General features: G+C 40.0%; 2 protein-coding genes across 5 annotated transcripts; both read right to left on the reverse strand.

Annotated features, from left to right (window-relative positions):
- Positions 1–19,035: 19,035 nt before the first annotated feature.
- On the reverse strand, positions 19,036–36,254 carry FMR1NB (FMR1 neighbor). Its single transcript, XM_055727345.1, has 7 exons — positions 34,771–36,254; positions 32,157–32,228; positions 27,780–27,893; positions 26,063–26,200; positions 23,264–23,360; positions 19,961–20,104; positions 19,036–19,246 (listed from the first exon to the last, which is right to left on the reverse strand). The coding sequence occupies exons 1-6, from the start codon at positions 34,832–34,834 to the stop codon at positions 20,002–20,004; spliced, it is 588 nt and encodes a 195-aa protein (XP_055583320.1). The 5' UTR covers positions 34,835–36,254; the 3' UTR covers positions 19,036–19,246; positions 19,961–20,001.
- A 394-nt stretch (positions 36,255–36,648) lies between these two features.
- FMR1 (fragile X messenger ribonucleoprotein 1) lies at positions 36,649–68,149 on the reverse strand. 4 transcript variants are annotated; one of them, XM_055727342.1, is made up of 15 exons: positions 67,827–68,146; positions 61,134–61,186; positions 60,076–60,169; positions 58,993–59,064; positions 58,564–58,712; positions 57,663–57,756; positions 57,455–57,571; positions 53,009–53,179; positions 52,832–52,910; positions 49,909–50,018; positions 45,417–45,503; positions 43,269–43,464; positions 41,832–42,011; positions 40,397–40,479; positions 36,649–38,543 (listed from the first exon to the last, which is right to left on the reverse strand). In XM_055727342.1, the coding sequence occupies exons 1-15, from the start codon at positions 67,875–67,877 to the stop codon at positions 38,433–38,435; spliced, it is 1,647 nt and encodes a 548-aa protein (XP_055583317.1). In that variant the 5' UTR covers positions 67,878–68,146; the 3' UTR covers positions 36,649–38,432. The 4 variants fall into 4 exon arrangements, with proteins under 4 accessions (XP_055583317.1, XP_055583319.1, XP_055583316.1 ...); XM_055727344.1 differs by having other exon boundaries at positions 36,649–38,589; positions 67,827–68,145; XM_055727341.1 differs by having other exon boundaries at positions 36,649–38,594; positions 67,827–68,141.
- Between the last annotated feature and the right edge of the window lie 76,030 nt (positions 68,150–144,179).

Here is a 144,179-nt window from a genome sequence, read left to right on the forward strand (position 1 = left end):
TAGATCATGCAGCACAGCATTGAGTTGCACAGCAACCCATCACATCTATGAAACAGAATGCACTAATGGAAAATTTTAAAGATTAAAAAAAAAAACAACACAACAAAACATCACCAAAAAACCCCACAACCCAAAAAAAAACCCCTCAAAACCAGGCGTTGTTCCAACAATCAGCCAAAGAACTCAGGTTAGAGAATTTACTGCCCAGTTATTACGTGACTATTGGATAGAGTTGACAAATATTTCCTCCACTTTCCTTTGCTTCAGAGTTGGCACTGCTCTTCTGCCTTTTGGAAGAACTGGAGCTCTTGCCAGACTGCTTGGCACTGCTCTAATTGACAATTTTAGGGCAGTAAATTAGCAGGGTTTTTCATGTTGTTTTACTTCTAATTTTAATCAGACATACAGCCACTTGGCACACCAAGCCACACACTCTTCCGTGCAAGTTCACAGTGCCTCCATAAAAATACCCTCATTGAAATGTAACTTAACTTTAAAAGAGTCACACAAAAGCAATGTGCTGACTAAATGCGCTAGTACGGTGCATTGAGAGACTGTGAATTCCAATTTCAGCCATGCCAGTCATTTGGCATTAAAATATGCACCAGCTGTGAGTGTTTGGATCTCGATAAGTCAGAGTGTGCTGGAAAGCTGACAAGATACTGCTGTGAAAATGTTTCCAGCCCCTAATCTCTGCTGTCTCCCCTTTTTCATATTTTGCTACCCATGTTGGTGTATAATGCAGGGAGAAATAAATGCAAAATCCCAAGGAAGACATGCATGGGGTGACACCAAGTATTTATGGAACTTGTAAGATAGTGCTGCCACTCACGCAGCTCTCCGGACTCTTCTTTGATGAGTTGTGTCTGGTCAACCTTTCCAAATGGCTAATTTATTTTCTTTACACTAGGAAGAGCTTTGTATTAGTAAAACTGGGAGGTGTAACATTTTTGGGAAAGGGAGGAACAGTGGGAGTGAAATCCCCAGAGAGCCCTTCGAACTGGGACACTAGCTGCTGTCAAAGGAGCTGAACAATGAGTCTCGACGAGGAAGTATTTTTGGACTGATTTATCAGTAGAGCATAACATTCTGTAAACTCTGTTTTGAGCAAATATTTCTTTCCCTTCTATTATTTATTCATATCCACATTAAATCTCATACACAAGACGCCAGATTCTAACCTGCTGAGGAGGGCAAAGCTGTATGCTTCCCATCTGTTCTACTTCGCCAGCAAGATGCTCTGGATCTTACATCCTGCTTTTCTAGAAGGAAAAATCTTCCTCCCTTGTCACAACCACCTTCCCAGCCACACGGCAGGGGTAAGCATGGGTGGGGAAGGTTGCAGCATCGCTTCAGAGCCTGAACCTTTCGTAGCAGAGGGCTGAAAAAGGACTGCTGAAAAGCGACGAGCCCCTGCTCAGTTTGCAGCAGTTTCGGCAGCACTGAGGTTGAGCTCAGCGCTCCGTTGCAAGGTAACCGCACCATCCTCCTCCTCCTCACTTCTCTGCCAACACCAAGGGACACCGGAAAGGACATCACACAGAACCTGGGCGGGTTGGCAGAAAGCAGGAGCCCTTCAGCCTGCACCCCGGGTTCCCTTCCCTGCTGCTTTACAGGTGTTGGGTACAAAGGAAAGGCGAGGGCTGGTGAGCCGAAGGGCTGGGACAGCAAGCCATGAGCGAGGGCAGCCCTGCTCCAGCGGTGGGACAACACGCAAAAGGGCAGGAAGCTGAGGTAGGAGCTACAGGACTGCTCCATGCCAACCTAACGCAGTCAAATTCTTTACTATCTAGACCAAATTTGTGAAAGCTGGCAGGATTTTAGCTTTAGCTCAAGGATGTTTCAGTAATGTAAAGACCTCATAAAACCTCTAGCCTGGGGAGAATTTCATCCATCAAAGTGAGGCAGAGAAGTATCAGAATCATGCAATTATCCAAAGGCGCAACTACATTCCCCCTCTGGAGCCAGCCCCTGTCATTTCCATGAATGCAGCTTTAGCTAGGGAGCCCCCCTCACACCCTACACACACATACTCACACTATTTAATAGCAATTAATATTTTACCAAAATTTACCAATGTTTTACCAAAATAAATAAAATTTACCAAAATTGTGAGTAAGAAGAAGGAGGATACTAATTACAGAGCCTGGCATTAAAGACGAACTGCTACACTAGAACTTTTTTCCCCAAATGAGGTCTACAGGGGTATAATGTAAATTAAAGTATATGCACAAAACTCTGAGCTAACCAAAGCAGTGGTTTATAATCAAACTACCACTCCACAAATGCAAAGGTCACCTTACACAAAACTGAACAAAAGTGAAAAGAAGTCACCTGATAAATCAAATAAAGCAGCAGATGATTCTTTTTTCCTCTCCTTCTCATAGAAACAATAACTGAAATAAATAAGTGCTTCACAGCCAGTGCCTGAAAGTAAAAAAGCAATCAGGTGCAACAGTTAAATCCAGAGGAGTTTCCCCGCTTTGAGTCAAGCTCACTGCAGGGAAAACAGAGCAAACTAATTATGATGTAAATCCACAATGAATGATGCAGAAATAGTATGCAATGTAAACAATAATTTTGAAATTCCCAGTTTATATCAGCACTGATCTGTTTTATACACTCCAGAAGTATAACTCAGAAAAGATATTTTTGTACTAATGAGAGACTTCTACTTTTTAATCAAAGAATAAATTAAAGCATTTTCAAAAGCATGCCAGCCTCATTAATTAGTTCCATTAAAATGTAAAAGATGAGTACATACATTTGCCTCACTTTGCACTTGCATCTCTTTACCTTGAATATCCCATCATGTATTATTACAGGCTTGGATGGAAATAACATCTATTATTAATATTCCTTGACACCTCTCATTAGAAGATCCTGCATTCAGTTGTTTACAGTTTATCTCAATTATAACTATTTGGGCTGAAGTTTGCACAGTGGGAATTTTAGAGAATTTCAGCCAAAGCATTTCTGCTTTTTTCCAAGGTTGAGATAAGGGAAAATAAAGTACTTTATCTGTGTCAAGAAATTCTAGCAATTGCTTCTTGAACATTAAAAAGACCTAAATGAATCCATTCCAGAAAACATGTTTTGGAAAAGGTTTGAAATATAAGAGAAGGCTACTTCATGCTGTCCTTTTGAAAATCCATTGGCATTTAGGAAGTCACAATCCATCCTGTTTTTCACAAACCAATTTATTCATCAAAAGTGTACTAAGCTTTTCAGCTTCATTCCTTAATTGCATCAAGCTAAAAGTGATAAAGAACCGGGATAGGGCTACCACTGCCTGTCCACCCAGGTACGGTGACTTTACCTATAGGGTCCCTCTTCCACCAGATCAGAAGCTCCATCTGTTTGTGACAAAGCTTGGATTTCCCCATGCAGAGGGTGACAGAATGTCACCCGAGCACCTGCTCTGAGCTCAAGTGAGGGAGGTCTCTGCCGATTTAGGCATTTCAGCACTTTCAATCCACTGATACCTCCAGTAAGTATTACAACAACGCCTCGGGACAGAATTGCTACATATTCAGTTCTCTTCCAAAAGCTAGAAAATCACCCAAATCAAATACCCACACATTATTTTCTGAAATGTCTTTGGATGGCCACACTTATCACTCAGAAGCGAGGAAATGCTAAATTTAAGCCTGTCTCTGCCACCGTAAGTCATTCCTCTTTTTGTAAGCAATATCCTAGTCTTTCTATTTTCCCCACAGGGCCAATTTCATCCAGTGCGCAGCAGGAATCACGTTCACTAAATGAGCAACAATTCAATAATTTCTCCTTCTGTCACTGTTCATTACTGGTCTAGAGTCTTATTTTTTGCATAGTATTTAGACCAAGCTCCAAACCCAGCATTGTTTCTGTGTTTGCCAGTGCAGTATCAGACCGTTTCCAATACACTACTTGACTGACTTTCACAGTATTCCTGTGAGATGAGGGGGTTCATTACTCTCATTTAGAAATGACAAACTAAGGCATCGAGTCCTATTGTGCGTGTGGCATAAACTGAAAAAGGAGTTCTAAAGTAAAAGCAGAGTACAGGGGAGAAAAAAGGCCCTGTGTGTTTAACTACTGATGACACTCACAAAATGGAGAATCGCATCCGCGTCTAACACTGCATTTCTACGCACAACTAATTGATCCTGCAGAGACGTGTGCCCTGTTACCTGCAAACACAAGATGCCATTAACACTTGTGCACTGAGGCTGGCGGTCTGGTTTGCAAAGCTCTACCGGCTTGGGAGGACACACGCTGGCTTCTAGCAGGGGAACGCATTGATGTCACTGAGGGGCAGAGCACAGCAAGGTGCACAGGAGCTGCTGCAGCCTGCCAGGCAGCGCTCTGCAGCAACGCGCGCCGAGCGGTTTGCAAACCCAGCCCTCAGCTGAGCTGCCAACCCAACGGGCACCAGCCTGGTTTGGTCCAAATGCTCAGCAGATTGCTCTGGTTGCAGACGCACGCGGCGGTTAAGGCCATTTCTGAAGGCAGCCCTGGCTGCTTGGGACGAGCCTTGCTGCAGCCCCGCAGCCCCCTCCCGGGCCAGGCAGCGCGTGCTGCCGGCAGGGCTGGAGCAGCTGTGCTTTTCATGAGAAAGGCAATTCCATTAAACTAACAGCTGTGAATGGAGCAAGAATTTACTTTACTGTGACTTTATTTTCTGTGATTTTATCTACTTATCTTTACTGAATAAAGCAATTTGAGTCTGATTTTATTGTCTCATCGGTCAGACTAACAGGTGTCCCAGTTGCAAGAGCTACCAGTAGATGCGCGTTTCCTCTGCGACAGAAGGAACGACATTAGTCCTTTTTGATTCTCTAGCAAACAAAGGGATTCTTTAGAGAGAAAGCAGCAGCAAACAAATGTTTGTTTATGACAGTATTAGCACTAGACATTAATTGATAAGTGTCTAAAGCCAACCCATTGTTACTGTAAATGTAGAAAGCATACCAAAATGGAATTTCTTGCAGTGGGAGTACAAAATGCTCTCCTTGTGATACTAAGCCCTAGTCTGTGTGGGCTGACAGTACCACCACATTTACTGCATGCTGACAACTGAGTTATGAAGTGTAACACTATGATACAGAGGTGTCAAGATTGCTGAAATTAATACTGGGATGTGTGGTGTTTAGCTTGTTGACTCAGCTGACTTAGGTGTGTTAGTGAAGCAGTATCATACGGCAGTAGAGGCACTGCAATTTAGCATAAAGCATAGCTATTTCTATTTGGAAAGATTTCTGATGCTTTCTCAGAAGAATGTATATTTTATACTAGACTTTTCGCTGAAGATATCAGTTTCCTGCACAGGCATATGTCTGTTATTACAGATGGGGAAAATGTAGCAGAGGTGGAGCTACTCAGAAGGAGAGCGGCCAAGTGAATGATTTAAGATTCTGAATTACAATACTCTACTCCCATTCCCTGGCTCTAACCAAGAGACACTAAGCCCTGGAAGACAAAAGCTTTTTACTGTTGCTGTAAGCAGTATCCTTTCAGAGCTCACATGTTGTCACCGAGCTGAACAAGATGACTCAGAACCAGGCTGTAAGGCTGGGGAGAGATTCCAGAACCTCCTTTATCAAGAGACCATATGTTTACTGCTTGTTCAGGGGAGAGGCTGCTCGACACAAACAATCAAGGATATGGTTTCAACTTGAACAGTTCCAACACCATCCAGCAGAGATAACAGAAGCTCTCTGCCACACACGTTATCAAATCTCTTGCAATGGCTTACATATTCTGTTAATCTCTCTTCAGGTATCGAGAAGAATTAATATTTCACCCTTAATCTTTACAGGGAATTTTCTCACTTTCCTTTTTAGAAGTTAACTTAGTCTGATGTGGAGGATTACTGGGATATCTTGAAGTCAGTAAACACACTTGACTAACATCTGCTGCTCTGAATCAGGTAGTAAAGACAAAATTCTCCTCTATTGAAATTGTCCCAGCATAGGTGAATCAAAATTTGGATCTGGAAACACATATTATTCTTTTTGAGGGGAAAAGAAGAGTGGAATCTCCTGTATTACCCAGAGAACTGCTGAATGCTTTGCATATGCTTTGCCTCAGGGACCTCTTGAGATCAGCCCAAATATTGGTAGGTTAACAGAAAGCCGCAGACATCCATGACAATGAGCATACTGAGCTACTGACACTGATACCATGGCTTCCTGCATAAACATTGTTTTATCGGCGTCCAGGAACACTAAATTCTTAATGAGTAAGCCTTGGAGTAGGCTTCATTTTAACACCAACCTGAATCCTGATCCTACTGCAGTGAACACCCGTGTTTCCTCATCACATTGTGAGTCCAGCTGTGCAGATGATGGATTTCTCTAGAACACCCATATTTCAGAATACCCTGCTGGGGGCTGAATTACCTCAGGCTGAGCGAGAAACGGAATGCAAACCCCTCATAGCCTAGGTGTGTGCTCTGGCCACTGTCTGTCGTGCAAAACCTTCTCCTCAGAACGGCTCTTTCTGGATGCATTTTCAAACAGGGGAAGGTGGAAAACAACTTGTTACCAGGCTTAACTACCCACTGGTCTGCAAAGAGCTCACCCAAAATTTTTGGAGTAAGTGTCAGTCTTTCCCTTAGTCCCAGCAGTATTCATGTAGTTATGTTAAGTTTTCACTTGTTCAGTAGGCGTTGTAAACCCTGCAACCCATTACTGCTTCAAAACAAGGACCTTGCCACCTCATCTTGTATGCGCTGGAGCTAGTGACAGCACTCAAAGCAGCCACTCAAGGACACACTAAGTCGCTGTGCAAGTTCTGCATTGAGGGTCTCCATGGAATAGGATTCAGCTGGAACAACCAACAAAACACTACACAGGTGCAAGCCGTAAGAGACGTGCCTTGCTACTGTCTATCAGGAGACTGTTGTAGCACACTCACTAAATGAGAATTTTTGAATAAGAACTGGAACACATTTTTTTGCAAAATTGCCACTCTTCTTTCTTACTACATGGAGAAAACACATTCCACTGAGAAACTCTTAGAATTGCCTCCAGAAAATGTACTTCTGTCATTCACATTTCTTAGGATAAGCTTGAGTCAAGAGTGTAACCTCCTCTAAGGAAAAGATGAGTAAGGCTTGCTCCTACAAAAATTAGAGGGTTACTTAGCCTGACCAGGAACACCTGAAATAACACAGACTAGTTAAAGACAGACATGTTAACACAGGACAGTTTTTAAGTTAATCTGACGAAGAAACTCATTAATTTCTTGTTTCTGCTCTACACAGGTAAAGACAATTATACCATTATATCTATCTATGCCTATATCTACATATACATATCTATCTATATTTAGGTTCAGCTTGAATTTTTCTTCTTGGTTTAAAAATATTTCCTGGGCTACCAGTTATAGCAAAAGGAAAATTGCCAAAACGTCTCAAACATCTCAGGCAGCCACATGTGTTAGCTCATCATAGCATGCACACAGATATTTATGTTCCCAGCTCTACAGCAGTCACATTATGGTTTTAAGTGCGTATCTCCTACAGACAAAGAAATCTGAGGCCGTCAGTCATTACATTCATGTTACCTGAACATCTTGCCTTTTACTAAAGTTTCCATGCACAAGCAATATTAACATCTGTTTCAAGGATCTCTGCTGGAATTGTAGCTTCACACAGCCAAATTGCCTATGCCTCCACTGAGGAAATGGCTATTTATTTTATGCAGCCATCTGGGCTCTAAATAGTCTGTTTTGTCATTTGTGGTCTTGTTTTCCAGGGTTTCTTGTATGAAATTTGATTCCTTCATAACTTATTTCTTCTGTAAATGACATTTTTTTAGTAATCAAACTTGAGAATAAATGGTTCATAAGAGAATTACAGCATCAGTGTCAATTCATAAATATTTTGGATCTAGACCCAAATGGTCTAAGTTTTGATGGTGTACGTTTAGATTTTTTTCTGTGGAGTCACATGCAAAAACGGTCTTTACAAAACCCTCTCCCAGTTAGATGAATGACATACATTGTTGCAGAATTTAATACTCAGGATGATACTGGTTCAGTTGTTCACATGGTTCAAACACAGACCCTTACAGTCTCAGAGCCCAGGCTCCACCTTTTTGAACAAAGGGACCGATAGTAATGGCTAACAGCAGAAGCAGAGACTCACAAACCTTTATCTCCAGTCTATAGTTTTTGCTTGGATTGTGACAGAAATGCAAATACTCCTTTCCCTCCTCATATCACGCCCTCTCAGATTTCCCCTTAATTGATTTTAATCTCAGAGTTCATGTTGCAATCCAGAAAGTATCAGGTATCTTGGAAGGCCACTTACAGAAATGGTAAGAAACCCTGAATCACAGATGAGAGCAGCTGACTTTCCCAGTCCCCATTTGCCGTAGTCACAAACTGGTTTGTGTTACCCCATAAAGCCCACGACGTTACACAAGGAAACCAAGAGCAGGACTCTGAGCACCCTCAAATCTGCTCACTGTTCTCTAGATACACAAGCAACATTCCCCTTCTACCCACGAGAAATGGAGCTGTCTGTAACATAGAGCCAACACTACCTTCCCACACAAGCAGGCCAAGAGGTCTGTTCTCCCGGAGATCTACCCCACACAAGAGCCAACACCACAACAGTCCGTCCGCTGTACCTCCTGGTACACCTCTCCCCTGGCCACATCCTCCAGCAAGGAAGGGTTCTCTCACTCTTCCCACCAAGGGTTAATTTTCTTGCTACCGTTACTTGCTCTGCCAAGGAGGCCAGCCACATAAACTAGCTAATACTAACCAAGCTGCCCTCTCCTCTTTGATGAAATGGTCACGAGGATAAAGCAAGTAACAAGCTACACCACAAATAAAGAATAAAGAGACCATAGGGAAGCACATAGCTAAGCTTGGCAATATAAACTCATTCAGTTTATCCTCCTCCAAGTCTAATTGCTGAGCAGAAGAAACAGCCCTATTCCTCTCTACTCTTCATCAGCTGTGCTATATCTACTCCTATACATCTTAAACATAGGTTTCAAACTTTAGGAGATACAGAAGAACATATTGCTAACAACTCCCCAGATCAATTTCTTTTGTTCCCCTTACCTTGCCCATCACTTTATATTACTTACCTTCCTCGCCACCTCTGCACAGTCCATAGGTTCTGGTCTCTTGTCTTGTGCTTTACCTACTTTTCACTCAGGTACAGTGCCCTAATCATCAGGTTCGTCATCTTCACCTGCATCAGCCACTAAGTGGTAACTGGCTGCTGGCAAATGTTTTCCAAGCAGCTATCACAATCTCTTCCTCCAAGCTCTTTCTTAAGACCCCTTTTTTCAACAATACTTTTACATAATCAACACACCTTCACAGACAAGGCACCAAGGGTTAATACAGAAAACTCAAAGCCTGTTAGATTCAAACAGAACACAAAAAGGAAGAATATATTGAGTAACCTAAGACCAGAAGTTCCACAAAATTCTGTAAAGCCTTAATTCAATACTGGCCTTTTCTGGAGCTGGCATGTGGCTTCTTTTCCTCCAAAGCACCACTCATTTTCAAGCTGTACTCTTCCAATCTAGCAAACCATGACTGGGGTAGGAGGAGGCTGTCACAAACCCAGAGAAATGGATTTGTCATAGGTTTGCCTACACTGCTGTCAACAGGTCCACAGCAGTTGTAACGAGACAATCAAATCTGAAAGGAGACAAAACCCTTTTCAGCTGTTTGTCTGAATAAATCAAGAAATAATTATTCTTTCCTCTGAGGCTAAACTCAGATGGATTGGCAGAATTCTTCCCTTGCTCAGCAAAAGTAAATACGAGTAAACCAGCTCTGAGCAGTTTTGCCACTTTAGGAACCTTGGCAGTAGGGGAAGCTCTACCTCTCTTCGCTTTACCCTGTGACGTAAACCACTGGTCTCTGAAGTGCCTGAGTACTTACTTTCATTTAACTGGAGTCACTGAGCTCAGGAAGGTGACAGCTAGGAGGAGGCTGATGTTTGGTGATCATCTGTGTCGATGATCTAGTTCACACACTAGAAGACAATTAACAGGTAGGTGTGGATGTGAAAGGCACTAGTGGAAGGATGTATGATGCCCGCCAGCACACCGCCTGGCTCAGTCCCATTCACCGGGAGGCGTGAGCAAATTCTCCTTAAAATAAAGAAGCTGAGGAGCAAATGACCAGACTCTGCAGCTGACTGCATATGTAACTTCAGGCCAGGAGTAAAGAATACCTTCCCAACCCTGCAATGATGTGTAAAACCATGTTTTATTACAGATTATAGGGGCCTACTAAAGCAGCCTGACCACATGATGTACTAAGAATAATTATGAACTGCTCACCTGATTCACAGTAGTCATTAAGTTGCTATATCTATAACAGGTTTAATAACGAGGTGAAGAGTTAACGGGAAAGTAAAAGTTATATACCTATCTCTTTGGTCACTGTTTCCTATAGGACTGGGTGTCTACGTGGGGAGAACCAAGTAATGGAGACAGAATAAACCACAGAAGATTCTATTTAAAGAAGGGGGGAGTGAGGTCTCTCCTTGTACTACACTAAAGCAATGGTCTGTGTGTACTCGTGGAGGTACACAAGGCGATCCATTGGAAGGAAGAAAATATTTTTCACACCATTAATAAAACAAAAAATAATGAAAACCAGTGTTTATTCCATCTTTATCGCCTCCTTTAATTTTTATTTTTGTGTATGTTTTCTAAGGTACATAATATATTAGTACAGTAGTAGGGGTACATGCTCAAAAATATTTTACTGATAGGGGCATGTGATCAAAAAGCTTGGAAACCCAAAGGACTGGTCTTGCAGGTAGCACCAGGTCAGCTCTAAAACTAGTAGTGCTGAAACAGCAAAACAGCTGGAGCACCTGTTAGCTATTCTACTCTCAATACTAGTGCTAGAACCTGACCGTCCTGCCCTGAACATCAGATCAGCCCACGTGGAGTCACAGAAAAGTGAACAATCCTCTGGATAGTAAAGGTGAAAAAAAAAACCAACAAAAAACAAAACACACCAAAAAAACCGCAAGGAAAATTCAGTTACTTGTTACGCATCTTTCTATTGTTCCAAATAATTCACGCTGTAACAACTCTAACCTGTCAAGATGAGCTACAGATGATGTTTTATTCTTACCATCTTATTTTGTGCAGACTGCAAATTTTAAGCATGTCATTCATTATTGGCTGTATGCTTCTTATTAACGGCATTAAGCAAATGGAAAAGCAATTGTTCTAAGAAAAAAAGTTTAAAAATACAAAAACTGCTGCAGTAGATAATAATTCCTTTGGGTTTATCCTTGCATTCTTAACAGTATATATTACTTAATTGATAGATCATAACAGCTCATTTAAAGCTATTAGGTCTATTGCATAAATATGTGGTCAAGAGCTTTTTAATGCACACCACTGTTACCGTAGACTGTAACAGCTGCTTTGGAGCTGTCAGCCTAGTTTGTCACAATCTATTTTAATCTGAAAAAAAATCTCAATTACTTTGTAGTTGCCAATGCGCTATTTAAGCTCATTGTTTGGTGCCAAAGCTGAACATTGAGCATGGTAGGTGTAATACTAAAGCAACTATGAAGAAGAGACATCACTATCATCAGGCAAATCACAGAGGACTCAAATTCAAAGTTAATGATGGTGATGCTTGCCATGTGCTTACAGAGGACAAACAATGAGAAAAGATAGGGTGGGAGACATTATTTCTCTGTTTAAGTCTGTACTCAGCTACCCTAAAAACCTGTGAGGAACCTGTACTGCTATGTTTGTAGTTAAAAAGAAGCATCTGCTTGCTACCCCCACTTCCCAGCTCAACTGCCTGCTGCCAGCCAGCTGAGAAAGCTTTGCTGGGAAAGGGGGCGCAGCGCAGCTCACCCGTTATAGCAACCAGTTCGGATCTAACCAGCACAATGAGAGCTTCTAGTGCAGGAAATCAATGGAAAAAGCGATGCCACCTTTTCCTGTCTTTTGGCCCTTTGGTATGTTACATTCCCTCTCCTCTGCCCCGTAAGTACAGACAAGTGTTTGAGAAGGTCAGATATAGGTGCACAACTTTGCAGGTAGGAAATGTATGGAGTTCAGGAAGTACATTTTGGCTCTCTTTAAGTGCAGGCAAAAGCTAATATAACTGCACAGAGAACCCAGCTGTCTGTCTCTACCAGTCTCTTTGCTCAGAATGTGATTCTCTATAATCATGTCATTCAAAGAGACTTTTGCTAAGTACTGAGGGAAAAGTGGCTTCCTTTGGTGAGGGGAGGAAAATGCCTGTTGCTGCAAGCTATCCATCATCTTAAAAAAGTCCAAGATGTACAAAAGCTCCCTAAATTTTTATTCCCAACAGAGCCAGATAAGACCAGTGTTTTCTTGACAGGCACTCCTCCCATGTCAAAATCTACGGTACAGTTTTGCAGACATTCACCTGCCTGCTAGGTTGGATAATAAATAAATGCCCATCATGTCTTTATTTGAGAAAGGTTTTCTTCTTGCTGCTTTTTTCTTTTTCTTTTTCCTTGCACATTTGGGGAAAGATACCCTTCCCCCCAGCCAGGAAATAGCCATTTTGAGGTAAGACCTTAAAATTGATGATTTTGAAAGTTTTCCCTATTGCCATGCTGTTCTGCTCCTGCATTCCTGTGGTGCCAACAGATGAAGTTGTAAGCCTGCTCGCCTCCCTGCATCTAATCCTGATACTACTCAGCAGCAGGGAAGGTGGGCAAATGTTCACTAGCAGTTGTTGGCAAAGAAACACAGCAGGATTTAAACTGGATGATGCCACTGCATGTGTAAAACAACCATTTGAGCAAATGCTGCTATCTTTAACCAGTAAAACAGAATTTGCTGTTAACCTTTTGATTCCTAGCTAGCTGCACTGATGAGTGCACTGATGAGATGATTAAATGTTATGCTTTTTTTTGAAAACAAAACAAAAAACCCCGAGCTTTTTGACAAAAAAATAAGATAAATATTTGCCGCAGTTTCTGTGACAGACTTTTAGTGTGGTCACGTGTAACAAAAATACATTGCAAAAGTCAAATGGGAGTAAGATTCTGTTGCATTCTAGTAAAATGTCCCATGTCATTTTTCCCAAGGTCATTTTTCCCATGATCTTCCTTCTCCTCCTTTCCAGCTTGCACAGCCTGGTCTTTAGTTGATGTGCCCCAACCCCAGATGTTTCACGGTTTAACCAGTCATTTTATAGCACTCTAGGACTGTTATGAATGAGGAGGACCATAACAGTAATTTGCCATGCTTATCCACTATTCAAAAGCTAGATCTCATTCACCTACTGTGTCATCAAAATAACTGGTCAACACCACCCCAATAACTGTTTTTCCCCAGGCTATCAGGTTTCCTTGCTTCTGATAGTTGTTCATACAGACCATCATTCTTTAAAGTTATCAGTTTGGTATCTGAGAAATATGAGTTGAAATATCAGCTAACAATGCACTCTATGTTAAGATGGCAATATATTTTTTCCTGCCCTTCCTTGAAGATGATGGGAAAAGATGCATCACATCATATCTTATCACGTAGCCAACCACAATTCTTATATGTTTAGCTATTTATAAGGCCATGCTTAATTGAAGAAACTGCTTTTCAGTACTGCTACCTACTGAAGTACATTTAGTTGAAACAGGACTTTCCTATTAGGAAATGTATGCAAGAGCATTTAATATCTGTGTATTATCTCCCCAGAACTCCTAGCTGTGCATAAAGTCCTAAACACAGGATGTTATCTGTCCTTTTTGTTGGCTTGGTTCCTCCATTCCACATTAAGATCATGTGTTAGCGCTGGATCAAGTACCTTGCATAAGAAAATGGTAAAAGCTTGGAGAGTCCATAAAAACCTTACAGGAGCTTGGGCAGGAGCACAGTGTTAAATGGCAAGCCAAGCAGATGCATCAGAAAATTCCTTTTCTAAAGAAAAGTTGTTTTAATCATTTGATTTTAACTCAGCTGATCTGCAGTAGATGGAACACTGAACAGCTCTAGCCTTACAGGCTGAAAAATCACATACTTGAAAATCAGGGAGACGGGACGCAGCAGGACTGTAACACCCACAGCCACGCTCCCTTTTAGAGGGCAGCTCTGGGTAGAATTGCCACAACCCTTCCCAGACTGCCCGAGTGTCAGCTGGCACTACCAAACCCGCAAAGCTACCAGGATCGCGGTGGTGCTTGATACTACAGAGAGAGAGCAAAGTGAAGCTCTGTTCCACTTACCTGTACACACAACTAAACATACCCACATGCTCAAAGATGTATCCGCTTGGATGGGAGATACATGTAGGATAGTGGATTCTGCAAGGAAGCAGTGCAGTAAGGAACATGCCTTTTGTGAAGGGACTTGGAAGCAGTACAATGAAACTTAGAAAGCTAGAATAGTACAGCTGTGGACAGTTTTTCATTATCAGCTGGCAAAAACAGTTTTTTGTTTTTTTTTTTTTTCCAGTGTTTTGTGAGAACAACAAAGGTTTGGAGCACAAAAATCAGAAGCAAAACTGAGTTGAACAGAGCCATTCGCTCCACTGGGGACCTTGCAGGAGAACATGAAATGCTTTTTCCAGGGAGACCTTTGCACTTCATTTTAGCTGTGCATCCAAACCTAGGTCAGCGAAGGATCAGCAGAACTGTAAGATTTCAAAATTGCATCCTGACATGGAGACAAGCTGAGAAAATATTTGTTGAGCAATGAAGTGTTTTCTCCTCCTATATCTGCGCTACCTGGCATTGCATGAACCTCAGCTGGGTAAAACAGGCCTCAGAACTGAACCCTGAGCCTTCAAAAATAAAAGACAGGTTCCCCAGTCACAGGGATTTTGCTTAAATACAAATTTGTATTTGGCTTTGGATTTTTGAGCTTTACGGTTCAAATCTGTTCTCTCACTGTAACTCTGAGCAGCTTGGGTTTCATTCCATTGTATTTATTTTTTAAGTTCGATTCTCATGACTTTGAAAGCTTTCTAAAGGTCAGATGGAGAGAAGTACCAGATATTGCCACGGTTGCCTGCAGTGTAACACAGTCGTTTCATACTGCTTTAAAGCTTTTCAAAAATCACCTCAACCCTTTCTCTTCATCTTACAGAATGTGGTTAAGGGTGTGGGTTAGGTTTCAGCGGGACCAGAAAATGAGACAAACCCTTTGCCATTAGACACGGTGCAGACACCGGGTGATGTGATGAAAGAGCTGTACTGCTGCTGGAGCCCTATCATAGCTCGTGTCTCTAGGGTAGCAGCATCCACTCTTGGATACAGCTATTGTGCAATGGGGCAGGTTGTTTAGCCTCGTATTTATTTAATCTTTGTGAAGATAAAGAGGGATGTTCCACTGAGAGCTCTTTTGTTTCACTCTGTATCAGTTCGATAGGAGAGAGAGCAGATCTAAAGCCACAAGCAATGGTTTGTATATCTTGTAAGTCTTCTAAAGCCTTGTCATCATATGCTGTATTATGTTGTCTTTTTTACTGAGTGACCATTGCTCTATTGTACACTATCTGCCTTTTTGTGACTTGATGAACCACATTGTAAAAGGCAAAAATCAATAAAGTTCTCCAGGAACCAAAGCCAGAGGGAAAAACGTTTGCCTGCAGCGCCACCTTGTGGTCCCGGCCTTCAGCACTGACGGTGTCCCGGTCGCTGGGACTGGCAGGTGGAACCGCTCTGCAGGCTTGGGACCACCACCCAGTCCTTAGTAGCCCTGTCACTAGCCACAAAGGCACTGTGAGGAGCCCTTGCAAGAATGCTTGTGCTTTCTTCTGGATGACCTGGGCCCTAATCTAGATCTTTGACGGGACAGAAAGGACAAAGGAAAATTGAGTTTGGTTCACCGACATGCCACTTGGTACACAAGGTACACCTCAGCATTGTAGGCACTGGGGAAAAGTCATGTTCCAGGTAGAGCTGGGGTAACCCCAGGCTGAAATTCTTCTGTTGCATGCTGAGGTGCAGGAGTAAAAAAATACCCCACCCAAATAAACAACGATTATCAAAGGGATCTGAATTTTTACTAGTGGAAGCAAGCAGCTTGTCAGCTGATCAAAACATCCATGTTCATGTGGCAATGTCAGTACAGTTAGCATCAGTCACGAGCGAGTGGTTTAGGTCACTTAAAGAATCACCATCAAAGGTACTAGCAAAACTGAATTTGTGGGAGTGCGACTTCACAAAGTTCGATGGCAAGGTTCACTCTATTTCTTATCACTTAGATAAATCACACAAAGAAGAATCAAATTAAAATTAACCCAGAATTATTTACACAGAGAATAAAGATGTAAAAGGGTAAGGGAGACCCTCCTGCTGAGTCACGAGGTTCAGAGTGGATCACCTTGTTTTCTAAACTCTTGAGAGAGTTTAGGTGTAGCTAGATCCAACCGTGGTCTCAGACTTGGACAATGGGTTATATCCAAAGGATGTCTAAGGTTTATCCATAGTTTAAGGTTGATCACAAGCTTTTAGCAGCACTTAATCATTGACTAATTTATTATTTACAAACTGGATCAATAGTATTTACTACAGTCACAACAGTAACCTATTCACGGATCTGAGATGGTAACATTCATCCTATACTTGTCATGAGGTACCTAAATCAATTCACACACACATGCACATAGACACAAAGGAATAGATGTGTAGAAATATAGATATAAATGTACAAAGGTATACCTGTTAAAAGTTCCCCTTGAGTTCAGTGAAACGTTCACGTCGAATGCCTTTGCATTTCTCAACAGGCAAGGGTTGAGTCCCGAGGAGGGGGCGTATCAGCCCAGGCTCCGTCATCAGCTTTCAGTGATGGTCCTCCTGACTTTGCTAACTTGGGAGTGCACAAGCTCTGAGAGGCATCCCACTGAGAGGGAGATGCTGTTCACAGCCTGCTGCAGTCCAGGAGAGCTCAAAAGGGCCTCACTTAGGACCGCTGTTCATAGGGTCAGAGATGACTGGCTTTAGTCAGCAATAATCCTCCGTCCTGGCCACAATCCGAGTCTGTAATTACTGGAATTTTCAAAATTCCAGTCATGGTGGCACTGTACCACTCAGGTTCCTATTCAGATAAGGAATGTTCCAAGGCTGTCAGGGGATGTTACAGTTCAGATAAGGAATGTTTCTGGTAGTCAGTGCCATTCCCCACCTCAGCCATGCAAGAGCTGCTGGTACGGTCAAGGGACACTTAACCGCCCAACTCACCACACGGAGGCCAAGTCCCATGGGGAGTCTGAGATCCTTCAGCGTTCCAGGGCAGGGGGTAAGATGCATGAGCAGCATCACATACCGGCCTGTGAATGAATATCTGTGATTTGACCCTAAGGTAATAATTTTGACCTTTGTGAGTAATTAAACTGCTATTATGACATTTTAGGCACAGGTAGCAGTTATTTATGCAATACCCATGCTTGACAAATGAACTGTCAAGCTACAATAGAAATGAAAATTTTAAACCAGAACTTTCGTCTTCTCCAACTGAAAAGCAAAACTTCCAGCCCTTTAGAACATCTTTACAATGAAGCTGCTACATAGAAAAGGGCCCAAGTCCACACGCGGTGCTCTTGACTACTGTTCCACTAGGAGGAATATAAACCTTGCTGTGCCTTTTTCATCTCATCTCCTCCTCTTACAGTACATATATTTTGCTTATGCTCATCTTGTTCTGGTGCTGCCAGATATGGTTACAGCTGATGCATTGATTGCTTATGTTAAATACAGTTGTTTTATCAGTATGTGTCCCTTTGTCAGAATGTTATGTGACATTGAAAGCAGTTGTGCTGTCAATGATACGGAAAAAGAATGAATTTATTACCCTTCAAATCAAAATCATGAAGCACCATATGAAAGCCTAACTTCCTCCAGAGCACAGCTCTCTCTCCATAATCACCATCAGCCATGAGGATCTATGTGGTTTGTCACATGCACATTTCAGCTGTGATAGTGCCCCTAAATTCATGTAGCAGGAAGCTGGTTTTTATCTTTGTCAAAATATCTACATACATACTTCACCATTCATAAAAATAATATTAAGAAACAGCACATACACAACCAATTTGGAAGGCAAACAGAGCCCTGTTCAGTCTCCATCATTCTGCTGCTCCACATTAAAAACATCATAATACTTTTGCTTACAAAATTATAACCAAATTATCTGTAATACAATGCTACTGGCAATGGTTGCAATATCAAGCTCTATAGGTCCTGCATATAGTTATGTCTGACTATCAGTAAGTACTCCAACAATTTAATGAGATTGCCCGTAGGCATATTCCACCCCTATTCCACTTGCATTTTAAGTGACACCTTTTTTTGGACTGATGAAACCACAAAAAAATTATTAAATGCAGAATCCTGAAAGTACATAGTTTTAAAGAATCACTCATAATATTTATGCTCCAGCTTAGGAGGAAAGCTCCATTCCTCCCAGTTGTAGCTCTTGGAAATTCTGCTACACGGACTTCACAGACCCAAGGAAAAATGACCAGTGATTGCATTATTATGGGTGATACTGATTTCTGCTGACATTCTTTTAGGTACTCACTCTTACTTTTGCACTCAGCTGCTGAAAACTGTTACATGTTTGTTTCTTTTCTTTTTGTTACGCTACAGGGAAATGGAAAGAAATTGCATTTTGAAATCATCTACCTTGAGAGACAGGTCATCTAAAGATCAAAGAAAAGTTCTCTGGTGCAGTGATATACCATGGAGAGAGAGAATGCCAGAGAAAAACACTAGCACAGTTTTCTCAAGTACTTTGTATTTTTGCCAAGCCTATCTTTAAAGCAACTGCCCAACAACAGATTTCCTAAATCTTCTGCATCCTGGTAAGGAATTAGCCGTTTTCCTCAGTAAGAGTAGCACTACTGTGCTGCAGAGCCATCCAACACTGAAAGGCAGTAAGCTGGCCACTCGCTACCGGTTTAATGAATGACAACTCTCTCTTCTTAATCCAGATAATATTCTAAGACTGACCTCTAAACTGAGATGGACACTTAACTGGTATCTTCATATCCATCCACAGGGATACTGCATCAATAAGAGAAGACTTATTATTCAGAAATTACCACAAGCAGTCTTTTGGTGTTGCTAGCTTTTTTATACAGGAATATGGAACGAGCATAAATAACTGGAAATTAAGATCTTCTACTGCAAAATCAATAGCATTATCAAGGGTTGACAACACTGTATTACTTTGATACTAAAACAAAACATCTCATTTTCTAGGGCATACTCAGGTAATCCTGGTGTCCTTCTGCTTGAGGTCTTCAAGATCAGGTGGATGTTCCTCTACGCCAAAGGAAAAACAAAAACAAAACAAAACAAACCCAAAACCTAAACATGAGCCTAACTAAATTTAAGGACATCTTTACATTTTTGCCAAATCAATACTCTCCCCAAAATATTTCCTTATTGTCCAATGACCTTGCTAACACTTCTTGATTTCATTGTCACCTTTAATAATCTATAGTTTGGCATGTTCATGTGATGTAAATAACATTTCACTCTCAGATTACATTTATTTCAGTAGTCAATTGCTATTCAGCACTGAAGTCGAATGCCAAGATGTGGAGCTATGTGAACGTGGCAGCTGTAAAACACCCTTATCCATACAGGACAGATTTCTCAGTGCCTTGTAAATGGATCTGTCTCTCCTGAAAGCCCCAAAACCTTACTCTGCTTTTCCACTCTCCCATACAACACAATTTGCACATGGGATAAGGAACTCTGAAATGGCAGAGGACTTAAACCTAGGACTGTAATACCGCCCATGGCTTGCTCTGCTGTTGTTCATCTTCCCAGCACAGCAATCAAATTCATGCAGACTCATTACTTGTCCCATAACAGAAATTGAAAGTGATCCGTGATAAACATTGCCTTTTGACAAAGTCTACTGGACTGGGGAGCAACAGGCATTTAGTAATGCATATGTTTAGTATTTTATACAGAATGGATAGAAGATAACAATCCTAAACTGAAAGAACACAAGAATATTTCATTTACCTGTTTTTGTTGTTCTTATGGTCCTTAGAGTCTTTCTTCAGTCAATCCAGTAAAGGGTCATAAAGCTCTTCACTATGTGCTCTTTTCTTCCGCACTATTTGCTGTATTTCTTTATTTGCCCTTCTTAAAGGATTGACACATTGGCTGCAACATATTAAAACAACAGCTGAAAGTGGTTGACTTTCAAAAGAAGGAATTTAGAGATCACCTAGACTGTAGCTGTGAAATCCTAGCTCCAGTGAAAAAAAAAACCCTCAAAGCTAGAGTTGATTTTGAGGGCCATCACAAGATTTCATCACTAGGACATAGATTACAGCTAGGAAAAGCATTTCAATAAGTTTTCCCCATCTCTTACATTTTCCTCATGAATTTCAGCTCACCTTCTGATTCATATATTGCAACCATGACCAGAAATTTCCACAGTAATTAGTCAAACAAATTCAAGGGCCCAAAAGCTGTACTAGGAATTCAGTAGAAGGAAATGACAGCTTCTCTAATTCTTACTCTATTTTTAAAATCTACACAGTATTATTCAAATATAGCACTAGTTAAGTGCATCTGCATTTTCCTAACCTGTAGTGTCTTAACCTGTCCATCATTGCATGTGGTTGTCAATGAAGACTAACAAAACTAACAATGAAGACTAACAAAGACTGACAAAATACAAGAGAAACTGTCCATTTCCTGGGAAGAGGCACATGTAGATCCTGCTTCCTGCAGGAAAAATACCATTGGAAGGAGGCGAATACACAGCTCATTGACAGGGATGCAGAAGTAACAAAGCCTCACTGGCTCAGGGAATTACTAATGCTGATCAAGTGTGGCAAGGGGCAGAGTACTCAGCTCCCTCTCTCAATTTTACAGGAATTCCATGCTCCTACATGTTCTTAGTCTGGCCACATTATGGAATTACCTCTGCTGTCCTAATCCTGGGTAGCTCCTGAGAAACAGCCACCCCTAGCTACACAGCACAAGTGCCTGCAAAAGCTTTCCAGGGCTAGTTGCCCAGGTTCTGTTGGTCTCTCAGTCGTTGGTTTTTGTTTTTGTTTTTTTAATGTAAATAGACTTCTATGGGAAACCTTGGAATTTGCTCTAGAAGGGGCACATTGGTTCCATAAATCATCCCAAATTTTGTCAACAAAAGCCCTCTTATTTTTTGATAACTCTAGAGAAAATTTTTACTGTTGTGCACATCCAGTACAGTTTTGGCATTGTACATAGGACGCTCTCGATATTGACCATACAGTGCTGAAAACAAAAGAATTTCCATCCAGGGAGAAGGTTTCAGGCTCATTAAAGGAATGCTTATCAAAGCCATATCCTCTATCAACTGTCTCTATAACTGGGAAAACTCAAAGTTACAATGTTATAGGATTGCTCCTTTCCTAGAACTCAAATATATGATGTTGGAAATTAAAACCATTTAGCATCTGGTTAATCACTGCATTAAAAAACAAAGCAAAAAACAAGTCATAGCAGAACAGCAATATTCTAATTTCACTCGCTATGAAAAAACACAGAAATGATCATTTAAACATTAATGTGAATTCTCTCAAAACGAACACATATTAATTCATTTTCCAGAAAATTTATGATAATTTCATGTTAATTCTTTGCCTCCTGTTTCCAGAGTCACTGATGACTCAGTGCAGCTATCTGTATGCTGAACATCAGCTGTCGAGCAATGTAAGATGTAACGTGGAGATTTTCACAGCAGGTCTTGTCTAAATGTGGAACACCACAGCAAATAGCCATCTGCTAGGCAGCCGCATTAGTATAGTCTATGTGTGTGAGTACGTCCATGTATATGATCCCACATAGACTGCTAACGTCTTAGTAAAGCAAAAGTTTAACACTTAACACTTTGGGGGTGGGGCGGGGTGGGAATCTTCACGAAAAAGACAATTCTGTCTTATTAACCAAGCTGTAGCATTAGCTATTCAATTTGAACTACCACCCTAGAGAAATAAAGCACAGTTATGTTAACACATTCCATCTTAGTTTAATGATTTTGATGTTGTGGAGCTTACATTTTCCCATTATCATAAGAACATACATGCTGAAACTCTTCACAACATCAAAACCTAAACTGCTTGCATAGCACTCACAGGCTGTGATGTGCCCTATACATTAAGAAAACACACTGCACATTAGAAACCTTAGAGATAATTAATTTACTTTTCTCCCAAGCACACTCCCAGCTTACTTCTCTTACTCTATTCAGGCCTGCTACTTCGTTCTTTCCTTCTGTGTTTTAAGTGCATAACTCTAGGTCTATCCCACACAGACACATTTCTACTTGTTTTTTCTTTACAAACTGATTTTTCTCTCTGATTTCTTCCTTATTACCTTTCAGATAATTCATTCCTGCTTGCACATGCCATTTCCTGTGCAGCAGTCAATTGTTTACCACAGGCAATGTCAGTCTTTTAGAAGTGCCTTCGAAGGCAGTGGTAAAAGAACCATTTTTGTCACCCTTCTCCATGTGAATTTTGAGAGCTAAGGCAAGTAGCAGGAAGTTTTCTCACTCGTTTCTTTTTAAACTTATATTACAAAGTGAAATTAATTTCTTCTCAAAACTTTTCATTTTTACTGATGTGCTGGGTTTTCATTGCACTCAGGACACTGTGTCCTAAAAACCTATTCTGGGTTAAACAGGACAGGCTGAGCACAGTGTTGCAGGCTGCCCCATAGCTTGATTTGCTTTTAAGTCTCATTTGTCAGCTTTTTTGCCAACAACTGGCAGTTGCTGGTCTTGCCTTCCTGCCAAAGAGAACAACAGGAACCAAATTCCTTTAATATATAGGATGCACTAGCCTTCGGTATGGAGCAGGGGCAGAAAGTGGGGGAAGATAACTGGAGAATCAAGGGAGCAAAACCCTAGTCTTCCCTACTCAGCATATTGGCCCAGGAGAGGGTCCCCATCCTGCACGGCTCATGGCAAGTTCAGGCACCGCTGCTCCAGCCCCATTCAGGGCTTTATGTGCAGGCAGTGGGCCTTTGTGTTTTACATGTAACTTCCCCAGCAAGGGAAGTAAGATCAAGTCCAAGCCCTTTATAACTAGGTCTTTAGAAAGAGTACGAGGGCATTAGCAACCTTTTTTTCCTTAAGCCAAATTGACTCTCTGTTATATGTAGCGTCAAACTAGAAGGGCTCATTTTTTATGTTTGCACATTAGTTCCTCGCTTTTTTCCCTTCAGTCTTTTCTCCTCTCACTGACTTAAAACATGTCAGTCGCCCCTATTTTCTACGTTTAGAAGCAGTACCTCATAAAATTGGTCTGATCATGCCCTAATGCTTACCTTCTCTGAAAAAAGGTATTGCAACAAAATGGTAGACACCCCAATATAAAAAATCCTCCTGCCACAAGCACAAGCAGTCGAAATGTCAGTTGCACATCTGTAGAGTCAACAGAAGTTTGCATTAGTTATGAATCATTCTGAGATATATATTGAGGTATAGATGACAGAGATTAGCCTCTAAGACATGTATCTCAGTCAGCAACACAATGGAAAAAAAGTAGGTGTTAGAAATAAGCTCAGACGAGAAAGACCTCATCTCAGACTTGACCTGAGTTCAAATAGCCCAAGTGTTTGGTTAATTTCAGAGGCAACTGGGGTCTGTGTGAACCCAGAGCATGGGGGGTGGCGGGGGGTAGGGATAAAAATCAAAGTCCTTTAGGAGCTTCTTAAAGAATGGAAACAAAATCATGCAAATGAATGCTATTTACCCATTTCAGTTCTTAACTTTTGCAGCATTTTCTTAAAGCTTCATTTTATTCCTAGTGAAATTCAAGACAAAACTCCCAGATAAGAACCATTCAAGTATGCAGCCTCTGATCATCTTACAGAACCCCAAGTGCCATGAGTCTAATATCTGCTAAGTGCTTCTATTTTATCAACAGATTGCTTTGAGGCAAACAGCATGTGCTCCCAGGGCAGTAAGTGTTTGTATTTTCTTCGGACATATGTTGTACATCCAGGAGCATTCAAGTAGCTAATTAATCTATGAACAAATAATTCTGTAAAATAGTCAGCCCTTGATATTCAAACAGTAAAAGCTTAACTGAAATGAAGAATCAAGCAGTCACAGCTGAATAAGCGTATTTAATTTTAACATTTGCTTGAGTATGTGTCTTAAAAATGAGCAGAAAAGCTGTAATTTTCATGATACAGCTTTTCTTCTTGCTATAATGAAGTGTCTTCTACACATAATATAAAGGCCTAGGTGGGAAACGAATATTATTAAAATATTTTGTTTCTGCAGTATGCCCCTAACTAACAGATTCTTATGGCCTCATGATGAATGGTATTTCTTTCTATCAAGTTACCTAGCTAGCAGCAATTACAGCTGTCCTAGCACTGCAATGTGGCACTGCTCAACTACAAGAAAAATTTCAAAGTTCAGTCCTGACCTCTGCCTGCTTCTGAACAAGCACAAACAAGCAGAAAGTGAACTCATGTTAGCTTACAAGTATTCCCCTAGGGTTTCATATCTGTATTAAGTCAGCTCTTCCTGAAAACTGGGTATTGTGTCTGTAATCAATGGACGTATGCTGAATTATATCAGGAAGACCTAAACCATTAAGCTCTGGATTATGGTTTCTTCTACTAACGTTCATGTTTGTTAAGACTGCCTGTGTCTAAGAACATTGGTGAAAAAAAGGACACAATATAACAGGCATCGCTGTATTAGAAAAAAACAGGGTAATATTTGGCTCTTTTCCTGTGATCCTGTGATGGATCTCCAAATATTGCTGGAGTATCTTGGCACTGTTCTTGAAAGAAAACCATGAGATATATGTCTAGTGTCTGAACATGAGACAAAGGACACAAATTAAGACACAAAATTCCACCTGAGCATAATTTTTTTTTTTTTTTTTTTTTTTACTGTGAGGGTTCAAGCAGTAAACGCTGGAACAGGTTGCCCAGAGAGGTTGCCCAGAGAGGCTGTGGAGTCCCTGTCCTCAGACATATTCAAAACTTGACTGGACACAGCCCTGGAAAACCTATTGTAGCTGACCCTTCTTAACCAGGGAGGATCTGACTATATGTTCTTGAGAGGTCCTTTCCACATCCAATAATTCTGTGTCTAAAAAAAAATCCTCTAACATTTTTGCATTTTTCAGTTTGTTGAAGCAACCTCGCCATGAAAAACAATAACAAAGCTGTACAAATGGAAAAAAAGTTATGACAAAAATTAAGATTCGATACAACTGTTTCAGTAAAGCAGATTACCACAGTTATGTGCAATGGTAGGATGTACAAAAATAGTTTGCTGCATTCTTTCATATGAGAGAGAGAAGAAAATCATGTACACCAAGTTTATGCTTAAAGAAAAACGGTAAAATATTTTAAGGCCAGAATTTGAGAACACAGAACCACAGAATATTTGGTTGTAAGAGACTTCTGCAGATCATGTAGATCAACCTTCTTCCTGAAGCAAGGCTACCACCAACATGAGGTCAAGTTAAATTGTCTCTTTATCTGGCCAAGTCTGGAAAAGCTCCAAGGATGATGACTCCATCACCTGTCTGATGACTTGTTCTAGAGTTGCACTGCTTTCCTAAAGAATTTTTTTCTCCTAATGTTCAAGCTAAATTTCCCAAGCATTAGTGGCAATTCTCACTTGTTATATCATCTGATCCTACTACCAAGGAGAATTTGTGGCTCCCTCATCTTAGTAATGGCTCTTCTAAACAACCTTCAGTAGCTATGAAATAACCAGTTAGCCTCATTTTCACCAGATTAAATAATTCCACCTTTTCTTCACAGCACTTTCACAGTCACTGTTACTTTGGATTGAATCCCCCTTTCCACAAATAAAGCCTTCCCTCCATTCTTTGTGCTAACATATGTGAGCATGTTTATTTGTATCACTTGTTCTTAGTTTGTGCTGGGGTTGACAAGATATCCAAACAATTCTGTATCAAAGAACTGTTTTCTCTATTAATATATATGCAGAAATAAATGCAAGCTTACACTTACCTTGAAGAGAGTGGTGACATGAAAAACTAAAGGAAGTAACAGAAATGAAAATTTTATTGTCTGACCAGAAGCAGCATTTGGCTACAAGGCAGCAATCTACAGAAGTATACTTACTGTCTTTAAATGGCATGTAACATGTCAGTTCGTGGCTGGTTTTGGAAGGACAACATTTATTTTTCAAGCATTCAGTTCTGTTAAGACCCTCTCCTACATGACAAGGAATTAAGGTTTGTCCATCTTTGCGACGACATGCTTTAAAAAAAGAAATAATATGTAAGATCTCTGTTCTAGAGCTTTAAAAAAAGAAACAATATGTAAGATCTCTGTTCTAGAAGCAACGTCCAAGTAGAGGGATATTTGGTGTCCCTAGCATGCTTTGATAGAGAAAACAGTGTCACTGACTTTCATGTTTGTTTTTTCCCCAAAACTAATTAATCTATATATTAAAATTAACAGAAAAGCTAAAATCACATAATACAAAATCTTAAGTAATTTGCTTTGTTTCAGCAAGAGACATTTACAAAACCAAATCTAAACATCACTGAAACACTTTTTTATACTTAGGTTTGTAAACCAAGTGGGAAAGACAAACTAAATCTTCTGACTAGACTGTTTCTAATTAAAAAAAAGAAAACAGAAATTTAAGACTTCTTTTTTTTTTTTTTTTTTTTTTTTTTACAGGCCCAGCATGGAATACATCGCCACTAACTTTCTGTATGGCACTAATTGCATGTTTCTAGAAGCAGCTGAAAATCAGCTGATAGGAACAAACCTGCAAGATATCCAATCCAGTTATTGAACAAAATATTCAAGCAATTTATTCTTTTTTATTTATTTAATATCAGATTCACATTAATCCGATAATCATGAGATCCTCTGTGAGAAGGGCTTAAATGTGTAAGATACTTACAAATAGTAGATGTCTCAGTATATTTAATTCCTGTAAAACTGGGTATCACATCCCTTATGTGACACTTCCACAGCAGCTGCAAAGCATCATTTGGTTCCAAAAACTCTCCCAAGACTGGCTGCATTGTCAGTCTCATGTTTATCATAGACATTAGTGGTAGCCAAATTCAGTTTATTAAATGTGGGATCAGGCACTTCATGACGCCTCTGTGCTTCCCTAGGGCTCAGTGGTACTAATAGCAGTGGTGGTCCGCTAAGGTAATGCAGAAACATAGTAAGTGAAAAGTGGTATTTCTGCTTCTCCTTTGATTTTGTCGGTGATCCAGTTATGGAGTCAGGTTTGGATTTTTTGTACATGCCAAGACCTTTTTCTCTATTCATAGATATTATCTTTCTTACTGATATTAGCAAATTAGCATTGTGATTTCCTTCTCAATAATATTATGAAATAATATAGTTCTTCTCATTTAACTTGAGCAGTCCAAAAGGTGAGTGGTTCAGCCTAAGCTAATGGCCCTGGAGCCTTTCCTAACCAGCAGAAGTGAGAGAAACACTACTGCAGGAAAAAATCCTTCTCTCACCTAGAATGTGCCAAATAGCTCTTTTCTTCCTATGCATACAACAAAGCTGGGCAAGGCGGATCCAACACCAAGCTGTCCAGCATTTCTAGCACAATCACATCACTGATGATGAAGGGTTTTGCAGGAGGGTAGCAATGCAGTGGAAGCAAATTTATGATTGTTCCAAAGGGGCACTTAACAATATCATTTGGAAGAGATCTGGTGTGTTTTGCAGTATCGGACTGAGGGTTTTAAATACATTGAATGCTGACAGGTAGGTGTGGGAGGGAGGATTGGAAGTGAGGCAGAAGAAGGAGAAAGATTAGAGAAAAACAATGCTGCAGTGATGAAGTGACACTTACTTGTTGGCCTGAAGAAGCTTAAGAGAGGCTCATACGCGTCTTTCAGTTTCATGCCAGGTTTGCTGGGTGCCACTTCACTTTTTTCTAAAACTTGCTGAGTTGGTTGTGCAAAACCTGAAAACTCATCATGATTAGCTCATTACCATCAAAATATCTGTAATTAATTAAATGCAATGACATTTTCATACTGATTATCTTTCATTATGAAGGCATTTATAGTCATTGTGAATTATGACTCCTGATGGCTAGCAAGGTTAAGCATATATATCTTTCTGTTGTATTCACTTAATATTACTTCAAATTGCTTCATGAACCACAATGAGAAAAGAACTATAACTGTGAAATTTAAATTAAAGAATCCATTCAGGTGAAAATTGTCAAGACAAAAAGCCCTACTGTTCACCTATAAGGTGCAGGTTCCCTGAAAACTCTGAGTTGTATCTACAGATATATTTCTCACATGTCTGCAAGCAGAACCTTCAGTCTTTGTTTTAGATATAGTTCAGACCCCAAATGAAACACAGAAATGTGGTGAAAGGCAGCTTTACCAGATACAACAAAACATGCATATATCCCAACATCCCAACATGACAGCGACCTACAGCAGATGTGTAGGAAAGAACAAAACTTCCCTGAATATAGAGGTACTGGAGTATTTTCCCAAACACCAGTGATTTGTGGCTCTGGGACTTCTTGATCACCTTTCAGTTACACTACTCCAGAAGATGTGGCATCAGAAAACCTTGCTGCCTCACCTACATCTCTTTTTCATTAAACCAAAAGTGCAAATCACAGTGGGACTGCACTGGCAATCAACCACTCCACAATGAGGAAAAAAAGATAAAGAAACCCAGTATTCCTATTTGCTTGCCTTTTTTCTCTCCATATGAGAAACTTACACCATCACAACTTCAACAGCTTTCAGTGATGGGAGTTTATTTAAAGCCATTTCATGGGTTTATAGTTTCTTGGGAACAGAAGCGAGATCATGGCCTAAACAAAAACCTAAGGTACTGAGGAACTTCAGTCTTTTAGATGATTCTTCAGCTAGCAGCATCACAAGTGTAGTTCTGTGTTTGTCCTGGGGCACAACCTGCCTTCAGGAAAAGCAGCATCAGAGTAGGGAGAATTGGATGCATGGCAAAATAAAGAATCTGAAACTAATGTGTAACAGAAATGTGACTTGCAAAGTTCATACTAAAGTTTGATGAAATGTCATTATCTGACTACCAGTTTGGTGACAATTATCTGAAAATATGACCACGGTTGTCCTGTACATCGCTGTCTCATACGAGAGTTTATCGAGACAGAAGCCACATACATACATTTAATGGGCACTGCTGCTCAACATAAGCTGCATCATGTACTTTTGAAACACATTTATGTTAGGGCTCACACACATACACACCCTGGGAAAATGTTTTTCCTTGCTTTTTATTTTTTTTTTAGACAGAATGACTTCCTCATCTAAATATTCTAGAAGCAGCTGGGAGAAGTCTCACAATTGCTAGCCCATGTTCTCGTTGGGGACTTCACCCTACCGGGTGCCTGCTGGACACACCGCACGGGGGGGGAAGCAGCCCAGGAGGTTCCTGCAGTGTGTGGCACTGACCTTCCTGGCACAGCGGGGCAGGGAGCCGGCCGGGGGGATGCCCCGCGGCGCCGGCTGCTTACAGACTGGGAAGGGCTGGAGGGGGATGTGGTGGTCAGAGGCCGCCTTGGGCACAGCGGTCACAAAGTGATCGTTCTCCATTCCTGGGGCAGTAAGGAGGGGGTCAGCAGGACGGCTGCCTCGGGCTTCCAGAGGGCGGACTTTGGCCTGGTTAGGAGCCTGGTCGACAGAGTCCCTTGGGAGGCAGCCCTCAAGGGCCAAGGGCTCCAGGGAGGCTGGACGTTCCTCAAGAAGGAAATCTGAAAGGAGCAGGGGCAGGTTATCCCTGTGTGCCGAAAGACGGGCCGGCGGGGAGAAGACCGGCCTGGCTGAGCAGAGCTTTGGCTGGAACTCAGGGGGAAAAGGAGAGTTTGCCACCTTTGGAAGAAGGGGCAGCAGCTCTGGAGGACTACAGGGATGTAGTGAGATTATGCAGAGAGAAAACGAGAAGGGACAAAGCCCAACTAGAACTGAATGTGGCTACTGCTCCAAGGCAGTAATAAACATCTCTATAAACACATTGGCTGTGAAAGGAGGGCTAAGGAGAATCTCCATCCTTTATTGGATGTGGAGGGAAACGTAGTGACAACGGCTGAGGAAAAGCCTGGGGCACTTCATGCTTTCTTTGCCTCAGGCTTCAACAGCAAGATCCGTTGTTCCCCAGGTGCGCAGCCCCCTGGGCTGGAAGAAAGGGATGGGGAGCAGAATGGAGCCCCCATAATCCAAGGGGAAATGGTCAGCAACCTGCTAAACCAAGTCTACAGGGCAGATGGGATCCACCGCGGGGTACTGGGGGAGCTGGTGGAAGTGCTCACCGAGCCACTCTCCATCAACCAGCAGCCCTGGCCAACGGGGAAGGTCCCAGCTGACTGGAAGTCAGCAAATGTGGCACCCACCTACCAGAAGGGCGGGGAGGAGGATCCGGGGAACTACAGGCCTGTCAGCGTGACCTCGGTGCTGGGGAAGGTTCTGGAGCAGATCATCCTGAGTGCCGTCACACGGCACGTGCAGGACAATGGGGGATCAGGCCCAGCCAGCGTGGGGTTATGGAAGGCAGGTCCTGCCTGACGAACCACATCTCCTTGTGTGACAAGGTGACCTGCCTAGTGGCTGAGGGAAAGGCTGTGGCTGGTGTCTGCCTGGGCCTTAGCGAAGCCTTTGGCACCGTCTCCCGCAGCATCTCCCGGAGACACCGGCTGCCCGTGGCCGGGGCGGGTGTGCTCTGCGCTGGGCTAAGAGCTGGCTGGGCGGCCGGGCAGAGCGTGGTGGGGGATGGGGTGACATCCCGCTGGCGGGGGCACACGGGGTGTCCCCGGGGCTCAGCGCTGGGGCCGGCCCTGTTTGATATCTTTATCAACGACCTGGATGAGGGCACTGAGCGCACCCCCAGCCGGTCTGCGGAGGGCACCAGGCTGGGGCAGTGCTGCCCTGCGGGGGGGCAGGAGGCCCTGCCGGGGGTCTGGGCAGGCCGGGCGAGGGACCCAGGCCGGCTGTGTGAGGTTCAACCCGGCTCCGTGCCGGGCCCTGCCCGTGGGGCACAGCAGCCCCAGGCAGCGCTGCAGGCTGGGGCAGGGGGCTGGGAAGGTGCCCGGCGGGAAAGGGGCTGGGGGGGCTGGCTGGGCCGGCTGGGCAAGAGCCAGCCCTGTGCCCAGGTGGCCACGGGGGCCAGCAGCAGCCTGGCTGGTGTCAGGAGCAGTGTGGCCAGCAGGGCCAGGGCAGTGCCCGTCCCCCTGTGCTGGGCCCTGGTGAGGCCGCCCCTCGAATCCTGTGTTCAGCTTTGGGCCCCTCACTGCCAGGGGGACGTGGAGGGGCTGGAGCGTGTCCAGAGCCGGGCAGGGGCTGGGGCAGGGGCTGGGGCACGAGGCTGATGGGGGGCGGCTGAGGGGACTGGGGGGGCTGGTCTGGAGAGGAGGAGGCTCAGGGGGACCCTGACCGCTCTCTGCAGCTCCCTGGCAGGAGTCTGTAGTGAGGTCGGGACACGTCTCAAAATTTCATCACTGAAGGTATTTAAAAGATGTGTACACATGGCACTTAGGGACATGGTTTAGTGGTGGACTTGGCCGTGCTGAGTGTACAGCTGGATTTAATCTTAAAGGTCTTTTCCAGACTAAATGATTCTATGACTCTTCATTGCAGAAACATTTTACAGTGACACTTGCAGCAACTGACAGCCTTTCACCAAGATCTGAAAAGGTGGTCTCTGAAGTTTGGTTTCTCAATGCATAAAGGATCAAAAGCAAGCTTAATGTGTGGGCTGATTCTTTACATACATCAAATCACCAAATCTGACTTGCACTCACAGTAGAAGTTACCAGCCAAAAATCTTTGCTAACTATTTTGAGCCACCTGCTGTATTAAGCAAATACAAGTCTCAGCAGACTGTGAGAGTGCCTTTAACTGTATGCCAGAAGAAAAAATTTTCAAACTGGGGTAAAAAAATAGAACAATCTATTATCAAAGGTAATATAAAAGCAAGATATGCTGCAAGGGATGAAATAAGCAGCATGTTTCTCATATAGATGCACCAAGAGGAAATGGGAACTACAGTTAGCAAAATATAGGGGGTTCCCCCCACTATATTTGTCAGGATTGATCAATCCCATCTGGAGTAATTAAATGCATTTAGTATTTTTCAATCATTACCAAGAGAAATTGTAAACTTAATTTCTTGTTAGTAAAAGTACTTGCTCCTTCTATGAAAATGTTTTTATCCTTGCAATACTTACTTGAATTGATGCTATAAAGCAGTATCAGTACCACATAGTTCCCTGCTAGACAGGTGCCCATTAGCAGCATTACTGCAATAAAACCAACAGTAGTGATAGGTATGTGGTTATGCGTTAAAAAAAAAAAAATGATCTTAACTTTGTATTTATGGATTAGAACAAATGTGACAGCAGGTTGGTGCATTGAGCAGGACTGCCTTTTTCTTTTTCTTTGCAATAAAGAGGAGGCCAAACCCAGTAAAAAAATTTGCAGTAAATGATTTTGAAGAGGCATCTTGTTAACAGACTAGCCGAACAATGCCCTCTCTGAAGTGTGCCAGAGCTGGACATCCAACATCTTAAAAAGTTCACTTTTACCTAAAATTTTAATCCAGGTTTAATGAAGATTAGGACCAAAGAACTAAATTGTTGGAGACTTATTACTGAATTCTAGTTTAGCTTGTTGAATTCTTCAGGCTTTTCAAAACTGAAGTATATGAGATGCTTTGGATGAAAACATTTGAATCACCTTTAAAAATAGTATTATGGATAAAAACACTTCTAGAAATCCCTAAATCAGCCATAGTAGTTCCACAGCAGGCAAACTTATTTTTTTTTTTTACCTCCAACTCACCCCTGAAGACTGCTTTGCCAGATGCTGTATGTCTCTTCGCCTGCTGCTCTTGTTATTGCCCTTAAAAGGTCTTTTTCAAGTATTACCACATATGTAACAGCTTAAACCTAAAGATTATTTTGTTAGTATTGGTAAGGGAGGAGAAACCTGTTTTTCTGAAGTGCTATACAGGCCTTTGAAGGATCTCCTCTCTGCACTCCTGCTGCTAAATGAGAGCTGTCCTTGCCATTAGAATGTACCTGTTCTGTGAAGTAATACACAAACACACTCTGCCCTACAGAGAAACATTGCTATGGTAGTTAAATGTGAAATTATTTCTTAAAGAGGACAGGAATCATGTTTTCCAAGATAACTACTGAAAAATCTAATGCCACCCAGGGTAAACTAGGAAGAGAAAAACACTTCCTGGGAAAACAAGGGAAACCGAGACAATTCCAGTTTTCCCCATTACATACTTTTGCAGGCTTCTCCGCTACTGTTGGAACAGGAAGACCACCAGAGGTCTGGAGTACAGCAGTGACAGACTCGTTACACACAACATGTGTCACAATGGGCTCCCTGTTACTATGATACAGCTCGGAATGAACAGTACAGATCTGATCAACGCATGAGCAGAGGGGTCGGAAAAAAACTACACACAATTTGAAAAAATATCAGCCTCCCAAGAGCCTTTTAAGTCTTCTAATTCATCAAGTTAAAACCAAATGTACGTTACTACCAATCACACTTCAGTCTCCAACACAGAAACACTACCTAATTGTGTAGGCCAGGTAATAGATACCTCAGGACACTAAAATATACTCCTCTCAAAAAAGACAAAGTTTGCCAGAGTGCTTAAATTAGAGTTCCCCCATAATCCATTAAATGTGAATTAATTAGGTAACAGGCTCAACCTGCAGGTTCACCAAATATCTGCACACTTGAAGCAAAAGCAGTCTGACGCTAATCTTTCAGACATTTCCATTCGTTAAGGAAAGGGTCTTTGAATAGACTAGGAATAGTGCTTTAAAAAATACAGAAACCTGAAGTAAACTCAAATGCTCCAAAATCAATTCTCCAAACAGTTAAACTGCCTAAAACAGTCTGTTAAGTTTTAGAAAAAGAAAGTATGCTACAAGAGCCATATGAACAGATGAATGATATTCAAAAAAGTTACATATTCACATGCAAGTGTTTTTCATTTGAGTAAAAAGTTTAAAGGGTGAGTTTTTAACCTAATTTGTATGCAGCATTAACTTGCTAGTACAAACAATATTACAGTATCCTCAATTTCATTGTTTCGTTCTACACACAGACACTCTCAATAGTACCAATGAGGTGATACTTAAAAGTCCAATATAGAACAAACATTCTTCATTTTCTGAAGCATATGCCATTATGATTTTCCACGTTGGTTTCTCTCGTAAACACTGCATATAGTGTAACGCATTTCTGACGCACAAATACGGGACTTCTCAGAGTGCTAAGAATCTGAGAAAATTGCCCCCATATTTTACATTGACCACTTAGTTTCCCTTTTATTAAATTTAGGACTGATAGCTCTCCTTGTTCTAACTGTAGTCTATAGCCAAGGCTCAACCCAAGTTCACTAGGCAAAAAAGCACATCCAATACTCCAATCCAAACCACCCCAAACAACTGTTATATCGTTTCTGCAAAAGTTCAGTTCCTAGTTATTTATACAGACCACATCCATGGGATTTTTTTTTTTTTTTTTTTTGCTTTAGATTAACTGCTTTTATTGGAAATCAGTTCCTTACATTCAGTGCAAAAGTAGAAAGTGCAAACAAAGTCTTGTCCTAACAAACTGTCAGCATAAACACAAAATAATCATCTATGATTGTTGGTCTTTATTATCCACTTCCATACAGCACTCAAGTATTACTCAAGTCCATACGCACACGAGTATTACTACTTTGAAGCCTATTGTAAAGAAGTTTTTAAACAACGCAAAAAAGTAGTGGCAATTATTCATATTCATGGTTCAGTATCAATTATTTACCTCCACAAATTGTTCGAAATTGATTCTCTTCATAAACATGAGGAATGACAGATGTGGGATACATCTGAAAGAATTGTTAGGAGTAGAAAGAAGATTCATCCCCTGATGCAGGCAAAAGATCCACAGGCTGCTGTGAGAGACATACTGCTGAAAAGTAAGGAGATGTCGTAGCAAATCTAACCCTTTCAGTGCTGAAAACAGCCTAAAATTGTGATGTGAAAGTGATACTGCACTTCACCCTAGTGAAACTCTGGCAGGAAGAACTTTGCAGATCAAACTGGAACGTATTTCGGAACAACCCAGAAGAACTAACTTCACTTCTCCTAACACACATAAAGCTGTCTTACACTTAAGATATTAAAAGTTCTTCTGGTCACCTTGATTTACATGGACGTGAATATGGCTGGAAAACTCTTTTGACTAGTGTCTTTTAGGATCAAAAACTGTTAAGTTCAAGGGGACAACTAACAAGCTTATTACACACTACTGTGGAAACTACATCAAGCTAAGCCTTGTTACTTTTTAAAAAATTCTTTCAAATAGCCACCAGAACCAGTATCGACTTCCCCCAACCCCTCAATTGAGTTATTCCACAGGTATTGTCTTGCTGTTACTGGAAACAAACAGGCTCTTTTCAACAGTACACAGGATTAAAAAAAAATAAAAATTAAAATTGAGACCCACCTTTCCTCTTGCAGAGTAATACAGAATGCCACTTACCAGAACCACACAGCAGGGTTCCTGAAGTGACTGAGGATACTCACTGGAAGTCAATTAATCTATTCCCTTTTACTATTAAATACAACAGGGTTTTGCAGAGAAAGATACTGCAGTTCAGGAAAGTAACTTAATAAGTACTCCTACAAAGAACACAGAGTCTACTCTCAATATCATACAGTACTTAAATCTGGATTGTTGAAAGAAAGAATGGTACACAATATTTGATCTTGACACAAAAAGGGCTGAAAAAAACTCATCTAGAAATAATACAATTTACGTATTCAAGAAACAATCTGTATGCCCATTGACCTCATGAATGCTCACAAAAAAGAGATATTTTTATCTATGTTTTCAAAAAGCTGCATAATTTTTTTTGTTCCTTGATAAAGTTTTATACCAACTCTGAAAAATCTTTCTTTCCCATCACCTTTAACAAAAATGCATCTACTAAAAGAAAGGAAATAAACTTTCTATTTTCACAAGCATTTGTTAATTCGTAGGCTTTGAGCTTAACCCTACTGAATTTAGACTTTGGTATAATTCACAAATACCTCTCACTCTTTTTAAAGAACTTTATTTTAAAAATAATTTTAATTCATTAGACCATACTTTATAAGTTACCAATAGGACGGACCTGAACTCAAGCATCAGACATTTGTTGCACTTTCAAGTTTTCTAACAACATGACTTTTCAAAATAAAATTGTACATTTAGATTCACAGTTTAATTTCTTGAAATTTAATAACATTTAAAAACACTGGATTTTGAATTGAAAGGGATACATGTTAAGCACACAAATACTGAAAAAGGTCATAATTCCAAAATGCACTTGAAAACTGAATGCAGCTAATTAGTCACACTGTTGTTTATAGTAATTTCACATTTAACCTAGTTAGCACCTTAGTGAACTCAACCACTGAATGTGAGAAGTGTAGTGCATGTAGTGTGACAACTCAGCAGGTACTGTACCATTTCAGGAGATCGCGTTTTCTTGAGCTTTATGTGCCATATTTTGAAAACTGGTAATGTTTTAGAAGTCTTCTAAAATGTGTAAATAAACAATGGCTACAGTAAAAGTCTAAACAACGCATTACTTTCTATTTTTTGTAAATTGAGATTTTTAAAAGCAATCATTTATAAGGATTGCATCAACATCAGTTAGCAGAGGAAGATCAAACTTTATTGAAACTGCTTGCATACAAAATATATTGCACTATAACCAAACAAATGTCAACATAAAATCCAATCTGTTGTAGCTAATATGTACAGAGAATATTGCCCAAGAGCAGTTACATTACAAGGTCAGTCTACCTTGGTTAATTATCTACAGTATTTTAAACCAAACAGCTTACAGATGATGTGTGCAAGGTACCAATTTCTGTTTTCAAATACTATACATTCCCAAAATAAATAACTAGAAATCAACATTAATGTTTGGCAATACTTTTTAAGACATTTTTATATTTGTTAAATCATGTGCAGTTCGTTGCCATTTTTAGTACGCTCACCTGTATGCAAGGAAAAAAAAAAGAATGAAAAAAGCAAAGAAACAAAACTCACAAATACATCAGAGGCAAGGTCAAGTTTGTACAATTCTGTACATAAACAGTGGCTCTCCTATTGGAGTAATCTGAATAAAAATGAATTAAAATGAAGGTCCTTATACAGTTTTGCCCAGTAAGTTTAATGTGTGATGAGAAATAAAAGAAAGCACGTCTCCTCCCACCACTTCCCACCCTTCCCTGTTGTACAACAGTACTTTGGATCAAATTTTGTGACACCTTCAACCTGGATGGTAATTCTTACAAATTTTTGTTCTACCTTCAGTATTTCCAGCTACTATATCTGTACTTTCCAGGGCATTACATGTGGTGATTTTTTTCCTACCTATCCTGAGACAGCCCCTGAATTAAAATAAGCAATTAAAAAAAAATTTTGGGAGGATGAAAAACATCGGCGCTTTGAACTGGTCATCTGGCCAAATAGCAGGCACACATTACTAGCTTGTGAACACGTTACACTTGTTCCCTCAGTAACAATGAATTTTTTTAGTTTTCCACAATGGAAAGGTTTTTTTTAAAAATTTTTTTTTTTTTAAAAAAAAAGCTTCTGTACTGCCTACAAAGAAAAAAATTACACCCCTTTTTCAATAACACTATTTGCCAAATCTTCAGTGCAAAATAAATTTCCTATTCTTATAACTGTCTAACTCAATGTTTATGTAAGGAAAAAATTATGGAAAGCATGCACTTGTCTATAAAGTACTAACGTCTGACAAGGATTGCTACATATATTTTACATTTAGTGTTACCAACTCATCTTCCCTGATTTCTGCATCCAAATATAATATTCCTACCTGCCAAGATATAAAAAAGGCACAGATCATACAACTTTTTTGCTAATGAAAATGACAATTGTTACATCACACATATTTCGGGGTCCACTAAAATATTGAAAAAGGTGGACCAGAATGTGAACTGACACAGGACATAAAACGACATAGCATTTCATGAAGAACTTGTAAGTTAGATTGAAAACAGAAGCCAATTTGATTACTGCAAACACTATTTATTCTGAAAATTGAAATTGAGCAGTGAATTTGACCCGATGTGTTAAAATGGTACAACTGAACAGAAAGTTTACCAATGCACAGCTCAGTATTTTTAAACAAACAAAAAAGAATCTTTCATTGTTTGAATTGCAATATGTACTTGAAAGCGATTTTCGGAAATTCAGATATTTTTATGTAAATATTTGAATAATTTCTTATTCTGAAAACAACCGCATACTGTTGATGTTAAAAAAGGCTAACAGAGAACATATGTTCATTTCATGCCCTGCGCCATCTTGCCTACTATTTGTCTTTGGCCTAACAAGATTCTCTAACATGGAATAGGAATTACTGAAACAGTATAGGAAATATGACTTCAGATTTATGCAGTTTAGGGTACTCCATTCACCAGCGGCTGTTGACCATCTGCGCTGTCCGTTTTCTCTTTCTTCTGATTACGTTCTTTACCTGTGCGCAGCCGACTACCTTCATTGGAGGTATTCTGTAATGTTTTAGTGTGGACACTCCTTTCATTATTGCAGTCAATTCTGATCTGGAACAAGTTAGAGTTATATAAAGCACTCCCTTCCTTTCATCCACCCCTTACGCACTCGCTACCTTAGTGGCCTGGGAGGAACACTATTTATTAAACAGTCCGAAGCTATACACCCTTATAGCTTTGTTTGTATCCAGCTGAAGTGGACAGTGTGTGAATTCTTTTCTGTTCAAAAAATGCAGAATACTTGTCACCTAAACCAACCAAAATAAAAAAAAAAAACAAAAAAACACACACCTCCTGTCTACCTAGCCTTGGAAGCTAAAAAAAATTTTTCCAGTGTGTTTGTGCAAGATAGTTCAAGAACTAATAGCAGATGGAACTCTGAAACCTCATTTCACTTTTAATAATTCAACTTTCTACTTGTACACTAACATTTTTTTGGGAAAAAATATACATAGGAAAGCTGCCATGAAATGATACTAACACACACACACACACAAAAAGTATCTACTCAGCCACCTTCTGAATCTGAAAAAAAGTTTCATTTAATCCAAGGAGACTTCTAAGGCCTTTTTAAGTGGTTAAAATTTTTTAAAAAAATTTTTGAAGCAAAATTTTTATGTTTGTAAAGGGGGTAGGCCCTTACTTCTTGAAGTATATTTTTATAACTTGATCAGTCAGTTTTAAATGATATTCAAGTACTTATTTTTATGTAGAGTATCATTTTGTCAAGATCTCAGAGCTACAGAGAAAAAGACTTGTTGATAGGTGCCTTAGTTTCTTTTTAAGTACCACAATTCTCCATTGTCTACTTCAAATGCTCTAAGTTAATTACTGATTAACTATAGAAGTTGTGTGGCCATAAAAAAATTTTTTTTGGCATGTTACTTTTTTGTATTTCAGGTGTGCGTTCAGGTATTACACCTTCAAGTTCAGCACTCCCACTTGGAAAACTAAGCATTTGTTCACCTGTTCCATTTTTTTTCCTCCCTCCTTTCTTAAACAGGCTTTCTAACACCAAACCAAGAGTCATCTCAGTGTCCCATCAGAATCACAACTCCCAGTAACACCATGCAGAAGGCAGCAGCGTGCATCTGCTCATTATTTCTTCCTCCCAACATAACTCACCCTATGTGGTAAGAGATGATAGAAGGTTTGCATGTTATCATTTTAAGCAACAACAGTTCCCATGTGGGGAAACTTAACTTATATACATAAAATATCAGCCTGAATAACTTTATGCAGCAAAACATACTTGAAAAAATTGCAAAAATATCTTTATAAAAGGCTATAAAATATTTAAGGTTATAAAATATTTCAATACATGATTTGAACAGCTTCTTGCTGTGCATTAACTTACTTTCTAGACTACACTGCCTTCAACTGCAAATGTTTTATTTAGTAGTGAAAATAGTTTCTGAAGTTTAATCTTTCTTTCTCTGAAGATTCTGGCTACAACACACTTTATATAAAGCATTAAGGGCTCTCCTCCCACAGGTATATAGGTGACAGACAACAATACGCAACACAGCAAGAAAGAAAAGCTAAAACCAAAAGGTAGTAAGAACAAAGACTGCAGTCAAGCTGGTTAGTAAATTCTTGGGACTCACGCTCAGAGTTCTAACCAAATGGAGAGCTAAACTAACATTACAAATTGCATCTTTACACAACTTAATATACTAAGATACCTGTGTATATGTTAGAAAATGACACAAAACTTCTGCAGCTCTGATTAGGGAACTGGGCAATAAGGAACCACGAGGCTACTGTGTTGCTTGTGGCACTGAAGACTAATAATAGTCAGTACACGATAAACAATTCTAAACAGTGCAGACTTTCAGTAAGAGAAAAATTACCTCAAGAGATCCATCTGCTGTTCTCCCTTTTGCATCTCTTGAGTTACGCTGACGGTTATCTGTTCGTGACTGTTCATCATTTCCTGTAGGAAGAATTACTCAACTAAGTTGTTTTACAAGGATGTATGATCACTTTTACTTAAAATTTATGCAAGCATAATAGGGAATTACTTCAAAATTTTTATGTTAAAAAACATTAAATATGCTCCGTAACAGAACAGTTCTGAAACTATGGGCCAAGAATCACTAAAGAGAACATTCTCAGGTGTTAGTCAAGTACACAAAGTCACAGTGTTTAAAGCCACCACAGTTTAAGAGACTGCTGACTGAAGAAAAAACACCGCTCACAAAATGACTAACCATAGGAGAGAAGAACCCAGTCAGCTTTAGTAAGGTTTAACATGTTCACATTTCTTCTAATGGCTTATGAGATTTCAAATTTCCGCATTACCTTTTTCCAAAAAAAATCTCATTAAATTAAGCAATACCCATACTTAGAAAAAAGTTCAAGAAATAAGCAGAATTGTAGACAAAAATATTTAAACAAATACATACAAAGAACTGTCACATTATAAAATATATGTACAAGTTCTTCCATCTTAGTTTTGTCTGGTGTTTGCCACTGAACACATAAATTACAACCTTATATAATCCTGCTGCATGAAAATTAAAACACAAGATGGTGGGAATATGGACAGCTGAATGAGTAAGACATTACAAAATATTTTTCTATATCCATTGACAAACTAGAACTTTATTCCTTGACCCCCTTGTGCAATGGCACAGCCCACAAACTTCAGTCAATATGCTTATTAGGAAAGCAAATGATCGAGTCTTATCCCAATTTATATAGGGAAGAGAGGCCTAATATACTGTATAAAGAGACACTGGGATAGAATGCCTTCTCAGCACTTCTGCAGATGACACCAACCTGTGGGAAGTGGTTTGATACACTGGAGGTCACGGCTGCTAATCACAAGCACCTTAACAAGCTGAAGGAATGCGCTAACAGAAAACTCTTTAGCTTTAAAGATGAAACCCAAGTCCCACAGCTTCAACAGCATAACCCCATGCAGGATCACATGCTGTGGACTGACTGTATGCAGCAGCTCCACACAAAAGGAGCTGTCCTGGTGGACAACTTTAAGACACAGGTGTGCTCTTGCAACAATGACAACCGACTACACCACAGGTTGTGTTAGTATGAGTGTGGTCAGCAGGTCAAAAGAAAGGATTATTCCTCTCTGCTCAACATTTAACACACCTGAAAAAATATTCAATTTAAGAGATTGACAAAGTAGATAAAGTTCAGGAGAGGGCCACCAGGATAGCCAGGAGGCTGGAGCACAGCTAACAACAAAGAGGCTGACAGAAGTGAGTTGGCTTAAGGTTTCCAACACTGACTTCTTTTACAAAAAACTAAGACTACACTTACCTTTGAATCCTCCGCGACCCCTCCCTCCTTGCCCTCTTGCACCACCTCCACGCCTTCGCCCATCTCCTCTACGAAGGTAGTTGTCTCGCTCCTCTTCTGCTGGGGCTGCTGACCAATCACTAAGTTCATCTCTGTGATCAGATTCTGTTTCAGAAGCATTTGATGCTTCAGAATTAGTTCCTATCAAGAGGATAAAAAAAATCCAAACATGCCAGTGTAGCTTAGCATGAAAACACTACAGTAGAATGAAAAAAGTATTTTAAATTTTTCTTCTTTTGTTAATGAACAGTTCTGTCATTTTTTGCATTCCAACCTCTAACATAATACAGAAGTGTGTAATACACATTACTACTTCAAAAAGTCAAGACAGACATAAAAGTTAAATAATTGTGTGCCACATGACTAAAGCTACTTGGTGTTATCAGTCTATCAATGAGTTATTGAATCTACTACGCAAATGTAGTAAAAGTCTAGCAGAATGTAAGCCCAACAGACCAGACTTTCTTTTATGTTTCTAAACCTGGTAGTTCTGAATATAACCTGTCCTGTCTCCCCTAACCACCACCACTCCTCTATGAAAGAAAAAAATTCCATAAAGAAACTGCCTGTAACATACTACAAAAGCAGAGAACAAAGCTAGAATGCTAGAAATTTATCAAATCCAAAATAACTAGCCATTACAATTTTTCCAGTTAACAGCTCACCTTCGCTGATGAAAGCTAGTTCTTTTCCCCATTCCCCACCCCCCTTAACTCATATGTTATTAGCCAGGTGAATTCACATTTTCTAAAAATAGTGAAAGGGTGTCAGCACTAAAACATTAATATTAATTTTGTATTCTTACCAAGCTCATACTACAGGCTTTTCAGTCAGGACAAACACCAGCTGACCTACACTACAGATAACGAAATAATAGATTGCTCTGAAGACACACATCCTGAAAGCTATTCATTAACCAATTCTACAAGGTTTTAAGATAAATGCTGTATTGCAGTGACTATGCTCTTCTAGTAAAAACATAAAAGTTCGTTTAATGAGGAAAGCAGCTGTTCTACAGATCGAGCTACACAGTATTTTCACTTATAAATACTCACATTAAGATAGCCTGTTACAGGCTCAAATGAAAACTGAGGCTTTATTATTAGGAATTGTTCAAAATATAGATAAAGACCCCTTTGCCCTGAAGAGCTTGTAATGTAGAAGACTTAAACATGCTGTAAGAGACAGAGGCTGCACGGAAATAAATGTAGATTACACAGAAGCACTACATTTTACTTCAGAATATTTCTACAGCTAAAAGCTCTACATAATCTTCAAATATTAATAGTCAATATTAACTGAATTTCTGTTTTAACGTGTCTGTTTCCAAGACCGGTCTTTTTCAAGAAATCAAAACAGGCCACTCCTAAAACTGTAAGTGTACTTCTGGTTACCTACCTGAAGCATAGCCTGGACCACGTCTGCTATGCCCTCTGTTTCTATAAGGTCGACTGCCACGTCCAAGTCCTGGACCATCATCAGTCATGTACCCTTTTTCCTTATCTGTACGATTTGGTGGTGGCCTAGAAGTAGCTCCAATCTGTCGAAGCTGCTCATCAATTTGCAATCTTTCCAAACGCAGCTGGTCCACTTCCTACACAAACACAAGCACAGTAATTCATATGTAACCACTATTTAATCATCTGAATGAACAGACATGCACTTCTCAGAAAGAAAGAGTGCTTACATACTGCAACTAATAATCCATTTAATACTAAAGTAGTAACTCAACTTTCAGAATTATCTGTTTACAATAAAACTTTCATATGTTACCAATATGATTCTCCCCATAGCAGAGTTGGCAAGTTTAGGTTTATTTAAAATAAATACATCAAGGAAAAACACTCAGATCAACTGTTTTCAGCAAACACAATTACCTATACTTCAGTATTAAACTTATGAGATCTTTACCCTTAGGGAAGTTAAACATTCTTTAAACAGAAATTAACATTCCTTTATTTTTTGAACACAGTAATATCATCCATTTATAGCATTCCAACAGTGGCGTAATTTAAACATTCTGGATTCTAACACAAGCCTCTTACATTGTCACACTTAAATAACAAAGTTGTTAAACAATTATGATGTAAAAGTATTGCTTCATAAAAAGGGCTAGGGGTTCCACTGCAGTTACATTCTACTTAATTATAATGAATAATACCACAGATGTGGGGAAGCATAACAGCACAGAGAGCAAAGTGCTGTAACTCAGGCAAAGGCAGCCAGCACACAGAATTCTTACTACACATAACTACTAAAGAGATAAACACAGACAGTAATTATCTACAGCAACCCATACACAGGGAGTACTTTAGTCAGTTTGGGATGCTGTCTCATTAGTACCAAAAAGTGGCAATCACAACCATTTTTATTATTTTTTTTTTTAATAAATAGGGGAGAATACTATTTACGGAAGTTCTGGTGTGATACTGGAAGGGACCTCTGGAGGTCACCTAGTCCACTGAGGACTTTGACAAGATCCTTTGGTGCTCAGAGATGCATCCCAGCAGGTCCCGCTGACTTGTGTACCCATTTTTAAGGCAGCCAAAGTAGTTAAAACAGAAATATCTTCTGAAATAATAGTGAGCATGCAAGAAAGGAGCTTGATTTTTACTAGTAGTTTTCATGTGGTCTTTCTCTGCCTCTACTACCATCAGGTTAAGTTGCAGAGCTGCTTTACCTCTGCTCTAGAACACTGATAAATCCAAGTACTCCACCAGCAGGGTTAAAAGGTATAGCTATTGAGTGGGTAAAGGAACAAAATAGTTTCTTCTTCTAAGTCCTCTGATACCTGTACTGAGAAGTTTTTTAGCTATGTAAAGAAAACTCAGCATTCTAGAAGACTCAATGAGAGCTACTGCACAGACTGGACATGTATCGAGTTATGAATGGTCTGGAGGTTTCAGAAAAGATGCCAGAACATATTTAGTTAAATCAACTCAAAGCAGTCCCTACTGTTAGCATCTGGCCCTGCCATTAAAGACTGAGCACCCAGCCATAATAACCATAAGTAACTATAAAGCAGTAATGTGGGATATTTTCTGCTCCCTATATAAAAGGCAACAAGCACCTCAAACTAGTGGAGAAGTTATGGTGCCAAGAGGAAAACACAATATAAAAAGCTGAAATACTACAAAACGTTCTCAAGTATGAAATTCAATTAACTATAGGAAAAGAGCTGTAGAGTTCTAAAATAAAATGCCCACAGTATACAAGATGTCTGCATAGCATGCTACTTTGCAGTTGCATGAGGGACTGACTATTCCTTGTATATAAAGATGTCGGTATCTTTTGAAACAGATTTTATTTTTTCTTACTCCTTTATATTTTGCACTCTGAAAAAATTGGGTTTCCCTCCATTCTTCAGATGAATGATTCTTTTAGTACAACATGGCTTTTACAACACACCTTTTTATACTGCAAACCTGTTATAACATCAGTTTTTCAACAGCCTTTGGGGCCCAAACAAATTTTGATCATCTTACTATTACCATCTTAAGTATTAATAGAAAAGTTTTGGTGGTAAAGCAGCATCACATTCCTTACCTTTAAATAATTAAGATGATAATCCAGAAGAACAGTTGCATTAGTGATGCTATCCTTGGTTCCCACAAACACAAATGGTACCATTCCCTAAAACACAGTTAACAGCAGTCTTATGGTTATTGAATACACATCAAATACTGAAGAGAACCAAACATATTGCTGTATTACTGTAAAACTTTAAAATAAGTTTTACAACATGCATAAGCATGAACTAAAAAAGTGAGACAACAGTATATTTAAATTTTCATGTTGACTAGATCATGTAGACTAATTCCCTTTATGCAAAGGGCTTTTTATTTTTAGTAAGAAAATTTAGATCATACACATCACAATACCAACATTTATTTTTCTGAACAAGGGAAAAAAAGCCAATTCAAAACAGGTTTCCTCCCTTCAAAATTAGTACCACCTTTGCTGATCACATGCTTACTCTCTCACACTATGTCCTTTTAGGCTACATTGCAATAAAGAAACCTTTTAGAAAAGATCAAAGTAAATTGTATTAACACCATGTCACAAAACAAAACCCGATCCTTCTTGAGGATCTTCCAGATTGTACGAGGTAAACAAAAAAAATAGAGTTAGTACTTCAGGTAACAATTGCTAACTTGCATCTCTTTTACTTTATCAAGCACTTTAAGCAATTCAATGAATACCCGGAAAATGTAAAGTGGGAAATTCTAATGCATGAAATTATGGTACTTTGACATAAAATATCAAAAGAGTAACTTATGTGGCCAAAGCAGGTTAAGAAATCTACCTACAAGCCCCCCCCCCCCGCCCCCCCGAGTCCTGAAAGCAAGTAAACCTTAGCAGACAAAGATGATTTCCACACCAAAACTCCTGACACTAAAGTATGTCTATGCAGCATTTTAGAGGTGTGATTGTAGCCCACGCAGACTCAATGAGCTAGCGTTAAACTACTTGACTCTTATACCAGCTGCAGCATCACCATGGTAGCATAAGCTTCACTGAGGACTGCAGAAGTCAACCTGAAAGTCTAATGGCCACTTGGCTGCTGAAACCTATGGTATTGCAGACCCTGAGCCTGGCTACACCTACTGAATAACTTAAATTTTGTTTTGGTATCTCATGACCTCTAAAGACACCTTTAGTTTTCACTGTACCCATACCCTTTACAAGATAAAAGGTATTTTACACAAAACAAAGGACTGTTTATTCACAAAAGTCAAGTGATATGAGACACAAATTATCTTAAGAAATAATACACACACAGTATGCTGAGGTTCCTTAAGAGTGGCAAGTCTGTAACTTGTCTCTGCTTTTCAGGTGTTCTTTTCTTTCACATACAAACAACTTTTGTTAAAACTTACACACTTGCATCAAATAACAAGGAAAACCTTTATTACACAATCATCTAATCCTAAGAGAGCTCAACACTTAATATTCATGAGCGCACAGCAGGACATAGCTTTGGCTGCATTGACCATGAAACAGTGGGGCTCAAGATCCTACGGCACCAAGGAGGGTACACAGCAAGCTCGCTACCCTGGCCTTCAGGAGAGCTGACTTTGGTCTCTTCAGGGATCTGCTTGGCAGAGTACCATGGGATAAAGCCCTCAAGGGAAGAAGAGGGCCCCAAGAAAGCTGGTTAATATTTAAAAATCACCTCCTTCAAGCTCAGGAGCGATGCACCCCAACGAAAAGGAAGTCAGACAAAAATGCCAGGAGGCCTGCATGGATGAACAAAAAGCTCATGGACAAACTCAAACACAAAAAGGAAGCCTACAGAGGGTGGAAGGACAGCTGGCTTGGGAGGAATACAGAGAAATCGTCCAAGCAGCCAGGGACCAGGTTAGGAAAGCTAAAGCCCTGATAGAATTAAATCTGGCCAGGGATGTCAAGGGCAACAAGAACAGCTTGTATAGGTACTTCAGTGATAAAAAAGGAAGACTAGGGAAAACGGGCCCTCTCTAGAAGGAAATGGGGGACCTAGTTACCTGGGATACCGAGAAGGTTGATATATTCCATGACTTTTTTTGCTTATCTTCACTGGCAAGTGCTCCAGCCAAACCACCTAAGTCATGGAAGGCAAAGGCAGGGACTGGGAGAATGAAGAACTTCCTGCTGTAGGCAAAGATCAGGTTCAAGACCATTTAAGGAACCTGAAGGTGCACAAGTCCATGGGACCTGATGAGATGCAGCCATGAGTCCTGAGGGAACTGGAAGACGAAGTGGTTAAAGCCACTATCCATCATATTTGAGAAGTCCAAATAGTCCAGAAGTGGCAGCCAAGTGAAGTTCCCACTGACTGGAAAAAGGGAAACATCACACCCATTTTAAAAAAAAGAAAAAAACACAACCCAGGGAACCACAGGCCAGTCAGGCTCACCTCTGTGCCCAGCAAGATGATGGAGCAGATCCTGCTGGAAACTGTGCTAAGGTACATGGAAAATAAGGAGGTGATTAGTGACAGCCAACATGGCTTCACTAAGGGCAAATCATGCCTGGCAAATTTGATGGCCTTCTACGACGGGGTTACAGCACGGGTGGATAAGGAAAGAGGAACTGATGTCATCTACCTGGACTTGTGCAAAGCATTTAGAACTGTTCTGCACAACATCCTTGTCTCTAAACTGGAGAGATGTGGATTTGATAGGACAACTCAGTGGATGAGGAACTGGCTGGATGGTCACACTCCAAAAGTTGTGGTCAACAGCTCAATGTCCACATGGAGACCAGTCATGAGCGGCTTTCCTCAGGGGTTGGTACTGGGACCAGTGCTGTTTAACATCTATGTTGGCAACATGGACAGCGGGATTGAGTGCACTCTCCGCAAGTTTGCTGACTATGCCAACAAAGGGATGCCACCTAGAGGGACCTTGGCAGGCTTGAGAGGCGGGCCTGTGCAAACCTCATGAGGTGCAACAAGGCCAAGTGCAAGGTCCTGCACATGGGTGGGCACAATCCCAAGCACAAATGTAGGCTGGGTGGAGAATGCATTGAGAGCAGCCCTGAGGCAAAGGACATGGGAGGTGCTGGTGGACAGGCAGCTCAGCAATGTGCGCTTGTAGCTCAGAAAGCCAACCATATCCCGGGCTGCGTCAAAAGAAGTGTGGACAGAAGGCTGAGGGAGGTTATGCTCTCATGAGACCCCACCTACAGTGCTGCGTTCAGCTCTGGGGCCTCCAACGTAACAAGGACATGAACCCACTGGAGCAAATCCAGGGGAAGCCATGAAGATGATCAGAGGCTGAGGCACCTCTGCTGTGAAGACAGGCTGAGTGAGAGTTGGGGTGGTTCAGCCTGGAGAAGAGAAGGCTCCAGGGAGACCTTAGAGCAGCCTGCCAGTACATAAAGGGGGGGCAAGAGAGCTGGGGAGGGGCTGTTTACAAGGGCCTGTAGCGATAGCACAAGGGGCAATGGCTTTAAACTGAAACAGGGTAGATTTAGATGAGCTATGAGGAAGAAATTCTTTACTGTGAGGTAAAGTGCTGTGTGGGGGCTGGCACAGGTTGTCCAGAGCAGCTGTGGATGCCCTGTCCCTGGAAATGCTCAAGGCCAGGCTGGATGGTGCTTCGAGCAATCTGTCTAGTGGAAAGTGTCCCTGCCCATGGGAGGGGTGTTAGAACTAGGTGGTCTTTAGGGTTCCTTCGAGCCCAAACCATTCTATGATTAAAATCCTTTAGCCACAGGCATTGCTAACTGAAATTTTTTATTATCTGGTGTATTTCAAGTTTCATAAATATTTGATACAACCTGATAGAGAGCAATGAAATTTCTAAACTCATATTAACTAACACATCGTATCAATTATTAAAAGATCACAAGACAAGTGACTTAAAAAGGTATTTAAGGAAATGGCTCATTGTTGCTTTTAGCAGTGGATTCTAGATATAGCAATACCAACCATTAAGAATGAGTTGGTAACAATGTCAAGCAATTTTACCCATAGAAAAGCATCAAAGTGCTTATTTATTGAACCTTATTTCTGTCTTCAAAGCAAAAGTACCGATCTTCAACTTAGTTTCAGTGGCGAATACTGAGCAGACTTTATATGCATAAGAAACAGATAAAAATAAACTTTTTTCAAGCCAGAAGAAAAAGGAAAACCTGACATACTAATTGCAGCCATGACTACTTGCTCTTTTACCCTTCTATTATTCTGTAGGCAAACATATTAAAAATGTTGAAAATTTTAGCCTGCAGCAATAATAGCACCCTGTTGCTTATTGGGCTAGTTCAAGACTTTTTTCTGTAAGAATTTATCATTGCAAATGAAATATGACATAGAAATGAATCCTTTAAATCTAAACATTGACTATTTTACCATTTAATATAGATTTAATCCAGATTTATATTAAAATGCCCCTCAGCATTTAACAGGGAAATAACGATTCTATCAGAAAAAACACATATTAATGAAAACTATCTCAGCACTACAAAGATACAAGGAAGAATGTATTTTATCACTAAGTAGAATATAACCACCAATAAACACATACAGAAATCACATTAACTGAAAACATACCTCTTCTTGGGGAATATTTTTATCATTTTCAGCCTCAATTCGCACTCTTACAACACCAGATTTGTCCACTATTTCCTGAATCAGTTTTCCATTTTTTCCTATTACTTTTCCTACAGAAAGAACATACAGAACATTCCACCTTTAGGGTCTTCCCCCACACTTGCTTATTACTATACTCTAATTAAACAAGACTATTTAGCACCAGTGCAAGAATTTGTCAAAAATGACTTAGTACTCCACAACAAAAATGTAGTTAATAAGCCATGAACTAAAATGGCTAAGTAAGCTCGGGGTGTAAACTTTGGTAATGTTCCAAAGCTACCACTGCAGCATACAGAAGTACTTTATTATCAAGTTTTTTACTGAGTATATTTTCCTTCTTTTTCAAAGCTCCTATAAGAGAACAAAGGGAAAATCAATCAGAAATGCCTCACACCTTTGTATAAAATTATTTTAAATTAACATCCCGATTACAGAAACATTCAGTATCTTGCATGCTTATTTGGCTTTGCTTTGGTAGGTTTAAATAACTTCAGTGATTTACAAATAAACATTGCTGGTTGCATTAAAAAAAAACAACAAAGCAATGACCACCAAAATAAAAAAAAACCTTTTACAATGCCCTAACATTTGCTGTAACTACCTTCTGGGTAGAGAACAAAGCAAAACTCTTAGTTCGTTCACAAATATTTTAGTTAATGAACTTTTGTGATACTACTGAAGATAGCGTCTGAGAGATATACAATTTTCTTCTCTGAAATTGAGCTTTTTTTAGAGGTATTTGATAAGTTTATAATTCATTAAAAAGTCAAAGACCAAAATGGAAATAAATTGTACTCTAATGCCAGTAATGCATACATATATCTCAGGAACCAGACACTCTAGTTTGAGACATGAAAATGAAAAAAATTTAGTTCTCTCCAACATCAGCAAAAGAAATTGCTGCCTGGAAGCTGACAGGAAAACTGAGCTGCTTGGGAGATAATGAGGAAAGGCCATATTGTTCAATCATAGCATTAAAGAAAAGTTTAAAAGTGATGTGAAATATTTTTTAATGCATGTAACTTTTTTTAAACAAAACTGCTGTAACACTTGCAATGTAATCTTTTTCACAGGCACATCACTGAAAAAGGCAAAAATATGAGTGCATAACAACTATCATTTTGCAGATACAACTAATCCATGAAGAGCAAATTAAAACCCATTTTTAATCTGATGGGACAATGTTCGAAGTTAGAGAAATCTTCATTTTCATGTTTCAATTTTTCTACCCTCAATTTAAGTCCTACATATTTCAGAAGATATTACAAAAGATGGCCAGTAAGTTCTTCCTTGATGACAAAGGGTATTCAGAGTCAAAAGCTGCTTCCCAGTACTTTATTCCATTACACATCACTGGCAAAGGTAACAGCAGCTTACTAATAGATGTAAAGAAGCCTTGGCAGCCATTTAGGTAAGTCAAGTACACACCAAAGAGAAAGAAAATAAAGAACCTTACACTGGTTCTCTCAACAAAAGAAATCCATCCTTTAAAATATTTGTGTTTAGTTAGAAATTGGCAAAAAACATAAAAATCTTTAAAAATAATAAAGGATTGTATGCATATATTCTTAACTTATGTTTCAAGTTATACATTTCCATACAGCCTTTAAAAAAAGGCAACATCTTGGGCTAGAGATTTTGGTTATTGTTTGGTTTGAAATTTTTTTAAAGGATAATTAAGTAGTAAAAGCCAGATGTTTGCATTTTCCTTAGATAAAAAAGCCAGCATATCAATAATGTAGTAAAAGGAAAAAAGCCTTCTGCTTTTTTGAAGCAAATTATTTAGTTTTCTGGCAAGTTATTAGAAATATTAAAAAATAAAATTATCAAACATAGCTTATTTTGGATATAACATATGGTCCAGCCAATTCTATATTCTAAAGGAACCAAGCAAAGCAGCAGACTAGAAATGAAAACCTGCCAAATCAGAAATAATTGCAAAGTTCTAAACAGGAGAAAAGAAACAAAGAAATTAAAACCTCAAAATAATGATGTCAGCTTATTTTTACTTATCACCAGTAGAATCAGGAGGGAGTGGGGAAGGAAAAACTACTGGTTTTACATCAATTCCAGAGCAGAGATGCCACAGTTGTAAGTATTCGTCCCACTGCAGAATTTCACAGTACTTCAACATTAGCATTCATACACTGCTTGACAACCTATTAAAGTATTTGCTTTTAGAGGTATGTTATACCATATAGTGTTTTCCCTGTTCTTTTCTTATGTACTGAATTAAGCCATGTATTTTTATGTTGCTTTGTAGCATCAAAAGCTTATGAAAAGATTTCCACACACAAGGGCTGTATGCATTCTTGAGGACCTTTTTTTCCCCACCCTGTTTGATAATGGAAATTATTCAATTGTCTTAACTAGGTGTTTAGTTCATCCCACCGTGCTGCTTCTAAATAAACTGTATTTCAGATGTCAAAAGACAGGGAAAAGAAACAAAGTAAAAATAAAAATATTCAGCATATACTAGGAAAACATGAGACTGCAGATTCATCTGTTATACAGCTGAACTAATCTCTGGACATCTTTGGAGGAAGCAATTTAATTCTTTGGCTCAATCCAGAAGCTATTTACTTCATATTTAAACATCAGCACATTGTGTCTGGTTTAAAATACACCTGGAAATGCATACCAGGAAGTAATTTCTTCCAGTGTACTGAAGGTAAATGTGTCAGTAAAAATTCTGCCTGGAGTGGGAAAAAAAAAAAAAACACAAAAAAGCCCGAAGCCCCAAACCCCTGTACCACCTAGAACCCTTTCACAAAGAGAACTTCTTCAAACTTTTACCCTGCCACCCTTCTAAAAGTAAAAAGCAGTTCTCAGATGACACTCTTCTGTACTATCACACAGTTAGCCTCCAGAACTGACATACCTACTAAATTTCTTGGGACTTGTATAACATCTTCAGCAAATTCAAGGTAACTTCTTGCCTTTTTCACTGCATCTTGATCCTAAAACAGATATATGTATGAGAGAAATAAGATCTGTTTTTCCAAGGTTTTTTTGTATGTTTTTTTTTTTTTTTCCTGAAAGACTAAAGAGGACTTACCTCTCCATAAATATGGAACGTGCATGTATCTTCATCAAGGTCAATAGCAGTCACTCCAGGGACTTTTCTGGCTTGCTGAATATTAGCACCATGAGTGCCAATGGCCAAGCCCATTAGGTCTTCACGTACAACAAACTGTTCATGAAACCGTGATGCAAGTTGTCTAGAACTCTGAAGGAAAATGTTAGCTTACTTTGATTTTTAGTACATTGGAGAGAGAAATCAACATAAATGTAGAGCTCATTCTTTAATCAGGTACTTAGTCTACTTTTTACTTTAAGCAATCCTTTTAATGAATTTATTTTCCCTTCAAAAACACTGAAGGGTCTCCTTCAGTAGTCCTAATACTGTGTTTTACATATTAACAAAAGACTAGCCTCTAGCTATGTTGACACATCTGTCTTTCCACAGAGTATCTACAGCTATCAAGTGTTCTAGGTAAGACAGCATTTGTGTAAGTTAGTAAAATCAGAGCTGCGCTGATTATTAAAGCAAACCCTGTAACCTCTGAGGAAAAAAACCCACCTATTTCGACAGGTTGGGGGACACAGCAATAACTCAATCACTGGACACAAAAATTATATAGAAAACAATAACTATGGATATCTACTGCATTTAAAAGTGAGAAATCCATCCCTATGCAAGACAACACAAAAGACAAATGCAGTACATTGCTTGAATTCAGAGAACAAGTATCTTACAAAATTTCATCCAGTAATCACATTTTTACCAAGACAAGAAGGGTCAACCTGAGAACTTTAGATTGTCACATGCTATCAAGGCAAAATTCCTTGCTTCAGCAGGCCAGTAACAGTGACTGAAGACTACACTATTAAAACAACTTTCAATCACATTTGAGGCTCAGTTACTCTTGAATTCAACGCCTGGTTAACATTTCATAACTCTCATCACCTTTGCATGCAATTGCTATGGTGTAACCAAACAATATAAAATGGCTTACAGAAACTTAATGAGGATTTCCTACAAGAAATAAAGAAAAACCAACCAAAAAAACCTGAACAACTTTTGGATCTGCAAGAGGATTTTAAGAATAGCAAATATCACTAGAAACCTGGATAAAACTTACAAAAAAATATAAAAAACAGGGGAAAAAAACTGAACTAACTGTAACTCCCAACGACCATAGTAAACAATTTCCTGAAGTAGTTCCGAGTTTCCAAGAGAATTATGCTAGCGAGCTCTGACTTGATGTGAAAGTATGAACATATATGCCCATACATAAAATATAGTTTCCATATTTTCTTAACTGTATAAAGCTTCCACCACAGAGCAAGCATGCAGAAGAGAGCTGGGAACAGATGGAAGCTTTTGAGAAATATCTTGTAGCACACTGTGGAGTTGCACGATGCTGAAAGTATTTAGACATGGAGGAAACGTAGATTTTTGTCAACACCCATACAATCCTGCATTTCTATGAACTGAATCAATGTCAATCCCAGGTAGCTCAGATTATTAGCATGAACAGACCTCACGAGTGCAAGGGAAAACACTTTGGAAATGCTAAATTGCATGCAGTTCGGAATCTGTTAAGCAAGTGGGGAAATCATTAAAGATAAGCGGACACTTTTCCAAAAGAAAGCCACATGTTTAAAAAGACTAAAACAATGACTGTAAAGTTTCTCCCACACAGCCTCTTCATACTTTCAAAAATCAGGTAATTTTCTTATAGGATGCTTGTGCTCTATGAAGCAGTAAGATCACTAAGTTTGGTCACCCTGAGAACTAGAAAAACACATGGAGAGAAATTAGCAAGACAAAGAAAGAATATGTTTTTTTTTCTGTATGGTAATGAAGTCATACGTTTATAAGAAGTTACAGTACTCTAGATCTACAGAGAAGATCTAACTGTCCTAGCTGAACTGCTACTGTTATCTGACCTGGTCCTGCTTAAAGCTGTTGATAAATATCCTGTGCTGAATCACTGTCACAGAAAACTGGCTACAGTAGAGAGTGGCGTAAGTATCCAAGTGTCATACTTTGTATGCTCAGAGAGCTCTATCAAGCACTTCATTAACTAGATTACAGACAACTCAAAGCAAACATTTTAAATGCTCACAGATCAACATTCTAACAGATAAGTCAAATGCCAACTTAGTAGGTGACATCTGTTAATTCCACCACATGAGAGCAGAGAACAGGACGATCAAGTCAATGATCAGTTGTTAACACAACTATGTATGATATTTAGAAAAGATGAAGATAAATCATCACTGGGTACCTTGGCTATGACAGTTAAACTGTAATACTACAAACTGCTTGTACTAAAGTATCATTGGCTTTTCTGTAAATTATGTATTACAAGAGGGATTTTATTTAAACATAGGAAATTCTGTATCCTGCTTCCCTCCAATAAATTAGTACAAAACAACTATGCAAATAACATATTAACACCTAGTTAGAGGCCATGACTGAATTGCATTTAGACAGAACAAAATACAAACCACAATGAAAAACTACACTTGTAAATTCACGCTTTTGACAAAACAACTAAGCAACACCTACTGGGAAAGAATGCAAAAAAAAATAAAATTGGTTATTTCACTTGATGCTCTAAAAGCCGTGTTTGAGAAGCAGAGCCATGCAAGTCAAGAAGCTAATATGCAGAAGAGAAGGTACAAGACAACAAACAGAAAAAATAATCAAATAAAAGGAAGCTGGTTCAGTGATTATAATGCCAAATAGGAAAGGTAGAACTGCTAGATGAAAAGAACTAGCAGACATTTAAGTTCAGAGAGTGTAAGACACAGAAAAGAGTTTGATGGAAACAACTAACAATTAACAACAAAGTAAAGCCCAAAGTGTTCACTAAATATTTCTTCCGCAGATGGACATGTGCAGTCTGTCTATGTGTCCATAAAAAAAAAATCATACTCATGATTTCTGTTGAGACACTATCTGAAGCTCTTCTTTTCAGGTTCAGTTGAAATGGATTTTATGTTTATAGTAAGTACAGAAAACAAATGCCAACATGAAAACTACCAGCCAACTTTCATCATGCAAATTACAACCACATATAGCTATACCACAACCTTCATTTAAGTACTGCTCAGGCAGAAACTGAAGCCAAATAATGGTTTTCAAGTGAGAACGAAATCAAGTTCACAAGTCCTTCACAGCAGAAAAAAAAGGTTCAGCCTTACAATGACAGCAAGGATCCAAGATTAGTTTGGGAAAGGAATCAATGACAACAGCTGTTGGTGCATGCATTTGTGGGGGCATGTAAAGAGAATTAGCTCTAAAGAGGCTGCTGTTCTTCCCACTTCCAAAATAATACTTTGCACTTCAAGAGGTAAACTGCCCACACAATTGTCAGTTCTGGAGGAAAACAGAGAAGAATGGATTACTGAAGAGCTACAGCAGGGTGCTCAAGAAGGAACAGGAAAGAGAAGAACTGGTCCTTTCTTGGTCTTGAGAAATATCAAGACCCAAACAAACCTGGATTACAGCTCTGAAACATAGAAATCAAGATACTGAAGGGAACAACAGAAGACAGAACTTCTTTAACAGTGAGTACACTTACTAGATACAAGAGGCCTGTACTACACAACATCCCTCTTCAAGCTAAGGCCAAATAGATAGAACCCTTGGAGCTGGGGGAAATGAAACCCGGCTCTAAAGTAACAGAGCTGGTATATACACCCATGTAAAACTGAAGTACAGTAGTTTGATGGTACTTCCAGTTCTAAAAGTTTTCAGAAATGTTGCTTCCCCCCCCCCCCCCAGATAGGAGAAAAACCATGAAGAAATGTTAATTCTACTCTATAAAGTTACCCTTCTTTCCTAGCCTACTCTTTCTGTGGGTTTGTTTTTTTTTCCCTTCTTCCTTCCCATGGACAAGTATGAGTCAAGCTTCTTGCCAGTCAACACCCACTCTCCAGTCACAGGAATATCAGAAGCTGTATCTGCTGTAAGATGATTTCCTAACATTTTATCTATAGACAAACCCATCCCTTCATACATCCTACCAACATCAGTCTCACCCCTTCCATCTCTCATTCACACTGTCTTGTTTTCCAAAATCCAGTTCTGGTCCATCTCAGTATCGTGACATATTCACTCCCATTTGTTATTAAAAATAGTAATTGAAAGCTATTGAATATGTGGCACTATTCATGCAATAATGGCTAATTATTTTATGCTTCAGACTACAAAAGAAATATATTTAGATATATATTTGCATTTAATCGCACACAAAATCCCACTGAATAAAGTGAGATTGGATGAAAATGAGATTCTTCAAGAACAGACCCTTTACCTATAACCCTGCTGGGTTACATATCCATCTGCTTCTTTTTATCACCAAGAATAGCATCAGAAGTTAACAGTTACTTTCACCTCAATGCAAGCCCTACCAGCTATGAAATGCACGAGTATATTTTTAATTTTATTTAAATCAAATTACTTCAGGGAAAACAAACAACATACCTCCAGCTGTTTGCTAGCTTCTTCATTTCTCAGTATCAGGGATAACTTGGTACGAAGACTTCGAAAGTGCATATCAATCAGCATATTTGCCCGCTTTGTTGTTACATCATTGATTGACTAAATTATTAGTAAAAGAAAGTACAGTGGTTTACACATGAACTTTTGAAACAAACTACTGCCGATGGTATGATTCGACATTTGTACTTACCAAAATAATAAGCTGGTGGTTTTCAGAATCATATGTTACAGAAAAAGCTCCAACTGCCTTTTTGAAGTCCTTATGTGCAGATTCTTTGGCACACCTAGGAATAAAAGCACTGTAAAGCTAAAAATACTAACTCCTGCATTTGTCATTCACAGTCAAAAGGATTAACTTCTTAGTACAAAGAATATAAAGAAATATATCCAAGTTCTCCCTTTTAATGCACGTGTAATTTCATTCTGATATCACCATTTATTTTACACTTTCATTTGTTTTTCATATGAATGGGATTAGAAATATTTCAGAAATTTTCTGTATGCACATCTATGAAATGAAAAAGTCAGTATTAATCTAAGTTTTAGTTATATTTACATGAGAATGATGTGGCTGTGCTTTGGGAGAAAACTAACTGTTTCTGCATCATACTATGGAATGTTTCATTATTGCACAAGTATTCTCACAGCCAAGATCTAAATGTGTTATACCCTAGACTGTAACGCAACTTTTTCTTTCGTCATTAAATAACTACTTGAACAGATTGTCATACTTTTATCAACAAAAGAATGACCACTTGAAAATTAACAATAAAACTGACAAAGAATGGATTCTGATTAATCTTTGCACATTACTGAACAGCTGTAATAATAATATTTTTTAACTCTATACTGCACATAAACCTTAAAACCTTGAGGAAAGTATTTTCTCCTACAGGACTAAACTGCATTTCAAAAATAATCTTTTTTGTTTCTAAAGTATGAGCATGTCCACATTTTTATTTTCTACATTCTTGCATGAAAATTTTGAAAATTAATTTAGAGCAGTAAAAAGCATTTTTATTCCTTCTTGTCTCAGACTCAAGAAGTCACCCACATTTTGAAACAAGTTATAAAGAAATGCTTATACTTACATTTGCCTTAAATCTTCTGGAACTGCCAGTTTGATTTTATGAAAAGTATCTTTTGTTGCAGGTTTATTGGGGTTCACAGATCTCAAACGCTCAATTGTGACAATTTCGTTGTATGTAGCATCACAGGCTGCATATTCTATTACGTAGAACTGATATAAAAATAATAAAATCATCCAAGCCATATATTTTACGACATGAGTGAGCATTACACTATTAAGAGAAAAGCACTTCCATTAACTGTACAAGTAAAATTTGAACTTTTCAGGTTGAGATTAATGGTAATTGCAACAGTCCAAGCAAGAAACTCTTTGAAAACAAAGAGGGACAAGTTAAAACCACTACACACATCAATACAAAAAACATCATAAGAAAAATAAAGTATAAATGAATACAGAAAATATATATATATGTATATATGCATATTCCTACCTCACCCTTTATCATTCTCACTTTAGCCAACCACCAACAGCAGGGTTCTTTCTCATTTGCCCTGGAATAAACCTAAACAAAATACACACATTACATGTCTGTAGCACTGTTAAAAGACATCACAAAAGCTGAAACTTATATGAGCAGGAACTCTGCTATAGGAACAAAGACCAGCAAAATATATCAGTACATGAAGTGTGTGATACAAGCACCACACAGTAATCATGTAACAGCTGAAGTGTTTATTGCAAATACAGGTAGGCTACAAATTTATGTATATAAGATTGTACAGATAATTAATATCGTACCCAATATACTGGCATTAGTTGCTACAGTCAGAAAAGAGATAATTCAGCTTTTTATATCTGTTAACATTTAATCAGCAAGATTTCTAATTGTCTGTAGGTCTGATGAGGTCCTTACCAGCAGGTGGAAGGGAGAGGACACTTATCTACACTTTAGGACATGTATCTGCAACATGCACACCGAAGAGTTTTGCCATTTTCTTGTCTTACAAATCAAAATAAACTTAAATAGCATGCAAAGAAAATGTAAATCTTGAAAGCTGTCTTTTGTAAAGTCACTATAAAAATCAGTTTTATAATTGTATAGAATAATCGAAGTTTTAGGAACTTACTATATTAAAGCCAGTTTATCTCTACATACACATATATTTTTAGATTTTATGTACACACATATATAATGCAAATTATCTCATTCAGTCTGAAGGTTTTGTAACATAGGTATTATTAACTTACAGCTGAAGAACTACAGTATGGCATCTATTTCTAGATTAATTCAGTTCTGATACTGATAAAGAACTGATCTGTAATCTAAGAAATGCTGATCATGTTTGTGTATCAGCATGGAGGTCATAGTACATGGAATACCAAAACAGCCATATAGTTTACAACTGTCAAATTCTTTCTGATGACATGCTTAACATTGTTCTATGTAGCACCTGGAATTAAAAAATGTGACAGCATACAATATGGAAGCAAACCTTCCACTGGCTTGGCCAACATTTTTCGCCCCAAGTCCTCTTACTTCTCAGAATAAATGTTGTTAATAGAGCATACATACCTCTACTTCATCACTTTCATTTATATCTTTATTATAGCCTGCAGGTGGTGGAAACCTCACATCATGGAATGGTATTTGTCTCTCTGGTTGCCAGCTACAAATAAAAATACAATGAACAGCCTAAACATTTCCACCGCCTTTGCAAACAGAAATCAGAAACATTTTCAATCCATTAGTTTTACACTTTTAAGTTTTGTGAAACTTTTGTGTATATGTATTAAGGTAATATGTATCTATAATAAGAAACACACCTAAGTGACCATTAAGCATCTTAGAAGACTCCCTAATGCTACCCGCACAGTTTTGAAATCTTCCAGCAGCAGTTTTTACTCTATTTGCAGTCATAGGTTTATTAGAAAAACAGGTTAAAAAAATGTTTCATAACACATTTGGACATTTCCTTCAAAACAAGCCTGTTTCTTCTTTTTCTTTAGTTCTACTATAAATCATGAAAACTTGATCAGGATTCAGACTGAATATGGTTTCAATTTTCAATTTCTTTAATAGAGACTGGATAAATTGAACACAACAAGAAAAGATTATTTTTAAAGAAACTAGTAATGCATTATTTCCTTCCTGAAGGAAACGAAACCTGAACTCAATGGTATAATGGAAGGTTACTTTTTCATGTCCTTAAACGATGGGAAAGGAACATCATTTCCTTTCTAGCTTAGAAAATTGGTATTTATCACTTATCTATAGAACAAATTTTGTAATAATATGCTAAACCTAAAAATAAGATATTCACATGAGAAAGAAGCATAGTAACACTGCTGACTTACTCAAACATGGGTTGTCATCATGTAAATTCTGTAACATGCTCATCTTCCCAACAAAGCCCATGTTACTGTAGTTTTATACTTAAAAATATTTAAACAATTAAAAGCATTTATACAGAAATGTCACAACATAGTAAGCATCAAACATAATTCCAGAACACACTAGCAGCAAGCTTAGAGCACCCAAGAGATGCTACTCTGCATTATTAAGTTATATTTAGGTTAATCAAATGCTAGGTTGATATGCTGTATCATTTATAACATTAGCAATACACTTACTTGTTTTCAAATGCAACTGTTATAGAATCTTCATGCACATCCTTTACAAACGCCTGTGTAGAAAAAAAGATGGAATTATGGTACACTTATGGATTTTTTAAAAAAGAATTTTAAACCCATAAAATGTCTTCCTTTCACAAGCATTGATGAAACTCAAAATTTAAGTATGCTTTCAAGTCAGCCTTTTTAATTTTGCAATAGACTCATAAAACACATACTGAAAGCCGATAACCCCCTTGGGTTCACGACTGCCAGCATACCGATACACAGAACGCCCAACCTATACATGCATTCTTCCTACTCTTAGGTGTAATAGGAGAGGCTACTAACAAAGGACAAGATCATTCTGAATAGTTATATCATGAAAGTTTAAAGTGTTTGATTTTATAATCACATTTTGCATATTTTGACAGGTACAGAAATTAAACCACAACACTCCTCAAGAAAAAAAAAATCATTTCTCTTCTCTCTTTTACCTCTAAGTAAGTTTGAATATTGCACTAGCAACACTCATCTATATCCATTTCAGCACAGGTTTCCCCTTATTTACTTCATCACACTTAACTTCTGTAACGCACAAACTTAAGAAAAATGCCCTGTAGCCTTCCTTTAATTTTCTTCTGGGGGATGGACAGCAGCTGTGCTAAGTCTCCCATGCAACCACAAAGCAGAGTACAGAACTAAGTGAGGTTCAGCACCAAGAGTGCTTTTCCTGCCTTATGTACTCAACTGACCTATACTTAATCAATTTTCAGCTTGAAGCCCAAAACGCCACCACCCCACCCCACCCCGCTCCATACCAGCGGAATTACTACTCACAGAACTTTGGGATTTACTAATGAAAATACTTTCTGTAACTTCAAATGATGGAGGTCACAGGACAACCAGGGATGAAAAGATTGGTTGGGGTTTTTTTTTGTTTGTTTCTTTTTAAAAGTAGCTCTGTAAAGCTCTGGAACAGGTAAACATTGGTGACATGTGCTGAGTATTCCACTAACATTTGTCCCGACATAGTAAATCCTTGCAAGACAGGTAGATAAAAGCCTGAACCAGGCACAGTAAAGATAACTGTTGGCCATACACTGGCAGCATTGATACAGATATAGCTAGTAAAAATTAAAAACCTGACAATTTCTTTAGTTTACATCAAGTTCAGAAGACTCAATCTCAAAACCTGGTGGAATACCTGACTTTCACTCCGGCCTGGCGAAAAAAGTTGATGTCGTAAGACTGTTGGTTTTGCCTTTTAATTTCCAGCCTTGCAAAATTACAAAAATTCATTGTAAAGAATTTTTAAATTAAGTGAACAATGCCTTGCCAAATACCGAATTTCAAATATGCAGTATACAAAACACTTCTGCCTACCTCTATGTGAGGTTTATGCTTAAAAAACAATTACCCAGACAAAATATATTAACAGGCTAAATAATTGGTTGTCTAATCTCATCTACCCATAGAAAGGTGGTTTTCCTTGCTTTTTGTGACACAGAAAAGTGTCAGATACACTTATCACACCAGTTTTTCACAGCCTGCATCACAGCATTATGTCAACTATCCTCTGGTATAAGCATTTAAACAGATCTGTAGTAAGTAAAATGTATTTGGACTCCACAGCACTACATATTTGAACACTTTTAAGTACACAGAGAAATGTTTTGAAACATTTCTAAGTTTTCATTAAAAATACTAATATTTAACCAATAATGCCTTTGGAAAACTAAAATTCAAGCTTATCAGAATTGTTTGGTTTTCTTTATTTTGTGATATGTGTAAAATTCCATACAATGCTAAAAATAAATTAGACTTTAACACCGTAAGCCAGATTGAGACACCGGACAAGCCAGTCCCAGATGTCAATGAAGGCAAAGAAGAGGCCCTGATTTCACACAAAGTATTATGAAAAGTACAATAAGCATTCATCAGTCTTTTTTAAAATAGAGTGTAAGTTGGAAATTCAAACAAAAGGTGAACACTGGCTGTGACGAATGTGAACATATAGACGCAAAGCATTAAAAACATAGTGCAACTAGATGGAAGTAAAGTAAGGGAACAGGACAGTGAAAGACTGCTGCTGGGATATTGCTATCACTAAGGGCAGATACACCAAAGAGTACAAAAAAAAGAAATCTTAATCAGTGAAAAAGGCTTGCTTTTGCTTCTGTGACCAGAAGCACGTTTTACAACTGCTAAGGTTGATTCTTCTTCTCTGATGTGGGGGAATAATAATAATAGGCAAGTTTTCTATGCCAAATTTGACTTTCAGTCTCATAAAGCATTAACGCTTCTTTTCATGATTCAGACATAAATAAGTGAAAAAGTTTACAATCCAACATTGACATGTCATGGCATTTCTCAAACATGAGTGTTCACATTCTAAGAAGGGTTATATGATGAAGATATGGTCTAAATTTTACAAATTATTTGATACAAAGTAAGAATTATTGGGAACATCAGTATATTTGTTATTTTTTTACTAAATGGAATGACAGACACTCCAAAGGAACAAATAAAGGCTCTAGCTGCCATGAAGTTTTGTTGCTTTTTTTGAAGTCTGCTCGCATCATTAGATGTGAGCGCTGTCAACCATTTTAATAAGGGGTAATTAACTGCATGGAGTTAATTATCGTAGATGCTCTTTTAAGATAAAAAAAGGTGCTGTGTTGATACAAATGTGCATCCATTGCCTGCATGACAGTTCCGTAACATCTCATACCTGTTGGAAGGAGAAAGTCAAAAGGCAACTTGAATAGCTAATCACATCTGAGAAAGTCTGGCCATACAAAGAAACAGAAGAGGGAAAGAAAAATAGTCACAGAAGTGGTAACCAAACAAGGGAAAAGGGTACAGGCTGTCATCCTCAGAAGGACTGCACAGACTGGCTTATGAATGTACAAAGGGACTGGAGATATCAGCTGAGAGTATGTCTGTATGGAATGGTGAAAGAAAAAAAAATTTACACAGAATGCAACAGAAGGCCAAAAGAACAATTGTTAATAGTGAGACCTGAAGTAATAAAGAACTAAGAAAGATGAATGATTTTGTCAATTGTAGCTTCAATGAAAAAACATTAAGTATCTATAAAACCAAGGGAACAATGGCAAAGTGCTGAAATGACTGGGATGAAGAGTGGAATATTTTTAACAAGGTTACAGAACAAGAAGTGGCAAAAATCAGTTATAGACAACACATAGACGTTAACAACAAACATCATTCCAAAACCATCTGCCTTATAAACAGGATGATTCCCATCTCTAGGAAAGGATACAAGAGAGGATCACTCTTGAACTGGATAATCAAAACCAATCCCATGCTTGAAAGGTATCCAGCATGTCCCTTAGAGGGAAATAATATCTAAAACTAGTCCCAGAAAGATTAGACAAAGAACTGTCTATCAGTTCTCTGAAAATGAGGTAAGAACTTCAAACCCCAATTTACTACACCTATACAAGGAAAGACATTAGAATATGTGCCCTAATAGCTAGCACACATCTTCAAGATTTAGTTACTTTAGCTGTGAGCTGCAAAAAGGCCAGTTCCCTCCCTTTAGGATTCACAGTCCTGGTGGCTTGTTTGTTGGACCAGTCTTCCTCAAGTAAGAGAGCCTCACCTTTTCTTGCCAAGGATTCTGGGCCCAGCAACATACCAAGCCATGACTAAGCACCTCTAGGTACTAGACTGTCAATTATCGCTGAATCATGCTCATGGACAGCACTGTACTTTCCATGGAGTAATTCACCTTAGCCAAAGAGAAAAAGATTCATGAAAGTACAAGCAGTACTTTAATTCCATTCAGAAAGAACTAGTCTCCACTTCAGTGATCACACCAACACACCTTACTCTGTGAAACCAAGTGTACCTGACCAGTATGAAATTTTAATTCAAATCTTCCAGTTGAGTATGAATGCATCCTCAAGCCATCTCTTGTGTTTCGTGTGGAACATAATCCCTCCAGATGTATTTCAGAATGCATTCTGGATCAAGTCCCACAGGTAATATAAGCAGAAAAGACTGGTTTATTACTCTCAGTAGGGCTTAGGCGACAATTAAGCACTGGTTTTGTACAGTCAAGATCAAGATGCTGCTGGGTACACTCAAAAATGAAATTAAGTGCTTAGGGACTTGAATTTACAAGGTCCTCAAAGAGAGCTACAAGAAGGATGTGAAAACCTGGAGTGGCAATTAGATACCTACTTGTGCCACTTAGCCCCATCATGACTCTACCAGCCTCATATTCCTCCCCTCCATGTCTTAGTATCAAGACAGAGGCACACTTTTCCAAAACATTTACACATTCTGATGAAAACATTCAGAACTATTCAAAGCCAAAGAAATTATCGCAAGTTATCAGTAAACCATTAGATTGGATAAAAGAATTACTTTGTTTTTGATTTGTTTGAAGTGTTACTGTTGTAAAACATTTCTTAGGAGGCTGCTTAAAGAAACTTTTCAAGTGGAAAAAAAAAAATCATCTTGCAATTAAACCTGCACTTTACATCATCATACACTTCTTGTTATGCTGGGTCAACCAATCCATTTTATAATCAAATTTCCTATCTTCAAGACTGGCATAAAACTCACAAGAAAACATGCAGGTAAATTAATAAGAGTGATACTCAAACATTGTGATGAAAGAAAAAATTGTACCTAAAATTCAAGTAATTCAGACTAGAGGAAAACTGCTGATTTACATTGAGCATTACTGCATGACGGTTTCTTTAAAAAACACAACTTTTTTTTAGTTTTTAAAAAAAGATTTATTATAAGTGTGATGCTCCATCTAGACAGATAATACATGTGAAGACCAAGAAATCTGTGTGCTCCATTTGTCCCCTTAGATAAGTCCTCTTGGTTAACAATTAAGAGACAAGAAAATTCCTATGTTTACATTTCTAAAAGTTAAAAGGCAAACATAATATGCAACTTGGAGACAATATCTGTGTTATAACATGGATACACTAAATCATGATTAATGAATAAGCTCCCATGAACATATGCTCAAATGAATTTTTTATCAAAAGTACAACCAGAAATTGTCGTTATGTTACAGACAAAAGGGATACAGGTCCTCATAGTGTCAAAACTGAATGCAGCCAAAAAAAAAAGTTACAGAAGCTTTCAGTTCTCCCAGGTTTCTTTGGTAACATTTGTCACTAAAGAATGCACAATGTCACTTTTAACATAATCTATTTTGCATGATTATGTAAATAACATAATTTGATAAAAGCCTCATTAAAAGTTCTCTTATGCAGCATGTCTTCTGTTTCTGTCTTGAGTGAATACTTCACCTTTAAAAAAATAAAACTGATTTTTGAAAGCGCTAAATAATTTCATTACAGGAAGCAATATACAGATCTAGAACGTTGGCTACAACACTGCAAACCCAGAGTGCTTCTTTATCATGTTTGCTGACTTGTTTCATACATACTTAAAAAACCCCATCATTTTCAGAATATGAGTTTATCACACATTTAAAAAATAAGCTTTTTAAGAGGTCTTCCGGTTTTTTTTCTCTTCTTAGAAACACTCAGAGCTGTTGGAACTGTATCATTTGGTTATCAACCTGCCCTACCTACACTAACATTGGAGTGTGAAATTCTACCTGTTCCTTCATTGCTAACATAAATATTGGATGTCGCACAATAACTAGGCCCAAATTTTAAAGTACTAGGAACATTTAAACGAAGGTAGACTTGCAGAAACCAATCCATGACTGTTTCTGGTATGTTGATAATGTGTCAGTGGTAGTAGGCCCAAACCCACTGTCCAAGTTTTATTTTTCTCTGAATAAGTAAACCCACAAATTATACCCTATTAATGTGCCGATTAACACAACCCAGCTCATGCAATTCCACAGCAATACTACACAGTATTAAGAAAAATATTAAGTGCTCAGCATATATGTCCAAGGCTCAGTGATGGCTTTATTCAGCACCAGCACAAGGGCTTGGAAACAAATGGAATGCCATTAAGTAGTTTCAGTAAGAAGCACATTTGATAATTAGACGTATTTAGCAACTCAGCACATATATATTTGCCCAGGCAGTGCTCTAATACCAGTAGGCAGTGTCCCCTGCCACAGCATTAAGAGCAGGAATCCACGACAGCATCTCACCCCGAACGTGTATTTAACAAGGGCCCCCCCTCCCCCGCCTTAAACGCCGTGCGCTAGCAAGCGCAGCTCTCTTGGAAACCTGGAGAGCGAGAAAGACTTTCCTTAAGTAGCGACAAAAGCTGAGGATTTAGCAATTAATGCCCCATCCCTGATCCTCGCTTCAGCGCCAAGGAGAAGGCGGCCCTGGGCCCTCCTGCCTCCTCTCGCACACCGCCGGCGCCAGGGCCTCCCCTTCCCACAATAGGGGGAAGGCCCAAGGCCTCCCCGGACGCCGGGGCCCTCTCTCGCCTTCCCTCTCTCCCTCATCAGGCCTCCAGTCCCTCAACCCTCAGGCGGCGGCCCCCGCTCCTCTCGGCCCGGAGGCCCGGCTCCCTCGCCCCAGACACCGAGGGACCCGCCGCGGCCTCCACCCCTGCCCCACTCCTCCTCCTCCTCCTCCTCCTTCCTGCCCCGGGGCCTCCGCTTTCCCTCAGAGCGGGGAGGAGGAGCCGCCACCGCTGCCGCCTCCTCCTCCTCCTCCCGTCCCAGGCCCCACTCCCTCCCCTGAGGCCCAGCCGGACCCAGCCGCGAGCACCCGGTACCTTGTAGAAGGCCCCGTTGGAGCCCCGCACCTCCACCACCAGCTCCTCCATGTTGTGCCGCGGCGGCTCGGTGCGGGAGACCCAGGCCCGGCGCCTCCTCCCTTCCCTTTCTCTCTCTCTCGGCGCAGGAGGAGGAGGGGTGTGTGTGCCGGGGCGGGGGAAGGGAAGGGGAATCTCGGTTCACGCCGAGCCCGCGGGGGTGGGGCCGCGCGGGGCGGAGGGGAGGGCCGCGGGGGGGGCGCTGCGGGGACGCTCCGCGCCGCCGCCGCTCGCCCTCGGCCGCCCGGAAATGAAAGCGAAACGGTCACCGCCGGGCGGCGCGCGCGGGGAGGGGGGGGGGGGCGCGCCGGTTTCGAATGTAAACGCCGAGTCCGCGTCACGTGCCGGGCCGCGGCGGGAGGGGCGGGGCGGGGAGCTGGCCCCGGCCGGCACGCGCCGCTCGCCCACCGCTTAACGGCCGGGTCGCGCGCGCCGCCCCGCGCCCCTCCCGCGCGCGCAGCCGCAGCGGCGAGGGCCGAGCGCACCCGGCAGTCTCGGCTGGGGTCCCGCCTCCGCCCCCGGCGGGCGCCTGAGTGACTGCGCCGCTGGCCAGTCAGGTTGCGCGCCGCGCCGCGCGGTCGGAGCGGCGGGGGAGGGAGGGGTGCGCGCGGCCTGCGCCGCCGGGGCCCTGTGGCGGGGGCGGGGCGGCGCTGCGGCCCCCGCTGAGGGAACGGGGCCGGTAATGGCTCCTGGAGGCGGTGGCGTTGCTGGCGCCCAGGGAGCGGCCATGGGAGTGATGGAGCCGAGGGCCCGCGGCGGGCGCTGCCATGGGCAGGGGCAGGAGGAGGCCTGAGCCTGCGGGACGCGGCCCTCGTCCCACAGGGCGCCGCGGGAGATGGCCGCCGCGCGGGGGGGCGGGCTCCGCCATGCCGTGGGCTCAGCCTCCCTGCTGACGGTCAGGAGTGAGGAAAACTGCGTTGATGTGGCAGTTTTTAACGGGCCCTGCACTAACAAATGGCCGGGCCGGTGTGGCTGTGCTGGACACCTGAATGCCTCAGAAGGGCGTGATACAAGATGAACAGACCCGCCAGCCTGGAAGGCTGGTGTGCTGGGCCTGCCTCTGTGGGAGAGCTAAGCTTTGTTCCACAAACAAGTTCACACGTACATTGTTTTAACTACATTTAAGAACTCACAGACATCTCACCTTAGAAACTCCTCTGACAGCAAAATCTACCTGCACATACGGTTTACAGTGGAACTGGGTGGTAGATGTTTTGAAGAGCTGCTGTATCCACGGTGGAACATTTACAGCTGAAAGTACACTGGCACAAAAGCTGCTTGCTCAGACTTACATTAGGCCTACACAAACATTAACATGATCTTCCTATGTGGTTCCCCCCCCACTAACTACAAAGAATACAAGAAGAAAAAAAGTAGTTTTACAGCTACTCTCACAAGTGACAATTATTCCCATGGCTGCCATTTCTCTGAATAAACGTGTAATGTTCTCCTTATATAAGTCATGAGGTGAAATTCTGCACGTACTAATGAATTTTCAAAACTCAGTAAGCATATGATTTCACCTTTCCTCTTGATTCTTACATTATTGTGTTGCAAACCTTGCAAATTAGTTTCTCAGTATGCTGCATTTTACATTTAAGCTATGAAAGGGTGTACAGTATTTCTTCTTAGTCATGAAAACTTTTACTTTCTGTTTCATTTTTTTGTTTGCGAGATCAAGAGTTGCCTGTAGTGATCTCTGTATACTATATGTTAATCTGCTTATTGTGATTTTTATTGTATGCTTTCACAGTTGTGAGGTAAATTTAATTATATGATTGCTGTGCAGCGTACCTTGAAGGGAAGGTGATTGATTCTCTTTTCATCAGATTTGGATACTCTTTTCAGCAAATTCTTGAGTATGATGAAGGGTCAATTCAATCTAATGAATTAGTTTGACAGCCTGCTGTGCTCATTAAACAGACAGTCACAGGATTGTCTTGCTTGGGAATGGCAAAGGGTCCAAGAGGACTGAAGGAAGAAAAACGTAAAGATGAAGAGCAATGATGCAAGGTTTGTGTGTGAATAAAAAAACCAGTGGAGATTAGATCTTACAGAGTGTCAATAAAGAAATTTAGGTAAAATAGACGTCTCTTGTGACTTGTTCATGTTACACTTATTAAAAAAATGGTAACTGTATAAATGGTTCAAATCAAAATTTCAACAATCTGCCAGAAAGGTGATGCCCAACTCTTAAACAAAGTAAGCAGAAGTGGTTTTTATTTTGCATTCATTGATTGTTGTAATTATTCTCTTGTTAATAAGATAGGTTGCTGTCACGCAGGCAGATTATCTCAGAGCAGACAGAATATAAAGGTGTCTAATTTAGCTCTGGCTTCCAGTGATGATTTTGCCACTTTCCCTAAGCGAAAAGCTGCTGCACTATATAATCTTCCCTAGTGCTTAACTTAATTTTTCCTTGCCATTGCTTAAATTCAACATTTTGTATTTTTTCCTGAGTAGTGAATGTTCTCATCCTTGTCAACTTAATGAGAGAATTTACATATTTCCAGAGCACGCTTTCTGCTTTTTGTACTGATTGACTCTTAGTCTTTTACTTTCCAAATTACTTACTGTTTTTGCTATTTTACTTTGAACTATCTTCAGACTGAACTGTCTGTAAACTAGAACCTTTTAAGTGTGGCCATATTTCTAACCCAGTGACACTCTAAAAGTACATCTCAGTAATTCCATTAAAGTCTTTTAATATTAAAGGTAAAATGTTATTTCATTCAAATGTTAGACTTCTTATATATAATCCTAGTGTTCAGTTACACTATGCAGTGGCTACGGAATTATAATTCAAGCAAAATTCCCCACTCGTCTGCCCACCCCCCCAAAAAAAAAAAAAAAAAAAAATTCTTTCATATTCCTCAGCAATCTCAAGCACCTGTTCCAAGTCTTGAGTTTGGTCCTACAGATACTCAGTGCTTCTATTTCTTATTCAGTTCTACACCACTCGGTGTTGGCAGGCTGATCTGCTATCTGGAAGGTATTTCAGGGACTCTGCGTTTGGAATACCTCTTTTCATCATCAAAATAAAAAAAATAATTAAAAAAAAACTTTTATTTTTATCCACTAATGAATTTATTCAAATGCTTTCTTAAATATTTGTAAAGAACGTAAGAAAAAGGTCTCCTCCCATCTTGTCCTCCTTAGGAAAGTGGAAGGACAGAAGGCTAATGTAAATGGCACTGCTTGGGGCGTATCAGTCCTGTATCCTTGATCATCAGTACCAGCTTAGCTATTATTATTTCCCTAGCATTGGTATCTTAGCTGTTCCCGTTAGGAGCTAAGCATTTAAAATGTAGCTGTCAGAACAATAGCAACAATCAGAACCTTTCCAAGAATCATGAATTGATTTGTAAAAGACCCTTCATATACACGCTGGGGTAAGAGTGACAGGAACAACTGAGTGTTTTTCTCACCCTGTGCTATTTACCTTAAGGCTTTGTCAGCAACTACAAATAAGAGTTACTCATGAAGCATTTTTAAAAGACGGTAATCCGATTAACAATCAAGTCTCTTAATGGAATTTTATACAATTCTTATTTACACACCCATTTTGGGCTTCAGCTTAGTCTTGCTGAAATTCGTAGAGATTTCAATTCAACCTTTCAAATTTTTATCTGTTGGTTTTCCTTGTGCATCACTTCAGACAGAAGCCTCTCCTGCATGACTACTTTTCCCCTACGTGATGGTTTTCAGCGTGCCATACAGGTGACATTGAGACTGCTCTATTTCCATCTAAGCCTGGTAGTCGCAGTGTATGTACCTTATTTCTGACGCTGTATTTGATACTGAGAAAAAAAGAAGATCTTGCATTCATCTGAGATACATAGGGTTTTAAGTTACTTCAATCAGAACAAACAGTTCAGACTGTTGTCAGGATGCTACCACATTAAAGGTGGTTGGATGCTCTTTTCCTGTTGGTTTACAATGTCTCAATAAAGTGTCTTTCAGTAATCGAGCTGAAACGGTGGTGTTAAATAACTAGGTCAGCAATTGGAGGAAGCAGTAACAGTCAATAGAGATATAAAGATGAAAAATTTCTTAGACAAGGTTGCTTTATGATTAATCAATAATAGCTGAAGGTTGAATATAACCAAAGTATTGCAATTTTATTAGTTCGTCCTTGACTAAAGTGATACCCAGAAATTACATATATCCAGATCAGGGTGTAGAACAGCAGGTATTCCCAGAACTTGTGAAGAGAAGCTGAACTAAACGAGGGAAGATTTGTAAGTGTTATTGTGTGAACAGAAGAAATCAGATTATGCTATGTCTGTTGTTCAGTTCTTTAAATAGTTAATATGAACTTTATCTGGAAGTCCCAATAAAATAGTCTAAAAGGTAGTTTTCACATGAAGAGGCAATGAAAGTATAACCATTACAAAAAGACCAAACTAAATATTGTAAAATGAATAACACCAAAAATCCTTTGGTACATCTAATAGACTGGTGGGTAATCTTTCTTTGATCTTGTAAAAATATATTAGTGAGAAGAGCCAACTAATCTCTATTGATTTTCTATCATAAATACTTAAGCTGACCTTCGATTAAACTTGACTCTTTCTTTCTTGTATAAGTCATTACTCCACCTCCTCCTCCTCCTAATATAGTTTTCTATGTAGTAAATTCAGAGTAGATAGGCATCCAAGGCTCATTTTGTCACAGATTCTACTTTACTGTAGATACATGTTTCCACTAGTGGTTTTCAGTTTCTACAGTATACTGTATCTTCCTGACCTGAATATGGAAGGAAGCCTGAGGGATTTAAGTCTATTTGCACCTGCAGTACAGAAGCTTCCCAGTTTCGCAGAGAAGAGTCAACGTAGTACACGCTGGAATCTAAACTTCAGAAGGTTATTAAACTTCCTAACTTACAAAAATATAATCTTCTAAAACTATAGATTTTAAAAATGCGACCTACTAACTATGAAGCTCTAGCTCAGCTTGGTCATCCAAATGCTGTCATTGTCATCCAACTCACCTGTGAAAAATTTGTCTTGGTGGGTAATCTTTTTCTTATTTGCTCCATGTTATGTTATTTGTTGGAATTATGAGTCTTATTTAAAATTAATAGTAATTTCTACGTTCTGTCAGGACAACATCTCTGTATCCTGTTGTTGGTCTACAACTCTCAGTAACAAATTTTTGTTTTTGAATATCAGTAGTGAATCTGAAAACATACCATGTAATGCTTTGCTTCTTAATGATTCAGTTTCATCTCCCACTCATGTGTTTTTATCCTTTTCTCTTGTAACCCTACAAATGCATTTATTAGTATATAAGCCTGCTTGTTATTTCATCTGCAGAAATATATTGGTATTGTAAACAGTCTATATTATTAGATGACACTCGTGTTCATGTGTAAAACTGCACATCTGTTTGTTCAGCAGGTGTTTTGGTTTTTTTTTAATTAATCATTAACTGAATCACATTTGAGATGAAAGTTAAAAGATTCCCTGGATTATGTGGGTCTTGAAAATGAATGTATTGAAAGAGAAAAAAAAATACAGAAAACTTGGAGTACAACTGGTTAGAAAATAATGCAAGAGAAATGTTCTATTCTTTTCATGTGGTTGGACCGCATTCGTAGCCATAAACATATATATGTTTCCTTACTATATGCATGCAGGATGGCTATGTATGAATACTGTATGGTAATCCATACAGTAGTCCTCCCTTCAGTTATGTGAGTTTTAGTATGAACATATAGCACTTAAATAATTATTTTTTTTAAAAAAAATAATTAAATAAAATCTCTGGAAGCTATAAATCTTAATATTCTGTGATGATCATAAGTATAGGCATTAATGTTGCCATTTAGAAAAAATTGGTGCATTAGGAGTTAACTCACCATGGAAGGCCACAGAGTTAAGACTCATATCCAAAAATTACTGGTGTCAAAATGCCTGTGATTCACTTGACCATCTTGAGGGTGAGGCAAGTACAGCCCTACGTTTCAGTGGCCATAAGCAGAACCTTAAATGACAATTCAGATGAAGGCAGCTACACTGTAAACATCTACACTTAGATGAAATTCCACATTATGAGCCTTTACTGAGTTTTTAACCAGCTCCTATATATTTGTTGAAGGGCAGTATTCATCAGCATCAATGTCAAAGATGGAACTCATGAGTTTACAGGGTCTACATTTCTAGTCAATCTAGAATTTAAAGTTATTTGTACAATATATAGACATTTCTAGAATGTTTCACATCTCATTCTGTAACAGAGAATGCAAGCATGTGTTTCTAACACCCATGTTAAATCAATTGAGCAACCATCAGGTAGTGATTTTAGCTGCACATTCATTTTGTTGTATGTACAAGCAGGATGCTTCAGTACTGAAGCTAGTACACAGATTTATAAATTTTGGTTTCTGCCTCTTTTGAACATACTTCAGTTTTTGCCGAGGTTATTCTGGAAAGATCACACGACTCTTCCCAATCCGTAGCAGAATTTCCAGTGATGTTGGGCAGCAATAGGCCTGTATTTCAAAGGCTATATATGCTAGTACATTTATATGCCCTTAACATTATTTGTATCGACTGTGATAGGGACTGCAATGGAAGTACTATATAAAATGTCATAATCCTGACAGACGGTCATATTTAACTTCCTATTAAAAGCATATATAACTTTAAAGATTAGGATTTTTTCAATAAAACTGTTACAGAAAACAACGCTGTAATGTTATACTGTGGCAACAGGTGAATAGTGTGAAGAAAATAAAAAGCAAAGGAAGCAATCGGCCTGTAACAACAGTCTTTTAGTCCTGGTTTCTGGGTTTTTCTTTTCATCTAACATTGCTTACATTTTTGTCTCAATAGCTAACATTTTGTCCTTTACTAATTTGAAAAACAGTTTTTGATAAGTTTATATCCTGGACATTTGGCATAGCTATACTTTTACCTTTTTTTTTTTTTTTTTCAACCTGTGGGTTTCAAAAATCACTTAATATTCACTTGCATTTCCTGTAGCTTCACAAACTGCAGAAAATAATGTTTGGAGACAGGCGAGTTGAAACGTTGCCTGACCCTAAATATTTTAAGTGCAATAATTAAGTCTTACCACAAGAGGACCCCCAAAGACAATTTGTCTTGTAGTGTGGACAATGAGATAACACGGTTTTCCTCAGAATACGGATGTGTGCCATATATTTAAATATACTTTAAGATAGCTTATATATTTCACTGTAACTTTGAAAGAAGACATGATATTAGCTCCTCAAAATCTGCTTACAGACTATGTTAGGACTAATATATTCACATAAACCCAGGAATCAAATCGAACACTAAGAACATATAAAGCCTTTTGTTATTATTTTTGTTAGCAGTAAATTTAAACACTTATAAAGGATTAGCTTTTATTATTGCTAAGTGTATTTTAATTTTGAGAACTGGATTGTATGCCATGATCTAGATTTTTCTTCCATTACTTTCATATGAAACACTTATGCAGTACATGTCTTGAGTTGTGAAGTTCCCTTATGAACTCTTTAACTATACTATACTTATTCTACTTTAATGGTCCTGTCCCTTTCAGCTTAGATTTCTTTTTCCCAGACTTTCAAAGAAAATCACATGTACTGAATGTGGAGAGTGAGGTTGTGTTCTCTTGGTTTATAATGAAAAGTCCACTAAATGTTCTCATTCTACAGGAACGATTTCGATGCTGTACTCTTTATTCTTTAAAAAGCTCCACTTAATAATGTATTGGTGAACCTAATCAAATGAGATTTTCAGCAAAACCATTGTGCCATTATAAAGAAGGCTGCTAAAAGAACATCCCCTCTAATTTAATCTCAAAAAATAGGAGTATCAAGCAAGGAGTGTAAACATTCAAACCTTTTAAACTACATTGTAACGGCAATTTAAAGAAGTCTATCTTAAAAAAAACAAAACATAAAAATTAAGGTCATAACTTTAGAAAGATAGTCTACTTAGTGTTCAGGAAATTTTAAATCAGGACACTTGGGTGAATAAATATTTGGGTAAAAATTAGCTTCAGTAACCCATTAGAATGGTCTAATTTTGACTGTAGGAGAGGCGAATCTCAGTTATAGAAATACATGGTATAAAGCCAAGGCCCTAGCATTATAGATGGATAAACCCAGGACATTTCCCCATTACTTTTTTGTAAAAACAAGAAGTGCGAGTTGTTTACAATGATTCAACCAAATATAGTTCTACAAATAGTAAGACACATTTTAATACTGTAAAAGAAGGCAGTATTCTACTTACAGTGATAATCAAGCTAAATGGCAATTAATTATTAATTCTGTACCATTCTGTATCAAGTTATGCAATCACTTCAGCTCATGCAACGCTCAAAGGCTCTAAGCCTGTGTCAAACACAAGCAGCACTGAGGTGTTCTTAAAACTGGTACAAACCAGTTTTACTGAAGTGTCATAAAGAACATTCTCCTCAAATCTCTTAATCCAGGTATGAAAACATTGATGACATATCTTTGAGCTTAGACTTGAATAAGATTGAGTTTAGATCAATCCTTACTACAATAATCAGTCTTCTTTTATTCACAAAGCGAAACCTTGATAGATTATCCAGTATTTATCAGTACTTACTTCCTCAATTCAAAGCACCTGAAAGATGAACAGAAATCTCGTGCAGGTGTATCATCACGTTAGTAGGAAGCCAGGTTCTTGTATATGCACATATCGAGAAAGGATTTGAATCCACTGACTGGTCTTTTCTCTGCCACTATGGAAAATGCCAGACAGCAAGCAGAAGCACAACTGGACCTAATTTAATGTAATTAAAATTATTTCCTTTATAAATGATGGTATTGTACCTGAAGGGACTTCAGACCCAAATTTATTTGATATATTCACCAATAAGAAAATATAAATTAACTTCACTTCTAATTCATTCCTTTTTTTACATATTCTACTATAGGCCAAAGCCTACAAGTGTATGTTCTGGTTTTGAAAATACAGTTTAAAAGGATCTTGTATCACAACTCGTGTGACAGTAATTCAATGCCATGGACATAACGCGGTGTCTGCTCCTGACCCACCCCTTGCCCTAAAAGAAAAAAAAAAAAAATAATGAGACTAAATAGATGGTTTTGTGGTCTTTTAACTTGTGATTACCATATGTTTTAGCAAAATTAATTTGTCTCTCCACTTTATACATCTGCTTTAGTTAACATTATGGTCAAAGCATCTAGTCCTTTACTAGGTTGGATTAGTAATTTACACCTTTATAAAAGATCTGGCAGAACTCCAGTGTTTTGGTCAGACATGATTATTGATTTGCATTTTAAGGAGATGTGATTCACTGAATGTATCATTTTTCCTTTTGTACACTTAACTTCAGAAGAGATGGAAAAAATAAGTGTACATTTATGAGTGCTCTCTGAATCTCTTGTAACAATGGACATTGCTGAATCTCAGAGTTGGTGGAAGAAACATTTCAGCTGTGGAGGGAAAGTTGCAGATTTCAGTGAGTGAAAGACGTGGTTGCTCTTGCAGAGATGTGCCTCTGCACCAGTTGAAGGCGGCTGTTCTTCTGTTGGTTGTCTGAGAGCGTAGGCTGCTTGCCATCACCTGGTCTGAAGGCAAAATGACAGCTTGGGTTGGTGACATGCAAAAGGTCATCACTTAGTTACTTTCTCATTTGGATCACAAACTAAACCACCCCACAAATACTGATGTCCTGTGATAAGATTTGTTTTGGTGAAGCACACTGCTGAACAGAAGTACCCAGGAGCTTTGCTACAGGGTTCAGTGAGGTCAAGATTCCTCCTGTCATCTACCACGTCACTCTTTAGGATCCAAGCTGCCTAGCTATGAACAGAGTTGCACTGCATGACCTTCAGACATGCCTTCCAACCTAAGTTATTCTGTGATTCTGCAGCAGTGCAGTAATTCTGCATTTCAAGCATGTTCCTATGTTCGTGCTATTTGATGGAACAAGAAGTGATGTCCATGTGGCCAGTTTTCATTAAATATTAAAATACCACATCTGTGGTTAAAAATAAAGCTTAGAAGGCAGCATTTTTCTCTGTTATTGACTCTTTCAGTGCCTTGTTAAAGCTTACCTGCTACAGAGCTCATTGCAGCAGGTCTCTTGAGTTGCAAACTATACTACAGAAAGTTTGTGATGTGGACACAGATCCTGCCACACAGGTTTGATAGGGATGTCAGGTATTGCCAATACATAGCTGATAAACATGGAGGAATAAAATAACAGAAGACACAATTAACCAACAGCTGAGAAAAAGCACCTCTGAATAGAAGCAAAATGTCTGTGAAATGACTGTCTAACGTTTCCCAGGAGGAGACAAGCATTATCAGTCAGAATCACAAGAGACCAATTGTTCTTATATGACATTATGATGATAGGCATCTTAAACCCTGAAGGAATTTGTCTTAATGAAGCAGTGTGGCAGTTTCACGTAAAACAGCTTCCAAATGGTTTGAACGCAAATTGTTGTGCCTATTAATATGAATGGAAATGTTTCTATAGTAAACTGTAAAAGCTATCAATGGCTTTAGTTGTGTTGCTCATGAAAGAGGAGAAAATAATTCTAGTCAAAGCTTTAAGCCTACTAGAAACCCGTTATACTTTATACAACAGCCTGAGGAAGAACAACAGGACTGTGGTTATTTGAGGAAAGGACATGAAACAATATTGCTCATTAGGTAATTTCTCAACTGTTTGTTATTGTTTGGACAAAGAGTAAATAAATCTCAACCTCTGGGCTGAAATGTTATGGTAGATGACTCTATTGTCTAAAAGATAATAAGAGTTTTGTAGAAAAGACAGGAATAAAAATTAAGAACTCCTGCTCTGGATGGTGCAATTGAGAGGAGGATGAAAGGGCAAGGAGGTGATGTCACTGAAGCAGAGGAAAACGTGATCCTGGATATGAAGAGAATGAATTACTGGCAGACAAGCGGCTTTATGAGCCAACAGTGTGTTGATGGTGAGGCTGTATAAACTGAAAAAGCCAAGATACACACTAAAAAGAGCAATGGCATAAAGCCTGTTTCCATCTTCTCGCTGTCCTCTATTCTGCAAGAGCATGGGGGAGGGCAGGAAGAAAACCCCCCAAGTGTGATCCTGATGGAGGACGGGAAGCGTGTGGGCAGGCTACGTGGCACAGCATCTTTCTCCTTTATCTCTGAGGTCTATCATAATAGACCAGCAATCTTAATTAAGCATGCCAGTAAGATGAATATTGTAGAGGAATTAAGGCAGTGGGCTGGTTGACATTGATAACATGCAGCTGTGGCCTTGCCTCAGCGGCAGTGGGCTGATTGACATGGACAATGTGCAGGTGGACCTTGTTCCTGCTAAGTGGTTAAATAGCCCTGAGGAGCCAGGGAGGGGAAGTCCTGGATAGAGGAAGAGCCCTGAGAAGGAAGAACCCCCAGGTAGCAGAGACAAGGAGGAGTGTGCTCTGGAGGGTGGAGCAACAGCATGGACAGTCGCATCTGACTAATGGTAAAGCCTTTGTTGCGCTTGCTGGTGTGTTTGTGCTCTGACAGAATATCAAGTAAGAATGATTCTTGTTAAAGTCAAGAACAGTTTTGCTGGTTACTGAATAGGAGCAGGGTAGACCTGACAATGTTCTCTGCATGAAACAAGTCTATCAAATGTCAGCAATGCTTGGGTATATAATAATTAGCTGTTGCTGATGTGTTCACTTGATTTGATTTTAGCTTTGATTACTTCCCAACATGAAAAAGAGTGATTAAAATAAGTCATTCATAGATACTATTTAATGAGAAAAAGGTGGTTGGGAGGCTGTATGTGCCCCTGTGGATAACAAAACTGTACATCAGAACAGAGCAAGAATTCTCTGAGGAGAAAAGTGAGTATCTGTGTTCAAACAAAAATTATTTAGGGCATTGGGAAGACAAATAAGGAACTACAACTGAAGTATCTCTTTCAAGTCTAAATTAAGTAAATGGAGAGGGGAGTAGCATCCTTCTTGGTCTGTCAGCAGTAAGAGACATTTCCCAGCTCTGTTAGAGCCTGAAGCACATGTTGTACAAGGCATTTGGGGCTCTCAAATAAAGACCTTAATTGGTTTCCACAGACATGAGTGCAAATATCCCAACAACTTTGATAAAAACAAGGAAGACTGAGAGAACAGGTGAAAAAATATTCAAACTTTACCACATAGAAGAGAACTCAGCCTGTTGGGTTTTTCTGGGATTTTTTTTTAGTATCTGAGTCTATACAGATGGGAGAAAATTAGTGTGGTTCTTCAATAGCTAGTGTAGTGAGATATACATTATCTCATTATCTGAGCTCCCTGAAAACTTTACTCTACTTGATCTATGTCAAATTAATCACCATTAAGATTTTGTCCAAGTTGAGTAAATATAGCAGTGTGTCTGTCAAAACATGAAGCCTTGGTTCCTAACCAGTATTCTTGGTCTCTTGAAAAATGAGTGCTTATCAGATGACAGTCTTAATGAAAGAATAATAGGTATTCATTTTAAACTCTCAAGTTATTATACAGAAGACTATCAAATGGTTTTCTGGGAAATTAATGTTTTGTTACAGTTTATCTTAGAGCTGCTTGCTTGACCAGCTATTCTTGTGCAAAGCTAAAAATAAAAGGTTTTTCAGCTAGAAAACAGGATTAAATTTTTTCTTGGTCAGTACCATAAAACAGAACAGCTTGCTTTAGTTCTGTTTTCCCCTTATCGCACCATAGTTTCAGGTGCACCATAGTGCATAAACATGGGTTTTCTTATCTTGGTGTGAAAGCTTTTAATTAGCAAGTGATTATTCAATTTATTTTTCCTTTTTTCCTTAAAATACAACATGAGCCTTCTAATCTTTCACTCACATGAAACAGAATAATTATAACTTCTTCAGAAGCAATGCTGAAGGCATTTTGTCCCCTTTGAAAGGCTAGGGGTGACTGATGCTTGGAGGTTTGGGGATTTTTTAGAAGTTGGATTAGTTTATGGATTTTGGTCACTTTCCACTGTGAGCCCTGATAATACAGGCTAACACAGGAAGGTGTCATTCCTGTTGGGACTAAGAAATGTAAAACAGAATTTTTCTTTTTATTAGAGTTTGTCTCCTGAAGCAGATGCTATAGTAATAACAATAAGTGAGATAATTTTATTACCATTATCTGTAGGAAATGTAGTAAAACAGCTACAAGAGGAAATGTGTTTGGAATTGCCTTATTGAAAATACTATTCAATATGTTGGAGATTAGAAACTAACATCTTGTTTCCCATGGTGAAATAAGAATGGTTATATTAACAGCATTGTTGCAGTCAGCCTGTATTTCTGGAGTTTAACATACACTGGAAAAGCCCAACTTCTTAAAACTCTGTGTTTAGATTTTGCCATGAAAAAATAATCAGGAGTCCTTCCTCTTTATCCTGTTGGCAGTGTAGGTACTTTTGAGTGCCATGAAGTTTTGGATTTCACTTTGCAGACTGCATCCATTCTTGATTGTTTTGTTTTAAGGGCAGTACTGGTTGATCTATTTATCCTGTTGCAGTTCAACCCTGGCCAGCACCTAAGCCCCACACAGTTGCCTGCTTGCTTGTCTGGGGTGGGGTGGGTGGGGGAGCAAATTGGAAGGGTCCAAGTGAGAAAACTCATGGGTTGAGAGAAAGTTTACTAGGTAAAGCAAAAACTGTGCACCTGAGCAAAGCAAAAGAGGGCACTTGTTCAGCACTTCCCGTGGGCAGGCAGGTGTTCAACCATCCCCAGGAAAGCAGGGCTCCATCATGTGTAGTGGTGACTTGGGGAAAGAAACATCATAACAGCAAACACCACCCCCCCCTTCCTCGTTCTTTCCCCAGTTTATAAACTCAGCATGATGCTCTATGGTATGGAATATCCCTTTGGCTAGTTGGGGTCAGCTGTCCTGGCTGTGTCCCCTCCCAGTTTCCTGTGCCCCTCCAGCCCTCTTGCTGGCAGGGCCTGAGAAACTGAAAATTCATTAATGTAGAAGAAAGAAGCTGGGTTAATTAACATTGATAATGTACAACTGTGGGTTGGTTGATGTAGATAAGGTGCAGCTGTGGCTGGTTGAGTGGTGCAGAGCCAATGAAGAGAGAGCAGAGAGAAGGGAGAGAACACAGGCCCTGGATGAGGTGAGACTAGGAGAAGGCAGCAGAGGGGCTGCTATGAAGAGTATGCTGGTATGTGATGGTAAAAGATCTTGTTGCATCTTGATAGTTTGGAGAGTGCTGCAACACCTTGACTTAGTATAAATGTTACTTAGCAACTAAAAACATCAGTGTTATCAACATTATTCTCATACCAAATCCAAAACAGCACTGCACCAGCTACCAAGAAGAAAATTCTCAGCCAACACCAGGGCATCCTACTGGAAGGCTTGAGTCTGCTGTTGTTCCTGTGAAGTATGTAGGATACCATCTTGGTTTTCTTTTGTGCATGGTTGTAGTAGCAGCTTAAAGACAGATACCCCATGTGATAAAACAAGCCCTGCTTGGTAGGAAGAATGTAAAAGCCAAGGGAAATCAGAAGAATCAAACAGAAATAACTGGCACCAGGCTGAGTCTAGAAATGTTCAAATATGTCAAGTTTAAAATGCTGATTTCCCTTGATCTCTTTGTCAGGGTCTTAATTTCTGCTGCTTTTAGTCTACCATTCCATATTTACTTTCCTATTAAAGGAACCTATTTCAGACTTCTTTGAACTTTACCTGCAATTTTTTTGCCTTTATTTTCTCTTTTGTTCTTTCAGTTGTCTAGCAACCAGCTTCTCAAGTGACTTTCACTGCAGTTTACTCTTCCTGCTTGCTGCATTTCTGCATTGCATAGAGCCTAGAGTGAGAGCTCATTTAGTTGGCATGTACAGTTAGAGTAGTAAGTTTGTCGCAGCTCCAAACCATTGACAATGAGTAGCCAAAATGGTTTAGAGAAAGGGCATAAGCAGTGTAAGCTACACAATTTTGGCATTTGTCAAATTTATGCCATAAATTGAAAGGAAGACATACTGAGTCTGAGTAAGTGTTAAATTAAATAAAGGGGGGGGGGGGGAAGGAGCTGCTAAAGGAGTCAGATAATAGAAAACCCATTTATCACTTCTCACAGTTGCAGAACATAGTCTTTCACAGAGATATCTCTGAAGAGACCTTGAGGCTGAATATGGTACTTGTGAAAGTAATTGAGCAGAAGCAGGATATTTAGTCAGAAAAGACAAATGAAAAACAACAAAACCTACAAGCCACCTTAATACTTTCTATAGTTGTCAGCATTCACTAAGCCAGTATTCATTGTTTTCTGAACAGAGGGATGTAGGTAGACAGGGACATTGGTAGGATAATGCCTATGTCTTGAAGTCTGTAACCAATACCGAAGCCAGGTTTGAGGCCCATGGAGTCTTAAGTTTTAAGATGCTCTCAATGCCTCAAGTGCCAACTTCAGAATTATTGACAGTGTCTCAAAGACTACAGGCAAGTTAATTTGAGCAGTCCAAGATTGAAAGAGCACCTTATTGAAGTGAGGACTAGAACTTGTCTACTGTTACCATCTCACCACATACTGTAAAACCTCCCCCACTCCCCATATTATGGATTTAGGACTTCATGTTTGTGTGGAATCAAATTAAAGTGATAAAAAACTAAGGACTCCTCAGCTCGTATGTGGTAGGTAACAAAATGCATGCAGTGTAAGCATTCTAAAACACTATGCCAAAATAAATTGAGTTTTCTTAAACTATAACTGAAGCTGCTTCTAGTTAAAAGATACAGGCTAACATCAAGTACTGCAGGTAGCAGGGTAGTACAACATAGCACGTAGGGAGAGTGACAGCAAAATGAATCTTGCTGCTAAATGGTGCTATAGGTTTAAAGCTGATGAGTGGCATAACAAATTAAGAAGTCTGTTAGATATTCTGTTCGTGAAGACCCAAACTTAAAAATAACTAGTAAGAGCATCAGCTTGTTTTTTGGGCCGAGTGACATGCTTTGAAATTTTCTCTGTACACAGAGAAAGGAAAAAGCTGACTAAAGAGTTCCTATTGACCGATAATGCAGAGACATTTTGGGCACTAAATGGCTTGCTTATCTACAAAGCCAAGATATCTTCTACTGCATTAAATGTCGAGCATGTCCTAGAAGGCAAAAAGTAGCAATATATTCAGAAATATGAAGGTACATAGGCCTTACTTGCTGATTACCACACAGTGTGTAACAAACGCGCAGCTCTTTACCAAGGCGGTAGGGGCACTGTGGACTTCAGGGTGATCTGAGCTAGGGCCATTTATCCAGGCTTTATGTCCATGTTTTTATGCACACAAATTGCATATCATCCTGAATTTCATGCTGGGTTTTAGTCTTCTTGAAGGAGAGAGAGTGAAAGCTATTCTATTAATTTTAAGCACTGCATGTTGCTTCTTACTGGTTATTCACTGAAGGGTTAAGTGATCATTGAAAAGAACTTACTCCTAATACCAGCAGGCTTTGGTATTCAGACACCCCTAGAATTCAGGAAGATTCTTAGTTTAATAGCATTAATCCTTATATTCATTACAACAGTTATTTACATGAATTGTCATCTTCTAACACCGCTATGCCTATAGATGTGCGAAGAGAGCACCAAAATGACTGCACTGTTTTGTCTTTTACTGCACACTTATTTTCACTCTGCTTCCAAAGCCACTATTATTCACAGCAAATTGATTTTTATATAAACACGTGCCAGAAGCGAGCAGCACTTCCCTTCTATGTGCTTGATGCTTTGCCCCCCCCTCCCCCGCAGTTTTGATACCTGTCAGTTCAAACCTGCGCCTCGTGGGGGTGCTATCCCACCTAAAATAGCTTGTATTGCATTGCGCGGTGAAAGGCCGCTATAGATCAGAATAATATAGTGACACATATTGGAAGACATTTTCTCCCCCCCCCTTCAGCATACTCTGTTCCTTTATTTCCCACAGGATCCTAAGAGCAACTCTACAACTGAGTTTCTCTTCTGCCAAAGATATCTTCAAATAAAAAAAATTTTCTTTCCAGAATAAAGTAGCACCTTTCTATGTGTAGGTGAAAAACTTCCTCAGGTGAAAGAAAGAAAAATGCATACTTCAAGAACCAGTCTTTTCTATATCATACCAGAATAAATAGGTTTTGTAGATTTCAAAGAAGTTACTAAAGACTTACATCTGCTTGTGTGATTAGCATCCAGCTTCACAAGACAGAAGGCCAAAAGCTAGCTTTGATGGCACTTACTGAGGACACAATTTGGAATTTTTTCACATCTTTTTCCAAGTAACCTACAGTCTTCAGTTCTTGTGATAATTTGTAAGCAGTAAGACACAGTAACAATTCTTATGACACCTCTTCCAATCACCATGAAGTACCTAAGAATAACTGTGTAACTCAGATTTTTTTCCTCCCATTAGTAAGGAAAAGATGCCAGTATGCTGTAGACCTTAAACCCATGAGTAGATACCTCAATGACAATATTTATCATTTTTATATATGTGCCAGTCGTGAGTGTACTCATGCTCAAAGCTGAAGAGCTCTATCACATTGGGAACTATATATTTTTGCTTCAAGAACTCTGCAGTAAAAGCTTGGTCTATTCTGTCACTTGAACCCTTCTAGTTTTTTTGAGATCTTAATTTCAAGAAAAGGCTGAACTTTCAATGCCCTGCATCAATTCATTAGAAATGGCAAAAAAGTAATTTAGATGCTTTGGAACAACAAAACAAAAAGCAAGTTTTGTGGTTGGAGGGGAAGGAGGTTGTATAAGGCTTTGTACAACTGTCACTCATTTTTTTCCTCCTAACCTCAGACTGATGGAGGAAGAAAACATTCAAAGGTTGATATGTAGTTAAGAATTGCTTTTTGAAGTTGGGAAGAGAAGTCTGTGCTTCATTCAGAGCATGGTCAGTAGCAGTTCCTAAGATTTGAAATGGAAAATAATATCTTGCTCCTTCTATCATGTCACAAGTGATTCCTTTATGTTCTTTTTTGGCAGCCTGAGGGAGAAAACCTGCTGTTGCAGGCTGCTACTGTGACAATAAGTAAATAGCTTACTCAAAGGAACAGAGAAAAGTCCTGAAGAAATTACTCAACTTCGCTGAGAAATACATGCAAATGGATGACCCAGCACACAGCTACAGCTGTCCACCTTGGTCTGATTGAGTTTTTATGCTGGCAATCAGGTGGCATTTTGATTGTCATTTTTGAAAGCTGGTAAAAAGCTAAGACAAGCTATGGGGAAAAAGGTAGATTATCATAAAAGGCCTTGATCAAGCAACCTGGAAGACAAGAACAAGACTAAACAAGGCTCATACAGAAGAGGTTTGGTTAGAGCAAGGACTTGAAGTGGTTGATGTACATGTGGAACGATCATCTGGCAGCTCAATGATGGAAAAAGAAATTTGGTTTTGTGATCTATTTAGGGACTTGTGTTATCCAGTACCTTCTGTCTGAAAAAAACCTAGATTTTGACATGGTCTCTGGGTTGCTGTTAGCCCTTACGCTGCAGTGGGGTGGTGCAGGTCATGGCACCAAGAGCCATGGAAGCAGGATGTAGCTTGGAGTATCAAAGAGCAAGTCTTAGTGTCTGTAGTGCTTTACCTGTGAACTGATAACTGACAACAAAGCAAATGCAACCCCACTAAGCTTTCCAATTCTGCTATGTGCAGGTCTATCTGTTAAGAGAAGCCTGTGTAGCCAACATGATAGAAAATAGATTTCTCTTCTCCTTGCAAATCAGAGGCAAATTGAGTAGTTAAAGTTTAAAAGTTTAGGCTGAAAAGCAGATTTTGTTTAGGGATGTATTACCTTGTACGCTCTCAAACTCATGTCACCTTCTTAGGCTTTAAACTTTCTGGATTTTGAGTGCTTGTTGTAACTCTCTGCAATGTACTTCAATGGGAGAAAATTTCTTGGCTCTGTTAAATGCCCCAGGAGCATTCTTCCCTCCCTGCCACACACACCTGCACCCCACCCCTCCTTTTTTTTATTTTTTGAAAATGGGTTTTGTTTTTACTATGTAACAGCAGATTTCTTGAAAAGATATTATTAAGAGAAAACCCACTGGAATGGCAAACAGCTTGCAAAAGCAATAAAATGCATCTTTCCTGTAAGACAAACTCATGGTTTTTAGGAAATTTTCTTTATTCCATGGTCTGCCTTTGATTGAGCCTGGATTCCCTTAAAGGCATCACACTATATATCTCATTTTACCCCAGATCCTAGACTGGCTTGAAATTCAGTTGCTCAGTTTATTACAGCATTTTGCCATGCCTGAACTTCACACTATATGGAGCCCTAGCTAGCTGCATTTGTTTAGCTACAGACAGTAACACCTCCACAAACACCTTTCATACAGACATTTTTTACTTTGAGAAGTGCTAATGATCATCCCCATATGATCCTTCATCTTTTTTTCTTCTAAATGGATCACTAAATGGAATTAGCCCTCGTAAATGCAGCAGTCTAGATTTAGGCTTCTAGGAAGGATGAGATACATTGCTTGTTTGCAATTCCCTCCCCCGATCCAAAACAGAGCTAATTCAGCTTGTATGAATTTCTGTAGTGTGTGATTCAGTGGTGGCACAGGATCTTGGTTCAGGCATCAGCCCTCGTGTACTTTGAGATTAGTTCTATAGGAAACTTGGTTGGTACAGAACAGCACAGAAGCAATTAAATAGTACAAGAAACAAGATTGTTAGAACAGGAATGAAAGATAGGGGAATCCATGTCATCTAATGCTCTGATGTTTCATTTTGGGCCTTAATGATCCTCCTGCTAAAGTGGAAAATGTTGCACAGTAGAATTCAAAAGGGTGGTTGTGGAAGTAGGAAAAAGATACCCTCAAAACCAAATGAATGCAAATTAGTGTTAATAAGTATAGATCAGTGATTAGTTGCTCAAAAAAAGCAGAAGAGTGAATGTAATTATGAACAGACACACGCAATTACAGAAGCACTGAAGAATTCCCATGGAAGCATGTGGATTTTACCTTGAAAAAAATCTGACTTTTTTGAGAAACATTGCTATATATTAAAGATGCTTTTTTCTAGAAATGAAAAACCTCCCTTTTCTCTATTGCAAGTTCATCACTTTGCTATAAAGCTGATGAAGTCTGGGGAGAATTTATCAGTGTCTCTTTATATCTCAAATAGCAATGTTCACAAGCATCTCAGATTCAGTTATTTTCTGATCATGATTCATTGTAAAACAATACCTAGTGCTTCTTCCAAACACTGGTATAAACACAAAAGAGTTTGCATCTAGTGTTTTTTAAAATGGCCCACAGAAAATATGTGTCGCAGAAAACTTAAATGCTTATCTTTGTCTGCAAAAGGTCAACACTGGAATTTTGTTATTAACTTCTTTCATTTCTTATGTTCTTTTTCTTAATCTGCTATCTCTTTCACTGAAAAATACTATTGTGTCTTTTGTTGAGTACCTACATAAAATGAGAAATATTTTAGACTTTAGTGTTCCATTACTTCAGAAACAAATTTCATTAACAGAAACAACACAACTTCTTTCAGTTGCTGTACGTGCTTGTAAGCAGCTCCTCCTTTGCCTGTGGAAAAGCTTGGTTTGCGGGTGGGTGGGCTGTGGCAGATAAGGTGAGCTGCTCTGTATTTTATTCCTTTCTCCATGCTTGTAAGGCCAGAGCGTTAATCATACTAAGACTGAATGCAGTACGTATAAGTCTTTTGCCATTCTTTCAGCAACGATAGGTGCAGACCTCTACCCCATAAGCTGTGTAGCTAACACAGCAGAGGGAGTGGAAGGATGTTTCTTGCTTCTGGCTCTGTGTGACCAGCCTGTTTCTAGAGCACTAGGAAGAGACTCTGCAGAGAATGAAAATTTATTCTCATGCTAAACAGTCACTAGATTAACTACACTGTAACAGACTGGATTTTGTTAGCATGATTCTCCAGGTTTCTCAAGGTCTGTGGCACTACAAAGTTTCAGTGAGAAGGTTATGTGAGTTTCCCCTAAGGGCCAGGCACTGTGCTTTGCAAACTTGGTGAGAGACTGAGTAGTGCAATGCAAAGTCAGATGTCAGAACAGCAGAGGTACAGTGCTCGGGGTGGGCTGTATCAGTTAGCGGTTATTACCACTTATTGCCAGACCAACTCAAGCCAAATAACTGGACCATGAGATCTGCTCTTAAGGATGTTGGAAGCCAACAGTGTAATGTAGCCTAGTGTGGCAGCGAACTTCTGAAAGTTTCCAAATCCTCTTAAATCAGAAATAGCAGACAGGCTTTCACACACTATTTCTTTTAGGTCTTCCTAAAAAATGGACTAATAAATTTTGTGAGCTTTCCCCGTGATGAGTGTCTCATATCCTTGGTATATGTGGATATATCAAGGTTGGAATACTCACAGATCAAGAGATTTGAGTTGTCTACTTCTGTTAGAAGTCACCACTTCAGCAAAAGGACAAAGAAAAGGAGGAGAGATTCTGCTGCTTACATAGCAGCTATTCATATGGCAAGTTTCTCAGACTGAGAAGTTATTTTCCTCCAGTGAAAGAGTACAATACAGCACTTGCATGTTAAGTACCATGTATTCCATCAAGCATAATGATTGCTGAGTAGTTTCATAGGTAAAAAGATCAGGGTTCCTTTCTTCCTCTTCTGTCAATGCAGATTGTGCATTGTTGAGCTTCAGTTCTGTGAACACATCCTTGACTTGACAACCTTGAGCAGTTCCAAAACAATCAAGACAATTAGCCGCAGAAACAGAGTTCAACAATCACAGAAGTGTTGCTAGAGTGAGCCCTAAAGTTTGTTTTCATGTAACTGATTAAGTCAGTCTCCTACTTGCTCTTGCACACTGAGCAAACAGAAGATTCTTGAAACCCAGGTGAGGTGTGTAGCATAGTGGGTCGCTTTGGAAACTGTTTTCTTTTGCTAGCATATAACAACTGCACTCGGTCCGGTTTTAGACTGAAAAATACTACAAGGCTGTTCAGCAACTTTTGCTGAGGCTCAGGTAGGACAACATTTGCCTTCCTCCAAATACTGTGTGTCCATGTCAGCTGTTTGGGACCAAATCACATCTTCCTTGGCCGACTTTCTGCAACTGGCTCCCAGTTCATGTGCCTAGTACAGTGCAAGTCCTCAGTCTTTTTGGTTAGAGCAAGAGGCATGGAGCTCACAGTATTCCACCTCTCATTCCTGCAGCAGGTTGTTTTCAAGTTAGGTGCTAGAGCAAATAAATGGTGTTTAAGGATGAAGAAAAGGAAAATGAAAATTCAGACCAACTTGAAAGAACTTGTTATGAAACTATTGTCAGATCAATGAAGTCTGTGTTGTATTTTGTTTAAAAAAGTTAATTTGTACATGGAAGTTTAAGGAAATGGTAAAACTCTCCAGAACAAGGTCTTTCATGTCAAACAGTTCATTTAACTCAACCAGAAACTCCTTTCATCATGCCCCAAGTCAGTTATTTGGGCAGTTCAGATTTCTTCATTTACAAAGACTTGTATTCTTACAGCTCCATCAGATTCTATATTATCTTAAACTGATTTTTATTTATAATATATATAATTATCTGTATCTTGTCTGCCTTTACTTAACCAGCAATTTAGAGACTCTTCAATATTAAGATACAATCAAGCTAACAGTCCCTGCTCATGCAAATAGTGCCTAATCTCTGGAGAAGAGCTTGCCAATGTGAAATCTGCATTTCTGTGTTTCTATGTTTAGACTTCATAGGGGGAAAAGCTTTTGCAGTGAAGCAGATGGTAGGAGATACTATGAAATTTACCATTGAACAAAGTGCATGAACACTTTATAATCAAATTTTTGAAGAGATAATAGCTTTTAATAGGGGATAAGAAGCTGACAAGACAGCAGTTTTTCCTTTGTCTTTGGCCATAATTTTTTTCTGTGTGTTTTGACTGCTGAAGGTACAGGAAAACTTGTTTTCTAGTAACGATAAAAACCTCAAAAAATACAAGGAAGCATTTTAAATAACTGGAAAAAGTGGCAAAACTAGTTTGCTTTCAGAGGAAAGAGAACAACCAGGCTTTCCCAAATCAACACAACCTTATATATTAGGATTTTCTTGTTTAGGAGAGAAGCTGTCTCAGAACTTGGAAAGGCTGCGTTTTTGCTAGACTTTGGCCAGGTCTTGGGGCTGCAGCATGCAGGATACTTAAATCTTTTCCTGGGGTTTTCTGTAAGGAGATAATTTTTAAATGCCCCACACATTTACCCTGTTAAGAACAACATCAAAACTCTGTTTTAGAGCTGACTAAATAATCAGAGGAAATGGCAGAGCACTGACATAATAGGCTCCCCTTGGCTTGCCCTACCTCATAACTGCCATCTCTCATCCCCATCAAAGCTGATATGACTGAGCTTCTTACTCTGGCATGAATAAAGGAAAAAAAAAAAAAAGAAAATCCAGGCGAGAGCTGTCATTAGGGCTCGATGGCTCTAACCAGCCCACTGCAGGACAGGAAAGGGCAGCTTGACCAGTCACAGATAAACTAATGTATTCTCCTTTCTTACAATTAGTTCACCAGCTCAAAACGGGAAATAAGAAGCAGATGAATCTAGATGTCCTTTTTATTCCCAAACTAGTGCTTCAGCTACATTTTCAACTTGCCCTTCGAGCTGAAAAGAAGCTGAGATTTTGTACCAAAACTGGTACAGAATGTACAATTTCTATTCCTCCGAAGTGAAGGTAGCAAACTTGGCCATCCATGAGTTAACATGGGGAAACAGGCTGAAGATCAGCTTTTTACTGACATGAAGCAAAACCAAGGTATGGAAAGGTATAAATAGGTTTTTGATGGGACAAAAGGACAGTCCAACCACTAACCCAGCACTGCCAAGGCCACCACTAAACCGTGTCCCATAGTGTCACACCTACATGTTTTTTGAATACCTGCAGGGACACTGTTTCCCTGGGCAGCCTGTTCCAGTGCCAGACCACCCTTTCAGTGAAGACATTTTTCCTCCTACCAAATCTAACCCTCCCCTGGTGCAACTCGAGGCCGTTTCCTCTTGTCCTGTCGCTCGTTACCTGGGAGAACAGACCGACCCCCCCCTGCCTACAGCCCCTGCCAGGGAGCTGCAGAGAGCGGTCAGGGCCCCCCCGAGCCTCGTCCCCTCCAGACCAGCCCCCCCCATCAGCCTCGTGCCCCAGCCCCTGCCCGGCTCTGGACACGCTCCAGCCCCTCCACGTCCCCCTGGCAGTGAGGGGCCCAAAGCTGAACACAGGATTCGAGGGGCGGCCTCACCAGGGCCCAGCACAGGGGGACGGGCACTGCCCTGGCCCTGCTGGCCACACTGCTCCTGACACCAGCCAGGCTGCTGCTGGCCCCTGTGGCCACCTGGGCACAGGGCTGGCTCCTGGGGACACCCTGTGTGCCCCCGCCAGCGGGATGTCACCCCATCCCCCACCACGCTCTGCCCGGCCGCCCAGCCAGCTCTTAGCCCAGTGCAGAGCACACCTGCCCCGGCCACGGGCAGCCGGTGTCTCCAGGAGATGCTGTGGGAGACGGTGCCGAAGGCTTCGCTAAGGCCCAGGCAGACACCAGCCACAGCCTTTCCCTCAGCCACTAGGTGGGTCAACTTTTCATAGAAGGAGACCTTAGAAGGAGAATTTAGTCAAGCAGGACTTGCCTTTCATAACCCCACGTTGGCTGAGCCTGCTTCCCTCACTGTCCTGCATGTGCCGTGTGATTCTGCATGGGACGATCTGCTCCATAACCTTCCCCAGCACCAAAGTCATGATGACACACCTGTAGTTCCCACCATGATATCTGCCTTGTTGGCTTTCTCCCTGATTCTTACTCATAAATAGTCAGTGCTACTGACTAAATAGTCACCATAATTCAGCTCTAGGCAGTCAAAACACTCCCCACATACAGAGCTACCCCACTGCCTCTCCTTCCTTGCCTATCCCTTCTGAAGACTTCGTAGTCATCTATTGCAGCACTCCAGTCATGCGAGTTATCCCACTGTGTTTCTGTGATGGCAACTATGTCTTAGTCTTCCTGCTGCATGATGGCTTCCAGCTCCTCCTGTTTGTTGCCCACACTTCAGGAACTGGCATAGATGAACTTCAGCTGTGCTATTGATCTCTCCTCACCCGCTGGCTTGCTGCCCCCAGGCTCATCTCTATATGATCTTGGTTTTATTCCCTTCCACCTTGGAATGTAGTTTAAAGCTCTCTCAGTGAGCCCTGCTAAGTCCTGACCTAGGATCCTTTTCCCCCTTTGAGACAGGTGAACCCCATCTGTTGCCAGCAGGCCTAGGGCTGTGATAACTGTCCCATGATTAAAAAAAAATGAAGTTTGGCCATTGACACCGGGCCTGGAACCAGTTATTGCTCTGTGTGATCTTCCAGTTACATGCACCATCATTCTTTGCAACTGGCAGGACAGAAGAAAACACAGCTTGTGCTCCTGTAACCTCAACCGGTTGCCCCCAGGCCCAGAGGTCTCCTTTGATCACCCTCAGACTTCTTGTCATTTGCACTTCATCATTGCCCACTTGGAGGACCAGTACTGAGCAGCAATCAGAGGGCTGTGCCAGGCAAGGCAGTTTTCTAGTGACATCCATGACCTGTCCCCAGGCAGGCAGTGGGCTTTCCTGTGGGCTGGGTTCGGTTGGCACATTGGGCCCTCTGTCCCTCTCAGCGTGGAGTCACCAATGACAGGCACCTGCCTTTTCTTCCTAGCAGAGCTGGTCGTCATGCCTGGGAGTGACTTACTGTCCCTGGGCAACTGCTCCAACCTGGACAGGCTTTCATCCGTGCCCTCAGGCTGCAGAGCCACACGCCTGTTGTATGGCGGTACCTGGGAAGGGGAGGTGGCCAGGGGGTGATCGCCAGCCGCCCTGGGCAGGGGCCTGTTTCCATTCCTCCTGGTCACTTAGGACCCCTCCATCTGCCTGGAGGCAAACAGGTAGGGGAGCCTCCTCTCCTCATGATGTGCCCATCTGATGTGTTTGTCTCGGTGATGGTGGAGAGTGGTTCCACCAGTCTGTCATCTCTCTCTCATGCTCCCTGACACTCCTTAACCTTTCTGCTTCTTCTTCCTGCTCTGCCACCAGGCTGAGCAGATCATCCCCCTGGCTGTACCTCACGCGGGTGGTATCTCTGCCACCCTCCGGCAGCAGTGACAGGCTCAGGTGCTGCCTGCAGCCGGTGACCTGGGCAGCTGCATGTTGGTGTGGGAGCAGCGTCTGGGCTGCCACAGTCCTCCTGGTGCTGGCTGGTCCCTGCGCCAACTGCTGTGCAACGTGCTGTGCGGCGCTCCTGGCTGCTGCGCTCTGGGGCTGCTTTTGTACGTGTGTGGGCTCGGCCGCCTCCACTGCTGGCCCCACTGATGCCGAGTCAGCGCTGCCAGCTCCGGGGGGTGCTGGGGCACCCTCTCTCTCTCTGCCCTTGCTTCTCCATTTTGCCGGTTCACAAATGATCCCAACGGTCCCCCAGCACAGTCCTCCACTTCGGAGTGCATCTGCTGGAGTAGCATGCCTCGGAGACTTTGCTGAAGTGGTGGTGACACTGGGTTTTAAACTGCTGCCTCAGCAGCCCCTCAGCCTTCTCCAGGCTGAACAAACCAAGTGACCTCAGCTGCTCCTCCTAAGTCTTTCCCTGGAGGCCTTTCACTGTCTTGGTCATCCTCCTCTGAGCATACTCTAGTAGTTTGATGTCCATTATTGATGTGCTCCAAACTGCACACAGCACTGGAGATGGGGCCGCACCAGTGCTGTGTAGACTGGAGCAGTCCCCTCCCTCGACTGGCTGGCTGTGCTGCACTTGATGCACCCCAGGGCACAGTTGGCCCTTTTGGCTGCCAGGGCACACTGTGGACATACCCACATTGCCATCAACCCAAACCCTCAGTTCTCTTTTTGTGGGGCTGCTCTCCAGCCTCTTGTCCCCCAGTTCGTATGTATAACAAAGATTACCCCATCCCAGATCCAGAATCCAGCACTTGCTCTTGTTCAATTTCATCCTGTTGGTGACTGTCCAGCTCTCTGGTCTATCCAGATCTCTCTGTAAGGCCTCTCTACCCTTGAGGGAGTGCACAGCTCCTCCTAGTTTAGTATCATTGGCAAACTTAATGTCATTTGACTCCTGCATGCAGGTCACTTATAAAATCATTAAAGAGCACTGGCCTTAAAACATCCCTGAGGAACCCCACTGGTGACTGGCTGCCAGCCTGATGTAACCTCATTTACTCTAACTCTTTGAGCCCAACCTGTCAGCCCATCATTTTATTTCATACCATTGAAGTTGTCTGCAGCAGTCTCCAGTGTACCCACACCTGCAAGGCGTGCAGCTGGGTACTGACACACTGTTCTAGGCACAAAATTTAATCCTACTCTCCTCTGATCTTCAAAACACTTCTGGATTTGTTTAGAGACTTTTTATTTTATTACATTTTACTATGAGCAAAAACCCTTGCTCTTTATCACAAAACAAGGGAGCAGTGCTGCACAACTAGTACCAGTGACAGTATTCTGGAGGCCAGCAAGACTTTTGTCTGAGACAACTGAATAAATATTAATCCTCAGCTGACATTAATCAGGCATTTCTAGCAAAAAGATAGATACAAGGGTGAAGCCAGGCTATGCTAAAGCCAATAGATGCAAAAAGATATTCTGCAGAAGTGCTGTCTTCAAATTTGGCATTACGGACTGCCACTGTGAAGCAGAATTGATGAATGATTGCAGTGTGTGCAACCCACACAATCATCTTGAACCGTCTTCCCACATAAAACAGAGGAATAATGCTATAGTGCTGTTTGTTTCTAGGTGAAGCTCTATGTCACTTCCTACTTCTTTTCCCAATATATCAAAAGGACAAAACCTAATAGTTTGATTCCTCTTTTAGATCAGTAGGAACCTAATCCTATTATTGACCTCAGTAGTTTTACTATTAAGGAAAATTAAGGAAATGGTTTCAGTGCTCAATATTTCAAGGACTGCTCGTCAGTGAAGGGCCCTAGAACTGGAGTGACATTTTCTAGACACTTGATGCAACATAGTAAATTCTAAATCCTTTTCCATTTCTGTTTGCCAGTCAGCAAGCCCACACCTTCTCTTCAATATAAAGGAATCAATCTCACTTGATTTTGGCCTGTTGCTGTGCTCTTGTGCTAGGGCCTGAGTGGGATTCCACTGTAAAAGCAGGACAGGACAACTAGCAATGGCTTTGTATTCAGGTCGTTTATTGGAACACTTAGGAGACTCTATTCCCTTGGACTACACAACTTCTACAAGAACTGCGGAAGGTACCTAGCATGCCCCGGGTAGGAAACTAGCAAGAGAAGTTTCACTAATTCCCTTTTTATGGTGGTTCCAGCAACATTACTGTTTAATTTGTACGAAAGGTCTTGTGCAGCTGGATTCCCAGTGGCACTAGATTCATGCAGGCAGAGAAGGATGAGGATGGCAAGTTCCTGTCCCTTGGAAATGTCAGGACCAGCCAATGCAAGACTGCTCAGCAGGATGAAACCAGATGGGAGTTGTGCTGATTCTGCTGGTGACAACGCCTGCAGGATCCAAGCAGAAACTCCAAGTCTCTTCCTATCTGGGACTGAATCCTTTTTCCTGCACAGGAGCCCTTGACGTGCAGAGAAATGCAGAAAGTATCATGCTGCACCGAGCTTGTAGATATGGCCCAGAACACAAGCTTTGAAAAACACAGCTTATATTCCTTCACTGTTAGTGTTAAAGGCTTATTACTCCATTTAAAGTCACAGGATGTGCCGAAAAGTTGCAACAGAATGTAATACATGGGTAGCAAAACTTCCTGACATTAATGTAAATTGTTCTGACACACCAGAACAATTAGACCAGCTCAGCTCTTGCAGGTACACTGGCAGAACAGACTCATCTTGGACAGTGTTAATGCTATTAGACAAAACACTATTTTATGAAGACATGACATGAGATATAAAGTTCAGCTTTATATTTGTCATTGTTTTTAAAAATTATTAAAGCACCAATGAAAAGCAGTCTTTCTAAAAAGTATTTATAATGTTAAAGCTTAATAATTCACAGTGAATACATTACAAAGGTGCTTCAACAGCATCAAGAAACCATACAACAGATTAAGAACTGCACATAAAAAAAAAAAAATCACTATTACGATTTCACAGTAAATGATGAGGATCCAAGGGGTTTTTAGTTATGTGTTAGTATTTTCAGCCCTGTCACAGTACAGTAAAACTTGCATGAAAATATCACATTAAGCATGGTGTGAAAGAGGTTCTGGGGAAGTGGAGAAACAGGAAGCTTTAGTTGATGCTGGCCTGAATATCCCATTTAGCTTTGTGACTTTCAATAGCTCTTTTAGTAATAAGAAGCTTTTATTATTTCTTGAAAAACTGTGTGTGTGGGTGTATGTATGTGCACAGTCATAAATTCCCAGTATATGATGCAGAATTTCTTCATTTCTAAGCACTAAAGCAAAATGCTTCAATGGATATGTGATAGCTCCATTCTAAACCAGACAGAACACAAGATTTTACATTGCCATTTTATCCTTGTAAGCTAGCTTCCAGTTTAAAATCAACCTTCACATTCCCCTAGATCTACATACAGAACTTTATTCACTTTGCTCACCTCAGCCAAGAAATGAATCTGAAACAGAGTATGCGAGGCTTCTGGCTTCACTGAACAGGTATAAACAGGTATTGTCAGGTTTAAGAGACAGGAAAAGTGGATGAGGAGGGAAAGGGCAGAGTGACACAGACTATTAGCATTTTCTTTTGTAAGACCCGTGTCCTCACATTCCAATTAATTCGAGCAGCAGGGGAGATGACTGCTCTAAGATTTTCCCCTCAGTAGAGAATTTTTGCGTAGTTGCACCATTGTACAAGGTGTTTGCTATGCATGTGGAGTGCCCTGGTGAGCCCTGCAGACGTGCCTGTGGCAGAGGTGCTGCGGGTCGGGAGTGAGATGCGCTGCCAGAGCTGCACTCTCAACCCTCCGTATTCAGGGCATGTGCCTGTGTTATGCCTCCCTCCTGCCAGGGCACTTTGGTTTCCTTAAGTAAAGCCGTACATTCAGCTATCAAAGGGAAAGGGTGAAGGCAAATAAAAGGCCAGGAAGTTCCAATGTTTAATGAACCTTTCATTCAGTATATACAGCTTCTGATGTAAACTGAGTATGTGGAGAGATCCCATGGAATTCAGACCAGACAGTGCGTGGGCTAAATTCTTAACAGGAAAGTAAGCAAAGAGTGGAAAAGTCTTATTCGGTTATCAAATCCAGTCCCTTTTTATTGTGGGCAATGCTATCCTATAATTCAATTAATAAATTGATGTATGATCCCATCATAAACTGATGTAAGATTCACAACAATTTTGTTGTGAAAAAGAGGATGGGGGGGCAGCGATTAACCTGTTCTAATTTTCTGAATGACATGAAGGCATGAAGGATGCAAGAGAGGATGATGACCACCACTGTTCCTTCCTCCACAGTAAACTTGCATGAAGTAGGAGGCTGTTGCTCACCAGTTTAGACTCTGAGAACATGAAGAATAATAAGTCACTATGAAATAGTATATTACTTACCATGGTTCTCCATTTCGTCCCTATACTGGAGCAGAAGAGTACAAGATGCATTTCTTCTGAAACAAAAGTTAAATCATGGGGTTTTGAGCTGTATAAGTACCTTCAGTTCCACGAGACTGAAAGGCCAACATTGTGCATGTTTCCTTACATCCAAGCTGAACAAGCAGAACACTTGGCCGTCTGTGGTGTAAGAGCTAGTGAGAACTCAGAGTCACTATACTATCTGTACACTCTTTGAAAATACAACTGCAAGCTGGTATCTAGGTTACAAAAATTGTTTAATATTATACACACTGTATTGGACAATGTGACAGAAGCTCCAGCCATGAGTAGGTGATCCGATTCAAGAGTGAAGGTGATATGGGCCAGTGCCTCAGTTCTTCCTTTCTTGTCACGGCACTGAAAGCAAGCTGACTCCCATGCCTGTGGCTGGGTAGAGCCATAGCATACCCCATGTCCAGGACAAAGGCATAGCATGTCACCAGAAGTTATACTGCAACCAAAGAGGTGATTACAGCTCCAGTGTATGTGTCAATCCAGCTGGTCTGGTGAGAACCAAGCAGCCAAGATCCAGCAGCACAGCCTTTATCGTGTGATATAGCTGCCAGAATAAGTAGCCAGTACCCAGCTGCCTCATCTAGCTGGCACTGAAGCCACTGTTCCCATGACTTCATTGTCATAGGTACGTCGAGGGAGATAAGGAGATATTCAAGGATGCCTGAACAGGCTGCAACAAACGCTCTCAGTGTTGCACAGACACCCTTGCTGCTAAACCCACCCTTTGCAGAAGATCAGTATACCATGCATTTCTCCTAACTCTTAATTCCCGAAACTAGCTTTTACACAGGTTTTGAGCAGCCCACACAAGGTTTTGTTGGTCCTCCTCTCAGGAGAGCATTTTGCTTAAACTGAATATACTTAAGAAAGCTACTGACCCTGTTATTACTAACGTTAAAAACTTTAGAGAGCCAAATTAATGTCTAAATATTCAGCAGGAGACATGCCAATGATTGATAGCTTTACTTTTAAACATAACATATCTAGGTGGTTTTGCTTTATATTTCATAACAGCATAAACAGAGTACTGTATATGATGCAAGTTCTGAATTAGTATGTAGAGCAGCCTCTGCGCAAAAGCCAAATGCCATCCAGAGACTAGACTTGACATACATTTGTCAAAACCAGGAAAGGGAAAGCAAATTTCAGCATGTTGGACAAACTGTACTTGCCTACAATGCGAGCTGTTCTATCCCATGCGAGCATACCTCCTTAATATCCCACTGTAATAGAAGCTAATAATGAGGCACATTAAGATTAAATTAACTCAGCTGAACAAGTGAAAATGTGGAACTGCCATGAATCCCAAAGAGTAAATTCAAGTGTGGGTGAATGGGCACTTGATTTTCAGATTAGGGAAGCAGGCTGGCCTTGTGCCACTCCTTAGAACTGCAGTGGCTGGACGCAAATGCAGTTAAAACAAGCCCGTATCACAAAACCACAGAAAATTAGCTTGTCAGGCTGTTTTATCCTATAGCCTGAAGGCTTAGATTAACAACCTGTGTCTAAATGACAAACTTTGGATCTTCAAAGGCTGTGGAATCCCCCCCATAGAAGGCTCCAGAGCTCCACTGTTTTTATCAGTCTGAGAAAATCACCCTGCTTAGACTGTGGGTTGTGTTAAATTTTTATCCAGAAACGAACTGATTCAATCTGTAACATTTAAAATGAATAATGAAAACACCTTCTTGGTTAAAAAGGAAAGCAGTAGGTTTTGTTTCTCATAAATGCATACTGTGCTGATCATTAGCTTCATCCTTTGAGGTATGCCAATTGTGATGAGAGATCCACGAGAATGCCTAATAACGAACAGATTATTTGTGGCTGCTGTTACAGGCATATGTCAATGAAATACAAGGTCCGCTTTGTAATACCAAGGCACTAATCCTACTAGCTTTATTAATTAAAGGGAATTACACAAGACAAAAAGTAAGCAAGACTTGGCTGTTGCAAGGAAGTTATTCTTGTTGCCTACATGAGAACTCCCTATGGGAGTCATATTCTCTTTCATTACACTTACAGTATTGGACTGACTATTATAGAAGCATGCCTGTGGCTAGAGCGCTTTCCCATGTTGGAGGCTGGTCTCGTCTCTGATTATTGCCCCTATGTCCTGGACCTCACATGTGAAGTAAAATCAAAGTAAATTGATGCAAAGGCTTAACATGTCGACCTTTGGCAACCTATGTCCTTGCTGTTGTGCGCAGCCATTAAAGAATTCTTCCAGGAGATGTGATTCATTGTGGCAGTGTGTGCAGTCATCACAGGGGTCAATGATGGCTTTGTTACGACTTGACCAGGAAGAGGATAAAGTCCAAGCCTTGATCGGAACCTTTGCAAAAAATAGTACCAGAGGAACCTGGTCCACGTTGGTGTGCAGTGCTCACAGGTGATCGGATGTGAAGAGAATCATCCATGCTCAAACGGGAATGAAGACTTCCCTTCCTCCAGGATCCAACCTGTTAAGCATCAGCCTCTGTTAGTCTATGAAAACTCTTACATACATGCCCAACATTACCTACCTGGACAGCCCCCCTGCAGTGACTGCTTTCAGGGCTGTGATCAAGCTGGGAACAGGTAACAGCCATGAACAAGTGTGGTACAAGTGCTGATGGTGTCCAGATGTTCCTTCCGTAGGCTCAGGCATTAGCGACTGGGTGAGCTATCCGTAAGTTAAAAGAAGATTTCCCAGTTTTAGATTTGGCAGCTTTCACTGTTTAATTCTCTTACATTTTCTTGTAGCATTTAAACTAAGCAGTGTTTTCAGGTAATTGAGACACTTGGGAAAACTGGTATTAACAAAATCTATTTTTCTGTGTAAAGTATTTGGCAGAAAATGACAAGCTTTCAAGTGCTTTTTTCTTTTTTTTTAAAAATGCTTTTGGCTGTTATTAGTGAGGGTTAAAAAATCTCTAGTGCGAACAATTGGCCGTTCATCCAGCATAAAATGACTATGTCTGTATTAGCTCCTGCCCTTAGAGAGCACTGCAAAGTCCTGGTAACAATATCACAGGCATTTTGGCAAGTGAAAACTAAAAAAGAAGGCAAAAATTATAAAGAAGGCTTCTGCCCAAAGATAAGCTTGAAACTACTGTAACTCCTATAACAGGAGCTACTTTTGAGTGCTTCCTGACTGCTGACAGGAAGGATGCTGAATCACTGAGGACCTGATGCTATCTCTCTGCTCTGGGTCTGGGGACAATCCAGAAAAGTTTCACTTCCATCTTTTTCCAGCTAAGTGCAATCTGACAATTTTCTATCCTGTTTAGGAAGGATTTGTGATTGGATGAAAAACAGAAAACCCAAATGAAAGCAGAACAAGAGGGGGTTGCCTGGAGGACTGAAAAGGGTCTGGAAGGACTGACTAATTTCCAGCCTGGCTTCTGCCACATTTCCCTACGGTATTTCTAGGTATGCTGGCTCTCCAAACTTCGGCATTTGTGCCTTTTAGCACTGCCCTCCCCTTATTCAGTGCCCTGCTCCACCAGGGAAGCTGCAGTTCTGATTTAGCTGACTAGAGACCTGAGGGTCGAGGTTGTTCCTCCACAGGGTTTCATAGCAGATGGAGTAGATCTCAGGCAATAGGAACTGTCAGAGGGAGAGATGTGTGGAAAAGCTTGTATTTAGCTTCCCTGTCTATTTGGAGCAGCAGCGGAGCTCAAAGGCTGAACTTTATGTGTAGACAACGATTTTGGCCTCCTTTCATTTGGATCCGTGTTCATTCAGTAGGAGTCTTCTATTTCAGGTATTCCTCGGCTTAAGGGTGTCTGCAGGGGCAGCTCCCACGTCCAGGAGTGTCTCCTTGCCACAAGGTGATATTCTGTGTGAAAACCTCCGTTTTTTCTTGAAATGAAGCCAAGAAAGAATTACAGCTCAAAAAATCCTAGAGGGAGCCAGGTTCCCTGCTGTTCAGGAAATGTCTCCAGGACTGTTTCTTAGAAGACCTAACACGCAGATGTCCCAGTGATGAGGGAGCGAAGTCCAAATCTTTCTCCTCAAGTTCCTGAGATGATTTCTCCTCCCAAATCCGTGACTCCCTTGTTCCCTGAGTTGCCTCCAATTCTGCTACTCAGCCTGCAAGTAGCAGCAGACTGCACAGAGCAGTTGTGGGACTCACCAGCCAAACACTCTTCCACTTCTACAGCCTAAAGGGTCGGAGTCATGTCAAATGTAGACTTACTAAAGGAAGCCACATTAAAAGAAAGAAATTCAAAGGACAGCTCGTGTCCTCACTTTTGTTTGATGTCTGGAACATTCAGTAGGATTTGGGAACCCAGCATGACAGGAGCCCCTGTCTGGTTTAAGTGATTTTCATGAAGTCTGTCTGATCTTTTTCATCAGAGCATATATATTGCATTCTTAATATACTGTACTGCACCTCTTCCCCTAATGAGCAGTACTTACTGCTAGGCAATCAAATGCAGGCAGAGTAACCTTTTCACCCATCTGTCTTGAAGACATTTCTTCAAGACAGTATTTTATTAACTAGATGCATTTATTAACACTGTGAGATATTTCAGTAGTATAAGCAAAATAGAAACATCAGCCAGCAGTTAATGAAGGCATTATGAGGTATGTGTTACGAACTTTACATGGATCTGCCTTAGCATGTAGAAGTCCAGCTTCTTTCAAGGACGATTTCATGGCACACCTTGATTACATATTCCAGCTCTTTCATTTATTTTAGCAATATAATCAAACGATTGTTTCTAAGACAGCTGAAAACACACTATTGAATCAATTCAGAAAATGAATGGACTAAAACCTGCTTGTTGTGGGTTAATGCACCCAGCAGGCAGCTCAGTCCCACAGAACTGCTTGCTTACTCTCCCCCGCTGGGATGGGGGAAAGAACCGGAAGGGCAAAAGTAAGAAAACTTGTAGATGAAGATAAAAACAGTTGAATAGTTAATGTGTAAGCAAAGCAAAATAAGGAATTCATTCATCACTTCCCATTGGCAGGCAGATGTTTAGCTATCTCCAGGAAAGCAGGGCTCCATCACATGTAATTTGGGAAGACTAAACACGGTAACTTCAGTTGTTCCCCCTTCTTCCCCCAGCTTTTATTGCTGAACTCGACATGTGGTATGGAATATCCCTTTGGTCAGATGGGCTCAGCTGTCCTGGCTGTGATCCATCCCAGCTTCTTGCACACCCCCAGCTTACCTGCTGGCAGGGCAGCATGACAAACAGAAAAGGCCTTGGTGCTGTTCAGCAATGGCCAAAGCACTGGTGTGTTATTAACACTGTTTTGGTCCCAAATACAAAACATAGCATCCTATGCTATGAAGCTGCTACGAAGAAAATAAACTCTATACCAGCCAAAACCAGTGCACTGTTACACTGCTAAAAGCTTTTGTTAACATTTCATTGCTAATTCAGAAAGATAAAATAATTTCTCAATTTGCAGAATTATTTCTGGGCATGGGTAATTTCTAATCTGTTGCTTATAGGATGTTTTAATATCTATGTGACAGCTGTTCAAAGACAATTGTAATAGAGGAGGGAAATCATTATACATTACCGTAAGACTATTTTGTAGTTTAATATGTTCTATAAATGGTGACAGATGTAAATAGCTGCTGTATTTCACTGCAGGAGGCAGTGACCCAGGCAGACTGGCACAGGCTGATGCTCCCTTTGTGCTATTTCCAGTTGGCAAATAGTTACTGTTCTGTACTTCTTACTGGTTTTACCCTTCATTTTTCTAGACTATCTCTTTTTAAAAGCTACAGTTGAATTTCAAGGGGCACATGTTCTTTAACATATTTCACAGACTACTTTCCTATTTGGGAAAGTGCTCTGGAACATTGACTCCACTTGCAAGTTTTTAGAGGAATACATTATCATGCTCCAAGCATTTAGACCAATTCCCATGGCATACTGGTTGACATTAGGCTGGTATATCACCAGTTCTAAAGCTTATCTTCAGGAGGAAAGAAGACAAGCAATTGGGCCATCTGTGTATCTGTTTCGGTTTCCTCTCCCCCTCAGTAATTTTTCTAACCGATGAGCAAATTTCAGCTAAATTTGGCAGAGGGATATAGGTCCATATAATCATATTGCCACAGGATTTTTTTCAAAGTAGAGAACTAAATAGAGAAAGTGGGTCACAGAACTGGCCGAGCAAAGAGAAAGTCTGCAGTATTATTATTAGACACCAGAGAATCAACATAAACAGCTGTTAATGTCCCCATTGCATAAAAAACTTTTAAAGCAAATATTTATATTGGTGTCTAAGAAGCTGCAATCAAGTGTATGATAAACTGTATGTCCATAGGACACAACATCTCAGTATTTCTTTATCTCTTTACTTGTAAATGAGCAACAGACGGAAAGCAAAGGAGAGTTGTCTGACTTAATGACCTGTCTGCAGTGTCATGATCTCTTTATTTCTGAATGATGTAAGGCCAATAACATGATTATTTGCAAGTCCAAATTCTGTAACTGGCATTGAGCAAGTTAAAACCAGAGAGCTGCATGATGGGTTTGAGTTCTGACTCATTGGGTATTTACATCTTTTAGGGTTAGATTTGGTATCAGATTGCAATGTCGAAGTTTCCAATTCTGTGAATCAGAAAAACCTTCAAAAATTTTTTTCTGAAACACTGATGCCTGGTGATTTGAAAATGATACACAGTTTCTGGGTCCTGCACTTTCTGACTGAAAATTCTGTTGTTTCCAGTTTCCCTGCTATTTTTTGCTAGTGCTCAGAAAAGCCATCTGATTTGGGAATCACCAGTAGTGTACATCCTAGCAGCCAACACGAGGGCTGGCCCACGCAACTGGGTTGTCTGTCCTGGAGCCGTATATCTCCCCTCAGATGGAGCCTGAAACATTAACATGGTTAGAGCAGCTGTGGAGCTTGGGGAACACAGTTGCTCACAGAAGGGTGCTGGGGCCGAGTGTAAACTACAGAAGAGCAGAACAATGAAACTCAGGAGTTAGTGCAGTCTTTGAACATGCTGGCAGAGCTGTGAGGTCTCTTCAGAGTCAACTCTTAGGTTAAGTGCAGTCAATATCCATCACTTTCTGATACCTGAACTACAAGCCCTGAATCCTGGCAGCTGGACTTGCAAACTTGAATATCAGAAATAAAACCGTGATGAACACTGGAGCCTGACTAAGTCAACAAAAACCTCACCCATTTTTTGGTACCCATTGGCTTTCTGCCTACATGCATACTGCCAGTGATGCCACTAATAAAATTCCTGTTAGCATTGTAAATCTGCTTTGCTCTCTACTGCATGTGCTTTGGGAATATCTGATAATTCAAAGCATCAAGGAAAAATGTTAATTATTGAGTATGAACTATTTGAGGTGCTACACTGCTATGAGACCTCCTTTCCCAGATTTCTCTGTTTATTATAGGCCTTTTGTATCCATAAGTGAGCAATAAGGAGGTGGGTGGGTATTTTGCAACTTACTCTGGGCCAAGATGTTCATCCTTACCAACTGAAGTAATTCTGTTCTTTTATAACCTCTAATTTGAGAAGCTAGGAGGAAGTGCAACTTTCTAAGAGCTTTTTTTTTTTATTCTCATAAATCTAGCAAGGCCCACAAAGCTTTGTGTAAACTGCAGAAGATTGCTAAGCCCACCAGTGAGCTCTTAAGTATTTGAATTTCAGCAACATGATCAAGTACTTTGCTGGGTTAGTGTCTGTATTCCAGACCCAGGGCTGTTCTGGGTAGAGGTTCAGGGGCATATCTTCTTTCTTTACTGTCTCTAGTGATCTTAACAGAGTGAAGAAATCTATCACACAAGCAGGGTCACTGGGATTAAATTATTTGTTTGAGGTTAGAACATTGCATAGAATTTAAAGGAAATAATACTCCTTCTTTTTCACTTAGAAAAGTTCACAGGTGAATAGCTTCCAAAACATGTAATGCTAAGCTAGATGTCTGCAAGGAGCTGGGTACAGCGTCGCTACGTTCTGGTGCACTGAGCTCCTTGTCTTGCTCACTGGTTGTCAACCTGTTTCACGGTGCTGTACACATCTTGTTAAAGGGTCCTAGAGACTCACAAGTGAGGAGTGAAAGGATGGGCCCATCGTCTATCAATAGATAGGTGGAATCTATTCTCATTCACATCATTATAACTCTGACAGTCATGACTACAGGACTTGTTTACCTGGAGAAATTTTATTGTGAAAAGAACTTATGAAATACTCCCAGCTGTCTCTGAGCTCTGTAATTTTGTCATTACTCTCAAATGTCAATTTCCTCTCGGATTTGGAGTCTTGAGTTTGGAAAAGAAAGCTGTCACTGTGTAACCCAGTACCTGAGCAAGCACTGTTCTTCAGAAGCATCTGACCAAGGACCAGGGGAGACTTCCAAATCTTGTGTTGTCACAGCCATATACCTGCACAATTCACTGTCTCTCCTCACTTCTCACACAGTTTCTCATCATCTCTTACATGCCCATCAATGTAGAACAGTGTTTTCAGTCCAGTCAGTTAGAAACAGCACTGTTGGAAGCCAACAAATGATTTGTAAGACAGAAGTAAACTTTGGCAATTACCCCTCTAGAATATGATTGTTCATGCTTGTGGACAGTATTTGTAAGAAATGTTAGTGCAACATAGTGTAATAAAACAAAACATAATCTAAAACCCTGGTAAAGGATTCCAGTAATACATTTAAGTGCAGAAATCCCGTTTTCCTGCTGCATAGTCACTGTGCGTGTCATTATACTCTGTGTGTATATATAAATATATATATAAATATAAAACTAGACTTTCACCATCCCAGAAATCATATGTATGTCCTGTCAAATGGCATTTGATGTTATAGATTAAAAGTTGGGCCAGAAGTGACACGTTACTCATTGGAATGAAGGACGTCACACACGATTTCCTCTTCATGTCAGGTTGAGTTCCTGGCATGTGAGATGTGTCAATGGCAGTGGTTCCTATTTCATGCACAACATCTGTTTGTAGCTCACTGGTCAGATGAGCAAGTTCCAATATCATCCCTGCCGGCTGTCTTACGCGCTGTTTCAAATAGCTATGAAACACGAGGATAACTGTAGTATGGGACATGTCATGGGCTGTGCTCATTTGGCTTTGCTCATCGGAACCGTTGGCATTGTGTGGGGCTCCTCGTCATGGCTTGCTCTGGTTCTGCTGTGGATTAGGCTGTGTCTCAAGTAGGTCATTTTCAGAATAAGGGAAGGATGTGTCAATAGTCTTGCTGTCTTAACATGAACAGATGTGAAAATAGGCATGATGCTGAGATGGGGGCATATAAAAAACAGAAATAGAAATTTCCACCAAACTTTGGCTCAGCAATAATTCTGGGAGTGTAATTGTAATCTAGTTTAATTAGCCTAATTTCTATGACTACTGATTTTTCAGCATATGTCTCTAAAGAACCATATTTAGGAAAATAGTAGCAAAACTTGCAGTTGTTGCAGCAGATGCAGCACCAGTCCATTGAAACAGGGAAACTGGCAGATTAAGAATTTGATGCCAGTTTTTGAGAAAAAGGATTATGGGATAAACAGCAAATATATGACATCAACTCTTGCATTATTTTTGTCCTTTATGAAATGAAGCCAAGGATTATTCTTAGATGTAAGCAGTATATAAGCCAGGTCTCTGCCTGAGACTTAGCACTTTTTCAGCATCACTGTGGATGTGGATCATCTCCCCATGTTTTTATTAGCCTATTAGGCCCAAGATGATATACACTTTCAGCTAGAGTAGGAATTTCTCCATCCTCCTGTTCTCCCCTGCTGGATAGATCCTTAGCGAAATATAAGTCAAGATAAAAGAAAAAGGTAAGTCAAGGGAAAGATAAGTCAAGAGTTTGTAGTTTATTGAGTCCTGGGTGAGAGCTCCATGAAGATCTGTCACATAAGAAATTTGCCTTCCCTACTCCCACACAGGGTCTGAACATCGTGACTGCAAAGGGGTGCTACATGGTGGGTGTATTACTGGGACAGATTGGGGAAGACTGGGTAGTGAGATATCTCAGTTCAGCTTAAGTTCCTTGTGATGTCAGGTTTGTAGACTCACCCAGAAAGGATGGTGGGCATATTTAATAAAACCTCAAATACATAAATAAATAAAAATGATCATCTGAACAACCTGAAGTATTAAAGAACATTGATAAATAAATTACAACAATTTCAACTTGAGTCCCTTAATGAAACATGTTATTAAAATGGCTGTAACTATATTCTGACTCAAGAACTGGTTGGTGGGTTTAGTCTATAATAGCAGCAATGAAATTGTCTAATGTCACATGATATTGTATGAATGCTACCGATCAATCCACTTCTTCACCATCATATACATCACTGTAAAACTGGTGAATTCCTTCACTTCATTTATATTGCCCTGGATTTACACAATCACAAGTGAAACAATATTAGACCTTCTAATTTCTCTTCCTCCCCTTGTTGAGAATACCCGCACATTTCATTCAAGGTTTTGTTGAGCAAGGATTGGAAAGAAACCCCCAGGGTTTGGCCAAGGGAATAAGTAACTCTGTCAACTGGGAATATGAGTGAGAAGACAGGATGGAATATGAACTGGGAATTATTATGCAAAACAGAAGGAATGCAGAAGGCAAAACAATGTTAGAATTTAATTTGTGTGTTTTAATATTATTGTCTTTTTATACTTTAAAGGCACAATATAAAAATAAATATGACAAAGGGATAAATGCATCTAGCATAATTAGCATGAAAATTACACCTAATTTGTTTTCTGGATATTGCTTTGTCTGAATTATAAATGGCATGTAGATACAGTAGAAAGTGAAATATCTCAGAATATTAAATTCTTTTAAGATGGTGCCATGGGGGCCTTAATGTCTTCTTTTATTCCTGACTCTAATTTATTGTTCTTGTGTTGTCAGCAATAACCCTTCCACAAAAAGGCACTCTTGATCCCTGATCTGAGCTCTGCCAATTTCTAGTGCACTGTCTACAGCAATTGCTAGCACGGGGTGACAGTTTTATACCGAGTGGAAATAAGAACATGTTCCTTCACCATAATATTCCCAGACATAAGCTGAGATAGTGCCCATTCTTTTACTTTATGAAGTGTCCAGCAGACATTCTTACACTGCAAATTGTAAGAATTCAAGATTTTTTTATGGGTTGCATTGGAGTTCACGATGACATGACTTTTGATACAAGCCTTAAAAGATTTGGTGTTCTGAATGATATTTGGGTATTATCCAGTGACCCAAATCTGGGTGGCTGGGTGTTACAAAAGACACTGTTTAGTTGTCGTAGGTGGTGTACAGAGGCATGTTTTCAGAAACACCCACTGAACACCAGAAATGATTGTTCACTAGCAACTGTCTGCTAAAGATCAAAGTATGAACTGCAAAATCTAAGGGTCTGGGTTTTTTTTAGAAATGCTCTGCCCAAACCTGCTGTTAGAGAAGCTTGCACATGTACTTTGCTTGCTGACTTTGGGTCTCATTTATATCGCTCCAGCCAAGGAAAGAAATCTCTGACTATAGCGGAGTTCGTGTCACCTGCCTGACAGCCTCAAATTCTGTCATCTTCCATTATGAAATAACTTATTTTCTCAAGCCCCATTTAGAGGTGATTCAAGAGCTTTCCTTTGCTTTGTCCAAAGCTGGTGTAGAAAACTGGAGTTGTCAGATGCACGGATCTACTGTGGCCTGTGGGCTTTTAGTCAACCAGATGAGGCTCTTTGATTGATACCTCAAACTGTAATGGAGACATTAATGAGGTAATATTTTACCTCCCCCAAACACCAGCATGTGTGTGTACTTCCTCTAAGGAAAGAAGAGACATATATCACTGAAAATCACTACTAAAAATGCTATCAGAATAAATAAAACCAGTAGAAGAGGGAAACAGTACTTTACAAAAGAAGTTTGAAAGTGATTTACGTAAAAATTTTAATGACATGATTTATTTAAAAGCCAGCTGGTGCTATTACTTTCCTAACTATCAAAAGATGAAAAAAAAGAAAAATGTGTGAGGAAATAATTTTTCTCCATCTAAATGCAAAGAGAAAATAAATATTTGAAATATTTATTGCAAAAATGAATGGCATTCTAAATGTTATTCTGGAAAAAGTTGTTTTATTTAAGTGAAATTCAAATAGATCTGGACTAAAAATGGACTAGAAATTTTAAAATTAGAAATATTGCAGGTTCTGAAAAATGATCAAGTCTGTTGATAGTACAGTGTCTGAAACAGGAAGGATTAAATTGTGTGCCCTGAAAACTCTTAAACTTCTTGTTTAAAAGCTTTTGGTTTAACCACAGTAGTTGACATTTAGGAACTTTTATAGCTGATTATACCCTATGAATTGTAATCCAGGAACTAAACTAAAATTGTCAGACAGTTAAGAGAAAAAGAAAATGTATATACTTATTTTTCCATAGTGATTTAACAGCTTAAAGGTTAAATACAATACTCTTAAGTTGAAAAAATCTCATTCAGCAGGAATCAAATCTCAGCTTGAAAGACGTGGTGCTGGAGACTAATCATATATATACAAGAATGTCTCATTGTCGGGTAACTTGGGCTCATGCCATATATTCTTTCAGGACCAGAAAATTTTCAGAGCATTTGCTACCCTGCCGAAAATCAAAGGTCGTTTGCAGTGGAATGGAATTTGTGTAATGATGTTCTTTCCATTCCTTTTCTTATATTTCACATTATTATTTATGCTCTCGATACAACAGAAGTAAAGTTTCTGCGAGAAATTTCTAGTTTTGATTGCTGGATAGAGCTCATAAAGCCTTTCCCCCAAAATTTTATATGCTGGTCTTTTGTCTGATGAACATTTTCAAATATAGATATTTTCTAAATTTGAAAGAAACTCTAGAGATCTTCAGTTGACATATCATAGAATCATACAAAATAACTCTGGAAGGGACCTTGAGAAGTCATTGAGTCCATCTCTTCTCCCTTAGGCAGAATGAACGATACCTTAAGAATTGTCAAGAATAATTTGTCATTCTAAGCTGTTCTTAAAAAACTGAAGTGATGACAAGACTACAACCTTACAGTCCAATCCCCTTCTTAATATTCTTACCCTTCCAACATTTTCCTTATGTTCAAGTTCAATCTTCTCTGTAACAGTTTAAGTCCATTATTTTTTGTCCTATGCACAGTAAAGCAAGGACAAAACAGCAGTCTTTCCTCTTTGCAGCCATCTTCTCTGTCTGAGGGTATTCTTGCTTTCAGCAGTCTTCTGTGAACTCTAAAGCAATTTTATTCAATGTACATTGGTCTTACAGCGTTAGATTTGCAACATATCTAGACACTTTAGATAATTAACATTTTTACTTGGTAATAGGAGTCAAGGAGCCATGTGGAGATGAGATATTTTATTTTTAAAGCCTGGAATAGAACAATTCACTGTTCTGTGCAAATGATACTGGATTAGTTATATTGTGGATTTCTGTGTTTCCTATATTATGGCACTCGCTGCAGAGACATCGTGGGAACTCTTGGGGCTTGCACCACAGACTTCTTTGAAGCAGCTGAAAATATTGGTTTGTTCTTCACTCCTTCTACATCCATGGATGAGCAGCTGTGGAAGCTAGAGGGCATCTAGTCAGGTTTTACAGTTAATTTCATAAGTTGTCATCTACTCTGTGAAGTAGGAACTAAGTAAAGTGGTGGAAATGGCTTTTGCTATCATGAGTAGTGTCTGGAGGTAGCTTTAGCTTAGCACAGTGTCCCTTGTTCAGTTTTATTATGTTTCCCTTTGGTTAAACCTGACTAACACATCTGTTCAGTGTAAGGATACTCAATGTGAGACCTCAAAGAACTGACTTGTTACAAAAATGTGAACTAATTATTTTCAAGAAATTAAGCTGTATAATTAAATGATAATGTTGACGTTATTATCCTCCAACATCATAATTTTAAAATTGAAAATTAAAGTCTAATCCAGTTAAAACTGTTGCATGGAACATAAAACCAAAATTCTGTGATTCTGGAAACATTTAGACATGCACATAAGCTTTTAAAAAAGTTCCCAGACACAAGAACAAAGCTTTTATTCATTCAAAGGGGAAGTCAGCCAAAGTGATCTTTATATATTAAAATTTCTGGCTGCAGATTGTACTAAAGAGGACAGACTCATCACAGAAGACTGAGCACAATAAACCAGAGAATGATCAGGCCTGAAAGAAAATATAGTCGTGTTTTAACAAGTAACACAGATTCTTCGAGGCCAAAATGCTAAATAAGTTAACAGTGGGCTTTCATACAAATATTAAACCAGGAACAAAAACTGAGATGAGAAGCATCTATAGACCCATATTACATACAAATTTCACTCTGCTGTCTGAAGTCTTACTTGTTGCGGCATAGTTAAGACCTACATCATCCCTAAATTGCAAACATTATGAGAGGCAGCATTTCCCACTGGCACTTATGCTCACCAACAAGAATAAAGTTTTATAGCAGAAGCCTGGTCCCAGTCTTGTTCTTTTTAAGGAAAACAGTGAGTAATCCTTGCCCAAATAATATAGCCTCTAATTTCCTTTGGGAAGGGCATTTTACAGGCAACTATTACTTTCTTGTCAGGAATTTGCACACAACTTTCAAATCAGGTGTTCAGTCTTTTACACAAATATTCCTTTTACATACTTGCCTGGGTTTATTACTTTCCCAGGTCATTATTTATCTCTATTGCTGATATGTAACCCTTGCCTGTCTCTGTCCTGTGTCATCCCCCCCCCTCCACCCCCAATTTGTATTAGGTGGGCAAGACTTCCTGTGATGCAGGAACTGGAGTTAATAAAATGGTCCCCACTTGCAGAGCCTGTTGCTATTATGCTACGGTAGAGGCAGAATCTGTGTAGCAAGAACATGGCTGCCATCTGCTTGGACATCTATCCATAAACTGTTCAATTTTTCAAATAAACAGCCGTGAATGTCAGTCTGTGTAACACCTGGGAGTCTGGAAACTTCAAAAGAATAAGTGCTCTAGTACATACCTGCCGATGTGGCAGCTATGCTTGCAGATGGCTACAGACACTGCAAGCTCTGCCGTGAAAACAGCATTCTAGTTCTAGTAGTGACAAGCAATCAGATGGAAAGGAATGTGGTTTTCTCCTCCTTTAAAACACATTCTTCATTTATATGATGAACAGTTGAGAACCAATCTGCAAGGTGACATCAGGTTACTAACACTCTTACTGGAAGTGGGAATGACAACATCAGTCACCTGCAGGTGAGAGAGAAAGTGTGGGAGAGAAAAATAAGATGAATTAACATTCCTTCCATGGGTCCAAGGACAGGATAGGGCTGGCTGTACTCCTCATTCGCCTTCTGCTCAGCACTTAGCAGGATCAAATCCTCCTAGTGCCTGTGCCAAGTGGGAGCGCTCTGGGTGCAGCTTGAAGGAGTGTGGTTATGAGTGCAGAAGCCTCTGCTCTGTTTGACAGTTCTCCCACTTTGCAACAGCAGACTGCTCTCCCAGCTCCTTCATGCGTTACAACTAGGCAGATCAAATTATAATTTGCTACTTAATTTTGCACTAAAAGGACAGTGAATTTATCCCATGTAATGTAGTCAATTTAGAATACCGGATTTCTTCCTGGTTTCCAAACCGAGTCAGTGGTAAGACTTGGCTGCCTCTGAGGAGTAGCTCCAAGGTCCCCGGCATGGTACAGGGAGGGAGAGGCCAGCACCAGCCACAGGAAAGCACCAGATCTCCAGGGAAATGTCCCCCTTGGGAAGGCCCGAGCACCCCCACAGGGAGCGAGTGAGAAGTGTCAGGGTGCAGTTAGGGACTGCTGTGCAGGGCATCGCAGCGCACCAGCTCTAATCCTCGCTCCAGCTCCCCGTGGAGGCTGAGCTTCCTCACTCCTCTCCCAAAACCCCTCATCGGGCACTGTGCTAGACAGAGGAGGCAGCAGGGCAGAGGTGCTAGCAAAATGCAGTTTTCCTCCCTAACTGACTGCATGCTGCGTTTTTTCCCCCCAAAATAAGCTCCAAGTACAACTGGAGATGCCTTCTTTCAGAATCACCATCATAATGGTTGAAGCACTAGTTGTCAAATTTTCTAAAGATTTTTGTTGATTTTTGTTTTATAAGTAAATATTTCCTGCTGCTTTTTGAGCACTTGTTTGCAAACCTAATGCTAGCTTTCTTTCTGTCAGTTAAGATTACTGGTATAGTCCATCTTAGAGAAAGAAAACTATGCCAGGGAGCACATATAGAAAGCAGTTTTAGCTGTGTTGCACACAGCTTGTGTGTGGAGCTGCGGAGCTGATTGCAGTACATAAACAAAAGATAGAACAGGATGTTTTGACTTCAATCACTGTGACAGCAGGCAGATACAAAATCTAACTTCAGATGTTGTAGCCCAGAGTAAACAATGAGATTCACTAAGAACCTGACATCTATTTTTTCAAGAGCCCTTTTCAAAGAGGCAATTACTCAGATATATGCAGGTCTGTTTCACCTGATGTTTTTATTTTAACTCAATTGGCAACAGAAGCTGACGACTTTGACAATTGGTTGTCATGGAGGTGTGCAATGCATAAGGATCAGTAATAATTAAGCTTTATGTTTCAAAACGTCTCAGCAACTATAAAGGAAATATCATTAAAAGGAAGTAAGTATATGCTCGTGACTGGATCTTCAGTGGAAATACCCCTTCCTCCCAGTCTCCCATACCTGATCACTTTTTATTGCCAGGAAATCTTTGGCATTTTGCAGAATTCTAGAGCTCCTTTGTGTCGTGGATTGACATCATTGATGCTGGCCTGTTTGGCACGTACAACAGTTGGGAAATATGTTTAAGAAATGTAATAGTCTCTTAAAAGCAAAGCAGACTCACGAGAAACGTTTTACTTTATTGCTTGGAGAAAATAACAGAATGCACAGTAGTTAGTGGAAGGTACTATTGCTGATCTGTTATTGAACATTTGCCTCCTTAAAGTTTTAGCCACGTGCTCTGTCTTATTGTTTTTTCTTAGTGAAGCTTCTGTATGTCACATGAAATCCATGCAAAAGCTTAGCTCCCCATGACCACAAGGGCAGGACCAAGCTGATTAATTCTATTTATGCAAACTAGTCTCTCAGACTGAAGCTCTTATTCAGAAAAATATGTGAGCGGCTGAGTGGGACATGGCTGTTCCCCAGAAAGTTCAAAGAAGAGTTGTTAGGGTACCAGCCACACTATCATTGCTTCTAAAGCCAGAGCTACAGAAGAGGATGAGGAAAGAACACACAAATACAATGATAAAATATTTTCAGTTATTATCAATAGTATAGCAAACTGAAAAGCCTTTGGGAGAATGAGGGCTGTTACAAGTTTGCCAGCTGCCATCCTCTGTGCCTCAGATGCTGCCCAAACCACGGGATTCGGTGCCTGCCCTTGCCCCAGAGATTACTCGCTGGGCACGAGGGAGGCAGTGGCTGCCAGTGGGCTGCCAGGGCTCAGAGAAGCAGCATGGGTAAGCAGGGCCTTCAGCTTTGCTGAGGATTCTCTCTGATGTGTTATTAATTGAAAATTCATATGTGGAGCAGTGTGGCAGAAGCTTCTTTGGCTACAGCTCTGCCTGTGTGGGAGAAAGGAATGTGGGGTATCTGCAGGTGCAGTGGTGAGGGGTCCTCTCTAGTCCAGGGCACAGATTGTTTTCTGTCTTCCCCTTACAAACCTTGGGGTTTAGGGTTGATGGCAAATTGAATATGAGTCAACAGTGTGCCCTGGCAGCCAAAAGAATTTATGATTCTATGCAATTTCCCTGCAGGAAGACAGGATTTCTTACTTCCCTAGACTTTTATGAGATATCCCATAGCCCTATGATCTTTTGTGCCTGTCTCTTCTTTTATGACTCTCTGCTCATGCATCACTTTTCCTTTGTGGACATTATAAAAAAGTCATTAACCTCTTGTGCTACAGAAATGCAGTCCTGCAAAACCACCAGGAAAGGCATCCATGTGAAAAACAGATGAACCCACAAGCAAATCTTAAAAATAAGTTACCTCTTCCTCCAAAAGCAATGTAGGGAAGAAAAATACAAATATTAAAAATGCATAGAGGGATGAAAGCAGCTTGTACCCACCTGAAATATTTTCATATTTATTTGGGGGTGTGGGGGGGCATATATTTTTAGAATTCTACAGGTTGCCTTTTCATTTGATTTGATAGAATAAAACAGAATCTGCTGCATGGAGATGTCACACAAATGTCTCAGAAGTCTAAAGAATTTCTGCAATAGCAATAACAAAAGAAAACAATTCACCGCATCTTGTTTAAGCCTAGCTCCCCTCCTTTTCTTTTGATTGTTGTAAGTTGTAAGAAAGGAGTTTTCTGAGGTGTGCTGCAATCAGTCTATCAAGAAATACATACATAAATGCACCGAGCAAAATTATAAAAGGTGAAGACGGCCCAGTTACAATACAATCTGAATTTAGTTTTTGGTTATCAAGCCTTCAGTTCCATTTGTTTTTATAGCGATCAGAAGAGACATACTCACGCTGAGTAGGATGCTGGACATTTAAGGACCAAAGCTGAAGTTATAGATGTAGGATTGTTTCTTCCATGTGGGAATGATTTATTGCATGTTTTTCCTCTTCTTCAAGCAACAGAATGAAATTTCACTCTCCTCTGGGAGGAGTAGAGACAAAACATTTAAAAATGATTGAAATGACCAAAGTGCCTTCAGATTTTGCTTTACAGTAGCAAACTTCCCTGGAAATTGCAGCTGTTGCCTCAGGGTGAGCTTCTGATCGTCACACAATGAAAACTGAAGCTGGGTCATAGAGCCTTTAATTGCCTGTTTCCTCAGGCTGATCCTGGAGGACTCAAATATGAGAGAGAAGTTGTGCATCGCAAGTTCATGGGCATCTTGGGAATGGCACTAATTACAGACCCTTGCTGTGCTGTGTGTGTAGACTTTCTTAATTTCTCTGTATGAAAAAGGTGCAAGCAGCAAGCGATTGCTTTACGGAACCAGGGTGAATTACAGTGAGAAATTTCCTTTTCAGCAGAGAGGTGGTTTCCTTAGCAGCATTTAGGCACCAGCTAGAGAAAGCATTAAGTCCCTTTAGTAGCCCTCTAGACACCTGTGGTATTAGTTCAAAGGAGGAGAGTTCAATGACATGAGAAAGAATTACATGATCATGCCTGTGGAAAAGTCAGTTCGATAAGACTGACATATGGAAATAAAATGCAATATATAAAAACCCTCATATAGGCTTCCCACCTGCAGACTTTTCTGGTGCTAACCTGCAAGTCTGAGTGGAAAGATTCCTCCTACTTATCCCTTTTCCAGAACCTAAAGGAAAGAACGTATACAAAATGTATAGGGAAGAACATTCTTCATGCTGAGAAAAAGCAGGACCAGAGTTTTCTTTAAAAACCTCTGTCAGGTTGGTGTCGCTAATCCTGATTTAGGATCCTGCCAACTATGCCAATTTGTTGTGGATGAGTGGAATGCACCTCACTCGAAAGAGAGAAACAGAATGTGTTTTATAGAGGTAAATTAATAATTTGACAGAGTTCAATAAATTTGATGGAATTTAACAGTGGTTTGCCAAGGTTCAATAAATTTGATGCAAAGTTGACCTTATTAATTACATCATAGAAGAAACATACAAAGGAAAATTAAATTAGAATCAAGTTAGAATGATTCACACAGAGCCCAGAGATGCCAAGGGTAAGGAGGACCCTCACATTGAGTCCTGGTGTTCAGAGGGGACCCCCTTGCTTTCTAAATTCTTTATGAAGCACAGGTAAGGCTAGGTCCAGTCCTAGTTTCAGACATTGGTTTATGTCTAAGGGGATTGTCTCTACAAAGTTTATAATCATTAGTAGCTACATGGATTAGTAATGTTTCATTATTATGGAATAAAGGGGTTGGCTTGTAGCCAAATTACATGAATGGGAAAGGTACGCATGAGACTCCTCGTACCCACAACTGTCTTTGATTCTTGATAAATGAGTCTTGGAAAAGCTACCGGCATGTGTCATGTGTTAGTTGCATGAGCGGTGTTCCAAGTTCTTATGCATCAATGCTCATGGTGTCACTCTGCTCCTTTGTGGGTTTTCAGAGAACAGATTGGAGCTAGAGGAGTTCCTGGCCCAGCTACAGGTCAGGCCTTTTTTCTCCTTAGGAGCCTGTACCAAACTACTGCTAGTTTGGTTAAGGGGTTGAGCACATCTGTCAGTTGGCCCAGTTTATTTTGAGCATGTTTGTAGTTCTCAAATGTTATCTAAAACAGGTATCTAAGAGATAGCTAAACACTGCCAGACTTTGGTACAGTCCTAGAATAGTTAAAATAGCCTGAAATATGAATTAGTTTGGGGAAAAGACTGAGAGGAGCTGTAAGAGCTACTTTGGATTGCTGACTCCCAGCTCAAGCCTGATCAGTGACCAAAGGCAGACCAGTGGTGGCCACTGTGTCCTTCCAACCTCTGGTGCTTCTCTGGTGTAGCCTCACTCCTGTGAAACAGAGGTGTTTCTGAGAAGGTAAGACTCTTTCTAGACCCATCAACAATGAGAACTGTAGCACACTGAAATGGAGCTTTGTGATATGTTCTTCTTCCAACAGGAACTTAAGATTGGATTGGGAAGAGGAAAGGGAAAAGGCAATATTTTAAGGCTGATAGAAGGAATTAAATGTCATGTCTACTAGAATCCTGTGACAGATATGGTCAAAACATTTCTACTGATAGTACACCTGGGTCTCTCTGTTTGTCTGTCTTCTCTGTGCTTAACTCAGCTTGAACAGAAATTTGGGAATGAGCTATTATCTCCCCAGCACCTTCCAAAGAGGCAGACATAAGACCTCCTGAATGGGGAAAACCACAGGAAAACACTACGTATATTCAGTGTTATGTACCTTTTTTCGCCCCAGGAAATCTTAGCCATATTTCCTAAGATAAATCAGCACAAATTTAACACAACTCACTGCATTTCCTCAAGAGGTAGAGGACTGAAAATACAGAGAGCCTGAAGTACATGCTGGCCCCTCTGCAGTAGTTCGCAGTGTGGCAGAAAAACCTTCATTATGTCTGCTCATAGTACATTACTTCCCTGGCCTCCTATTCCTCATCTAAACTGACCGTTAAATTCAAGCTGGTGCCATCAGCAAAAGAAGGACCAGAGCAAGAAAAAAATGTCAGAAATGTAACAATATGCTTAATTTGATTGGATTTGCTGTTCTGAATCGGGAGTATGAAAGAAATGTTAAACAGAACATGCCCAAATGTTAAGGCAGCATGAGCGGTGCCATCTGTCACAATATTTCTGTAGTTATTTTTAATCTTTTACATAGTTAAAATTATGTTTTCTTAGTGAGAGGCATTATTGTAGAACATTTATCTATTATAAACAGGAGCTAAAATATTCATTATCCCAGGATCCATTAGTAAGAATAAATGACCAGAAGAGAGGTAACCGTACACGTTTCATACTCTGCACTGTTCAATATTTGATAGGAATGTCAGAATTAACATACTAGATCATACTTGAAAGTCTAATGAGTTTGTTATCCTTCCTTCAAAGGTGGTCACCACCATGTATGTCAGGGAAACCTCATGATATAATACCTTACAGAATTGGAGAAAAAGATTCTTCTTAAACCCTGAGTGGTTGCCAGTGACCTGAACTCAGAGAGCACACAACATTTTACCCCTCTTCTGTGTCTGCAAGTACTTAAACCTGTTAAAATCCCACTGAACTCTTGCCTTGAACACTGTAATAGTCCAACCATCACCGCACTAATGAAAAGGTTAACAGGAGGAGCTCGAGCAGATATGCAGAGGGTACCTCAATGGCACTGCCTCCTGCACTGGGATGCCATCACTAGGCAACTGTAGGCATTTGTGGTCAGATAGTGAAAAGCAACCTCTTCACATGAATGGTCTGGAGACATATTAGAGCAGACATTTAGGTGGGGTGTATCAGCTGAGTTCCACTGACGTCAGGGATTTGTACCAACTGAGCATCTTATCTGCTGTATGCACATGCATGCATAGTTTCAGGTCTTACATTCCTCTCTTGTGAAAATTATCAAAGAATAAAAAAAGCAAATAAAAAGGCTTCCTGAGATAAGCATTCACAGCTTTTTAAACACACATAAAGGACATTTTCTGTTATTAAAACCTGGTTAATTTCAGTCTCTTTCTTTCTCACAATTTCTCTGGCTTTTCCTGTAGATTCTGGTTTTGCTGTCAGATCATCTAATGAAGATGCTTTTTGAGAAACACACAAGCTAGGAAGCCAAATGTTAACAGCAATTTTGTTTGAGCAGCGATATCGTGGGTACATACCTATAATCAACCATTCGAGTAATCCTGGGCTGTTAATCCTTGTAAAATAGATAATGTGCTGAATGCAGAGCAGCTGGCCTTGTGGCTCGGTGACCAATATTGTCTTGATTTGACATATGCTGGCTGGTCCATACAGTGGCAGTGCTGGCACGGCCTCTGTCCAGGCTAGTTAATTTAACATCTTTCCTCAGCACTACCATGTCCATGTGCCGTGATCCGTGCAGGCAGGCTACCATGCCTGGCAGAGTCCCTTTCATGTCTGTGGGATGCCACTGGTGTTTAAGTGTTCAGAGCCTAGGGATGGGATATTTAAGAATGCCAGATGCCTGATTATAAAATGCTACAATTTAATGGGCTGTCACAATTCCAGTGTTGCCAACTCTTGTATTTTTATCATGAAGCTCATAATATTTGATGCTGTACTCCAAGCTTCAGCATCTGAAAATAGGGGGTTATGGACAAAGTGTTAACATTTATGCACTTATTTTTAAGGTTATTTTGTAGCTCCCTAGCTGTGAAGAAAAGCTCATATTTGTGACCCTAAGGATCCAGTTATAATCTCCAGTTTTGTGGATACTTGATACAACCTAAATATAATTCCTGAATAAATACTTTGCTGATGCTGTGAGGGATGAAACACTTCCTACTGGTAGTGTTTGCTTTTATCTCTAAGGACAGCAATGGTAGCTAAGGGTGTGAGTTGTTTTGTGCTATGCTTAATCATGCACTAGGGCTGGCAGAAAAAAAATAAAGTACCCCAGTCCTTTATGAAGGTGACCAATAGAAATTGTGCACAATCCTAAACTTCTGCTGTTGTAAATGGACAATGCTAGAGAGAAGGAAATGAAAATATTGGGAATTTGGCCAAACGTATCTGGGAGAAGGCTACTGTTTGTTGTAAAAGCATGAGAGAGTGTATCAAAATGCTTGAGCTGTTATGGAAGGGAGGCAAAGCTCTCTTTCTTTCCTTGCCTGTTAGTTTCCATGTTTATCCCGGTGGGAAGGAATGTGTGCAGCCAAGGCAGCTGGCCTGTCCCAGCCTGCCCAGTAGGAATGCCCTGCTCAAACCAGCCACCCTCTGATGCTCCTTAGCTGTCCCAGGAAAGCTCAAAGTTTACCTAAGATCAGATTTACTCAGTCCTTTGTGATCTGGGCTGCAGTTGCTGCTTGCTGTAAACCGCTGGGTGAATAAACACTAGATCACTTTTTTTTTGGATAAAATTACCTTACATGTCTTCAAACAGCTACTGCTCAAAGACAGGGGGAGCCAAATTTGTTTTAAGTCCTGTAGGCATGTGTGCCACAGCATTCACAGAGCTGGGAAATAGCTGAAATGGTGTGAAATGACCGAGCCAGAGGGCTAAGGCTCTGGGAAAGGGCCAAACAAAATCTGTTATTTAAGGTGTTTACTTAATCTTGCTTATTCTGTTATTGAGGCTGATGGACTTCAGCTAGGAAACCTTTCTTAGAGTAAAACCTTCAGTGAACTGTTTTACAACTTTAATACATAAAATAAATATTTTTTCTCATAACTTCAGATAAAATTTATGTTAAGTACTTTAATATGCAGCTATGTGGAGAGACATCTTTGGTAACATGCCATGCCTTTCAGAAGTAGAAAAAGGAAGAAATGACACTGGAATAAATGTCCCACCCACTGGCAGAAATGGAGACGCAGAAACCAGTTGCAAAATAGGTACTTTAAAACAATCTTTGCTCTGGACTTTATGGAATTTAAAGGACCAATCAAAAAAGGCAAGACAGTAAAATGTCATATAAGACTTGTATGCATTGGTGGCAGTCCTGAAATGTAGGTAATCAACAAAGAAGAATCTTCTGATGGGAAAAGGTTTTTCTGAATTGTGTACTTAGCTCATTTTTCACAAACAGGATATTTTTTTATTGACATCGTCTCTTTTCTAAGAAATAATATGGATTTTCAGCATAACTAATGTGGCTAATGCTTATCCAATTGCTGACTGCAAAACAGTTATGTCACAAATAATCTGAAGATCAAGCCTGACACCCTGGCCATTCTGGAGTCAATATAGTTTTTCCGTATGCTCAGTGACATAAAGATTTTTCTTGAAAGCACTTTACAGTAGCAAAAATGACTGAGGTCAGGAGATGAACAATAAAAGTGATGAGCTAGTGTTTTCAGGTTGGGAAGACCACAAAATATTCTTGGCCAACAAGTGGTCTTAATAAACAGAATAACATTCCTTCCTATAACCACCCTTTTAGAGTACACAATCAGCATTAAAAGACAACACTTACACTTCTAGATTAGTAACCTACTCAGGGATTTATTTGTGAAACATACAGCATGGGGAAAATGTCAGTCATCAGAACAGATGTTGAAAGTTGTAAGAGGCTTATATGTAGATTATATTCACAATGTATTTCAGGAATACGTGTATATTCTGTCTTCAAATTCTATTAGCTGATGAGTGTCCATCAGCTTATGGGCACCGAGATTCCTCTTTGGGGCTCAGGCCACAGAGCCTGGAGAGAAACAGAGGTGGGAAATGAGGAGGCTCCTATGCATCCCATACCATTGGTGCCTGTGGACAAAAAACTTAATTTTAAACCATTTAAAGAAGTAGAAAAACAGATCGCCTCCCTGCCTGTTACTGTCACATCACAAGGATTTATAAGCACTGCTAGATAAAGGCATATGCAAAACTTAAAGTAGCAAATGCACCAATTTAATACAGGCTCTTAAATACTGTGAAAGTTAACCATGGGAGATGTGATTTTTTTCCCACACAGCCCCAGAGCAGTGTGTAATTTAAAAGGCCAGCTATAACGTGGCCCAGCAGCCAATATTGAAGTCCCAGAGTAAGGCAGAAGAGCAGGTCAGCTACTCTGAGTATTAACAGCTTTGAAAAGGAAAAGGGGAAGAAGCAGTTGTTGATTTAGGTGAAGTTCGAAAGGAGAAAAATGAGGGAAGAATAAACTAGTGTCTGTTGGATAAATGGAGAGCTGCTGCTTTGCAGCTCAGTTGTGCTGTTTCATTGCTCTGCAAGGGCTTACATATCAAAGCCCTCAGTTCAAAAAGCAGACCAAACAAGTGTTTGTATTAATTTGTTATGATTCACATTTCTTGAAGAATCCCATTCTTTCTCTGTAGAAAGAAAACGATTTGTGAACTCATACAGGCTCTCCTTCACCCTGGTGCAGGACAGGCAGCGCAGTGCACAGTGTGGGGTGAGGGTGGGGGGATTGGGGGAGAGCAGGGAGAGGAACTGTGAAGATTTAAGAAAGGTCCTGCCTGCACCTCCATGCTGTGAATCATTTAGGGCAGAGCTGGTTAAAGAAATTCTTGGTTATTTCCTACCACCTCCTCAATGGGACTGACTCACCTGGCCGCATGGCTGTGCGCTAAAGAGGATCTGTGGAATGTTTTTTTCAGCACTTTCCCCAGGTATCTTCTTTGTTTTCAATCAGATCATTTCACTTATGAAATGTTCAGCACACGTTCAGCCACATGCAGAGATGAACGGGTACCAGCGAGAGGACAGTCCCAGCTGCTGAGCAGCAGCTGTGGAGGAAGAGGCAACAAAGTCTTTTAACTTGGCTTGGGGACTCCAGGTAACATGGAAGTGCTTCCTATATGAAGTTTGCTAGGATGAACTCTACTGTGCACCAAATAAAAAAAACAAAACAAAACACCCCCCCCCCACCCCCAAATATATTCCTTCCTTTAGAAGATCGGGCATGATTTACTTAGATGTATTCATCTATGTATTGATCTAATGCATTATCATTATAGAAGCATTATCTTTCAGCCCTGCTCCTGTGTAGTCAAAATGGGCAATATCTATAAAGGGACTTTACAATGTCTTATAAGGGCTATTAATTGTAATTGAATGATACTCAGTAACTTGTGGTAGGTGCTATTTAATAAAAATTCTTGACTGTTTAGTTTTTGCAATTGATTTATTATTCATGGTGGTAAATTGGAGACAGCTGCTGAAGTAACAAACATCTGTTTCATGTTTTTATACTTGTATCTACCACTCAGCTTCTTATTCATCTTTGGCTGATTTCTGTCTCTTGTTGTCTTGTACTATTAAAATTAGATTTTATTCTTAGATCCCATCAACACAATAGGCAGATGTCGACCTGTGTTCATTAGCAGCAAAAATATCTTGGGACAAAAGCTAATGAAAACCTTTGTTGATGTATTGAATACATACAGGAAGAACACTCAGACCAAGAAGATGCTAAACCATGGGGATACTTGGGTACCACTGAATTTGGTCAGGCTGTTTGCATACTGAGTATTTAGATCAGCCTCAGCTTGCAGCAAGCACTGAAAAAAGAAACCAAGAAAAAAACCAGAATATTACAACTGGTCAGATATAGCTAGACATAATGAAAATATTTTTATTGTAGAAGATCAGTTACAGACAGTTAATAATGAAATTCAATGTTTTTATATATATTTATTTACATAATTTAGGTGAAGTCCTCTAGTGTTTTTCGAGGATAACCCAAAGAATTCTAGTGCTTAGTGAAAGGTAGGGCAGAGCATTTTTCATGAGTAACTAGTTGTTAGATAGACAGGTCTCTAAGGAACAATCAGAGTTGTAAAAGCAACATAGAAATCTGTGAGAGAATTGCATAATCTGTTGAGGAACATGAAAAGGAGAAGGACAGAATTATTGAGTGAGATGTAATAGTGAGTGAGCCAAAGCATTCAGTGTGTCGTTCAAACATGGCTCCTCTACATGATTTGTGTCCAAATGCTGTTCAGAAAAGCACTGGAAGGAGCTCATAGATTACTTTGCAGCAGGCCAATCATTGCTGCATTTTAAGTGATATTTAGGGAGTCCTTATTACATTTTCTGATCATTTTCTGAATGAAAGATTTCTTCTCTTTCTTTATGAAATTTTAAAACCCCTTTGCTCAGGGAACATCTGCAGAACAGGTGCTATTTTTTCTTTGTGGAAGACAGAAGTGCTGCTTGTTGCACATGCAGTTCTATTAAACCGTACTTAAGACTGTCCAGTCATTCAGTTTCCGTTCCGCAGCTGGAGCACAATGGTAAAATCCCTTGAGGTCTTGTGTTTAATGCACTTTCTGAATTTCATGTTGATGCTTCAGCTGAGCCATTTTCAGACTATACTAAATTCATGAGGCAGAATGACAGTGCTTAATGTTGCTCTTGTAACTGTTGAAGTCCATTTGACTTGCTTTAACAAGTTGAATTGTTGCTGGTCTAAGCCTATAATGACAATGGAAGCCCACATTAAGAACACAGAATGTACCCCCATTTTTTTGTATTTTCAAGCTTTCTGTGTATTTAGTGCCGTGTGTCTTACTGCTTTGTACAACAAAGGAGTCTGCTGCTACATTTAACAAGTAACCGCTGACCTCATTACACTTTGTACGTGGTGCCTTCCTTTCTGTAAGATCCCACAGCGCTTCATGGGATATTGGTAAGCTGAATTATCTCCAAGGAGGACTTATTATGGGCTCAGGTACTGTAAGTGTCTCCTGCCACAGTACAGACTCTGGATCAATTGGCAGGGAACGGTTTGCCACCAAGCAGACACTGTGCATGACAGCTGTCCCTGGCCTCACGTTACCTCTCCCACTCCAGCAACTCTTCAGCTACTCACAGCAACTGCACAGCAATAAAATAGTTCAGTGTAGCAAGTGGGTGGACATTAGTTCCATGTGAAACTGCAAAGGGAACATAATTACTGTAGGCAGAATATAATCACTCAGAGTGGAATCTGGCTTGAGCTTTATGGGCTAAAGCTTTCCTTTGGAGACAAGTACTATTGAGATTAAAGAGCAGAACCAGTCTGTGCTTTTGTTTTAGATTTCACATGAAAGATGGTTAGTTCATGAGCTCTGAGCATCGTGATGGAGCGTTAGTTCGTTCATCTGTCACCTGCATGAGTGCTATTTCATGTTGTACTTTCTTGAACGTGTGCAGAGGTAGAGTCTCACCAGTCAAAATCAGTATTCCCTATAAAGCTGTGCACCTGTTAAAGCTATTAAACCAACCGCTGCACCCTGTTCTACTAAAGTTCATCCTAATCTTCTGCTTTCTGTTGCCCACCTCTCAAAAGGCAGCAAAGTCTTCAAAGAGACTTTAATACCATTAGCCCAGGGTCTTCTGTCAGTTTTAAAATTTGCAGATTATTTTGTATTACCTTGCTGAACTGGCAGACAAGAGATGTTTTATGCATTAGTTGTGCTGGTCATTCAGTTAGATATATTAATCTCAAAATTTCAATGAAAAAAATCTTTTATTTTAGATAAATTAAAAGGTTCTATAGGTCCAGTTCTAAGGTCTGGTGCATTGGTTATGTGGCATATTTTCTTTTGATTGCACTGTATTGAAAGTTGTGTTGGTCAGAAATACAGAGCCAATTTCCATGTGAAAATTTTGTAAAAAACTATTGAAGCTGTGCCCTTGTTTTATGCGTAGTGGTGAAGACTTCAGTTACTTTTATTATGTGGGATTTTTGGTACACCTACTATGCACATTTTCAGGATGAGTAGTGAAGAAGGATTTCAGGAAGAGAGACCACATTTTCTGGTTCTTATTAAAGTACAGACACAGGATCCACAAAAGCTGGGCTTGATTAAAAAATATGGGTATGTGAAGGGCATGTGAGGCCTTTTTGTTGACATTTTGTAATGTTGAGTGACTGATTTCACAACCTTGCCATTTCTGTGATGTAGAATTTATTATGAAACTATATATCTATTTCTGAAAATGTAGTAAATGTTTTGAAGATTAAATGGTACTCTCCTTGCTCCAAAATCATACTAATTTGAAGCATGATAAAATACAAGTAACTGATAAGAAAGAGATGTTTGGAAACCCAAAGATATGGCATTGGCTCTGGGAATTTGATGATGGCTTGTGTGGATTAATGCTTGCCAGTTGCAGATGGGGAAACTGATGTACAGTGAGGCATGAAGCACACAAAAGCTGAGGTTAACTATAAAATTGCACTGTTGCTTCCTTAGTCCCTGTGTGGTGCTCTATTCCCTTTTCCTCTATTCTTGCTTAAAACAGTTCCTTTTCATTAGACTATCTACTATAGGAAAGGCATTTTTCTGAGAGTGAAGATAGATAATGTTCCTTACAATGAAGCAGTCTTTACAAGAAATATATTAATTTTCAATTAATTGAAATATATTTCAATTAATAATATATTAATTGTCCATTAAACAACTTCCTTGTCACTACAGTTTGGGTTTTTTGCATTGTAGGAGAATCAGTGACTTTAGACCTGGAAAGCTGTGTTGGGTGGGAGGAAAGAGGGAAAAGAGAGAGCGATAAATCATCGTTGATATGGCAGTGTTCTTTCACATCATCATTATCTAACTGCTGTGATATTCAGTACATGAAAAAAAAAAATGTGTGGGTTTTAACACCTGAAGGCATGAACAGAAATGTAGTTTGGGTTTTTTTTTTAAAAAAAGATATTTTAGATCAAGAGAAAGAACCAAGATTGATAGCACCTGGATAGGACAATGCTTTTCTTAACCACATGATATATATCTAACAGAAGAAGCAATTGTAGAAACATCCTTGAAAAAGCATAATGCAAGGGACTTTGCCATGGAATTAAAAAGAAATTCACTCCTGTGCCTTCCATGTTCCTGATCTCTCTATTCAGATTGCTAACAAGGGTGCTGAATGACTAAGGCCTGCACATTTCTGCCCATCTGTTTGCTAAAATATATTAACTCACGTAGCGCAAGCCACCACACACTCAACAGATGGTAACAGCTCCCAATCACTTCTAATTTAACTCAGCTTTGGACTGATAACCCAGAGCTCCCATGAAACTCAAAGGTAATCTTTTGTTTGTTGAGCCAATAAAAACACAGAGCCCTTTAATGTTACCTGTCTTCTGAAATGTTAATTGTGTCTTAGACTGTTTCTACCAAACTTCCCTTTTGTTTGGGAAAAAAAGCACACTGAACCAAATTACACCGCACTGCTGGAGATTTGTAAGTGTTAATGAAACTTTATGGTAGACTCATTTTGGTAACTGGAGCAGTATTCCAATGTCCCTGGGCATCAGATGCCTGATCTGGGCTATTTTCCACTTCCATCACCAATGCTGTCTATTCACTTTCATAGCCAGATGCAAGTGTTAGTATGTCCTGACTGGGTTTCTCTGTGAGATATATGTTAGTCTCCTCAACATGGCTGAAAGTAGAGAAGCTTGTGAAGTGAAATCCAAATTTCAGCCACTGCAGATGCCTTGCCAGATCTAATGTTGGCTCCACACCAGCACAGAGTAGTCAGTCACTGGCAAAGGTCTGGTTTATGCATTAACTCTAGTCCTTGGGAAAGGTTCATACAGTCCACCTGTCCCACAAAAGGGTGTGCATAAAGAAGTTTGTGGTAGCCCAAACTGGCAAATTTATAGAGAATGGCCCAGTTTTGTATCGACATACTAGCTCTGGTTCCAGCACTGGGTGAACATGGTTATTTTTTCAGACCCAGTCTCACAAGTTGCAAGATATTGGGGACGTAAAATAGTGATAACTGGAAATGAATTTGATCTCCCTGGTAGAAATCCAGGTATTTAAGTGAAATTATCTATGTTTCATCTTGCAGTAAACAAGAATTAAGTCTCTAAGAGTAATATCCATAATGTCTATGACATTAAAAAGCCTTATTTACTTAAATTCCAACCTATTTAACCTCTTTCTTAAAAAAAAAAAAAAAGAAAAGAAAAAGAAGTACTGTATTGCAGTGAACAGTATCAACTTCACCTTAATTCAAGAATCCTTTAGTGAAATTCTGTGGTGTGTTTTATATAGAATATGAGAAAAAGTTCCTCTAGACCCGTCCGCCAGACTTGTATTTTATGAAAATAGGACCCCACTTCAAAACATTTGTATCTCTCCAAGAGATTTTACATTAATAAAATGCCAAGTAGAAAGATCATTCAAAAAGATGTATTACCAGGCTATTTTTTAAAACCACAAGATCTTTCCAGAACTTATTGGCAATCTTATGCATTTCTGTTTTTCTTTAACAATGAGTTTCAAGGCAGTTACTTGCACTTTTTGGGATGTCGCCCTGATTTCAGATGTGTTATTTTCTTCAATGGTAATTTTGTTCTATGTGGGGGAAGTCACCACACTTCTTTTACATTAATTTTAACAATGTAGAACACAATAGCTCTGCATTCTTCACTTGAGTCGATGAAAGATAATATTTTCCATTGCTCAAAAGAGGTAAAAGATTAATTTTAATAACTATTTCTTTATCTTTATATTTAAAATAAAACAGTTTTATGTACATATGACTTTTTCCTTCCTATAACTGTTAGAAGTGTAGGGATAATACTTGTCATCTGCTGTAACATGTGCATGTCAAAAGTAACTTTTTCATAAGTATCTTATGAAAAAAAAAGGAAGGAAACAGCATTTTTCTGCTGTTTTATAAATAGGTATAGGTCTATATGAACAGTATTCATGAATAAGTACAATTGATGAAAAAGCAAAAATTAAACTACAAGTTTTATCTTATATATATATGTTTAGTTATGATACTGATGCTCTCTGTTCTGTCATTACCATTTTCAGATATTTACCATGGGGATAAGAGAAGAAGGCTCCTGTGTGCCTCTGTCCACTATCTTTTGCATGCCTGCAAAGTGATGTAAAGCACAGAAACCTACTTCAGGTGAGAAGTTGTAGGACCAGGCCTTAATATGATTTGGATAATTTCTTTGAAGTAATTACTTTAGACTCTTGTGATTCTGTTTTTTTCACTTGACTTTTTTCATAATCACCTTGTCTCTGCAGGGATCCTTGCCTTATCAAGCTTTGTTCATCTTTTTTTTTTTTTTTTTTTTTTCCTGTTCAACTGGGCAAAGATGAGCCAGTCTAAAAGAGAAGGAAAATTCAAGGAACACAATATGTATTTTTTAGAGCATCAGCTCGTCTGTTTTCCATTTGGTAAAGTACAACATTGATCCACATGCTCAAGATCTCAGAGGCTTGAATTATCTATGCCTTGGAATATAACAGCCTTCTTGACCAGTTTTCTATCCCACCCTGGTATGCTGAGGTCAGTCATTCACTGGAAAAATATTATTGCTTAACTTCAAGTCTGAAGTTTGGCTGCTGCATCATGTTAGTCCTCTGAAAACAGCTAACAGTGACAAATGACTGCAAATTCTTAGCTTTTGATCCTATATACAAAACATACCTTGTACCTGAAATTCAGAAAAAAAAAAAATTTAATAAAATGTTTATTTCAGTTGGGCTGGAAGGACAACTTGCACTGTAGAACTAATTCTACAGTTCCTGTTCCTCCTCTGAAATAAATCTTCAGCTCTCAAGTGACTTGAACACAAATACATACATCTTGCTTAACTTTTACCCTACTGGTTTTGGCCTTCTCTTTGGGAGGTATGACTCCACAGATTTTGAAAACTGTTGTAGCTTGATTTGCAAGTACACCACACTAAGAAAGAGAACCTTGGGTATTCGGTTTAATACAGTTCATGTATTATTTTTAATTTCACTCCTTAAAGAAAAAACATTTTCCTAATGGATTGTTTCTAAATAGAGTAGGAAAAAACATTAAAAAAACTACACTTTTTTTTCCATACTTGTTATAAATGGGCCTGCCAAGTGGTGAATCATTTGCAGAGCAAAAGGCTGAACACACATAATGTAAACCAGCATCTCTTAAATGTTAGGAATAGCAAGACTTAAATACTGAATAATGTTTCTGGTTGTAGCTGGAGCTTGAGCTGAGAAGCATTTAAACAACGGCTAAAACTGTTTGACCCCACAAAGCCTGTAAACAATACACATTTTATGTTTTAAAATGTCGCCACTTCAACTGCTGGCGTTAAGAAAGGTTGGCAAGGTGTCTGTAAGTGTAAATATATTGAGCTTGGCCTTTCCCTCCCTGGTAGATACTGGTACAATTACTTTCAACTCAGAATGAAGCAGAACAGCTGCTAGGTTTTGAAATAACTCTTTGTTCACGTCACTTGCACTTTCTGAGCCTCCTGTTTAGATGGTCTTTTAGAGAAGTATATCCTTACTGCATTGACCATCTCCTTACACTATACGCATAAATAATGTTAAGGCTACTAGCAGGAGTCTAGAGTTGAGGCCCCAGTATACCTGGACTGATCCATTAAACCTCCAAGGCTGCTGTGTGACTTGCCGTTCTTTTTGGCTAGTGTTGAAAAAAACCTAAGAGATGGTATTTCATAGAATCATAGAATTTGAAACATTCTTTCCTGGTGTAGTTAAATATGATGACTGTGTTCAATGACCATACTTCTGCTTAATAAAGCAGTGACCACCAGAGCTAAAAGAATGTTTTTTTCTAGAGTTTTACCTGCATCAAGACTGTCTGAACCTGAGCTGGAATGGTTTGCACCTACTGTGAATCATCTTAAAGGGGTATTTCCTGCTACTTGCCGGTACATTTCAGGTGCATATCACAACAGCCTATGTCATCAACCTGTGTGAGTTGGAAGGATGTGAAAAAAACCCACAATAATGGTTCAAAAATATCATTGTGTACTTTTTATAGGGTTGGTATTGCACAGGAAGCTTATTATCTGACTTAAACCCTTTAAAAATCTACTTTCTTTGAATCCTGAATCTTAGAGAAGTCCCTGGCTTCCTGAGGTCTTAATCTATCTTACTTGTTAATGTCAGTATGTTGGAAGGGGCCAGAGTCCTTGGGTACTGATCATCCTTGGTGGGTACTGATTATAGCCCGTGGGTACTTGGGTACATATACCAGCAGTCCCATACAGCTTTTATCAGATGTACCATGCATTAGCTTTGTTTCAGGTGAGAAGCACCCCAACCATGTCGTAACATTCAGCCTTCACGGGAAGAAATATGATGAAATATGATGGTTCTTATGGCCATACAATGGAGAGAAATAGCTTCTGTTTTATTTATTGGTGATAAAATACAGATGTGAGTGAGTTTTATGGCAGTAGAACAAACACAGCTTCAACGAGATGGGAAAGAAGGAGTCAAATAAGTTAACACTATGCAGAAAGACTGACTTTTCTTGATAGGAAATCAGAAAAAATCCAACAAGTCCAGGAAATTCTGCATGAGCTGGTTCACTGAACAGCATATAAAAGATCATAACATCACCTGACAGCGATTTTTCCCTACGTTTTGCAAAAAGGTTTCAGTAAATGCAGGAGCACTTCACATGTGCTACAGCCTGTGCAGTTACTGTTCAATGGATAAATAGGGATATGTGGGCCAGAGAGTTAGTTTGCATAAATTAGTGTGGCTGCCTGGAGATCAGTTCTATACCAGCATCTGAGGTTGGTTGTTTATTTCCAAGACTGTCATACCTTGAAACCCACTTTAAAAAGTACATAAAAATAGATAATATTTGCATACCTTTCTCAGCTGTTTTTTATAAATACCAACCACACAACTTCTACTAGTATAGCAGTGGTGAAATTACAGACATAACATGCAAAACCATAATATGTGGGATATGCCTATCATGGTCTGTGATGATGATCAAAGAATACTGGAACTGAAAAAGACATTGATGACTTGTAAGTGTTGTAAAACATTGGTTTTCTTTCAAGAGTAACAGTAATAGCTTTTCAGGTGGATTCCCATTGTATAAGAGAATTGCCAAAAGGATTACCCTCTAAATTAGGAAACTGGGCAATAGAAAGACAGGCAAAGAGGCATGACCCTGGTCATATTCCAGTTTGGACTTGAGTCACTTGGACCTGGCCACAATGTCAGTTACTGTAAACTGTTTCCCACAGAAGGGAACAGTTCTGTGGCTTACATGCAGTTTGAATTTGGAAATGCACCCTGTTCCTGTCCTCTGCCTGCCTGCTTGCTCTGTTTCAGACAAAGTATCAAAGAACAGTATTCTGCATGTAATTACCCCTTGTATACGCTTCCCTGTGACTCAACATTTGTGGCAGGTCTATTTTAAAAACTATAGATTTTGGTGTGGTCTCATGGCACTGCTGGAATGCTAGTCCAGCAACATTCTCACAGGGTGTAGCAAAAACAATGTCTAGCCTCAGAAAGAGAAAAAAGACCAGCTGATACAGGAGAAGGCTTTGGGTAACCCTATAGATTTTGGAATCTAGAAAATAATAAAATTCATACACTTATGACATCATCTGTTCAGAGAATTCTGTGACATTTAGTTTGAATATAGAATTTGTATGAGATGTTTCCCCCCTCCAGATGCTGTATGCTGGAGTTCACAGTTTATTTCACTCCCTTCTCCAAAGTGCAGATATTCAGGAGCATAATACACAAAAAAAAGCTATCTGATACTAATGACCTTGCTTGAGCATGCAAAACAAAAGCAAAGCAGTAAAATAAACCAAGGGGATGGGTGTGACAGTGAGGAAGATGACTATCAGAGATTTGACATAGAGGTGACCTGTTTGCTCCTCTGACTACTGTGGAGCTAATTAAACAGAGCATCTCTTGAAATAAAGTGCTGGAGAGAGAGAAAGTAGTCAGTTGCTCTCACTGCATATGTCACTTGGGATTATGATTATACCCATTGCTAAAAGGCAGTTGAATAAGCAAATGTTGTTTTGCAGGAAGTCGGGAAAAAATTCCATCTATCGTACTGTACAGCCAGACACGAAGTGTATAATTCTGGTAATGAGCACTGGAAGTATGAGCTATGTTTTAAGCCATTTGAGTTATATTTCAAGCTTCCCTTCCCCCAGTGTTTAAAGAGAGGGGGAAATGATTTTATATAACAAATGCATTTTGTTAATATGAGTATATGTTTCAGACTTTATGCTGAACACTGTCTCAGTGCTTTAATGCTTTTGGGCTTTGTTAATGTTGTGTTGCTGCTTCAAAACTCCTCCATCACTGTCCATGCCACCTCAGCCCCACATGCTGGGCAGCACAGGTCACCCGACAGAGGATTCCTGCTGGGGACGTGCTTGAATCCTAGAAGACTTTGATTCATTTTTGCTTTTATGTTTCTGATGCTCACTTATTTTTTCCAAGGATCTGATGAGACTGCTACAAAACCCAGACCTTCAAAACTGCGAGCCCATAACTGTAGCAATAATGTGTGGGCCATCGGCACCACCATTGATCTTTGAAGTGACAGCCATGCTCCTTCAGATCTGAGGTGTCCTAAGGGCTGAAGGCCACAGCGGGCACCATGTACTGTAACGGAGCTGCACTTTTTCCCTCATGATAGTTTCAGCTCCTTTTCCACAGAAAAATCTGACAAAATGGAGGCCAATGGTATGGTGTGTGGCTCCTGCCAGCCCCGCTTCCCCAGCCCCTGACCCTGCCGCCACCACTGAGGCCACCACCGCCATTCTGAATTGTTTCACCCTCAGGGAGGGTGCTGCCCCACCGCCCCTTGCTTTGCCTCATTCCTGCCATGGGAAGGGGGTGCAAGGGGCTGCAGACCAGCCAGGCGGCTGCCAGTGGTTTCCCTCCCTGAGGGGTCCCTGCCCCTGCTCCCGCCCTGCTGGGCTGAGGGAGCCCCAGCACGGGGCTGGCTGCTCCCACCGCAGCTGGGGACTGGGGACGGGGCAGCGCAGCGGGGGGGCTTTGGTCTCCCCAAGGCAGGAAAAGCAGGAGCAGGTGGGAGAGGGGAGAAGCTGGTCCCACGAAGTGCCTCATGGCCGAGCTGAGCCGCTGGACATGCAGGTGAGGCAGAGCTGGTCTCTTCAGTTTTTCTGTGGGGAAGGTGTGTGGAGCCGGTGCCATGCCAGTGTCTCACCTCACCTAGTTTACTTACCAGTTACCATTGCCTGGGTCTCTGTGCCAGCAGTCATGTCCATAACTTCTAGCCAAGGGGCTCCAGAAGTGTGGCAGAGCCTCATGTAGCCTGTAGCCTGTCTCTGGCAACACTTTGTACAGTAAACATCCAGATTTTGGGGTCAATGTCTACTCTGGTTTCCCCTGTTTGTGTGGGGGTGTCCTCTCATACCTGTGCCCTGGGTGGTGCTGCCCAGCTCCTCTCCTCAGCTGAGGTAAATACAGCTGAGGGGCTTCTGTACCCAGAAGGTTGCCTGGTTTTTCTCCCTAATGACATCAGTTAGTTTTAAAAACACAAACAAACAAACAAACAAAAAAAGCTGCAGTCTTTCTTTCTTCCTTTATGTATTACATCATTGTTGCTGAGACTCTGAGCTAGTGTGTGGTTCAGAACAGTGCTCCAAAGCTGTGCCAGCGACAGAGATGAGCCGCCTCGCTATCCTGTGCCAAAGGCTAAAGCCTATAGATATTTATTTTTTTTTTCACAAAGCAGTACGGAGACCACTGTTCCCCCATATGCCTCACTGCATGCACAGTGAGCTCAGGTCCGTTGGCTCCCTGTGCGTGAGGCAGGGTGAGCAAAGCGACCTGCCTGCCTTCGCTGTGCATACAGCCCTGTCTCCGCTTCTGTGGGGCTGTGGCCCAGCGTGTCTGGGGAGATGGTGTGACATTTGAAAAAGTAGCGACAAATTGGTCCACAGCTGTGGACACATGGTGTGGGGACCAGACTTGCCATGCTATGTGAAGGAAATAATGTTTTGCTTGTTTCCCCTGAGCTAGCTCGTTGAGATGAAGTTGAAGCCTGTTTCCTGCTTCTAAACACTCTCTGATTCTGCAACTGTTTTCAGCACCCTCCTGGGTCCTCTTCAGATGTGTATCTAAATCAAACAATCTCTTCCTTCTGTTGTTCTCTTCCTCTGGCAGCAGTTTTGCTTGACGGCTCTTCCCCCTCAGCCCCGCTGTGCCAGCGTGCCTTCCTCATGTGTCTGTTATCACAGGTGGGGACAGTTCAGAGATTATCAATGGAACTATGATGGGTAGAAGAGAAACGGGATAGCAGATCAAGGGGGTGTGAGTGTGGCAGACATGCTTCTTAACTGTATTTTATGTGTGAAGAACAAAGACCTGGATTTTCCCTTTATCCCTTTCCTTTTCTTGACTCAGGAAATGGAACAGGGAAGAAAAGGCCACTTCCCATATCTCTGGGCAGTTGGTTGCTTTCTCACTGTCCAGTTTACATGAGGGTTAGAGGTGCTACTCTAAAGGTTATCCAGAACCCTCTGTGCTCCTGCCATAGGCACCTTCTGCAGTGGATGTTCAGTCAAGCCTATGCCAGACAAACTCCATATGCTAAGATGTTTTTCCAAAGGCTATTTTAGCAGTGTGTGCTTTCTTTAGCTGCTGTAGTGCAATAGAGACATACTGTGACTGAAGTCCGAGGTCAGCGGTGCCACCTCTTCTTGCTTATGTCAATGGAGGGAGCCGATGAATGCACTGAAATTGCAAAGGGAATATATGTTTTTGCATTTCTTGTAAAGGAGGAGAATCTTAATTTATGCCACTCATCTTTAGAACTGCCTTCAAACAGGGAAGCACATGCCTTAATCTTAGCATTTTTTTGGCATCCACACTAAAAATTAAACAAGAAATCTGGAAATTAGGACAGCTTGTAATTGTTACCTTTTCAATTTTTTTAAGATGTAAAGTAATTCTGAATTTGAATTAGTAAAATAAATAGAAATCCATTTTAGAAACAAATGGCAATAATTTTTTACTGTAATTTTTTTTCACACTGAACTCTTATTTTTTATCAGCACCATGACTAAGATACAGTCCTTATTTAAAGAGTCCTTGGCTGCTGTAAGAGTTTTGGTGCTAGGCTGTACTCTGTGTCTTTGCTTGTATGCCTTTTCTGCTTCATGTACAGCAGATTTCTCTATTCTTAGTGCATGGTGTATACAGATTGAGACGTCTGATGATACGATGCAAGCAGAAGTTTTAATACTTAATGAAAGATCAAGTCCTATATGAAGAAACTAGTGGCTGCATTATAGAAAGAGATGAGAGACTGTCCACAGACTCTCTCCTGAGTAGGTTTCTTGTGCTAAAATCTCTTGCAGTTGCTGGAATAGCTCATCCAGCTGTGTGGTAGACAAAATTGTGAATGTCATTACTTAGACCGCTCAGAGTAGTGCTTTAGTTGCTATAAATTCTGCCTGTCCAGGCTCTTGCAAGGTAACTACTTTTTGATATACTTTCACTTCTAGTACCATGTGCTTTCTGAATATACTAGATGCGGTATTGCTCCTGTTGTATATGTAAATATATTTCTCTGTATATGAAATCACAGGTTAATCAAGTGGGGAGGAAGAGAAGATCAATTTTTTTTGTCTAGTTCATTATCTTAATTTCTACAGGAATGTTCCTGGATGACTTTTTCACAGGCTGTTCTGTTAAATCTTTCTCCTTTTTACCGGTTTACAGTAACAGTGGTATGACTTCATTAATAGTGCTATATTACATGTAGAAAGTCAAAAGTTGCCTAATTGCCATTGAAGATACTCATGTATATATTCCATATTGTTTTGGTTGACATCCTACTGAGGAGGTAGATCAACCTGTAATATACCACACAATAGATTTATTTTATATTTAGATTTTTAGTCTGAGAAGAGACCACTGCTTTTTTCTCCACTATGTACTAGCTGAAAATTGGTTAAATACCAAAAAATGCAGTGCTAGCTTTGAACTATCAAAATTAGAAATTTTTAAATAAGGAATTAATAACTCACAGAATTTGTCTTGTTGGCATCGCTGTGTGGTCAGAGATGCTATCAAGCTTGTGGCTACAGTCTCTGCCCGTTGCCTCTGCCTTATTGCATGACTGGGCATGCTCTTTTCACACAACTTGGTGAGGGGGTGTGCTTCTGTCCTATGTTTCAGTGTGTGAAGCCGTCTCTGCATTGGATAGCTCAGTGCTGCAGACCCTGTGGCAATGGAAAGGTCTGTTTAAGAGTAATACACTAGCTATAAGAAAATAAAAAAATCTTGGAATTTTTAAATAGCTCTCTGGAGAATGAGTTTGTCTTCTGGGTTTTTTTGTTTGTTTTTGTTTTTTCTTTTAATACTAGTGTAAACTGTGGAAGGAGACTTTTGTATGCTCTTTGATGTTTACAGAATAAATGTAATGCAGCAAGAGACATTGCCTTTAAAAGGTACAACTTCTGGGCTGTTGCAAGACTGAAAGTATAATTTTAGCTTTATTTCCTTCATTGAAGCCCTCTTTCTTGGATGCAGACTTGCATTGCTGAGTCTGAGTAGCGCTGGGCAGACCTTTGACCTAAGCCCAGACAGATGGCAGCATCTGCATGGTCTAACTCAGTTTATACTCTTTTGTGTTCCATCTAGTTTTTTGTTTTGAGATACATAGTATTTTATTGTCAATTGTTTGTGTACATAGGATTACTTTGATTTTAAGCTGAGTAATTTGCTGGGGGTGGGGGAAGGATATTCCAAAGGTGGCAGAGTTAATATTTCTGTAAGAAGCGGAAACTCTGAAAGTGTCTTTATACCATAAATGAATGGGTAGACATTCATTAATGAAGACTGAAAGCCTCCATCTGATGCATAGCAAAAAAAAAAGTCTCATTATGGGTCAGTTTTACAAGGTACTGAAAGTCTGTGAAAATTGGAATGATTGGAACTAAAGCTATAAATGTAAGTAGATGTGTCAGCTCTCGTAGGGAATATAATTGCAGCTATTCACAGGAAGAACACTAAATCCTTGTCCTGACATGCATTTTCATAAACCTTTCTGCAAACAAGATGAAACAAATAAGGTAACACACTTGTTTCATTATTCATCACATTTGACTCAGCTAAAAATAGTGCTTTAAGACAGTATTATAATAAATCAGATCATTAGATTATATGGATGGGGAAATAACTTTCCCATCCCATGGAGTATGAGCTCTGAAAACTGTTCCTGTTCAACAACAGAATGAAACCAGAGCCTTTCAAAGTCAGAGTGTATTTCCTTTGGTTATTGTGTATTTCATATTTCACTATTGATTAGGAGCACAGAAACAGCACCAAAAACACCCAGCAGCTGGGGCTCATGGAGATGGGAAATTGGGCATTCAGATTTTAAGTCCCTACTCTGAATCGTGCACAGCATGGGAATGTTGGAGTATGTTAGGTGTTCAGAATGGTGAGCTGACAGCTAGATTGTAAAGGTTAGCTTTGAAGTGTAATTTTTTTTCCTCATGGTCTCTCTGGATACTGCTGTTTAAGAAAAGCAGATCATATTTGTGGGTTATGTGCTTCTTTAAGTACTGTGTGTGTTCATCCATAATGAATGCCTGCAGTTGGATGCTGCACAAAGCTCAGCCTGCCATTTTCTTGTGTCTCTCCAGTGGCTCACCACATGCTCATCAAGACTTCAGAAGCTATGCAACAATGGTGTGAAAAAGGAGGGCTCAGAACACCAATGGGTTTATGGGTTTAACTTCTTCCCAACTCCTGGGAGGAGTGTGAGTTGTAGAGGGTTGTCAGAAAATGTACCTTCTGCTTTGGGAAGTTTGATCAAATGTGAAAAAAGTATAGACTTGGCAGGAGAAGAACATATATACAAGGGGGAGAGATTTGTTTACCATCTGAATAAACACAAATTAGCAGAAAACTGAACGTTTTATTGGAAATATTGTGATGGTTCTGTGTGAAAATAATTCTTTGTGCTCTTTGCATCAGATGCTGATGAGAATATGCTTACCATGGTGCCTTGTGCCTTCCCAGTGTAACTGTGAAAGACAGTCTGTACAGGGATACCAGAACTTAAGTTACACTAATAGCTGTTGTCCTTGCTCTATTTTAGAAAGGACTGATTAATCAGATTTGATCTCTTGGAGGGCAATAAAATTTCTGTTTTGCTGCCATGAAACACTAGACCCAGTTGTTGCTGCCATTAGTTTTTAGTTTTTAAAGCCTGGGAGCAAAGATTACATACTGCTCTAGGAACAGTCTAAGAACAGGATGTAGGAGCAGAAAAGAGCACTGCTGAAGCAGTAATGAGGAAAAAAAATATTCAAGTATGCAGGAGCAGTGCTTCTGTTTATAGCAAAAGGATTATAACAGGTAAGGCAAATGCACTGCATGACTAAAGATCAATATGAATTCCATCTCCTTACAGGCATATTGATCTTGAGCATGTATATCACTTGTAATCTCCCTGCTGTAACTGGCAAATGCAAGTAAGAAACTGGATAGCAGGACTGTGAGTTAGGAGATTAAAGAAGAAAAATGTTAAGAAGTCCACACTTTTGATCCTTGGGATGTGAAAAGGACAAGGTCATCTGCTATTGTGACAAGGTTGACTATAAAAGTGGTGACTCATTGATTTCATACACCTATCCTGTAAAATATTTTGGTTTATATCATATGATCTTCCTTTCCATTAACTAGAAGTGAACCACTTTATAAGCAGCTTGAGTTTAGTGTATCAGTTGAAGATTGATTGTGACTAGAAACTAAATTGTGTGGAATACTAAGCTGTCTAGGTTTGGGAGGACTCTGGGTTTTTTAAGAGCTGAGGAGATAGTAAAAGGAGTACTGTAGGCATTTCTATGAATTGGTAAGTGGCTTTTTCTGGTGTGGTGCGGTTTTTAAGGGCTCTTTGTTGTTTTTTTGTTGTTGGTTTTTTTGTTTGTTTGGTTGGGTTTTTTTAAATGACATTCAGTAAAGAGCAAAGATGTGACATTCTTTTTAGTGCTAGTCTTTCCACTTCAAAGTTAGTAATACCAGTGGGAAGAATTTGCCTTGCATACATCAGCGCCGTTCCATGAATAAAACCTAATGACATCTTTGATCTTTGAGCTCATTGTGATTAATTGTGCAGTTCACATGGATGAGTATAAGCAGGCAAGTCCTTGTGGTGCAAGTGCAGGTACTTAATCTTTTTGTAGAAAATAAGGAGATTTATTATAGAATTTAACCTCCTTTCTTTCCCAGCCCAAGAAAACCTTGCTCCAACAAATGGCTTTCCAAGACAAACTCCAGGGTCATTCACTGAGTGTGTTAAAATCGTATAGAAGAATCCTGTGTGTTGCTGGGTGGGGGCTCTAGTGTAGGAGTTGAGCAGTGTGCTTCATTGCTTGTGTGCACCACACATGCATTAGCCCTGTTTCACAGAAGGGAGTCAGATGATGGGATTATGTCAGTGCAGTACTTAAAAACAATGTGGTGGAGACATGTGCAATGACTGGTGTGGGTGGTATTGGGAAAGGTCCACAGGTTACTTTGAATAAGAAGTTTGGTGGTATTTTATATTTATGTGGAGGTCACCCATGTATGATTCCAATTGAGCACTGTTACAGTTTATCCTCAGCCAGCAACTAAATGCCATGCAGCTGTTTGCTCACTCCTACCCACCCATCCCACCCCCATAGTGGGATGGGGAGGAGAATTGGAAAAAGGTAAAGCCTGTGAGGTAAGAACACTTTCATAACTGAAACAAAGTCTAATTATAACAACAATAATAATTGTAATGAAGAAGGGGGAGAGAAAGAGGAATAAAACCCAATGGAAAAGAACAAGTGATGCACAATACAATTGCTCACCACCTGCTGACTGATGCCCAGCCAGTCCCTGAGCAGTGATTGGCCTCTCCTAGACAACTCCCCCAACTTTATATACTGAGCATGACTTTCTATGGTATGGAATATCCTTTCTGCTCGTTCAGGTCAGCTGTCCTGGCTTGGCTCCCTCCCAGCTTCTTGTGTACCTGCTCACTGGCTGAGCATGGGAAACTGAAAAGTCCTTGACTTAAGGTAAGCACTACTTAGCATCAACTGAAACAACAGTGTGTTATCAGCAGTATTCTCATACTAAATTCAAACCACGGCATTGTGCAAGCTACTAAGAAGAAAATAACTCTAACTCAATCAAAACCAGAACAGCAGCATGAGCAGGGTCTTTGTGGTTCCCTCCCCCTGTATTTTTTTGGTGATACCTGCAATGGTCTCTGGAGAGAGTGTCTTTCTGTGCTGTGTTGATACATTGTCTTCTTGAATGTGAATTATTCAGTATATGTGCTTTAAATTTGGGGAACTAGTCATACAAGGAGAAAAAAGCTCACTTGAATACACACGAAACTAACATACTGAGAGCAAAGCTTAACTGTTACAAAAATTTCAAAGCTTGTGACTTTGCTGTGAACTAGATGATACTGTATGATGCTTGTGTAAACAGATGTGGAAGATGAAATGTGACCATCATTCAAAGATTTAAAATTTAAATTTATATTGGATTTGTCTCGGAGCTACCCAGCTTTTTTGTGAAAACTTAAATATTATTTGTAAAAAATGAGGGTTGGTATGCCATCCCTTTGGATGTGGAAGGAGGAGGGAAGAGGGAAAGGAGAGGAGCTGGACTTGCTGCTGTTGCTGCCACAAGTGGTGGGATGGACAGGCATGTAGAATTGTGCTGGCTGTGACAGCAGCAGTGTCCCCAGCTGCCTTGGCAGCCAGCCTGGCTTCCTGAAGGCATGGCACAGGTGAAGTAGGCACTGGGAACAAGGGTGATCTGCTGCTTTTGGTAGTCTGCTGCCCTTGCCTAGCTCTCGAGCTATTACCCTCTTTCATGTTCTAAATTGTCAAATAAAGGGTCTTTATGACTTGAAAATATTTCCACTGACTGCCATCCTGAACACGCAGTCTGGCCAGCTTTTGGGGACTTCTGCATGGACCATGGCTGCAGCTGCCCTGCTTAAGTCCACCTTGCACAAGGTGTTGTTCTTTAACAGGCTTTGAAAGCTCCATGGGAATGATTCACTACAAAATGCTGGTTTTAATGATTTTGCCAAGAGCAAAAGGAAAATTGGGAAAATGTGGGAGAAAAATGAGGGATGTCAGCAAGTATAATTCTTACCACACTTCTGCAATGTTTTTGTTTTTTGGCTCTGTGGAGATGAAGATGTCTTCTGTTCATGTCTCAGCGTTTATTCCCAGACAAATGTATAGAGATTATTGAAGTAACTCTTGAGTATCAGTTTATCCATAGTACTTGTTTACATGAATTCTCTCAATCCAGAGGTCACTGTTATTAATATTAGATAGTTTTTGTTTATGTTTTTAGAACAGCATTTTAACATACTTCATTAAATACCTAGGTTAAGAAGCTTCTGACTCTTATTGTTATACAGATCTCATTTTGCTTTCATTGTTCATATTCCAACATGACATTTTACTGGTAATTGATGTTTAGCACTGAGCTTCTGCTTTCTTTTGGGGATAGGGGAGAAGGGCAATCAGTTTTATTAAGCAGGGCTATTTCAGATTAAAATCTTCTAGTCTGACACCGATGGTGACTATCAGTTTGCTTCACTACAATTTAACCTTTCCAAGCTATGCTGAAATGAGATTTTTTTAAAATGAGCTTTAAAAATGCATTGTAATCCAGAGTTTGGTGTGAGCTTTGGACTTGTATGTCATCACCTGAAAATTTTTACCTTGTGAGTGAGGGAACAGAAATATGGCACTATCCTTGCTTTGCCTTAGCATAGTTAAGGACATAGCTAAATTAATTCCTAGTATACGTGTGGCTGAAGAAAATACACAGAAGTTTGAATGGATGTGTGAAACTAAGACTTCATTTCTGTATCAAGCCATCTTATACAATCTATTGATTCATGAATAATCATGAAAC

The sequence above is a fragment of the Falco cherrug genome, chromosome 15 (assembly GCF_023634085.1).
Source record: "Falco cherrug isolate bFalChe1 chromosome 15, bFalChe1.pri, whole genome shotgun sequence".
Lineage (NCBI taxonomy): Eukaryota > Metazoa > Chordata > Aves > Falconiformes > Falconidae > Falco > Falco cherrug.

Coding starts and splice junctions, on each gene's coding strand:
- FMR1 (XM_055727341.1), bottom strand. CDS start 67,877: ATGGAGGAGCTGGTGGTGGAGGTGCGGGGCTCCAACGGGGCCTTCTAC. Junction 58,713..58,992: donor TGAGAATGATAAAGGGTGAG/GTAGGAATATGC, acceptor TTTTTATATCAG/TTCTACGTAATAGAATATGC. Junction 40,480..41,831: donor GGGTCGCGGAGGATTCAAAG/GTAAGTGTAGTC, acceptor TTCTTCCTACAG/GAAATGATGAACAGTCACGA.
- FMR1NB (XM_055727345.1), bottom strand. CDS start 34,834: ATGTATCCCACATCTGTCATTCCTCATGTTTATGAAGAGAATCAATTT. Junction 27,894..32,156: donor GCTTTATAGCATCAATTCAA/GTAAGTATTGCA, acceptor ATGAGTTTTCAG/GTTTTGCACAACCAACTCAG. Junction 23,361..26,062: donor TTACATGCCATTTAAAGACA/GTAAGTATACTT, acceptor TTGACTCTACAG/ATGTGCAACTGACATTTCGA.